General features: G+C 40.9%; 8 protein-coding genes and 6 long non-coding RNA genes across 19 annotated transcripts in view; 6 read left to right on the plus strand and 8 right to left on the minus strand.

Moving 5' to 3' along the window:
• Positions 1 to 5,180: 5,180 nt before the first annotated feature.
• LOC120435778 lies at positions 5,181 to 6,511 on the minus strand. The gene is made up of 3 exons (XR_005609903.1): positions 6,467 to 6,511; positions 6,227 to 6,391; positions 5,181 to 6,122 (listed from the first exon to the last, which is right to left on the minus strand). It is a non-coding gene; the product is annotated as an uncharacterized LOC120435778 (long non-coding RNA).
• Positions 6,512 to 7,040: 529 nt separating this feature from the next.
• LOC120435785 lies at positions 7,041 to 9,117 on the minus strand. The gene is made up of 3 exons (XR_005609914.1): positions 9,013 to 9,117; positions 7,956 to 7,991; positions 7,041 to 7,052 (listed from the first exon to the last, which is right to left on the minus strand). It is a non-coding gene; the product is annotated as an uncharacterized LOC120435785 (long non-coding RNA).
• An 8,503-nt stretch (positions 9,118 to 17,620) lies between these two features.
• On the plus strand, positions 17,621 to 19,148 carry LOC120435783. The gene is made up of 3 exons (XR_005609908.1): positions 17,621 to 17,715; positions 18,581 to 18,673; positions 19,038 to 19,148. It is a non-coding gene; the product is annotated as an uncharacterized LOC120435783 (long non-coding RNA).
• A 22,207-nt stretch (positions 19,149 to 41,355) lies between these two features.
• Positions 41,356 to 42,414, plus strand: LOC116316668 (histone H4). The gene has a single exon (XM_039605887.1). The coding sequence runs from the start codon at positions 41,390 to 41,392 to the stop codon at positions 41,699 to 41,701; it is 312 nt and encodes a 103-aa protein (XP_039461821.1). The 5' UTR covers positions 41,356 to 41,389; the 3' UTR covers positions 41,702 to 42,414.
• A 205-nt stretch (positions 42,415 to 42,619) lies between these two features.
• Positions 42,620 to 48,063, minus strand: LOC120435757 (histone H1-like). Of its 2 annotated transcripts, none has more exons than XM_039605859.1 (2): positions 47,375 to 48,060; positions 42,620 to 42,792 (listed from the first exon to the last, which is right to left on the minus strand). In XM_039605859.1, the coding sequence occupies exons 1-2, from the start codon at positions 48,004 to 48,006 to the stop codon at positions 42,774 to 42,776; spliced, it is 651 nt and encodes a 216-aa protein (XP_039461793.1). In that variant the 5' UTR covers positions 48,007 to 48,060; the 3' UTR covers positions 42,620 to 42,773. The 2 variants fall into 2 exon arrangements, with proteins under 2 accessions (XP_039461793.1, XP_039461789.1); XM_039605855.1 differs by lacking the exon at positions 42,620 to 42,792 and adding an exon at positions 45,396 to 45,726 and having other exon boundaries at positions 47,375 to 48,063.
• Positions 43,795 to 44,603, minus strand: LOC120435762 (histone H3). The gene has a single exon (XM_039605868.1). It carries the CDS (start codon positions 44,549 to 44,551, stop codon positions 44,141 to 44,143), a length of 411 nt encoding a protein of 136 aa, XP_039461802.1. The 5' UTR covers positions 44,552 to 44,603; the 3' UTR covers positions 43,795 to 44,140.
• Positions 44,849 to 45,302, plus strand: LOC120435766 (histone H2A). The gene has a single exon (XM_039605871.1). The coding sequence runs from the start codon at positions 44,886 to 44,888 to the stop codon at positions 45,270 to 45,272; it is 387 nt and encodes a 128-aa protein (XP_039461805.1). The 5' UTR covers positions 44,849 to 44,885; the 3' UTR covers positions 45,273 to 45,302.
• A 2,795-nt stretch (positions 48,064 to 50,858) lies between the features above and the next one.
• LOC120435769 (histone H2B 1/2) lies at positions 50,859 to 51,442 on the minus strand. Its single transcript, XM_039605878.1, has one exon. It carries the CDS (start codon positions 51,423 to 51,425, stop codon positions 51,051 to 51,053), a length of 375 nt encoding a protein of 124 aa, XP_039461812.1. The 5' UTR covers positions 51,426 to 51,442; the 3' UTR covers positions 50,859 to 51,050.
• A 13,655-nt stretch (positions 51,443 to 65,097) lies between these two features.
• LOC120435752 (tripartite motif-containing protein 16-like) lies at positions 65,098 to 67,062 on the plus strand. The gene has a single exon (XM_039605842.1). It carries the CDS (start codon positions 65,149 to 65,151, stop codon positions 66,817 to 66,819), a length of 1,671 nt encoding a protein of 556 aa, XP_039461776.1. The 5' UTR covers positions 65,098 to 65,148; the 3' UTR covers positions 66,820 to 67,062.
• A 2,989-nt stretch (positions 67,063 to 70,051) lies between these two features.
• Positions 70,052 to 81,086, plus strand: LOC120435755. The gene is made up of 6 exons (XM_039605849.1): positions 70,052 to 70,240; positions 72,812 to 72,912; positions 73,840 to 74,178; positions 77,137 to 77,478; positions 78,459 to 78,510; positions 80,705 to 81,086. The coding sequence occupies exons 2-6, from the start codon at positions 72,843 to 72,845 to the stop codon at positions 80,718 to 80,720; spliced, it is 819 nt and encodes a 272-aa protein (XP_039461783.1). The 5' UTR covers positions 70,052 to 70,240; positions 72,812 to 72,842; the 3' UTR covers positions 80,721 to 81,086.
• A 3,763-nt stretch (positions 81,087 to 84,849) lies between these two features.
• Positions 84,850 to 87,389, minus strand: LOC120435773. The gene is made up of 4 exons (XR_005609902.1): positions 87,337 to 87,389; positions 87,103 to 87,261; positions 85,297 to 85,448; positions 84,850 to 84,985 (listed from the first exon to the last, which is right to left on the minus strand). It is a non-coding gene; the product is annotated as an uncharacterized LOC120435773 (long non-coding RNA).
• A 13,353-nt stretch (positions 87,390 to 100,742) lies between these two features.
• LOC116326445 lies at positions 100,743 to 101,425 on the minus strand. Its single transcript, XR_004199924.2, has 3 exons — positions 101,368 to 101,425; positions 101,177 to 101,299; positions 100,743 to 101,075 (listed from the first exon to the last, which is right to left on the minus strand). It is a non-coding gene; the product is annotated as an uncharacterized LOC116326445 (long non-coding RNA).
• A 17,931-nt stretch (positions 101,426 to 119,356) lies between these two features.
• On the minus strand, positions 119,357 to 120,502 carry LOC120435879. The gene is made up of 3 exons (XR_005609991.1): positions 120,440 to 120,502; positions 120,200 to 120,364; positions 119,357 to 120,086 (listed from the first exon to the last, which is right to left on the minus strand). It is a non-coding gene; the product is annotated as an uncharacterized LOC120435879 (long non-coding RNA).
• An 18,408-nt stretch (positions 120,503 to 138,910) lies between these two features.
• The window catches only part of LOC116326439, a 10,489-nt gene continuing 5,220 nt past the window's right edge, over positions 138,911 to 144,179 (plus strand). For 2 of the 5 annotated variants that reach the window (XR_005609939.1, XR_005609942.1), the window contains exons 1-3: positions 138,911 to 139,183; positions 140,358 to 140,699; positions 142,103 to 144,179. The exon at positions 142,103 to 144,179 is cut by the window's right edge. Coding sequence is in view for 1 of the 5 variants with exons in the window: in XM_039605941.1 (XP_039461875.1) it covers positions 139,114 to 139,183; positions 140,358 to 140,699; positions 142,103 to 142,401 (711 nt within the window). In the remaining 4 variants the exon portion in view is untranslated. The remainder of the gene's footprint in view (positions 139,184 to 140,357; positions 140,700 to 142,102) is intronic. The other 3 variants (XR_005609947.1, XR_005609949.1, XM_039605941.1) reach the window with 3 other exon arrangements.

A 144,179-nucleotide genomic window follows, 5' to 3' on the forward strand; every position in this document is an offset into this window, starting at 1 on the left:
CACTCCACATCAGCCGCTTTGCTAGCTAAAACACCGGTGTCACCAGTGGCACATATTTACTTTAATTTCAATTCAGGTTAGAATCTGTGCGCAACGCAGATTTTTTCTGCGCAGAGACTGTGCCAACAGTGCGCAATTGCGCACGCGCGCAGCTTAGAGGGAACATTGCTTCCCAGCCACCTCTGAGGGGAGTGTTTGCAGCTCTTTTTTTGACAAATAAAATAAAAATAAAGTATTATTGAAAATATCAGCTTTATTATTTGTGTTGTCAATTGATAGTAACACGTTTTGTTTGTAGCTAATAGCTCACCTGCTCTCAGCTACAGGAAGTGAGCTGGAGGTTTTTTCTTCTAATAAGCAGCTTTCCTCTATATCAGGGGTCCCCCATCCCAGTCCACGAGGGCCAGTGTCCCTGCAGGTTTTAGGTGTGTCCTTGATCCATCACAGCTGATTTAAATGGATAAATTACCTTCTCAATATGTCTTGAAGTTCCCCAGAGGCCTGGTAACGAACTAATCATGTGATTCAGGTGTGTTGAACCAGGGTGAGATCTAAAACCAGCAGGGACACCGGCCCTCGCGGACTGGGATTGGGGACCCCTGCTCTATATCAACCACGCACACATGGAAGAAAAAAAAGTGTTGTTGTGCGACATTGAACTGCCCATCATACTCTTGTTAAAACTTGCAAAGGTGTGAAGCAGAGATGAGGTGTGATGAAATGACTTCCTTCTGCTTTCACAGAGACTTTTTGTAAATCTGTTGATTGGTCAGCCTTGTTACAGCTCCAGTCTCACTGAAATTCATAGAAACTGTGTCAAACACATTGAACTGTGTTAATGTACCTGCCGGTAAAAAGAAAAACAGGCAGAGTCAGCCGCTGCCTCCCCATAATTTTCAGGGGAAACAGTGTGCCATGGGTCCATGCTCCATTCATGGATTCAGCATGATAAATGAACTGGCTACCATTCAATACTGAGTGCTCCACCCTTTTGTCCAAAAGGCCACTTCTGGCTCCAAAAATACAACATTATGGTGGTGAAATGCTATCAGTATTATTAAAAATCATTAAAAATGTGTTTATTTTATTAGAATATAAGTTAATATAACCAGCAGGATGAAGAAGATCAGTTCTTCAGAACTAACAAAGGTTCAGCATTTAAAAGTGTGGGAGACAGAAAATCTGCGGCTCTGCTATAATACACCAGTATTATTAGTAGATGGAAGCAGAGTTTACATGAGAAAAAAGGTCATTTCAAGCTTTACTGACTGAGTCTATTTGTGCTAATTCAGGAAGTGATAAGAAAATGGAAAAATGATTCAGAAGTCGAGTCTTACACACATGATAAGAAATTTACAGAAATTAGAAAATGAAAAAAGAAAAAAAAGGTAAGAAAGAAAATTTCAAAATAAACAGGATGTGGCATGTAAAACCCTGTAAAGTGTGACAAGCTGAATGCTTTGTACAATACATTATTTAGAGAGCTCCAGTGATACGCATACAGAATATGGTGGGCATCCGCCTCTCAGCAGGAATGTTTGGTTTTTATCTACATAAAAATATCCAGATATGAACATTATTCAAATCATCACCTCAACAAAGCTGAAGCTAACGAGACCCACGGAGACACAACAGAGCTCTGATTCAGAAATGATGCTCTGTAGTTACATCAGCGATGACATCATTATTCTCATAATCCAATCCCTGCTCAGGCTGAGTGGGTGGGATTGAAACACAATTGTCATCTCCTGTAAAAATAGAAAAAACAGCTGTAACTTATGGAGAGTTCAGACAGAGAGAGGAGTCAATCATCAGCAGAATTACTGATCAGTGAATGATTCAGAGTGTTACCTTTGGCTCTGCGTCGATATATAGACACCGCAAGCAGAGTGGAGATAAAGCATGGGCAGAAAACTAGCAGGTAGAGGACAGCTCTGAATGCAAATGGAAGGGGGGCTGTAGTTGTGAGTTTACCTGCAGAGAGAATCCCACCTGTTCAATTGACTATATGGATGAAATAAGAGGTGAAACCAGAGTGAAGCTCCTCACCTGTGACAGTGATCCAGCTGGATGGAGACTCTCCATGACCGCTGATGTCACACTTGTAGAGGCCTTCATCAGACCTGGAAACATGCTGGATGGTCATGTGACCTGTAGGCTGCTTCCTGATGAGGGAGCCATCTTTATAGAAAGCAGCTGGGAGGTTGGAGGGAGTGGCCTTTGTTTTACAGAGCAGAGTGACGTCATCTCCCTCCATCACAGGGAGGACAGGACTCTGCAGGATCACTGATCCACCTCAACACAGAGACAAACTACAGCATTTCATCCATTTACACACAGCTTCATCAACACTAACTCCACACACTCAGCTTACCAGTGACTGTCAGGTTAACCATGTTACTGATGGGACCCTCTCTGGACTCACACCAGTAAACTCCAGCGTCCTGGATGAACAGCACACTGATATTACACAAATAACCAGCTGGTTTTCCCCACCCATCTCCACACTGAGTCCTCTGTTGTTTGCTTGTGTTTCTCCTCAGAGTCCATCCAGCAGAGCTGTCGTCCTCCTCACAGCTCAGAGACACAAAGTCTCCTTTAAAGAACTGAGAGCTGCTGGGACTCACAGTCAGACGGGCTGTGAGGAAGAGGCACACATATATAGATGCCATATAAGCCATGCACATATTTCAGTAATCAGACACCTTTTACAGCTACTGAACTCCCCATACCAGATGCCCATTCTGCTGACATTTGCTCTGCTTCCATCAACACCTGTCTTGCATTTCAGACTTCTAACACCATATTTTTTTTTTAAAAAAAGATACTATTTCTTATAGAAATTATTTAACTGTATTTAGATGCCAAAAATGCTTTTTTTTGAATATGTTTGAAGAATTACCGACACACTCACATCAAACGTGCATGGGTTTCCTTGTGCTATAGTCAGTTTATGTCCCTTTTCCCTTTAAATTCTAAGGGGCTCGTCTTCTATTGGCCGATTTTCATGATTGACACCTCTTTTTAATCATTTTAGCCAATAGAATCACGTAATTTAGGAGGAGATCAGAGTAGAGGCAGTAGTGAATTGATGGCTTGATGGATGGATGGAAAGGTTACTGACCTTGGTTTGTGGTGCAGCTCAGCAGTGAGATCAGAACTAAAGACAAATTAAACTCAGGTGAGTTCAGAGTTTCACATTCAACAAGACAGCAGAGGCATGAAAAACACAGAGTGAACTTACAGAGCAGACACAGCAGAGACGTTTCCTCCATCCTGCTGCTCAGTGATATCAGACCAACACTGAAATTATTTCAGAGTCACTTCAAGTAAAACCCTCCTTTTCTTCCTCTGTAACTGTTTCATCATTCATATTTCCTCCAAAACTCTTCCAAACCAAAAAGCAGAACCTCTGTGGTGCCTTCACTGACAGACCAAATAAATTGGAAGGATGTGTGTTGCAGCTCTTTTTTTCACTAATAAAATAAAAGGATTGGCTATGTTCTTAAAATATTAATTTTATTAATCCTGTTTAAAATTTTGTTACACTGTAGCGGACATCAGGAAAAAAAACCCCCACCACCAGCTCACTTCCTGCTTGCCTCACTTCCAGTCAGAAAGAGAAAAAAACATCCCTCACATCTCACTCTGGTTAAATTTGGAAAGAGTGGCAGATAAGCAGTGATGAGATCATCATGTCTTTCAGCTCCCACACTAACAGACTTGTTGTAAATCTTGTAAGTGTTTACCCTGCATGTTGTTACAGCTCTGATCTCACTGAAATCCTGCTTTAAATGTCTCAGAGAAACACTAAAACACACACTGAGCTGTGTTCATGTAGCTGCAGTCAAAACACAGTCAGCCCATCGTGTTTAGAGGAAACAGTGTGACAAAGTTCTTTTTATAGCGATCGTGGCTCAAGAGTTGGCAGGTTGTCTTGTAATCGGAAGGTTGCCGGTTCGAGCCCCGGCTCGGACAGTCTTGATCGTTGAGTCCTTGGGCAAGACACTTCACCCGTTGCCTACTGGTGGTGGTCAGAGGAGCCGGTGGCGCCAGTGTCCGGCAGCCTCGCCTCTGTCAGTGCACCCCAGGGCAGCTGTGGCTACAATGTAGCTTGCCATCACCAGTGTGTGAGTGGGTGGATGACTGAATGTAGTGTAAAGCGCTTTGGGGTCCTTAGGGACTAAGTAAAGCGCTGTACAAATACAGGCCATTTACCATTTTTATATCTGAAATATAAATGGTTGTAGAGAGTGTTGGTGTCAACCTCCCAGGACCTGGCATCCACATATGTGGACATCACATTTTGTGTTGTCTAGGGTTTGACCTCAGGAAATCACACGATAGGGTGGGGCTAGGTTTCACAATGAGCTCACCCAAAACCTTGGCTGATTGTGACCTACACCCGTTTTCACACCTTGGCTTGTGTGATTAGGTAGAGGATCAACAGGGGGTCCATGTCCCTCTTGAAGGACACTCCCCTTGGACTTAAATCTGGGACTCTCCACCATTTGACTCTAGAACTGAAGAAGCTTCTCGGATGAGAGGTGAAATGTCTTCAAGCAACTTAAGGAAAGCCAGACGCTTTTCTATCCAAGCTCCTTAGAATATTGTGTGTGGCTTAAATCCCAGCTTTTCTTAAATATAAATATCTGCATTATAAAACACATGAGAGTCACTAGAAAAAAATCAACTTTAACTGTGAGGAAAAAAGATTACCTCTATGTATTAATAAGCAATAATATACAGCTTTCATTTTTCTTAATTACCATTGAAATTGATGTGAATATTATACGTCCAGTGGAAGAAAGAAAAAGGTTTATTTTAATGTTTAACCATGACAGGAAGTATAAGTATTTTCACACATGTAGAGGTGTAGATTGTGTTTTCGATACAGATGAGGACATAATTGAAGAGAAGACTGTCTGGAGTGCTTTTTTTTTTTTTTTTTTGCTTCTCAAAAAATAAAGTTCTAAATGTTAAAACTGAACCAGAACATGAAGTAAAGATGGACAGAAAGAAAAGTCAGAATCAGAATCAGAAAGACTTTATTTATCCCCAAGGGGCAATTAACATACAACAGAGCAGCATGACATTGAAGATAAGGACAGAGCATAAACAGGCAATAAGAGTGAGATAATAAATACACAGAATATACAGAGTTTTGAAATTAAAGTGACTAAAAGTGAATAAAGTGTCAGTAGTATAAGAAGAGTGTAGAGTAGTTTATGTTTATGGGGGTGGGAAATGTTCTTATTGGCTGGAATTAAAAAGCAGGGTGGCTTTGGGGACAAAGGTGGCTCTCCTCCTCTCAGTCCTGCAGGAAATGTAGGGGAGGCGTGACCCAGAGGGGAGCCATTGAAATGCGGGGTGAAGAATGTGAGAGGGGTCGTTGATGATTTTGGCTGCCTGTCTAAGGACCTGTTGGCTGAAAACCTGTGCCAGAGTTCTGACAGGCAGGCCAATGATTTTAGAGTACACTGATGCAGTGTGCTGCAGTCTGTTCCTGTTCTGAAGGCTGAGGGAGTGGAACCAGCAGGTGATGGAGAAGGTCATGATGTCAACTGACAGCAGAACGTGAAGGCAACATCAACACCTGTTTGATGCCTTCACTGACCAATCCTGAAGGGAGTGTTTGCAGCTTTTTAGACAAATAAAAATACTGAACATATTATGGAAAGTGTTGATTTTATCATTTGTGTTTGAAGTTTTTTTTCCATCCCTTGTGTCACCGCCTTACCAAGCAGTGAGCTTTAGAGATGAATAATGAAGCCAATGTACTTATAGTTTACCACTGATCACCAGGTGTCTGTATGTTGTGCTCACACTTTCTATGGACATGTAACTTTAGTCACTGGAAAGTCACGCTATCCCCACAACACAATCTTCCACACTATTCAAGTCATTGTGGGCTGTGTCAACCTGACGTGTTAAATTTCTCAAGAGGTGCACATCAGGTTATGTGGATGTTTACAGCATAGATTTCCCACATAAGCATAACTGAGGCATTAGAGACACAACAGAGCTCTGATTCAGAAGTGATGCTCTGTAGTGACATCAGTGATGACATCATCATTCTCGCTCAGGTTGAGTGGCCAGATTTGATGCACAAAGGTAATTTCCTGTTTAAAAAAAAAGAAGTATCAGCTCTAAACTCCGGAAGAGTTTAAATAGAGGAGTTAATCATCGGAATGTTGATTGATTGGAGAATGATTTAGAGTGTTACCTTTGGCTCTGTGGCGAAATAAAGACACCACGAGGAGAGTGCATATGAAGTAAGGACAGAAGACAACCAGGTGGAGGACCACTCTGAACGCAATTTGGAGGGAGGGAAGATCAGGGGATGGGGTTGGGCCTGAGGTGAAGGGCATCACTGTGGTTGTAGGTTTACCTGCAGAGAGAATCCCACCTGTTCTGGTGAATATGTGGATGAAATAAGAGGTTTAATCAGAGTGAAGCTCCTCACCTGTGACAGTGATCCAGCTGGATGGAGACTCTCCATGACCGCTGATATCACACTTGTAGAGGCCTTCATCAGACCTGGAAACATGCTGGATGGTCATGTGACCTGTAGGCTGCTTCCTGATGAGGGAGCCATCTTTATAGAAAGCAGCTGGGAGGTTGGAGGGAGTGGTCTTTGTTTTACAGAGCAGAGTGACGTCATCTCCCTCCATCACAGGGAGGACAGGACTCTGCAGGATCACTGATCCACCTCAACACAGAGACAAACTACAGCATTTCATCCATTTACACACAGCTTCATCAACACTAACTCCACACACTCAGCTTACCAGTGACTGTCAGGTTAACCATGTTACTGATGGGACCCTCTCTGGACTCACACCAGTAAACTCCACTGTCAACTGCCAAGAGGCTCCTGATAGAACAGGAAGAATTAGCTGATCTTGCCCACCCAGGTTCACATGGAGTCCCCTGTTTGCTTGTGTTTCTCCTCAGAGTCCATCCAGCAGAGCTGTCGTCCTCCTCACAGATCAGAAGCACAAAGTCTCCTTCAAAGAACTGAGAGCTGCTGGGACTCACAGTCAGACGAGCTGTGAGGAAATGGAGAGGAAACAGAATTATTTCAGTAATCAGACAGCTTTTAGAAACACTAAACTCCTCACATCAGCTGCCATTTCTCAGTATTGGATGTTTAATAAAGCAGACATTATTTCTTAAACTAGGCTCATCATCAAAAACAGGAAATATTAGTACGTTTAAAGGAAGTAGGACATGAAAACCTTTGAACTGTGAGGAGTAAGATTCACTTCAGTTGCATTCAGTACAGCGCCAAATCACAACAACAGTCGCCTCAAGGAGCTTTATACTGAAAAATATGCTCTCTCTTTCTACAATAATACATACAGAGAAAAACATCATTTGTAACCTTCACTAAAGCTGTTTCTGTGCTGTGATGAGCTCTGAAACCTGACTGAAACTCTTCAAATAAGCCATTCCTCTGCAGATGATCTGTTAGCTGTTTGACAACTACTCTTTCAAGGATTTTTGAATGAAAGGAAGGTTGGAGATTGGCCTATAATTAGCTAAGACAGCTGGGTCTAGAGATGGCTTTTTGAGTAAAGGTTTAACTACAGCCAGCTTGAAGGCCTGTGGTACATAGCCGATTATTAGAGATAGGTTGATCATATTTAAGATTGAAGCATTAATTAATGGCAGGACTTCTTTGAGCAGTTTTGTAGGAATGGGGTCTAAAAGACACGTTGATGGTTTGGAGGAATTAATTATTGAAGTTAACTCAGAAAGATCAGTTGGAGAAAAAGAGTACAAATGAATATCAATGGTACTGAAAGTATCTGTAGATAATATTACATCTGTGAGATATCGCTGATGTGACTGAAGACGAGTCTGTCTGCAGTGAGCTGCACCATGTTCTTACTAAATGTCTCCTGGAAGAGTGAGTCATGTTTACAGTGTGACAGAAGAAGGTTACTGACCTTGGTTTGTGGTGCAGCTCAGCAGTGAGATCAGAACTAAAGAGAAATTAAACTCAGGTTAGTTCAGAGTAGAGCCCCATGTGGGAGTATTTCTAATCCCACTCCTGCAATATTTGTGGTCAATCCTGCCCACACCCACAGACTCACTGATATTCATAATTTTCTTGTGATCTCAGAGCTATTAGGACACGCCCAATAATAACTTACTTAGCCAAAGTGCCAGATGTTTGCTGTGCTTTCAGATTCACTAATCAGCGTTTATTTACAGCTGTCAGAAGAATGTAGAGTACGGCATCAACATGTGAGCTCACCTCTCCTAACCCTGCCTTACAGACCAAATCACACCAATACCTGCTTCTCGATAGCAACACATACTGTTAGTTATGACAGAGTAGGGCAAGAAAACCAGAACTTTTCTGGCCGTACACTGTAAACGTTCAAGTCAATAAAAAGTAAGGTTTGCATGCGATAGGTAGAGCTTACATTTGCTTTAACGATAAACAATTTCTTGTTCTTGTCTTCTTATACAGTGGTATTATTTAGCCATCCAGATTGAAACTACACTTAGCTGTCCGTACTATGAAAGCTTATGTCTTTTTATCACAGCCCCAGAAATTCATAGTTTCTTTTCATATCTTTGTTTTTCCTCCATGGATAGGTGATCCAAGTAGTTTTGGCTCAGGACAGGTGAAAAAGAAAAAGACTGCAGTATTGCTGACTGTCACAATGAAGTAATGTTTTGCACAACGGTGGTGAGTCGGTCATGTGACTGAAAATGATGAATACTGTATGATGAAATATGTTTATATGCACTGAATTGTGCTATTTCATCAGAATAAGAACAGAATAAATAAAAACAAATTCAACAAAAATCTCAGCTTTGAATTAAAAACAGAAGCAAACCCTGAGACACAGTTCAAAGAAATACATTCAAACTTTTTGAAGGTTCTTGGGACCCACTGTCTATTTTTAGGCACCCACAGTAATCTTAAAACAGCCCACAGGATCTCTGTCCCAGTCAAAGACAGCAGAGGCATGAAAAACAGAGTGAACTTACAGAGCAGACACAGCAGAGATGTTTCCTCCATCCTGCTGCTCAATGATATCAGACTATGATATCAATTCACAGTTACTTCAAATAAAAACATTACTCTTCCTCTTCACCTTCTTCCTCCTTCTATTTGACTTGGTGTCAACATTCTTGTTTTCCCAAAACTCTACAAAAGCAGAACCTTTGTGGTGCCTTCACTTGCACTTCAAGTAAATCAGAGGGATGTGTTTCAGCTCTTTTTTCACAGATAAACTGAACTTAATGACTGCATTACTGAAAATATTTGATTTCTTTATCAATCCTGTTTCATATTGACGGACACAAGATTCATTTTCCTGCAGGCTGCAAAAAGTGTTTCCTACCTTTTTGTCATTACCTCAGAAAGCATCAACTTGCAGAGCTGTAAACTGAAGCCTGCACCTAAGTGTCAAAACTTGCAGTTACTCTGATGTCCACTAGGAGCTGCCTCTAAAAGTTGTTCAATCTGCATGCTAAGCAACTAAGCTTGGCACCATGAGCTCATAAATTAGCACCCACCCCTGTCCAAATATGGTCACTTCTGCTTACAAAAAAAAAAAACTACAACAATGTGGTGACATCATTGATGCTAAAATGTGGAGACCAAAACCAGAGGGTGTCATCACACATGTTGCATCCATCTTTAAAATGTTTGTGGACCTTAACAGACGGGTCATGACAGATTTGAGGAACCTCCAGGATTTGGATCAGGCAGTTTAGATCCATTCATCTTACTCTCTGCTCCAGGTTTTCACAGCATCACAGGTAGAAGGATCCTGATATGAGTGTCCTCAGCTGGGGTCTCTCTGTGGACATGTCATGCTCTCCACTTTCAGTCTCCATGTCTGAGTGGGTTTTCTATACATACAATGCAAACACAAAGATGTATTCTCTGTGCCAGTTTTACAAAATACTCTGGACTGACAGAGCAGTCTGTCTCTTTAGTGGATCATTCCCAGGTTGAAATAGTTTTTACACACAGATGTTGCTTTTTCTTCTTGCTTCTTTGTGTTGGTGTAGCACATGTTTGGGCAACAGGGGGCAGCCACCTTTAAGGATTGAAGGGTTTGTTCATTTATTAAAGAGAAAGCCCCAGAGTGTTTAAAAAAAAAAAAAAACTTCATTCATGAAGAATAGGAACATACATTTGTTAAAATTATCTAAACATTTGTAGAGAATCTCTAAATCTGAAAAATACGTTCCATGTAATGTCAGATTTTTTCATCAAGCAGTGGATGTCATCATGATTTCATAGAGTAAATATTAACTTCTTTCCCATGCAGAACCATTCCTGCACTGCAACGGCACATCTGGACACTTTAGCTGTTTTCTGCACCATTCTTGACAGAAATAAAGACAAACTTTTACTGAGATGTTTCATTGGTATGTGATCTGAGGCCGTAAAATATGGAATAAAGTTAAGAAGAAAGGACAGGTGCAGAATTGAAATGAGGCTCATGGAGGTGTCAGAACATTGGACCGTGACACTTGGCTGTGCAGAGCAGCTGGGAAGTGGACCTGAGCAGAGAGTCCAGAGTGTGGAGAACCAATCCGAGCAAATAAAGAATGAAATCCAGGTTCAGGCCTGAGCAGGAGAGCTGAGGAGGTGAAGTTGAACACTGAGGCGGAGCACAGTGGAGGGTGGATGAAAGGCTGCAGGTTTGGTGATCAGATGTGGACGAGATGATAAACTTTTACTGTTCTAATTTTACAGTAATATTGTTTTTAAATGTGCTTTAGTTGTGAAGTCAGTTTTACAACAAAGACAATCAGCTGTGTAACTTTTCTTTATTGGACTGCTTGTATGAGTGCAAGCATAAATAACACTGTAAGTGCACACTCTCCTTTTTTATGTTATATATGTTTATATATATATATATGTAGAGAGAGAGAGAGAGAGAGAGAGATAGATAGATAGATGGATGTATTTTTTTAATTAATCCCAAAATAAGTAAAGTGCCTCCTTTAAAGACCCTTTCCTGTCCAGTCAGTGCTCTGGCATTGATCCTGTGTTAGTCAGTATAACTGAACATAAGATCAAATATTAGACCGACTTAAAATCATCAGGCTGTCTCCATCCGTATCTTCTGCTGTTCTCGCTTGCCATCTGCCTGCTCTACCTCCATCTTTACTGTGTTATCTCTGTGAGATAACATTACCTGTTTATCTGACCCTTACATTTTGTCTGCTGTGGCAGTCATCAGTCATCAGGTTGTCCAAGGGCTAATGTCACAGTCATAGATATCATTATAAGCTGTTTTTCTTGAAATGGTTTTATATTTTTGTAAAGTGTTCCTGCAAATATTTCACAATAAAAGCTTCAGGCAGAAATGACTTGTTTACCTCTATCGAAATGGGGGTTATATATAAAATAAATAACGTACCTGTTTAACAAGTATCTTTATGACTGTGTTATCTTTGTGGACACTTAAAGTATATTTATAGGTCTGTGATGTTGTAGTTGTTAGATTTTACTGCCCTCTTACGGTGCGTTCACACCGAACGCGATAGAGGCGGCCAGAGCGTCAGGTTTACATGTAAAGTCAATGGAAAGAGGCTGATGACACGCGATTGCGCGTCCGGCGAAAATTCTGAAGCAGATTTGCGTCGCGAAAACGCCAAAACGCCTGAAACGCGCGTCAGTGTAGCGCGTCTGGCGCGTTTGACTCGCGGAAAACCACGCGCGTGTGAGTTTTTGTGTTGCATTTTGTGCATACGCGTCTTTCGCCTCTACCGCTCGAGTTGGAAAAATTTGAACTCCAGCGTCAAGTCGCGCCGCGTCAACCAATCAGGAGCCTGGTGACGTGGCTGTAACCAGGTCAAAGGGGCAGATCAAACCAAAGCCCTTCATTCTTCATTCAGTATGGAGGAAAAACTCATCAACGCAGTGGCTAATCGTCCAGAACTATACGATGCTAGCTGCTACTTCTACCGGGACAGGAATAAAAAGGACCGAGCTTGGAGGCACAGAAGTGAGGAGATCGGGCAACCTGGTAAGTTCATTTGTTCTTCTTTTTAATTTTCAGACTGACCCGATGAAGCCGCGCTAAAGCTAGCAAGCCCGCCTACTGTCCCGCTATTTTCCCACTGATGTACAAATACCGTTCTGGTTTTATGCATGTTGTCATATAGGAATATATTGTTTATTAATAAACAGCACACAGTGGTCCCGCTCATCCGTCACTGCCTCGCTTTTTCGCTGATTTTTCATTGCACCGTACAGCATTGCATTCTGCAGCCTGATTGACAAATCTCCTCCGTGTCGTGTCTCCTGCGCTTGCCAAATTGATCATGTTTGGTTTTGATAACCATCACGTCCAATAGAAAAAACAGCACAAAAACACTCATAACTATGACCCTCATTCGAAATAGACACCTGCACCGGGAGGAAAAGGAAAAGGCGCACGAAAGTGGCAGGCAGATGAAGACAAAACGCGGCATAAAAATACTTTTACGTTTTGCAATCTACAAAGGTTTGCACTTTGAGAATCAACTTGTGAGAACTGTGACTAATGTTCATGTGTGTAAGGAAAAAAGTGTATAAAGTGCGTGGCGAGGGGCTAGTTATTCTGAGAACCCCTGCTGCAATAAAACAGGGACCACTGTATATACTTTCTCTATGATTATTGTATTCAACCTGTTAACAGTTAATATTGTCTTGATAGAACCAACTGATTCTGCTGCAGAGCATCCCCTGTTGCTTCTCCTGGCTCCCCAGTCCCTGAGCTCCTGCTGCTGCACCCACAGGTATGTACAGCAAGCACTGATAGCTTTTTACTCTGTGTGGGATTGCCTTGTGATCACCTTTACTAAATATCTACAACTAATCTGATTATATCCTGTTTTGTTTTTTCAATGTTGAAATTAAAATCTAGTAGCAGCCTTCTCATTTCTTTGTGTTTTGTGCTGTGTTTTACACGCCCAGAGAGGAGGACAGCTCCGAGGCAGATGAGGGACGGGTCCCAGGACGGTCCATCGGCGGTGGAGCTGGCCATCCTGGTGTCCCTGAAGAGGCCACGCCAGTCTGCAATGGAGCATTTCCTCCTCAGCCTTGTTCCTGCTCTGGAGAGCAGCTGGGTCTTTTTTTTTTTTATTCCTGTCTCTCTGTAAATACTTATATTTTATATATTTATGTTTAATGTTTTTCTCTGTGAGAATTTTAATATTATTTCAAATAAACTTTTATAATGACTAATGTCTCAGTTCTACTACACAGCAAATGTTGGCACACGACTTGACACATGTAGAATTTATTTCATATTACACTAATGACAGAATATACTAATACAGTGGGATGCAAAGGTTTGGGCAACCTTGTTAATAGCCATTATTTTCCTGTATAAATGGTTAGTTGTTACAATAAAAAATGTCAGTTAAATATATCATACAGGAGACACACACAGTGATATTTGAGAAGTGAAAAGAAGTTTACTGGATTTACAAAAAGTGTGCAATAATTGTTTAAACAAAATCAAGCAGGAGCATAAATTTGGGCACCACAAAAAAGAAATGAAATAAATATTTAGTGTATATCAATGTGTGTGTCTCCTATGTGATATATGGGGGCCTTTGTCTGGACGTGCTTCCCCCATCCAGAGCTCCACAGCAGAGAGGGAAGTTCCAGCGCTCCTGGAATCCCTCTGTGATGGACCGCCAGTCTCCAGGTGAAGGCACAGCCATGAAGTCGCCCACTAGACAGTCCCAGATGGCCGTCGCTACCTGGGGGTGATCTGGCACACCGTGGACACACCGACTCTGAAACTGAACGCGATGGTCCTGAAGGAGTCCCGGTGGCAAGGAACCTGGACAAAAGTGTTCAAAATTAGTATTATGTGTACTGCAGTTACAAAATACATTATTCAAATTCAAAATACTTTTGTGATGTCAGATTTAAATTACAAAACATAAATCTTACATAAAACATTTTCTAATTATAAGGATAATTACATAATATATATTAGATATAATATAAAACAGTCAGTTGTGTTTTGTTTTAACTTTACCATATCATAATTTGATTGGTAGCAACTTTTACCACTACAGTGAGCCAATCACTCATAATTCCTAAACATGTAAATCAGGCAGGAATGAAGTAAGACATTAATAGAAATAAAGAGTTGTATGTTGACATGTAGCCCTTTCCTTGCTTAAATCATTAATATTTTTGAAAATTAATCTGTGATAAGACATAGCTTATCAAGATAGAACCATATAACTAAAGATGAACCAAACTGTTCACAATTTTATCTACCTCTCAGTTTAAAGAAAGGCTGGTGACCCCTGTTATAGAGTCTGACAGCTGTGAGGATTACATACAAATATTCATCTATACCAGAATTAAACCAGGTGTAAATAAGGAGTGAGTATCACTACAAAGATTAACCCACAGTGGCCCTTGTACCAGTTTGATATCAGCAAACACAGAGAGCATACACTGATAGACACCACAGCCATGCTATCAATGCAAACACTGATAACAGCATAAATTGAATTAAATCGGGACTTGATGAGACCTTTCAAGCATCACTAGAAATATTATAAACAGTCGTCTCCATACCACAGTTTGCTATCAGTAAACACCGACGGCATTCATTGATAGCATAGCACATCCATGTTAGCAGTGTATAAACGATAGTTTAGCATATTAGCACAGGTATCAATAAAGGACTACCGTATTAAACACTTTTACTAACCGCAGGCAGATGGACAGGCGCTCTGCAGGTGGGATTGAGCGCCTGTAGTTGGTGTCTAGGCGGGCGATGCTTGGACCAACGCGGGACAGCAGGTCCTCAAACTGGGCGAGGAAAAGACGGCGATATCGCTGAAATCGGCTGTCATCCAGGCGCAGCTCCTGGAGCAAGTGGTGAAACTCACCAAACTGCTCACCCGTCTGGAGGACTTGATGGACCCAGGTGCGGCGGCGGGGACGTCCCTTAACGCCGCTGCTCTGCTCTCCACAGTAAATAGAAACGCTAGCTCGACAGCTGCCGTCTAGCAAAGATACTGTCTGGCACAACTTCCTCCCACATCCCTCCCACATTTCCGGTTCACGCGCGTCAAAATATGCAATTTTGACGCGCGATGGATTTTTCTTGGACACGCGTTCGAGGTGCGAATGTGCACGCGTCAAATTAGGGGCGTTTGGGGCGTTTTCGCTCGCGCCTATCGCGTTCGGTGTGAACACACCGTTAGTCCGAGCTCTCTCGAAAAAGACACTTTTACTATTGATGACACTTTATCTAGAGAAATAAATAGCCAAAGACTCATTGTGGTTTCTGCTTTTTAACAGGGATATCCTTTCTGGCTCAAAATGACCTCATATCATTCATGAGAGATGTTTGACATGTTTTCCCAACAAGTCATTTATAACAGTTTAAAATCCTGCAAGCATTTTTTGGCACAACACCGTAAAAAAACAAAAAACAACCCCCCCCCCCCCAACAACTTTTAAGGTGGACTTAATGATGTTACTCTCTGGATGAACTGATACCTTGAATATGTTTAAATGTCATACACTGAAAAAAGTCTAACATGCAGTCATTCATTCAATCTAATAAGTGCCATTCAAAACAGAATAAAATCATTGATTTGATTGTGAAACCCTTTCTTTTTGCATTTTAAAATACCACTTTTGATTTGGATGAAACTAAATATCTATACAAAGGACACAACGCAAAGTTTTTGATTTCTCTCAAAACATATATTTCTTTTCATGTTGAACAGATAATATCTTTAATTTGAGTCAAAGTGATTTGCACTTGAACACGCCCACCAGAAATAGACCGGGACCCATTTTTATTCTGCATGGCTGCTGGAAACATCATGTCACATCTATGATTAATTTCATCTGAAAATAAACGTAAATAAAGCCAAGTGTGTTACAAAAGCTTTTATAATTTGTATTGCCAAAATTGCAGAAAATAACCCCATTTAAGCTGGGTCGACAGCCACCCCAATTTTGCATGATTGTAGCTGCTAGCTACAAGCTAGCTAGCTATCCGGTAGCGACGTTAGAACTGGTTACCAGCAACCGACCATCACAATCGGGAATGCAAGTTAGGCAAAAAGCCGTTTTTTACCAGTATACTAACTAGCTAGCGTTACCACGATGCATTGGTGGTGGATACAGCTAGCTAGCATAAGTTCATAGTTCATAACATTCATAGTATAACTCCGTGCTCCGCTTCCTTTGAATTTTTCTGGTGAGCTCGCGGTTTCTAGACACAAGCTTGTGTTTGTGCGCGCACGTTTGTCTCTGTCTCTCTTCATATAAATATCTGTGTGTTATGTGTGTGTACACCGAGCGCAAAAGATAATTATTAATGTGCATGATTTAGAGACAGAAATAACACGGCAGCATATAAGATCAATGACATAAGACTAATTCCTTCAATTGACTTTCAGGCGCGGCTCGGAAAAATGTGCATTTTCTGAAGAAATTTTAATTTTAAAAGCAAAAAATTGACCCTATGCCAAACTTAGTCGCTAATGGCTGGTCTGTAGACTGTTTGGTAAACCTAAATCAAATTATAGTACTAGCTTTTTACAAGGATGTGCATGTCATGTTACGTATTTCTTGGTTTTTCTATGTTATGTGTTTTATAGAGAAGTAACATTATTCTTTTTTTCCCTGTATGCTTTCAGAACCACAGATCGCTCCATCCATTCCATGGCTGAAGCATACATTTTCATTTAATCTGAACAGGTATCATTTTTGCATTTACACTGCACATCCTTTTTAAACATTTCATAATAGTCTAGACCCTCCCTCATTATCCTCTCATTCACCTTGCTGATGTGTTGGCACTATTGTGTGCAATAATTGCTCTCTCGGCTTCACCCAGGTGTGTGCTCAGTGCTGGTTGTGTAGGGAGATGTGCCCCATTTCCCCTTTTCTAGTCTTCGTAATTGAAAAGCACTCTGAATATCACTTTTGTAGTAGTAAGTAATATTGCTATTGCATTAGTTACATCCGTTGTGTGAGTTAGTGGGAGATCCTTGTCCACTAATTTCCTCTGTCCAGTTATAAATGCAGCAACATTTTCTATGGAGGGCAAAGGGAACATTTCATTTTGGTTGTGTCCTGTTATTTTGGAGTGTAACTACTTAAAGAGTAACTGAAGCCTAACAACTTGTTTTGCTTAGAAACTGTTATAATGGGTTTTTACAATGCAATCTTTCAGTTTTGGGCAGTTTTTGACATTTCTGTGTAAACTTGTTAAATTCTACCCTTTTTGGTCTAACTCTTACACATGGTTTACATTGGCCACAGGAACACTTCGAAGTGGTGCGCTTAGGAAAATCATACACTGACCTTCGAATTCAGGAGGAAAGAGGTTGTGGATAAGAAGCCTGACATCAAGAACCTCTTGGAAAGATGGCCAGGTCTATTTCACATGGAAGAGGTATAACTTTAACTTTTTTGTACTAATGCCTTTTATCATAGTTTGGAAATGGGAAATATATGTTTTGACTTTTTCTTGTTGAAAGTTGGTCTTTAAAAAAATGTATTGTACACTGTCTACTCATGTACAGATTAATGCAGAGTTTCTGCGGGTTACTGCAGTTCCCCTGCTAACCAGATTCATGGCACAGCTGGACAAGCACTCCCCACAGCTACTTAAAATAATCAGAAAGAAAGGAGGGACAACCAAAGCAAAAACTGCCATAATCCTAGAGTTTCTTGATCAGGTAGGGTGTATATAATTAACTATTAACATGACAGTTAGCATTTTAACCCCTGTATCTAATGAGAATTTGTATCCTGTTACAGTTTTATTTTGGTAACGTCAGTGATTATGGCTGTGACCTTTTAAAATGTTGAAAGGAAGTGTGGGCTTTGTCCTTGAATGAATGAAGAGATTTATTGTCATTATACAAGTACAGAGCACAACTACAACAAAATTTATTTTGGAGACACATTTTCACTCTCACTCGCCAGATACACATACATACATATATACGTATAAACTTTTATTTAGGGACAAGAAAGCATATGCCGCTTTTCCACCGACAGAACACGGTGTGGCTCAGTTCACTTTAGCCCCCTGCGGACGCTTTTCCACCGCCTTTACACCTCATTGGCCCGGGTGTGTGTGGTGCCCACGTCATGTGATATAGAAGCGCTCCCACAAAAGGCTTTAAAAAAAACTCCCAGCAACCATACTCCATTGACTTTGGACCATGGCGACTTCCTCCACAAGAACCAAAAATCAAACCAATCAAAATGAACCACAGACAGAGCAAAGTACAAAAACACACATATATCGCGATTGTTGTTGTTCTTCGGGCTGTGACGTTGCGGACAAAGACTTTTGCGCGCGACTTTTCATAGCCAGATGGGTTCGCCCCTGTTCCCAGTTACGTCCGTTTTATGTTTCCACCGCAACAAGCGAGTTCATCCGCGCTAAACTGAACTGCTCTCAAGCGCACCGTGCCGATTTGTCGGTGGAAAAGGGGCATTAGTCACCTCATGAGGATAGTGAGGTGAAAAAAAATTCCTCTCACGCAGCATACTCTCCATATTGCATAGTAACAATTTTAACTGTTCCTGCAGGATGCTGATGCTGACATTAGGAGGGAGTGTATACTTAAATCTCTCATTATCTACCTTGGAGAACGTGTTGAGGACTAGATAAAAGAATACATGGTATGTCCATATCTGTTCTGTCTCTACATGAGATGCAGTCTCTTGATGTAAATTTGACAACTCTGCTATTAAATGCAGTGATTAATGTAGAACAGCAACGATTAATCAACTCATCAAGTTCATATCTTGGGGTTCTGTATTGTTTTCTTTTTTTTCTTGGGCTTTGTGGAACATTTATGAAAATGTTCCACCATTGGTTTAATTTAATGATTATGCAATTCACAATCTGATTAGTCAAATAATTGTTCTAATAGTCTGTGACCAAACAACTATCAAAATAGTAGTTTATTATGGTCAAAGATTTATCAGGTGTGCCAGACTTCAGTTCTTCACTTGTACATTTTGTTCCATATTTTACCTCAAGATATCCCAGAAAGATGAAGCTGAGGAAGAGCTGCAGAGTACCACCATGGCACTCTTCGTCTTCAGGGACAACTCAAGCCTCCTACATCAGCCTCGAGACATCGGGATAATCACTGATGGTGTGGAAGTCCTGAATGATTTGGCTTCTGTGGCAGCTGGAGTGGCAATGGTCTTTGGACTCTGTTATGCTCTTAATATGGAATATCCACGAGGATTCAGGTTCACCTTTGAGGCTCTTCAAAAGATTATGATGGAGCTTGACTTTAACAAGATGACCTCTAAGATTCGCAAACTTAATTGTGAACTTAACACTGCACAGTAGTGTGTTTGCATGCATGTGTGCTTGGTTATTTTGCTTGGTTGGCCTGCAGTGGTATTCCACATTCAAAAATTATAAGAACACCCATTTGAAAGGGAGATTTAAGTTGATTTCATTGATACATGTGTAGATTTTTTTTTTTTACATTGTACAGGCACAGTGCACATATAAACATTTTTGAGTACTTGCAAATTGGTTTAAAAAGAGTTTTTATAATGGTTTTATGCCAGTTTTAGACAGGTTGCAGGTTTTATACCAGTTCTAAAAAGATTGCAGGTTTTATACTGGTTTTCAAAAGATTGCAGGTTTTATACTGGTTTTCAAAAGATTGCAGGTTTTATAAAACAAGCATTTCTCTAATCATTTCTGCCGTAGCACTAAATCTGTATATTACTAATCCTCTCTATTGATTATAGTTAAAATGGTTTGGAACAATAAATAATTTTAAAATAATTGGTTGGACAACTGTCTTGTTTTTTTTATAGGAAATGCAGAGCATTTTTGAACTGAAATAAAATGAAATGTAAAAAATATAGTTTGAATATATGTAAATCAATTACCTGGCTTCAACACAAACATATTAGTTCATGTTAATTTGGTTCAATGTGAATACATTAGGTTGGTTAAATTTCAATATATTAGCTTGGTTCAATAATTAAAATATGGTTCTATGTAAAAAAATCAATTTGGATCAATGCAAAATTTAAAGTTTCAGTCAAGTCTAGTAATATTGTTTATATCAACATAAAAGTATCAGGTCATATCAAGTGACTCAATTTGGATTCTATGAAGTCAACTATTTTGGATGTGACCATTGGACATCATTTTTTTTAATTTGAATAGGGTTTTTCTTTTTACAGTGTAATGAGACCTTCCACCCTCTAAGTTCCTGCTCGAAAAGCATCTTGTGTGTCACTGATTTTTAACTGAATTATGGGGAAATCCAGTTATTCTTCTTTCTCACACCAGAAGGGCCAGTGGCAGTTTTTTTACATGGGCAACATGGGCAGTTGCCCAGAGTGGCATCGTGGTGGGGGCCAACAAACACAAAAACGCCACACATCATGATATACACTTATAATTTGCACCAATGTGTTTTGTAAATTCTATCACAAACATACGTGAAAAGTGAGCGTGAGGGTCCTCGGTGCACCTGCTTGCTGCTGCTGCTGTGCTGAAGTCTCATACACAACCTGTGCAATATATTTGTGTAACGTGATGTAATGTAACGTTGTAAATCCAAGCCAGGAGAACGTCAAAGCCATCAGATGCTCAGTTTCTTCTTTAAAAAAGAAGAGGAGAAGAAAGGAGCAGAAGATACAGGTAAGCAGATGTGTCACTGGATAATGGCAGGTATTATGTACGACATGCATCCTGAAACAAGATAACATTTATTGGTAGGGATAGTGAAAACTTCTGTTTATCTTTCTTAGCTACTTGGCTATGATAGTAAACAGTAGACAGAGAGTAGACACTGATGTGGCTTATTGGATCTTTTGGACTGTGTTCAGCATAATATTATTATTTCATTAACTGGAAGAGGTGTATTGTTGATTTGTCTGCTATTCTCAACAAATTAAAATGGCTGTTTGTTAGCCGTCTGCATACTCTCTCTCTCCCTCGAGAGATAGATAGATAGATAGATAGATTCACAGGTAGTATAACTTGATAGAGATCCCCCTGTTGATTGGTTTACAGGCGGGTGTAAATGCGGAACTTGTGAGGATCCAATTTTCACCGGTTTTCAGTGGACCCATCGACGTTAAGGAGGACGCACGGAGGATAGGCGCAGGGAAGTTTTTTCACTTTTTAGTAATAATAATAATAATAAACCATTTATCGCGGGGGATCTATCGCATATAAAATATAAAACCTTTTATTGTCGAAGAAGAAAGACTCACAACAACGCCATGAGTGCTGGGACATATTTGAGTCTCTGCTTGAGTTTACTGGCCGTCTGCGTCTCGTTGGGCTCTGCAGGTAAGGCTGAGCTGGTTTTAAATGCTGCTGTTTTGTAATGATTTGTGAAATTACAGAAACTCACAGATAAATAAGTTCATATTCTGTAAATATGTCGATGGGTGTGTTGGTGACCGGACAGGTTTAACGTCAAAAGTAAAGCTGGACTGAACCGATTAGAAACGTATGCAAATCTGAGCAGTAAACTCAGGCTTTAAAACGCATCAAACTGTTCTCCTAAAGTTAGTGGAAAGGGAAACGTCTAGAAAAAATAACTACAGCCAGGTCCCCACATGTGGTAACAGGTAAAATCCGCAAAGTTACCCGTGGCTCAACACACGATCACTAAAGACTATGTCCAGATTGTTTACAGTCCTGTTTCTAATGTCACTGGTTCAGTGGACAGCTCCTGACGGCGAGTCACGGGAACTGTTTAGCGTCTGTGGCTGTTCCTGTGTAAAATACTACTATTGTATGGCGTTATCGTTGTGCCACTATTCTGAGCGCACGTAAAAACAATTTGAGCGCACGTAAAAAAAACTTGCAGGTGCAAGTGTTGCATTTTGAGGAGAAATTTATTTTGAGTGAAGAAAAGCTAAATTTGAGTGAACAAAATTCATTGCTGTGTGCAAAAAATGTATTTCAGTGTTTGCTATTGTCCATACACACACACAATAGCAGCCCCTCTCACTCAGTTTTTGCATTTGCACTTGCTCGCAATGTGTTGCTTGCGGTCTCAACATTTCTGCCTGTGCGTGCTCAACTCTTTGTGTACACTGTTATATTTGTGGCACAAAACCAGCCAATCACAGACTTGGATGCAAAAATATCTGATTGGCTGTTCTGGTGTCCAATCAGCTCGAAATGACGAAATGCAATATCCCAGAATCCATTTCGTCCAAAACTAGTGATGGTAAATTCGATTCTTTTTACTGAATCGAGTTTTAATGAGTCACTCAACAAAGTGAATCGGGTTTCTTGAGTCATTTGAGTCACTGAGTCAGTTGACCAGAGAGTGCAAAACTGTATATTTTCACTCAAACTTAATTTGTTTCTTTTTTAATGTAAATCCTACTGCTAAGATGAATGATTGAAAAAGAAAAACAACTATTTTCTTTAGAGCAAAAAAGAGCAAAAAAATTCTAAAGGGAACATTTATTGATTTTTATTTTATTTATTTAGTATTTTCCTTAAATATGTCAAATATATATTTTCTCATCTAAATGTGCACTGAGCTGTGTGCCAGGGGGCGGTGAAGCACCTTAACATTGGTTGCCAACCAAGAAGAAGAAGAAGCTGTGAGCAGGAGGGAGTGAGTGAGTGAGTGAGTGAGTGAGTGATTCGTAAGGACCGAGGACCGGACCCCCAGAGTAGGAGTGTACCTGGATCACAGAGCAGGTATTCTGTCTTTCTACAGCGTCTCTGAAACCATGACTCTCCTCCACAGAGTCCAGAACACATTCACTCAGCCGCTCTATGCTGGAGTTTGCGGCTTTGGGGGGCTGCAACAACTGCAGAGTTGATTAAAGTCAAATAGACCTTTGAGCTTCCAGTTTTTGTTCTTGTCTCTCTTTGCTGTTGAGAGCTCACTGTTGTGCTGTTTCTTCTCTGCACAGAGATCACTTTATGGCTGCGAGTTTGACATCTTCTGATTGATTGTCTGTAGTTACCTGTAAATTTACCTGAAACTGTATTCAAATCAATGCAGCACTTTTTCTCTGTTGAGTCTTTGTGAACAGATCAGAGTGACATGTGAGAAATTTATTTCAAAACAGTTTCCACTGGACCCCAAAGTAAGTAAAGGAAGTAATGATCATAAACATAATCAAGCAATAATTCAACAGTTTTAGGGCCTCAAGTTTTTTCATTGCTTAAACAACAATAACACTGGAACTTTATTTAGTTTTATTTCTTAAAGATTTGGATTTTATTGGGGGCCAGTCTAATGTAGTTTAAATAGAACCAACTACATATTATGTAGTTGGTTCTATTTTCTGAATTGACAGGATTTCTCTTCCTTTCTGTTGTTTATTTACTTCCATAGTAGAAAATATTGTTTTAATACAATAAAACCTGCACAAAAAGTAGTTCATGTCTCTCAGTCAGTCCAGTGTGTGATGTCTCGTGAACTCAGTAAGATCGATGGGAGTTTGTGGCGGAAATTAACTGATAGATTTAACGTTGTAAATAATTCTCAAACTGCTTTGACGCTGTGTTGATGAGAGTGAATCTAAGTTTCATAGTCTTTTAAAATCAATAAAATGATGAATTCCCTGATGGTTTTATCTTGACCTACAGAAAGCTTTTCATACAGTAGATCATATCAGTTATTCAGGAAACTAGAGAGATATGGAATAAGATGTGTCGCCTGTTCCTGGTTGGAAAATGGAAAACTGTGTTGTTTATACTAGAGATGGACCGATCCGATATTACGTATCGGTATCGGTCCGATACTGACCTAAATTACTGGATCGGATATCGGCGAAAAATAAAAAATGTAATCCGATCCATTAAATATCAAAAAAAAGCACCTCACAAAACTTGCAACACGGCGTAACTCGGCTCATAACCGTAGCACATCGGAGCAGTATGCTCACGTGATAGAGCGGCTGTGTGTATTTGTAGCCTCGCTACCAAACCAGCATTTCATCTCCGAGGAAGTTATCCCAGAGAGAAGTAAAGCAAGTGTGTAAGTTCATCTCTGAATGTTTGTAAAGCGTTCCCACGTTAAGCTTAACAACCGATATATGGAGCGACTGACTCTCTCTCTCTCTCACCTTCCTGCGGCTACTTCAATCATGAAACTGCTTAACGATCAGCTGATCGGCTTTTCTGTCGCGAGTCTGTCTCTCTTCTTTGTTTTTGGCCCACTTTGCACCAGAAAGAGGAAACCAGCGGCTGAACAACAGCAGCACGTTTAACCTTGATAAGCTGTCGTTAGAATTTATTTAATATTACTTTCTACACCAGGATCCTTTTCTACGTAGCTGACGGCTGGTAACTGTGCAGGGGCGGATCTAGCAAAGTGCAGCCAGGGGGGCCGATAGGGCATTAACAGGAAAAGGGGCACAAAGACATACTTTTCTTTCTTATTCTCATTTAAAATGTCTAGCTTTTAATAAATAATTATCTGAATCTTACACTCAAAGTTTTAATCTGATGTAAAATGTATAGAAGTCCATTACTGTATATAGTAACTGTTAAGTCTAATATACCCTAGTAAGCTATAGTACTTTTTCCTTTGGGAAGGTACCGTCTGTGAATTCTGCAATTCTGTAGAAGAAAGATTTTGAATCTATTTAATTATTCTTGAAAAATAATTTGTTTCTGTGCATTTTTTTCACCCTGCATCAAATTAAAGTTGATTACATCGATTAAGCATCATGAGGTGGAGGGTGGGGGTGGTTCCTATTTTTTTTTTTTTTTTTTGCTGGGAGTTTGCAACCCTATTAGTTAGGTTGCTTAATATTTCTGCTAAGTACTCTTTAAAATACCAGAATAGGGAGGATGGAGTAGGTTTAAGTTTATTAGATTGATCAGTGTTGCTGAACTATGAAATATTTTGGGTGCAGTGTACTTTTTACACACAGGTATAACAGAATAGCTTTAGTGTTGTTGTTTATTTAAACTTGTGTATGAACTTATACAAAATGCAGCAAGATATTTAAAAAAACAGTTTTATTGATTAAAAAACACACTATATCGGATTCATATCGGTATCGGCAGATATCCAAATTTATGATATCGGTATCGGTATCGGACATAAAAAAGTGGTATCGTGCCATCTCTAGTTTATACAGAAGATACAAATTTATTGTGTTGTGGACATAAAATGTAAAGGATCTCTTGTATGCAACTGAAAATGAACTGGAAATTTTTAAGATGTGGTTTGATATCAATAAATTGACCCTTAATAACAAGGAGACTGAATTCATGCTTTTTGTGAGTAGAAAAGAAAATGAATGAATATGAATATTTCTACATAATTTACTTCAACTTCTGCTAGCAACACTACTGAGGTGACTATAGCTCAGGAGGTGGAGCAGGTCATCTACTCCATAATAGCCTTCAGCTCCTGTCTAGTTAAACCAATTTAAAAACAAATGAAAATAGCCACCAGTGTATAAGGACCTCGGCCCAGCAGCCAGAAATCCACCCAGGCAAAGCAGCAGCTCAGCAATCTCTAAATTAAAGCAGGACATCACTTACATTGAACAGCTGACCTCAGCAGGAATATCCCTCCCACCTTGCTTCATATCTAGGGTTAGGGGTCACACCCTAATAAGTATCGGCAAGTGGAGGCGGAGTCCACTACAAGTTTCTCCATGAGAATAAAACAATATTTTCTTCCTACAGGGGCACAAATAACTTTAAACCTCTACCAAATTACCAAAATGCAAGTGGAACATTTTCTGTGACCTACGGCTCCAATAGAAGGCTATGGGACCCACATACAGCTGTCATAGAAAAGTAAAAGATGCCAAATAGCACAGAGCACACGAGGCATTCGCACAGCTCCAGGTTCACACAAGAGAAAGACTAATTACCTGCACCTGTGCTTATTAAAGGAAAAACCCAACTTTGTTGCTGTTGTTCTAAAGGAATAAACAATGCAAAGAAATATTTCTTAAATTGCAGTTTTCTTGGTGTGAACCTCAAAGGGTTAATGCGTGAAGTCATTGCTCTCTAAGGCTGTAAGCTGTACAGAGTACTGCACATGTAACTTTGAATGATTCTTAATGAGGTATCGTTCATAGACTGTTTTTTTGAGTATTTAATAAAGACTCAGTAAAATAAATAAATAAATAAACACAGAGTCAGTTCTAAAAAAAACAAATCATCAGTGGAAAAATTAAACATAACTTTGAACTTAAGCTGCCAAATGGCTGTAATTGGTTTCAGCACATAAATATTGGGCTTTGCTATTTGAATCCATAGTTAATGATTAATGAGGGGTTACTGCAGTGGAAGCTTTTAAAAAACAACAAACAAATTGGTGTTACTGTCCTTACAGATGTGGCAAGAGACAGAAAAGATGCTGCTGTTTGCACATATTCAGTCCAGTTTACTGAAGAACACCTCAGGCTGTCAGGTTGAAACAGTCGGTCGTGGTTTTGTAACATAAACACTGGACCTCCTCTCAGCGTCCCCGCTCTATCTGCTATTCCCAAACATGAGACTCAAGTTTCTCTGTGACTGCAGCTGCCAGTCAAAGCTGCCGTCACAGCCCAATTTAACAGCATTATGGTAGTAATTAGAATCAAACATATGATAAAGGAGAGCCCTTGAAGACAAATCAGCATCATGAGAACTGCTGATAATGAATGAAAAAATCTTTAGGAAAATTTATCTGAGGAGAATATTTTACTTTAGTCTGGCCCCAGTCCCATCTGCTATCATGAAGAAGGCGGGTTTTTAACCCATGCTGCAGCGAGACACAGGGTGGCGATATAGATTGGCTTCAATATTTGGGAGCTATTAGGTCGTCCATGGTTTTTTTACAGTCACTGGTGCACATGAAGAGAATTTCATCTGAGTCGGTTGTAGGGGAAAGCCGGACTGTAGCCACCCTACAAAAAGGGCAAACTCTCACAAAAGCATGATGACACTACACAACAAAGCAATAATAAAAAACAAAAAATGTGTGATTGATGAAAACTACATGACAAAGTACTTCATTATAACAGTGACATGAAAAAAATGGCATAGAATACAAATTATGTGATTGATCATTTATGATAACAATGAGCGCTACACATTCCACTTGGCCTATCACTACATACTGGCTACCTTCGGTTTTCGGTCATGTCCGAAAGCTGAACCAGACAAACGGACTCAAATGCACATCACACACAGAGGCACTGGTGAATGGGATTTACAAGACTTTATTTACAGAGTGTAATAGAGATGGCTTGACGTGAACTGTGAACCATGGTGTGACGTGACCTGTGAGAGATGTGTGATTTACTTGAATGCAAGTAGAAAACATGAACTGTAAAAAATAACACAAGACACTAGAATAACTATGAACACAGGGATTCTGTGACGTGAGGGAAAAAGGAGTTTTCAGGCAGGGGAACAAAACCAGAAGTTTCTGAATCACTGCAATGAGAGGAGACAAGGTTCATAATGTGTTTCTGTGAAGACCTCTAGGTTTAATTTTTAGAAAAGATAACATTTGTTTTCATTCATATGCCGATGATACTCAGATCTATCTTCAACTGAAGGGAAACAGTCCTTCCTCACTAGAACCCTGACTTCAGTGTCTCGGTGAAGTTAAATCTTGGATGGCCTCTAACTTCCTTAACTTCAATGAGAACAAAACCGAAGTGATAATTTTTGGACCAAGTGGCTATCCCAGCACCTCTAATTTTAACCTGCACAGTGTTCAGCCTTTTGTCAAATCACATGCCAAAAATGTGGTTATATTTGACAGCAATTTCACCTTTGAAAAACAGATTAGCTCAGTCGTACAGCGGTCTTTCTTCAAACTGAGGCTTTTATCTAAGGTGAGATCATTTTTATCTTTTAAAAACTTTGAACGGGCGATTCATGCTTTTATTATATCCCAGCTGGACTACTGTAACTCCTTATATGCTGGAGTTAGCCAGACCTGCCTGGCAAGGCTGCAGTTGGTCCAGAATGCTGCAACTCGTCTTCTGACACGTACTAAAAGATGTGAACACATTTCCGCGGTGCTTGCCTCTCTTCATTGGCTCCCTGTCTGGTTCAGAATTAATTTTAAAATTTTGTTGTTGACTTACAAAGCCCTGAATGGACAGGCTCCCGGGTATTTGTCTGACCTCTTGCAGACTTATACCCCCCTTAGATCTCTTAGATCAAGTGACCTTTTGCTTTTAGCTGTACCAAGGTCGAGGCTGGTTCATAGAGGCGATCAAGCATTTGCAGTCGTAGCACCTAAGCTGTGGAATAATTTACCCCTATACATTGTGGGATTAAAGAAATCATTTTACTGCTACAATATAATCTACAGTATTAACATTGCATTAACAATATAATCTACAGCATTGATATTGCATTAAGATGGTTATTAAACATGCTGGCCTCACATTAACCTTTTGATTACAGATGCAGTTATAACCCTTTTATACACACATTGCAGTTCTGTGCTTATTAAAGAGTTGAAGCTCAGTCAATCAATTAAAGGTCAGGAGCTTTGTTTGGCGCTATGTCCAGAGTAAGTGGCTTGGAGCTGGAGAAGGTAAAATTGCAATACACGCTTACAAAACACATGTAGTGCATAAAATCCAGAAACAGGCCTGAGCAAAGGCCTGAATGTATTCAGCAACATGTTGCACTTGAGTTTGCTTAGTAACAGGTGACAGAAGAAGAGGACAAGTCCATGGGGACCTCAAAGGCCTGAGATCATCACCCTATTTGGAAGAAGATGCTAGAGAGGGGAACTTCTGTGTCTGCATTTATCTCTTGAAATTGCTCATTGTCTATAAAACATGCAAATGATGTTCTTAAAATGCAAATTATGTTATTCTAACGCGTGAAGGGGCGTTAACCAACCCTGACGTGATAAAAGCAATCTGAAGTGTATTTTTGGGCGGAGATCTACAGCTGATGTTGCAGTGTTCATCTCCCCACGCGTGTGTTCATTAAAATCATTGTTTGACCCAACCGTTCTGGACTATTATTGTTTTATACTCTTCCTCAATATTTGAAACCCGCAACAACATCAGACAGGCTCCCACTGTCAGTCTTTTTAAATCTTATCTTAAAACGCATTTTTATTTACTGGCTTTTAATACAGCATGAGAGTTATTTGTTAATTCATATTTGGTGTTTGCTATCAATACTCTAAGTTATTTTATTAGGTATGTTATTTTCTTGTACAGCACTTTGGTCAACGCTCCTGTTGTAATTAAATGTTGTATATAAATAATTAAACTATTAAACTATTAACTATTAAGAATGGGTGTGAATGAATCATGAACTATAACTGTCTTACTTATTGGCACAGGAGGGGTAAGTGGCTCGGGTGAGAGGATGAGGGTTCCAGCTAGTGATGATGTGCAGGTAGATGAAGCTAGCATGAGCTGAGGTGGAAAAGCCACAACAACCAGCATCAGAATGAAGGTGAGTGATGTCAGAATTTGAGCTTAGAGGTCGGCTGGATGACTGTGAGCAAAGAAACATAAGGTAAGCAGAGAATATCACTATGACAGTTTTCAATAAGCATGATGGTCTGCACTAACTGAGGTTAGCTGAAGATCTGGCAAAGAGTAGTGGTGAGCACTGGTATTAACTACCAGCGCCTTCATTGCCAACAGGCAGGAATGCAGCAGTTAACTTGCAATATCATCTCTCATGTGGTCATTTCAATGAGTTTAATGTGCAGGTTTACCTAATCAAGTGGCCCCTGCATGTAGAATTGTTTTTCTGTAATTGTAGTTTTTAACACAACATCTGGAATACATCCTACGTATCACTGCATGTGTTGCTCTCAAGGAAGACGAACCAAAAAAAAACAAACAGCTGGCACAGATTTCACAACAGCCAGTCAGTTTATTAAGTCCCAAAAGGTAGCGGGCGTCAGGGTGAGCATGGCCAAAACAACAAACAAAAACTCTAGAAATGAAATGCAGCTGGCTTACCTTCACAGAAAACCCCAAAAGAAAATTACAGGTGTCTTACCTGCCTCCCTAACCAAAAACAGGAGAAAAGGTTCCCAAAGAAAAATGGCTTCTCACCCCTACAGCTACCGAGTAAAAAAAAATATATATATATTGACAACTATTTACATCTATATACAACAAACTATTTACAACACGGCAAAAGCTTCCAGAATACAAATTCACACGCAGCCACATGCACAGTTCGTTGGGAACAGGAAGTAGGCGGAGGGCGTGCCGGTTGAAAAGGGTCCTCATTTATAGCCGGCCTCTCCCAGTCCTCCACCAATGGTCAGCCTCCACCTGGAACTCACATAGCAGCAATAACACAGGACACAAACTATGCCACCCTCTGGTGTGGCAGACAAAAAACACAGTACAAAAAAAAATATCCATAACACTGAATCATAACACACTGGATACATGAAGTTTACAGGTAGCAACATTCACAAGATGAAGGTTTTGGTTGTGATATCATTTTCACTCTTTGTGAAATGTTTCATTGTTTTCTATTATTTTAATAGTTTTCATCTCTTTTTGCACTGAGTCCAGTGAAGACGGAGCGCTTCTGACCTCAACTGAGGATATCTTCAAGACGTGGTAAACGACTGTCACTTCTACCTTGTTCTAACAACTGAAGTAGATGGTGTGATAGTATGAAGAATGTTGTCTGGAACACTTTATTTGAGATGTGGTGAAACTAAAGATTTAACTCTCCATGATGCTGCCTAAATATCCCAAAATGTAACACAAATATAAAAATGTACAACTGCACCACCTGGTGGTTCATTGTTCAGTTCTAGCCAAAAGAAACTGCAGCATAGTCATAAAATTGGCTTTCTAGTTGAAAGGGTCAGAGTCTCTGATCTCAGGGGTATTACCACGATAGGTTAACAGATTTTATTTATCTGTCAGCACTCACTACCTCCGTCTGAATGCCTCCCCACAGTTCACAATCATTTAGCGAACTGCATACTTTACTAGCAACCCTGAGTAAAGTATGATCAACAGTCACATTCATTAACTGTAGCTCCTCTCTAACGATCTTTGGCACTTGCTAAGAAATTTGCTAAGATTTACTTAAGTGGCCTGGAAAACAGACCCCATGGATCTGTTAGTTTTAAAACACTAGAATAACCTGCAAGAACCTTAAAAATGTAGATGTTAATACTCATGCCCAAGTTCCACCTTTACGTCAAAAAAATTGGAAAGTCCACAAAATTAACTTTATTTGCAGAAACGGAACGGCTCAATCAGTTAATAATATTCACATTCAAAATGTAAGAGTTTAAAGAAAAGTAAAAAAAAAATGTACCTCTAGTGGGTATAAAAAATCAACTATGTGAACCAGAGTCTTCCAGTCTTCTGCTCACTTTAACAATGCCCCGGGGAAACTGCGAATAATCATTACCTGCAGAGGTTTTTATGAATCCACTGGTACAAACAACATCCGATGTTAACAATCATCCAATCACTTAATGTGATGTGAAATAATCTGATTTGAGCTCCGTTATCCGCATAAATGCATTTCATCATTTCATCATTTCTTATAATCTCAAACAGAAATATATTATTCCCCCTTCATCATTCAATGTATTTTTTTTATTTCTGAGTACTTATTTTATCTGTGCCTCTTTTTAACACCTGTTATTGAACTTTAGTTGAACTTTAGTATTTATCAGTCACAACACACTTAAAAATTACTTCGTCTCATTGTTTACATAATCAAATCAAACACCTTTCCATTTTTGCATATCTGTGCCTGCTGTTTAGGCTAAATCCTAACACACATACAAGCTTTTGTCTGAGCCGAGGGATCTCAGTCTTATTGATCATATGTAATGTGAGGAACAGCTGATTTGATCTATTTGATGAAACATGTCATGCAAGCAGAAGTGACAGAGTTTGCACCACAGTGCTCATTAGTTATAGAAAAGCAGGTTATAGATACCACCCAATTTCATGAATTTCTTTAAACAGAATATTTTTTTACATTTACAATTATTTTAAAATGGTTTGTTAAAATGGATGTTTTTGTTGTGTGATGCACTTGTTTTGTTTATTCTTTGATCATTCTGTTTGTGTTTTGCAGCTGTTGTGAAAAACAATTTTCTCCTGCTGTTCTTTTTTCATGTAGTTGCAGTTTTCTGAGTTCGCCCATTCTTTCAGGCTAATAGATGTACACGACCAGGAGGGCATCATGTGAAGGGGATTCCTATTTAATTTAATTTAATTTAATTTAATTTAATTTAATTTAATTTAATTTAATTTAATTTAATTTAATTTAATTTAATTTAATTTTATTTTATTTCTCTGTTTAAATCTTCGACTGACTCAAATTACTGGTACTGACACCTGGTTTATTTACAGTGTGTGGCACACATGTGAACTGACTGTTTACTTCTGAAACAAGGTGTGACTATTTGCAGTGCAGTGCAAGTTTTTCACTGTTGAAAGTAGGGCAGAGGTACCTCAGTAGGTAGAGTGGTGGCCCCATAATCGGAAGATCAAATCCACTGAACTGCTACCCTGAGGTACCCCTGAGCAAGGCACCGTCCCTACACACCGCTTCCCGGGCAGAAATAATTAATGAAAATTGCCACTGTACGTAACACCTCTGCTATGAAACTGAATAAATGCTGAGACTCAATCTTGTTCCCGATCATGCTAAACACAGAAAACAACAAATTATTATATTTTCTACAGCTCCTTCTCAAGTGCTCGCAATGGGGTTATCATCTTCATCAGAAGAAATATTAACTTTATACTGGTAAAGGAACTGAAAGATGCAGAGGGAAGAATAATATGTGTCCAGGCACAGATTGAAGGTGTGATGATATATCTGTGGCCCAAATAAGGGAGACCCACTTTTTTATCACAATGTTAATAAAATCGTGGGGGAGATGGAAGGACAAATAATCTTAGCTGGAGATTTTAATGAAGTAATGGATGGTGCCCTTGACAGGAGTAGTTTCGGGAGTTCTGTTGGTAATAAAACTAGAGAAGCAGTCCACATGTTAAAAGACAACATGGGGTTGACAGATGTATGGTGGTTAAGTAATCCAACTAAAAGGGAATACACCTTCTACTCCCATTCTCACAAATCTTTTTCTAGATTGGATTTTTTTCTGATCTCAAATACTCTGCTTAACTGTCTAAAAAGTTGTGATATTAAGAGTATTGGGCTAACTGATCATGCAGCAGTGGAATTGTGTATTAAATTAGGCACAGAGAACAGAGTAGGATCTAGATGGAGAATGAATGTCTCCCTTTTATTGGATAAGTCTTTTCAGACCTTACTTGAGGAAGACCTCAAATATTTCTTCCAAATCAATATTGGAAGCACCAAACACATAGGAACAGTGTGGGAAGCTTCTAAGGCATACATTCGGGGAAGCTAATAGCAAATGCTTCTAAAAAGAAGAAAGAAAGTTTGAATAAAATCCAAATATTGGAAAAAGAAATCAAATATAAAGAAAACCTGCTTTCAGGGGTTTATACAGAGCAACTATATAGGGATATATGTGGATTAAAATTTCAATTGAATGAGATATACAACAAAAAAGTTGCATATTCTATGCTTCGCCTGAATACTACATTTTATGAAGGTGGTGAAAAGACAGGTAAAGTATTAGCAAGACAGGTTAAAAAACAGGATTTCTCAAACTTCATTCCAGCTATTAAACATGAAAATAATTTGGTTACATCAATTAGAGAAATAAATAGGAATTCATGAATTACTACAAAAGTTTATATACATCTACTGTTTTAGGAAATCAAACAGGTGAAGACCTTTTTCTGTCTAAACTGGACCTGCCCACACTGCAACAGGATCAAATGGAAGGGCTCGAGGGTCCCATTACTGAGGCAGAAATCAGAAAGGCAATAACTTTGATGAAAACGGGGAAATCACCGGGTAACGACGGCCTACCAGCTGAGTATTATAAAACATTTATTGACATTCTTGCTCGGTGCTACAAAAAGTGTATAAAGAAGCTTTTGAAATGGGCAGATCCCAGCTACATTTAATGAGGCACTGATTTCACTAATACCAAAAAAAGATAAAGATAATACAGATCCATCAAATTACAGACCAATAAGTCTATTGAATTTGGACTGCAAAATACTTACAAAAGTTCTAGCCTTAAGGTTGCAGCAAGTTTTGGGTGTTATCATACATCCAAATCAGACTGGATTTATGAAAACACGCTCTTCCTCAGATAACATTCGAAAGCTACTCCATTTGATGTGGTTGAGCCAGTCTAAAGATACTCCAATAGCAGCTTTCTTCTTAGATGCGGAGAAGGCTTTTGACAAAGTTGAATGGAGCTTTCTTTTTTCAACCTTGTTGCGGTTCGGGTTTGGTCCACACTTTTTAAACTGGGTTAAAGTGCTATACAAAGAACCAAAGGCTGTGGTAATATCAAATGGTATGGTTTCACCTTTTTTTAGTTTGTCACGTGGAGCTCGTCAGGGTTGTTCTTTAAGCCCCCTTTTATTCTTAATTTTTATAGAAACATTGGCAGTGAGTATTAGATCAAACAAGGAGATTAAAGGCCTCATAAGTGGGCAGCAGGAACACAAACTCCTCCTCTATGCTGATGATATTCTTGCCATTATCGTGCGAGATCAATCAATTGGAGACCAGACAACAAACGACGGAGGCTCCAGAAAAGTGCAATCAAACGATGAGTTTATTAACACAGGAGAACAACCATCAGCATATGCCCTGTTTTGCTCTGGCAAAAATACACTGGGTTCTGGTTTTATAGCATAGAAAATTAACGCCCACACATACACGTCAATACAGGTCAAAAATACATTGTGTACAGTCATTGTTTACAGACAAGGGTAGATCTTGTACATCTCTAATAACTATAAACAGACATATAACTTCTCTTTTCTATAACACTTGCCTTTTAAGGTAATAAACTTCAAGCTTCAGGGTCTCTAAGGGTAATAATTGACCCTCGTCATCAATCACTAAGTAGACAGAATTGGCGCAGGTCTCAAAGAAAAGCAGAAGACACTTGGGCCTTTGCTCAGGCCTGCTACTAGATTAATATGTGTATTGTAAGCCTGCATGCAATTAACCTGCTATGTTCTCATCTTCCCTCAACATGTATCACCTGGACACTCTCACCAGTGAAGCTTAAAACCCTCTTGGATGGAACATCAACTCTAAACAAGCACAGATATGCAATGTGTATAAAATGAACTCTACCTGTGAATAGAATGAATGTGATGACAAACATATTCAATGCAATATGAACCCTATAAGAAATATTACTGATAAAATAATACTGTAAACCATGTTATTAATGCATTTATCATAAGGCAGGTTATATGGCAGCAATAAAAGAATCTCTAAATCCCAACACTCTATGTGGGAAAAAGACTACATCAGCATAAATACTGCAAAAAAGTCAGTGCCCTCAGAGTCTGCCCACTTTGCAGTGCACCCTCACAGTGTCCAAATTCCAATAAAGATGGTGAGTATGAGCTCAAATTGTGGTCATAAATATTTTGTACTTATAAATCAGGATTTGTTTGTGTAAAAACAATTTGTGTGTGTGTAAAAAAGATTTTTATGTGTAAAAAGAATTTGTATGTGGACTTAGTCAAAAAATACATGTGAAACTGCACTCAAGTTTAAAGTCACAAGTAAGAATTTTGACCCTATTGTTCCTTTCATCTGATTGGCCAATGTCATGTCAATCACAAATGTAACTATCCAATCAGAGAACAGATGGGTTTGGCTATTGATACAAAAAACACTGAAAGAGCACCGAGAGAGCTTTACAAAAAACTGAAGGAGCTCCAATGAGCACCAGAGTTAATGAGCAGCATATTTTCAACTCCTTCAGTACAAAAACTTAAACTTTAAAGTTGAGGTTGTATTAAAACTGTAAGAACTATAACAAAGCAGCTGCTTTCCCTATTACGTTCAGTTCATGGTTATCATTTGTGCTAGCCACACATTGTACCAATGAAAAATAAATACATTGTGTGAATAATGACAATATTGAGGTGTGAGTGTGGTTGCTGTCAGCTTTGCGCAGATAAGAGCCACACTGACACATTCAGACAGTTTAAGAAGTGCTTGGAGAAAAATGTATTTAACAAAAATACCTTGCATTAAAACAGTTTTTTTTTTAAGGATAAATAGTCTACATACATGTCTGAAAGTGATTATTATCAAACTACTCATATTTTATGTGTAGCCACAGTCTTGCTTCTAATTATCAGGTGCCCTCTATACTGCTGTTACACTGTTTAGGTCAAAATGAAACATTTTCAGATAATATCGACTAATATCAGTGAAACTGATAAACTTTTCTGTACTTAATCATGAGTCAGTGAAGGACTGACAGCCAGAGAAAAAGACTTTTATAGTTTCATTTGCTTCATTAGTTGAAACATTGCGCCACCTTGTGGATAACAATCATTTCTGCAGCTATGAAGACTTTCAAATGTGAACTATTTTCAGAATAAATCAAAGTGCAGGTTTTTCTTCTGGTTGTTTCTATTGCTGTGGTTGTAGTTCTTGTAGTTTTGATCAGTCAATGTTATTATCTGACTGATCTGTAGATTTTCCTTCTTTTAGCTGTACTGACTGACCTTTGACCTCGTGTGTTGATAACTCTTCACCTCTGTCTCCTCTCACAGCAGAAGATGATCTGCAGGATCTATCAGGCAGAGGAGAACCACAACATCACACTGGAGTGGATGTTCACACCCAACCCTGACAGATCCACCAAAATTCTCAACATCCTCTGTGAACTCTTCATCAGTGATAAATCCTCAGTCCTGTATCATGTTCATGAAGGTGTTGAAGTGTTTTCAGGACGAGTCCAGAGTGACAAAGACGCCCTCAGAGAAGGACGAATCAGACTCCAGCTGTCCAGACTCAGGACTGAGGACTCGGGTCTGTACCTGTGTGAGGTGGACACAGGTTAAGGCTTCACCTCTGCCAGCTATAAATTTTGTATCACTAGTAAGTTGAGTTTTTTTTTTTTCTGTTACACCGACTGTGTAGACTGTTCTTTTTTTTAATCTTATTTGTTAATTAATTTATTGACTTTTACAGATTGTTTTGATGAAGTGCAGACAGGCCTCTGTTGTTGGATTAGTACTGGGATTATCGGCAGCTCTCCTGATGATACACAACCTTATGTTGAATACCTCAGAGAAACAGCCAATAACAGTAGCAGGACACCTTCTGGAGGATGAACTTTCTATCAAGATGAGTTAAATGAGCTTCAACCAATAAACCCCTTAACAAACTCTTCAACATCTGTTTAAGTGCCAAGAAACAGTTTAGGAAATAAAAACCCTAAAAAACCATATTTCAAATGAAATGATGTTCATATTGCTTTGGGTTTAACTTTTTAAGTGTGGATAATTAAATAATAGCTCAATGCAATAGCAGGTTGTGCCTTGTTCTCAGATGGACAGCAAGTGGAGAGTGATAGATGAGATGAGGAGATGAAGGAGGAAGAGAGTGATTCACAGGCAGAGCCCAGTTTATTTCCCACAGTTTTGTTGCCCTATGGTTCCACGCACTGTCATCAATCTTTGCATTTTATTATTATCTCATAACACAAGTTAAATCACCTCCCATCTCTCATATGGACTTTTTATAGTCTGCAGCCTCAGATCAGCACAGCCCTGCCCTCCAGCACTATCAGCAGCAGGAGCAGCAGCAACACCTCAACAGTAACATTGTACCCATCAGGTAAAACGCAGGCTATGTTTGCTTTGCCTTGTCCCCACCCGATGACAGTGATATGGTATGATGAGATCCCATATTAGATTCTTAAAGAATGTGTGTTGTTGTTCTTCAGCCTGGTTCCATGTGCCCCTCTTTAACTTTGAGCACCCGCCTCTTTAAACATCACTGTTTAAAGGGAGAAGCATCCCCTTCGATGCTTGTCCTCTCCCAATACAGATGGAATGTTGACTGGACCAGCACAGATATGCTGCAGGACCGGATGCGCTCTCTGCACCGGCTCACTCTCACCCATACCCACCCCTATTGCTTGTCTTGTGTTTGTATGGTGTATTAAAATGCATGTGCTTTTTGTGCTGAGGTATTTTTTCTTTTAAATACGTAACAGCGGTACATGTATTCCGTTACTCCCCAACACTGGGTACACACTTGCTATGTTGTCGGTTGTAATGTTAGATCGCACGATTGGGAAGGGAATAAGCTGGAAAATGGGCTCTTTTTTTACCATTTCCCCACCTGGAAGCAACGTGAGGGAGCTTATGTATCGGACGTTACCAAAAGAAGGCATCTAGCTTGGACAGCAGCTGTGAGATGAGCTGATATTCAGTTCTCTACCATCCCCAGATATCTGTTGGCGCTCCAGACATTTTCATTCAGGTAAGTTCTAAATAAGTTCATATTACTCTTTATAGCCTATTAGTTTTATGTTCAATGTGCTCTGAGGTCATAGCAAATTAGAACAAACATCCTACTGAGTGATTTTGTAAACATACATTTTATTTATAGAGTTGCTAATTGTTTTTCATTATTGCAGCAAACCAGCCTATGAAATGGATGAAACAAATCCTGACTGGGTTCCAATGCTACACATGGGGCACTACGACATCCCAGCTACACACCACCATGCCAATCAGATTACTTCATCCATGTGAGGGTGAAGAGGTGAGCCTTCTGGATAAGATGGTGAAGGTTTGCTTGCATTTTTTCCCATCAATTGAGACAACTCCTCCACAGTGGCAGGTGGGATTTTTCTTTTCTGAGGACAGCTTCTTTTACGTGACACTATGGATGGTCTGTTTATGTTTTGATTGAGAGCCTTTTTTGCGGGGCAGCTGAAGAGGAGAAGTCTATCTTATGGCCAACCTCTGGCTGCATCTTGGTCACATTACCCACAAAACCCAGTTTGCAGGTTCATCTGTAACAGGCCTTGTGCCACAGATCAACACTGTTGCTTCTACTTTAAACAGAAGAGCAGCGACATGGCTGCAGGTCTCCACGACTCTGGCCATACAGGTGCAGTGGGCGGCTTCAACCTTCCCTGTGATGCTCACAATGACCCATGGCTACAATGCTGGTTCATTCAGTCTTTGAGAGTGCAGCACCTGAAACATACAAAGTTAATTTAAAGACAAAGACTCTAATGAGCCAAGGCCGACACGAATGTGTTTTATCTACTTTCAAATTCCTTTATCATAAACAGTGATGGGAATAACGGCGTTACTTTTTTCAGTAACGAATAATCTAACTAATTACTATTCCTATCGTTACAACGCCGTTACAGTTACTAACAAGGAAATGCGGTCCGTTATTATTTTTCAACAAACAGACGGTTGAAGCTGTGTTCAGCTTACCGCATCTTATATCAGTCACACGGAAGTAGCTGTAAGTAATCTGGACGCTACAGCTTTAAGCAGCTGCGCGCTCCCGCGGACGGCAATCACGATCACTTTTTGTCACAACACCTGGAGCTCAGGGGGCAAAACAATCGCATGAGTGCTGCTGTTTGACTGAGGAAGAATAAAGTAGTCGTGATAAGCCAATCACATGACCACTTAAAGACAAAGCAACAAGGTGATATATACCAGTTTTTAAATTGTGTCGATAGGCCACGTAAAACCAGAGTCGTGATAAACAATATATACGCGGCGTTTTTTCCTCAATAGTTTCATCACGTTTACTGCGCTAGCAAGCACTCTCTGCTTATGAGCAAAAACAACAACAACAACAACAAAACAGGGGAAGTTTTAGGAGTGACGGACAGAGAGAGAGAAAGAGAGAGCAAGCAGAAAAAGAGAGAGAGCGAGTTTTGAGATGTGAGAGATTTGTGACGTTTAGTGTGTTTGGAGTGTGTAGTTAATGTGTTGTCTTGTGTAGTTAGTGTGTAGTGTTGTGGATAGTTTTGTGTTGTGTGTCAGAACAATGAGGCGACTGCTGTCTCCAGGCAGAAACAGGAGTGACACACCTGCTGCTGTCAGACCTGCAGGTATCAGGCTGTGATGTTCTCCTTTATAGTGGACAGAAATTATTTTTTTGGAGTGGCACAAATAATTTGTGTGGCATCTTATTGAAGAACAGCTGATTGTTCTGTAAATAGTTTGAAATGGTTATTTAAAAAATCAAGGTAAAAGGTAAATGGATAACTGTAAATTCAGATATGTGAGGTTGTGCTGAAAATGATGATACCAAACAAGGCAAAGTAAATAGTTTTTAGTGGTGAAATGTGGAGGGAAAATCAAAAGTAGTTAAAAATGGCCAATTATACCCTGGACACCAGAGGGTTAAACGTTTAAAGTAACGCAATAGTTACTTTTCAAGTAATTAATTACTTTTAGAATATTGACACTCAGTTACTAACTCAGTTAACAGCGGCTAAAAATTCAGATATTTCATTCACTACTACTTTATAAAATTCAGACAGAAGTCCATCTAAACCAGGGCTTTTATTCATATTTAACTGACTGATCACACATTCTACTTCATCTTTAGTAATATTTCCTAAAAGCCACCCTTACCTCTTCCACTTATTTTTGTTGTTCAGAAATGAATCCACACTTGCCTCTTCCACTGATGGTTACAGTTCTTTCTTTGAATGAACAAAGACTAAACTCTTCCACTCACTTTTGCTGTTAGGAAATGACTCTCAAGGGTTGCTTGATGGACTCCTAAATTTACATCTCATGTAAAAGAAGATGTAAAAGAAAACAGGAGCAGCTTAAACTACCGCCATCTACTGGCCTTTGTCGGAAATGAGGAACAGCATGACTGTGACTGCGGGTGGAGTAGCACTGGTTGTCTCCATCGCAGTTTACTGTACACTGAATAAATACACTTGTAGATTTCTCAGGAATAAAATGACATGTGAACAAGAGCTTATAGAGCTCATCCTGGTGAAGCAAATGTTTGGCTTCACATTTGTGATTGTAAAATCTGCTGGACAGGCTTACAAATACAATAAATAAACGGGATTTGTTTTTGTACTTTCAGCCTTTAGTTTCATATTTCAAACTACAGTGACATCCTCTCTGTGTGTGATCTATACATGTGTTAATCGTTTTGATGGTAATAAATTTTAATTTAGCTTGAACAGCTATGCTAGACTCTGGGAAAAATGTTAAGAGGGTGTCTGGTTTTTGTTACTAATGCGGACACTTGGGTTTAGTTTGTGAAATAAAAATGTGAACTCGACTCAGGCATTGTGGGTGCGATTTGGTGTGAGCCTCCTTTCGGTTAGACGTCATTTGTCATTAACAAAAGACAACGTTTCCACATTCAGCGAATAGACGAGTGGGCGGAGCCACTGAGCTTCGAGCCGTCCAGCGAACCGTCTGTTTTCTTTTACGTCCGCCGAGCACACATAATAACACGGTTCCGTGGGGTTGGTGTTCATTCGACTTTGTTCGTTCAAGGAAGAAACTATAACCATGAGTGGAAGGGGCAAGGGTGGCAAGGGACTCGGCAAAGGAGGCGCTAAGCGTCACCGTAAAGTTCTCCGTGATAACATCCAGGGCATCACCAAACCCGCCATCCGCCGTCTGGCTCGCCGTGGTGGAGTGAAGCGTATTTCCGGTCTGATCTACGAGGAGACTCGCGGAGTGCTCAAGGTGTTCCTGGAGAACGTCATCCGCGACGCCGTCACCTACACTGAGCACGCCAAGAGGAAGACTGTGACCGCCATGGATGTGGTGTACGCTCTGAAGAGGCAGGGCCGCACTCTGTACGGCTTCGGCGGTTAAACTCATTTGGCCTCATCCATCAAACGGCTCTTTTAAGAGCCACACACTTCAGTTTAAGAGCTTTGTTCTGCGGTGTTTTGTCTTGCTTTAGCAAAAAGTTCTGGAAGTAGTTCAACACGTGACAGGATCTTCCCCACGAGATTCAGAGGTAGAGTATTACGGTGTAACTTATCACAATCAATTACAGCTTCAATCAATCGTAGCTTTACTACAGGCCATACAAAATTAAGCTATTTGTAATGCGTGATTTTGATTTTAAACTTAAAATAATTGACATAGCCACAAACTGAACTTCAGAGGTTCCAGGTCCAACCAATGCCACTGTTTTTAATACTCTCCTATAGCAGGAGTGTGAACATTCATAGACCAAATGAAAAACAAAACAGATTTCACTGATTCATCAGTTTATTTGTATATGTCTTCTGGCCAGAAATCTGCTTAAAGCAGAAGTTTATTTTCTTTTTAAAGATGACCAACCCACCTTCAATCTAGGAGAGTGGTGCTCAATTTAAAGTTTTGTTAATTTGTAATTATAGACATGGATGAAGCCCTGTAAAGCTTTTGAAACTTCTTCCTCATGTGTGCCTGAAATATAATTTTCACCAATCATTTCAATGTAACCTTCCTGATGTGTCATCTTCCTTTCTGAGAAGGGTTAAAAATTCAGTATTGAATGAGTGTGGGATTAAAGGAAAAAGTAAAATAAAAGATGTAAAAATCATGGTCTTGATGACTTGACAGACAATAACATGAACCGAACAGTCTCACTATCCTGAAATAACCTTCATACGAGGAACATTATTAAAGATGTTTTTAGTACCCAGATGTTATGCACTTGAAATGCAACATGTCTGTTTAAACTGCAAACAAAGTATCAACAGCAACTGTAAATGCTGTGATGAAACGACGCACATCGCAAACAAGAAAGGTTGTCTGTTTATTTGACATGCTTCCAGGTAACAACAACAACAGCTCGTTTGACAAAGACCACATTTACAGATCAGAATTACAGAAAATACATCATACATAAAGTGTGTTTGCATGTAGCACACAGCTGTGGCACGCTGTCGGTCTAAATGAATCTCAGACACCTGTGGATTAAAGATTTAGTTTCATTACTTTAAGCAAGTGTACTCTCAGAGGTTGTGAGTGGCTCTTAAAAGAGCTGTTAGTTGGGTGAGGACAGTCGCTGGATTTTAGTATAGTATTTTTAGTATTTTAGACTTTAGTTTACTGCAATATATAAATCAGGTATCATACAAAAATAAAAATAGAGTCATGACAATAAAAGAATATGACTTAAAGGACTTAACAACATTCCTTCAGTTACAGTACACCAACATCTCTGATACATTAGCACTAAGGGAACACTGAATGACCTGCTGGTTTTTGTCCATAAAACTACTCATCTAAGATGACCACAAAGTAAAAGATCTCTCAGCAAAATGATGCAACATTTTAGGCACTATTGCCCCGATCAAATCAGTGAGCTGAGATTTTTGATTCTAAACATGAACTACTACTATATTGGTTTTACATCTATACTGTCCAGTCTCTCCTGGTGGACATGGCACACAGCAGCATTGTTTAATCTCATTTGAGTCATTGTTGACCTGAGCCATGTTTTTAGTCTTGTGAGAGCACCAAAGCTTCTTTCAGCCTCAGCTGAGGATACTGGGATGACTAAAAGTAGCCCGACAGTTGTCACGATAATAAATACTAGTTAATCTATAGCAGGGGTGGATCTAGAGAAAAATTTTTAAGGTGGCAAAGAAATCAAATGGGGTGGCAAAATCAAAGCCTTTTTTTCCAAACACATATGCAGGTGGTTACATATGGTTAAAATGATTCAAATGCAGTAAGTATACACACTTTTCATATAAATATAGTCTATAACTTAATTATTGTCTGTAGCCCACATAATTACACACTTTAGTTACAATCAAAACTCACATGTTTTATGTATGTACTGTAGCCTGTATAATAAATAAATATGTAGCACAATAAGTATAAAATCCAGAAAGCTACACAACATGGGGCGGTTCAAACACAAGTTTCACTTTGTTTTTTGTTGGAAAACAGCCCTGTACACTAATATCCTGGCTTACTCGAGGCTGCTGTTTTCTCTGACAGTTCAATCAAAATTAGAACTCCTACTCTGGGAGACAGAAGTAAATAGTAAGTGGCCTGTATTTGTATAGTGCTTTATTAAGGACTGTAAAGCGCTTTACACTACAAGCAGTCATCCACCCATTGACACACATTGAGCCACTTATGATGAATTCAACGTTGATGCCAACTGTAGTTTGTAGTATAGAAACAGCAAGAACATTGAAGTGCGAGTACAAGATGAATATTATAAAAACAATAAGGGAGCGAGCTCTTGGTGTGAGTGAGGTGGCTCTGAAAAGAGCCGTTGTTGGTAGGAGAGCGTTTAGCTTAAGCTCTCTCTCCGCGGATGCGGCGAGCCAGCTGGATGTCTTTGGGCATGATGGTGACCCTCTTGGCGTGGATGGCGCACAGGTTGGTGTCCTCGAAGAGTCCGACCAGGTAAGCCTCGCTGGCCTCCTGCAGAGCCATAACGGCAGAGCTCTGGAAGCGCAGGTCGGTCTTGAAGTCCTGGGCGATCTCGCGGACCAGGCGCTGGAAGGGCAGCTTGCGGATGAGCAGCTCGGTGGATTTCTGGTAACGGCGGATCTCGCGCAGAGCCACGGTACCGGGCCTATAACGGTGGGGCTTCTTGACGCCTCCGGTGGCCGGGGCGCTCTTACGAGCGGCCTTGGTGGCCAGCTGCTTCCTGGGGGCTTTGCCGCCAGTAGATTTGCGAGCGGTCTGCTTGGTTCTTGCCATTCTTTCTCTCTTTGCTTTTTACTGTGCTAACAGCAGAAAATGTAGCAAACAGAGGAGACTCGCTGCTCTTAAAGCATGTGACTGGCTGTGACGCGATGCCGCTCCGGCTCATGATTGGTGAGGGGCTCCACGTGGTGCTCAGCACCGTTCAGAGGAGCACCGCCCCGCCTCGGTGTGTGCCGCTCATTGGAGAATTTGCGCGCTGCCGTAAGCCTCTCTGCGATTGGTGCGTGACGAAGCTGCGCGCGCTCTGCGGAAATATAAGCGAGGCTTTGAGCCGATCGGTCCACATTTTCTCTTAGTCTCGATACTACGAAGAAAAGAACCTGTGAAAATGAGTGGGCGCGGCAAGACCGGAGGCAAAGCCAGAGCAAAGGCTAAGACTCGCTCATCCCGTGCCGGGCTTCAGTTCCCCGTGGGTCGTGTCCACAGGCTGCTGCGCAAAGGCAACTATGCGGAGCGTGTGGGAGCCGGCGCCCCCGTTTACCTGGCAGCTGTGCTCGAGTACCTGACCGCTGAGATCCTGGAGCTGGCTGGCAACGCAGCCCGCGACAACAAGAAGACTCGCATCATCCCACGTCACCTGCAGCTGGCTGTGCGCAACGACGAGGAGCTCAACAAGCTCCTTGGCGGAGTCACCATCGCTCAGGGTGGTGTGCTGCCCAACATCCAGGCTGTGCTGCTGCCCAAGAAGACCGAGAAGCCCGTCAAGGCCAAGTAAACGCAAAGCGCTCGGCTTCGCCAAAAACAAAGGCTCTTTTAAGAGCCACACACTTCACTCTGAGCAAACATCCTTCTTGCTGTTAATGTGATTTTAACAACTTGTGTACTGGGAAATTTAGTGGGGATGCATCTCAAATTTATTTCGAAATGTACATTCATTCATGTAATCTTTCAAAGTAATTGATTCAAATGCACCTTAAAGAAATTACTACCATTACTTTATTGTCATCAGGCAAGAGTAGAAATTCTAACTCAAAAATCTTAACATTACATCCAAAAATCATGGTATCATGGTTCACTCCTTGATAGTAAAAGCAGATCCTAAGCTCATGGAAACAGACCACACGTGGTTCATGACACGTGTGGTAAGACCACAAATCTTGTCAAACGCAATAGTAAATCCTAACACAGAAGATGAAGAGGACGGGTGGAGTTCTTTGGTGCTGCAGGGACTATCCAGGTACAGAGGGAGGAAAATGTGGAGCTGTTAGCAACATGTTCAGCACTGCTGCTGAATTTAGGACATTTTGCAAAGTCACTTACATCTACACTTAGGTTTTTTTTTTTTTTTTTTTTTTTTTTTTTTGTCTATTGTGAGTAGAATGAAACAACGATTACAATAGAATGTGCTTCGGTTTGCTTATGTAACAGGGGGCAGCTGGAGATCAGAAGAACAGGAAATCATTCCTAAGTGTGTGTTTTGTTAGAATGACTTTGTCAACCCCTGTTTTAAGGACAATAGTGGATTTGAGTTCTCAAAGCATTTCATGCGACCTTAAAGCTCTCAAGACTGAGATTAAGTTGCTGAACCCTGACCTCTGACGTGCCAAATCAGTTGGTTTAGCTATAAACTTTGGTGTGTAACTGTATAGTGGGAAGAATTTATTCAATAAAATGAGAGTTACACAGTTACTAGTCTGGGGAGAGGACAGGCCCCCCAGACTGAACAATAGAAGTAGTATAAATACTACAGAGGAGGGGGACACAGGGCAGCCCCGGACTCTTCTTCAGCTGGGATATCAAAAGGATCGGTGAGGTCAAGAAGAAGTAAACCTCAAGACTATATTTTGAAATAACGCAATTCCCTGCATCCTTAACGCTACAGAACTCCATTAGTTCAAATGTACATGAATGAAATTGGTTATTAAATGAGTAATGAAATAAATACATGCTAAAATTCAGCTTGGAGTAAAATGTGTCCCTGAAATCACCAAATATCAATTCAACTGGTCTAGATTTAGTCAGGTAAGGTTGTAGAGTAGAGCATTTCAAGTGGATTATATTGGCTGAGTATCATTAAAATATGCAGTGTACTTCCACTAAAACAGCCAGTGTAGGCTTTCAAAAAATAAAAATAGAAGTGAAATATCTCATATAGATCATAACATGTATCTATAAATGTAATATTTTCAGTCACATTTGTTGCCTTTTTTAAGATAAGATAACCTTCATTAGTCCCACAGGTTTGTTTGTTTCGTTACAGCAAAAGTGCAAAGTTATGTAGCAGAAGACACTGAAGAAGTAGATGACACTGGAATTGAATAAAATAAAATACTATATACAACAGCATAAAATAGAATACAAATGCTATATACAACTGAGTGAGAAAATACAAAAGTACAACTTTGTCAGAAAAAAAAAAAAGAATTGCACTTAGAGCAGTCTTATTGCACGTGTGGATGTGTGTGTTTGATCAGCTGCAAAAGAAATAGAATATTTTAAAATGTAGGTGATAACTTTTAAAGGTGTATTTCTTGTATGATAGTGTTTCATAGTAAAACAGGAAGTGGTGTGATGTGTTGTACTATGAAGGTATGATTGTAAATATTGAGTTGTTAATATTTGTATTGTTGTGTTTTCTGGAGTTGCAGATTTGTGAAGACAGCACTAATGTGCACCATGAAATGTGTGCCATGATACTAATATGATTGATAAATGTAATGAGGACAATGGAGAAAAAAAAAAAAAAGTGTGTTTTAATAATAAGGATATTATTGTGAATGATAGAGTGGTGAGTGAGTGAGAGGAAGGAGCTCTTGTGTGTTGCTGTGGTGGCTCTGAGAAGAGCCGTTGTTGAGTGTGAGAGTGGTGGCAGCTCACTTCTTCTTGGTTGCTGTGGCTGCCTTCTTGACTTTGGGCTTGGCGGCCTTCTTGGCGGGGGACTTCTTTGCTGCGGGAGCCTTCTTGAGCACCTTCTTGGGGCTCTTGGCCGCCTTCTTGGGGCTTTTGGGCGCTTTCTTGGCCGCCGCCGCGGGCTTCTTGGCCTTCTTGGGCGACTTCTTAGCGGCTGCGGGCTTCTTGGCTGCTGCTGCCTTTTTGGGCGACTTCTTAGCAGCTGCTGCCGGTTTCTTGGCTTTGGCAGCGGCGGGCTTCTTGGCTTTAGGAGCGGCTTTCTTTGCGGGCTTCTTGGCTTTGCTCTCAGTAGCCTTCTTGTTCATCTTGAAGGATCCGGAGGCCCCGGTGCCCTTGGTCTGCACCAGAGTGCCCTTCGCCACCAGGCTCTTGATGGCGGTCTTGACGCGGGCCTTGTTCTTGTCCACATCGTAGCCTCCGGCAGCCAGAGCCTTCTTGAGAGCGGCTGCGGACACGCCGCTGCGCTCCTTGGAAGCGGCCACGGCTTTCACAATCAGCTCGCCCACGCTGGGGCCGACCTTCTTGGGCTTGGAAGCCGTCGTCTTCTTCTTGGCCGCCTTGGCCGGGGCGGGAGCAGGTGCGGGAGCTTCCTCGGACATTTTTCCCCTTTCGAGTCTGGGCGAGATTCAGCGAGATTCACGGTACAGTGATGGCAAGTCGGAAGCGCCACGCTGCACTTAAACGCACCATGAGAACCGTGGAGAGTGAAGGCAGCGCGCGCAGCTCTCGCGTGTGCCCCGCAATGCTTCATTTTGTGTTTCGTGTCTCGGGATCAAAGAGCTCAAAGTGAGTTTGTGAGCAGCACTGCAGGCCGACAGTGGAGCAGTCCACAGCGGGCTTGTGTCCCCTCGTGCCAGTGTTGCCAACTTAGCGACTTTGTCGCTATATTTAGCGAGTTTTCAGACCCCCTAGCGACTTTTTTTCTATAAAAAGTCGCTAAAAAAAGACGTGAAAGTGTGCATATCGCTTTTACTCTCAACAAGCAGCAGGTGCTGTAACGCAGTCAGTTCTTCTTTTACTCTTTTACTCTTATGCTGTTTTGTGGATCACAAGGTTTAAAACTACTTATAAACACACACACACACACAAAGTAACGCCACCAGAGTGCCTATTTCGGGTCACTTTTGCCGGTCCAAGCCCGGGTGAAGGAGCAAGGTTGGAATTGTGACATTAAAAAAACAATAATTGCTAAAAGAAATTTAATTTGTAGTTCTAAATAAACTCTAAATGCACTTAGGACGTTTTTTACTCACTTTATGTCTCTTCCGCGATGTTATTTCTCTCTCCAACAACAATTACATTAGCGTGACCAATTATGCAAATTAGGTGATGACGTCATTTAGCGACTTCTAGCGACTTTTAGGACAGCCAATAGCGATTTTCCTTACTGAGGAGTTGGCAACACTGCCTCGTGCAGGCCTCGTGTCGGGCTCTCGTGCTCCCTGCTCTCGGTTCGTGGAGCTTCCAAAGCTCAGTGACTCGGTGCGGAGCTCAGCGCTGCTCGGCGGCTTCTTGCACTCTTTTCTTTGCTAAAACCGATGGAGCCGCAGCAGAGCTCCGTAAAAAGCCTTTTCCAGCTGATACACACGTTTGTTCACGCACTCCGAGTTAAAAGCAGCATCTGGTGAGCGCAGCTGTGGGACAAAGTGACGCCGCGAGCTCCCAGCAAACACACCGATGCTGCTGGAGGCCCACGGAGCAGCGACACTTCTGTGACAGCTGCTGACTTCTAACCAAAGCACAGTTTCACTCTCATTGTTGCACATCAGAAGCTTCATTAGTGACCTTACAGCAGCTCGCTTCCACACTTTGGCTCTGATCTCTTAGTCTGCATTGACTCTGTTTCCTTCTACAGTTACTGACTCTACAATAAACAACAGCAGTCAATGAACACGTGAACACACACATCCACAAACTGATCACCAAGTGTCTCAATGTGTAATACTCAATACCTGCTAAAAACATCCACCATCTCACTGTTAAACATTCTTTTTGTCGCTACTAGTCAAACATTTTATCCTTGTATCTATTTTATTTATTATTTGATTTGATTTGATATACCTTTAATCCCACAAGGGGAAATTTTATCATTATTATTGTAATATAATATTTTTGTTGTTATTATTTGCTATTTATTTTATCCTGTTCTGCCCATGTCGGTGCATTTCCCAGCTCTGGCACTAATAAAGCTTATCTCATGTCCTGGATAGTGACCTCAGTTTAATTTAGTATCTTTAATTATGCCCAGTACATCTCTGCTCCTCTTTCTGGAGGATTCTGTAATTCTCCCACCTACTGAAAAATATGTGACCACAATTTTTCGTGCATGATAAGTAAAATGCTGCACAACAGCTCTGACCCACTCCATCACGTGCTGACCAGTCACAGGAGTGGGTTTAGTGAGAGACTGAGAACCAAAATTCCCCTCTGAACACCACAGGAAATCATTCCTACCCATCTCCTGTACAGCACTTACTACAATAGTTGCATTATATAAAGGCAGATAGAAAGGTGGCCACGGAGCCACTAAATTAGATTGAAGAAAGCTTTGATGGAAATTCCTCTGGGCATTGCTAGGAAAGCTGGATGTGAAGGACACAGCAGGGCCTGCCTGTGGCATAGGCAGTATAGGCAAATTCCTACAGTGTCATCCATCCAGGGGCACCACAAGTGAGGAAAAAAATACAAAAAAAAATGATACCAATTCATATTTTTCTTTGTATACATTTTGGCATCTAATTAGCCAATTTTTGCCCTCTAATAGTCCAACAAACAAGCCCTTTGTATCCTAGTTAGTCTAGTTGTGTGTTAAAGTGCACACCAAGTCAGGTGGGTTTGTCATTTCAACTATGTGCAGTACAGCAGCGGTCGCCAACCCCCGGGCCTCAGACCAGTACCGGGCCGCGAGAGTTGAGGCTCAGGTGTGAAATGTATGTTTTTCAGGGTTTTTAAATCGATTTTCAGCGTGTTATCGTTTTTATCGTTAACTCTGATTTCCTGGGTCTTTTCACGTGTGTCATGAATAGATCTTTTTCAGTACCGGTACTAGTTTGTTGTATTTATCCGCGACACCTTAGAGGCCGGTCCGTGAAAATATTGTCGGGCATAAACCGGTCCGTGACGCAAAAAAGGTTGGGGACCGCTGCAGTACAGTACACAGTGAAGCAAGAGCATAGTGCTGCATATAACAGACAGGACCACATGAATGTATGTATGGAGAAACTGCAACAATACAGACGACTAAAACTATACAGACACGACTGTGCAATAAAAAGCTGCAACATAATGTTGATACTAGTTTTCTGCACCAAAGCATTTTAATCTAATGACCAAGTGAACTTTGCATATCAGGAATTAAAGAACAATTATACTTGGAACTAAAACCAAGTGTCAAATACAAAGTCACATTAATTGTATGTTTGTAGTGAGTTTGTCTTTGCACAACGTAAAAAGCAGGAACACATTTCTGTAGGCTGGGTTCAGTACAGCGGATTAATATCACCCAGTGACACAAGGTGCACATCCGCGATTCTAGTAGCTGACAACACAGTAAGTAGGATGTTAGACTGTAGGAATTATGCTTGTTAGTTTAGTGTGTGGCTCTGAAAAGAGCCGTTGTGTTGACGTCTGACGGCCAGTCAGCTTATTTGGAGCTGGTGTACTTGGTGACGGCCTTGGTGCCCTCAGACACGGCGTGCTTGGCCAGCTCACCGGGGAGAAGCAGGCGCACTGCGGTCTGGATCTCCCTGGAGGTGATGGTGGACCGCTTGTTGTAGTGGGCCAGGCGAGATGCCTCGGCAGCGATGCGCTCGAAGATGTCGTTGACAAACGAGTTCATGATGCTCATGGCTTTGGAGGAGATCCCGGTGTCGGGGTGGACCTGCTTCAGCACCTTGTACACGTAGATGGCGTAGCTCTCCTTCCTGGTCTTTCTCTTCTTCTTGCCGCCCTTGCCGGCGGTCTTGGTCACGGCTTTCTTGGAGCCCTTCTTGGGCGCTGACTTGGCGGGTTCAGGCATTTTCTTTCCTCGATACTCGACGAATGAGCTCCGTGACTGAGAGCAGCGCTTTTTATACAGGCTGTATGCTAATATCACTGCGCAGGCCCTCGCATCTCATTGGTGGAGCCGCACAGTGGGCCGGACGTTGTGTTGGAGGGAATTTGTGAATTTTGCTGAAACAGGCGCGCATCTAACAAAGACAGTGGACTGTGTGATTGTGTCCTCGTTTGCTGAGACTGTCATTTGTTCTAAATGAGCAGTAAATGTAGAGCTCTGTGTGGCAGATATGGATGTGTTAGTATCAGTATTATCTTCAGCCAACAATGAAATCATTTGAATAACAATTCCACCTGGTTTCATGTCTCTGTGTTTCTGTAGCGCCCATGTAACCTGGTGATAGTCACAGTTTACCGTCACCAGCACACAGCTTTAAAACTTCGCTGAGTTTTAGCTCTGAGTGGAGATTAAACACTGGGCATAATTAGGTAACTGCATAGTTTTACTGAAGTCTAATATGTCTCACTGGAGCGCACATATTAGACTGAACCCTACATATATATATATATGTACATATATAAAGAGAGGGAGAGCAAACAGTGTGTTGCATTTCCACAGGAACATGGGCAAAAGTATTCATTTGGTGATTTATTCTAATATATAAATGCTGTTCTGTTTCATTTTAATCTGCTGCTGAGTCTCTTTGATGCTGATGGATAACACAGAACACACAGCAAGAACACCTGTTCAGCCAATCACATTCATTCCACTTTGATTTGCACAAACTCAAGCGCCCGTCTCTCATCTTCCTTTTTACAACAGTGTTGTGTTTGACTGGTAGATTTTAATGATCTCTATATTGTCGATTTTCACATCTCTGGAAGAGTTGGCAGTAATAAGGATCATTTTCTGTGGGAGAACAAAGATATGACCCGTGAATTAGATCCGTAGATGACAGTTAGATTAGTTTGATGCTGCCAACACTTTCACAAGAACGCTCTGGAAAAACCCTGAGTTAACTTAGAGAGCTGATAGCTTCTTGTCAACGCTTATCTTGCTTTTTTTTTTCCACGGGGAACTAAAGCCCTGCATGGGATGAGCGGGTCTTAGCCTTAGCTCCGGCTTTGCCTTCGGTAAACTTCATTAAATTATACAAATTAAGAATTCATTTATTCACGAAGGATACACTCAACCCATCCTTCAATTTCTGGGAAAAAAGAGACGCATTTTTCTGCCATTTGCGGCCTGAGGAGGATGCAGTCTCTAAATGTTCACCCCCCCTATGTGTGTTTGTTACTGAGCATTGATGCAGCCACGTACACTGCTGCTACAGTTCAATACATGGTGTCAGAATTAAGAACTTCACGCTGAGGAAGAGATGGCTAAATCTGGACCTCCGGAGCCGTTTGACTTTACACAGCAGGCAGAGTGGCCGATATGTTCCCGAGTGGCATCAGAGTGGCTGTTGGTGCTGAAGAAACTGTGTCTTATTACCTCATATCATGAAAGTGTTGCAGAAAGGTTTTCAGTCACAAGGTAGGAGCGCTTTTACGATTACCTCTTTCTTTTGCTGCTGTCACTAAATGCATATAATATGTACCTGGAGAGAGACAGTATGATGGTCTGTACTAGATGAAAGTCCTCATACTGTCATCACGTCACAGTGTTTATATTTTTTACACCTTATATTTGTCTGAGCTATAATAATACTTTGAGCAACATTAAAAATTCATTCCACAGTCAAATCAATGTTTTAGCTTCACTCAGAATCAAAATGAGACCCACAAACAGCCTTCAGCCGGTTATCAGTCTGTGTCTGCTGATTGGTCTGTTTCAATGACTTTGTCCACAACTTTTAATAAGAGTCAACTGATCCATGTCCACAGACAGAGGCTTCTATAATAATGGTAATAATAATAATAATAATGGAGCTTATTGGTTCTTTGTATGGTTTCTCTCTTATATTCAGATTGTATGGAACTGTGTGTAAAATAAGCAACTTGGGGATCTCATACATACAAGAGTATTGTGCAATAAGTTGCATTATGGGTGTGTTATAATGTGGTTGGCACACAAGGTGCCGAGTTCTTTTTAATATTTTTAACTCTGTGATTAACCCCTGTGCCACTGTTGCTATGGAGGCTTCCTTTGCACTTTGTGAAAACTTTTTGAAACACTTAATTGAAAAAATCTCAGCTTTAAGGTCTCAACATTCACAGGGAGTGTTAGACGTAAGTGCTCTACTGTTTTTCAGCAGTTTGAGCCTGTGAGTTTTTCTGTCTTAAAGGAAGTAAACTCTCACTTAGGACCTCCTAATTCTGCTCAGTGTATTCTTCCTTCTTGTCTTTTCAAGGAATCTCTTCTTGTCATTGGACCTAGTATTCTACTTTTATTAAACGCTTCCTTGTCATCAGATTGTGTACTAGCTGCTTTCAAACATACTGTTGTGCAACCAATTAATAAAAAGAAAAATCTTGATCCAAATGTGATTTCTAACTACAGGCCAACTTCTAAACTCTTATATGTCCATCATTTTGGAAAAAGTTGTTTTAACTCAGTCTGACAGTGAGTTAGTGAGAGTTAGTGACAGTAAGACAAACTCACTCCAGCCTAAAGAGAGGTTTTGTGCACGCTTTTCTTGAGTTCACAAACAGTCTAAGAGCGAGCATAACTGGCAGCTTGTACCTACTTTAATAACTGGTAAATTTCAGAAGTCCAAAACTGTCACGGTCTGGCTGGCAGACCGTGAGGATGAGGGGAATAAGGACCCAAAATGCAGGACTTGATGACGAAGGCAGTGCGTTTATTTACAGTGGTGTAAATCCAAACAACAATAAATCCCCAGTACGATCCCAACTCCCGTTCCGTGTCTTCTCCCTTATCCCGTGCTCTATGCTCTGTCTCCGTTCCCTGTGGACTGTCCGTGTGCTGCCTCCTGGTCGCCACAATTCCTCCTGGGGAAACACGCATACAAAAGGCAGCCGTGAGTACAAAACCCAACGGCAGACTTGCACGAACCTTGCACATTAAACTGAGACTGATGGGAAGTCACTCAACGATCCAGCGTCGAGGAGCTCTCAGCCACACTGTTTTGAAGCTCCTCTGACGAGGCTTCATCGGCACCAGGTGTGTGTGGAGATTCCTGGGTGTGACCGGTCAGCTGGCAGGGCCACACCCACCAGGCCTGAAGGTGCCTGCCACTACTGCACCCTCACACACGCACACACCCATACACACCTGACAGTACACAAACACAGGACAGCAGCAGTGCAGGGGTCCGTTCTTCGTACCTCGCTAAGTAAGTTAGCCGGATTTGATTGTTGACGATTTCGCGTGATCTTGGATCGTTCGGTTCTCCGAAGCCCATCCGGGACTTGCTGTCATAGCAACAGATCCGTAAGCGTAAACCTGCTCGGGAGCAGGCTTACTTTATGTAAACAGGATTAGATCGCGGCCACTCAGGTATGTCCGCTTCATTTATACGAAAGCAACAGCGATATTTCTCCAGTTTTGCCATAAATAAATATTATCAATGTAACTAAAGATAATGTATTTGATTCTTTTATTGATTGCATACAGATACATACAGGTCATTTCCTAAAAAAAGGGAAATGTACTAGTAATCATTCTATTACATGTATTTGATTATTTCAGATGTAATTCATATTTTAGAGTAGTAATAGTAAATTACTTCGTGTAATCAAGATGACAGACCACGGCTATAAAAGCGAAGGTGGATTTGGGAAGTCTGTCGCAGCCATGTCCTGTCCGTTTGTACGCGAGCAAGGAAGGTGCAAGATTGATAAGGAGAGTTTACAGAATTCAGCGTATATTGCGGGATAGACAGGATCCTTCCGTCCTTCCTCGTCCTTATGTATATATATATATATATATATATATATATATATATATATATATATATATATATATATATATATATATATATATATATATATATATACACACACACACACACACACGGGGGGTGCAGGACCACCACCTGTCTTTATTTTTGCCTGCCCTTTTCTTGGTTGCTGTTATAAACAAACAAACAGATTATTTCAGGGTCTCTTTTCAAGAGACTAAAAGCAATATGAGTGATAAATATTACTATTCTGTAGAATATTCTTATATTTCACTTTTACTTGTCCCCATGTTCTAGTGGGTCCTGTTGTGGCTCTAATGCAGGGGTGCCCAATCCCAGTCCTCGAGAGCTACTGCCCTGCAGCTTTTAGATGCGTCCTTGTTCCAGCACACCTGAATCAAATGAATGGCTCGTTATCAGGCCTTTGCCAGACTTGATGGCATGCCGAATTGGTAATCCAACTATTTGATTCAGCTGTGTTGGAGTAGGGATGCATCTAAAAGCTGCAGGACAGTAGCTCTCGAGGACTGGGATTGGGCACCCCTGCTCTAATGTGAAAGAGGATATAATGGAATATGATATAATAAATTATCTACGAGTTCAATTTGTCAGCAACTTTCTGCCAGCCCTCTCTCCTTGCTTTTGCAGCCTTTGCAGTGTTCCCTTGCGTTTTAATTAAACTCTGAAACTCCTGATATCCCTCAATCAAGAGTTCTTGCTCTGCTGCCGTGAAATACTGAGCGCGCGCCTTCGACATCTTCGCCGACCAATCACAGGGTTGCCGATCAATGTTTCTACTATCGATGCGTAGCCTCTTTTAAGCCACCCAATGATCTCGCATTACTTCATCCAGCTATACTAATCGTCAACAACAGGTGTGTTCGGAGAACCGGATTAGCGAGCTCAAGGTTAGCGCGATGATTTGATCTTGGATGTGTCATTTGATCTTGGATGTAGTAAGCGAGGTACGAAGAACAGGCCCCAGAAGACACAACCCTCAAACAACAACCATAATAATAATAATACTAATAACCCTGAGTCCTGGAACCGGGTCCGTGACAAAAACAACTCCCAAACCACCAGGAAGGAGACAACAGAACTGTTTATTTTTACCTTCAATGTAACTTATTTGATCTTCCAAGCTGGTGAGAGGTTGTTGTTGCTTATAAATTCATTTTGTAAGATTCCTGCATGAAATGATTTGATCAGATATTTTTAATTTTATATTTTATATGGTATCATGTAGAGAAAAACATTATCTCTGGGTATCTGTGTTTAGACTGCTGCCCTCGCTGACAGACATGATATGTGTTTTCCTTGTCAGACATTACAAACTGGTTCGCATTCAAGAAATTCTTTAAATCCATTTTACACTTGGCACCATTTGGCCAACTGTGCCATTTATTATAAGTATTTAATATATAATTTCAAAATGCAACATCAAAAGAATATGGTGATTTATAAAGAAATACATTAATATTCTTCCTTTTGTTGTGGTTCTCCTCTGCCTGATAGGAGGTCTGTGTCACATTGACGACAAATGATCCTGTTGAGGAGACAGAGAGGGAAAGAGAGGAGCAGACACACTGAGAACTGGACCAAATCTATTGTTGAGCTTTATTTGGAGTTCATAAAGTGAAGCTGTAAACTAACCAGAGACACATGAAGTGAGGATGATGAGCAGCAGGATCCTGCAGATCATCTTCTTTCTGTGAGAGGAGACAGAGGTGAAGAGTTATCAACACATGAGGTCAAAGGTCAGTCAGTACAGCTAGAAGAAGGAAAATCTACAGTCTGACTTCATTCACTCATTACAACATCTCCAAACAGACATAATGAGGAACTGCAAAAATATCAAAGTAGGCTTGAAGCCTTTTAGAAACATGTTGTAGTTACAGAGTTTGTCCACCAGAGGGAAAAGGTTTTTGTTTGTTTGTACTGTATGTGTTCATGTTATAATAATAACAGTGTTTGAAGGCTTTTCTTTCCAAACAGACAGAAAGACAGACACACACACACACACACACACACACGGTGTGTCAAAAGTTATGCATGGACAGTTTATAGGTAACTCTCTAAGTTGTGTGTTTAAGAAAACTTAAACATAATCATTTATGGCACGATTAAATATGAGAAATTAACCTGAAAAGCTAAAAATATCATTGAGCCAAAAGCTCAATATTACCTTACAACAACAAGGAAGACGATACATTTTAGTTTGTACATGTTTTAATGCTAAATGGCCTGTATTTGTATAGCGCTTTACTTAGTCCTTAAGGACCCCAAAGCGTTTTACACTACATTCAATCATCCACTCATTCACACACTGGTGACGTCAAGTTACATTGTCGTCACAGCTGCCCTGGGGCGCACTGACAGAGGCGAGACTGCCTGACACTGGTGCCACCGGGCCCTCTGACCACCACCAGCAGGCAAACATGGGGTTAGTATCTTGCCCAAGGATATTTGGCATGTAGACTGGAGGTAGGTGACCCGCTCTACCACCTGAGCTACAGCCAACGCAGTGAAGTAACACACTCACTGCGTTGCAGGTTAGCACATTTGAATACTTTTTATTAGTTACCTTATAATGATCACAAAATAATACTTCATGGAATCAGATCAAATGAAATATATATAAATATATATTTGTGGTTTCTGTTTAAATATATTTACTTTACTGGAATACATTCAGTTTATAACAGGGGTGTCAAACTTACGGCCCACAGGTCGGATCAGGCCCGCAAACGGGTTTAATCCGGCTCACAAGATGATTTTGTAAAGTCTAAAAATGAGCTGCAAATTTTCAAAAAAGAAGCTGCTGTTCCATTTGCGTCCATTGGATGGCGCAATAGCAATTGTGAGCTACTTTGTTTTGCCCACAAAATTTAAACCTGATGTGCTTTGAAGCCGTCATTGTGGAGACACAGCTGGCTGGTGGTGATGCAGCTCACTTCCCCTGTCTGAAAATGTGTGCAGGACCCAAAGTGTGACAGACATGAAGCGGTTCAAAGATAAAATAACGGGACTGTTACTACAGTTTGAGCAACGATTTCAGATTTTTGGTGAACTGGAGAAAGACTTCAAAGTTTTTTGCTCGCCGTTCACCGTGAATCCCTCTGATCTGCCCGTCAGCAATCAACTTGAAATAATAGACTTGCAGTGTGACGCGGATTTGAAGAGCAAATTTGCCGCAGCTGGCTTGAACACATTTTCTCAGAATCTCTTGCCAGGTTGCCCCAACTTGACAGCCCTTGCTGCAAAACTTTTGTGCATGTTAGGAACCACATATCTTTGTGAGCAAGTTTTCTCTGTAATGAGCATAAATAAAACAAAACTGCGCTCAAGGCTCACTCACAAGCGCTTGAATCACATCCTGAAGTTGGCTGCCACTCAGGATGTGAAGCCTGATATTGATGAGCTGGTGAAAGTTAAAAGATCCCAAGTATCAGGAGTCAAATAAACTCTGAAACCCCACTGAACGTGCTGCATGAGACACTGATAGAGTTCCGTGATCTGTGATATACTTCTGTAAATCACTGAGGTACTGTGTGGTTGTGTGTTCGTTGTCCTCAGAATTTTCAAATAACCTGAGGTGTTTTGTAAGTAATAGCTATGTTGTGCTTTTGGACACACTGTCCTCAGGCTCTAGCTTTGTTTGTTGTGTTGATCGTATTAAAACAAAGAAAATAATCTGAAGTAGTTGTTTTTAAGTTATATATACAATGATTTTACTAGTCCGGCCCACATGAGAATAGACTTTTCTCCATGTGGCCCCTGAACTAAAATGAGTTTGACACCCCTGGTTTATAACAAGGATATTTTCCTCAATAATTATTTGAATAAATAAAACTTGCAATTACTGTTTTTATTTTGCCTCAATATAAAAATATATTTAAAAAATGTAAATAAAGTAAGACAATATTCAGTTTAATGCGGTATCCCAACATTGCTTGTGCCAACTATTTTCTAACCTTCACAATTCTCAGGACCTTCTTCCTCATTTTAAAGTGTGTCTGTTTGAAATAAATGCATTTATTAAATCATATATGCACACACAAATGAATATCAGTACAGTACGAAGAGTATAAAATTGTGAGTGTCTGTGAATGAATCAATGCAGCTTAACAGTTGCCTCAACACGCTTTATATTATAAGGTAAAGACTCTGAGATAATACAAAGAAACCCCAACAATCCGATGACCCTCTATGAGCAGTTATTAATTCAATTCTAGATTTAGCAGTATTGATAAATTGTCAATATTATCTGATCATTGCAGTCTCAGCATTCACACAGGTGAAAGAGGCCCCCTCCTTGATTCAGCGATCGTCTTTCCCTTTTCACATAAATGTCCTCCTGGACTCAACACTCAGCGTTCCTCCCTGGTCAGCATTTGTACATCCTCATCATTGAAAGAGTGTCCACTCCTCTGACATCAGCAGGGCAGACCAGCAGTGTCCAAAGTCACTTAAATCAGATTTAATCTTCCCCCTGATTCTCAGTCTGACTTTCAACAGGTTGTCTTGGACCTGTCTACAAATATTTATTTTAATGAGTTGTTGAACATATGTATGTCTGTGAAGGTTCTCAGTCATCCAGACGCTTCCAAGTTCCTTCGACTTGAACTAATGAAAATGGCAAATGCATAACGATTTAAAATGTCATGTCTGACACTTCAGGCCTTGAAATGTTGAAGTTCTTCCAGAAAAGGATGATTGAATGAAGGAGCTGGTCCTGATGGGGATCACGCTGATATGTTTACTGTCAGCATTTTAATCACAAATTAATGGCTGTAGATTGCAGCCATTGCTCTAACACTATGTATACATATAACAGGGCTCATGCTGCTTCTTACAGTTTGAGCTACTTCAAGCTTTATTTCTGAAGAGCACATTAGCTTACTAAAAACAGTAGCTAGCTAATACTGTTGGGACATAATTTTTAAGCAAAGATGATCAGACAGTCATGTTAGCATGTTAGCTTCAACAGGTGGTCAGGCTGCCCACAGGCACACACTCGGACATTCAGCTCTACATTTCCTTGCAGAGTCCCTTCATATTCTTAATATATCCATGATATATCCATGCTCTGTTAGCTAATATAGGAGCTAATCCCATAGTTAATTCCAAAGATAATTCATTTGTAAATATAATAGCTAATCTGTGAGCTAAAAGGAAAGGAAAATGCATTAGCCTTCCATCATCACCATTTTAAATATCAGCAATAAATCTTTGATTTTTAAATACATTAACATATTTATCTTTTTAATAACGTACTATTAAAAAAAAATAATAATGATTTTAAAAAGTGCATATTTTATTGCACATTTCATTACTGAAACTGCAAATATCAGTGTAATGAAATCAAACTCTGGGAGGTGGAGTTTACATGGGGACCGAAACTGTAGGAGAGAGGAACCACAGCAGCAGCATTAATGGAGCAACAGCACTACAAATGAAAGCAAAACATTAATAGAGTTAAACATGTTCATTTAGATATGTGTTTATAGATGTTTTATTAATTACAGAAATATTATTTTATCTTGTGGATGGAAAGGAATGTATGTCACTTTTATCTATGTAGCAAATACTAAAAGAACATATTAAGATAAAGGGTAAATGACCCAGAAAACCTTCTGGTTGATGTAGAGGGAACAATGACCTCAATCTAAATCCTGAACCATTAATCAGGAACTAAAGGTTCATCTTCAGCTTCCGAACCATTTTTGTGCTCAACTGAAAACTCATCATGTGCTTTCATTTTTCACACACACACACACACACACACACACACACACACACACACACACACACTATCACTCAGCTTAACTCAACTACCTCAAAGCATTGAGACTGGGCCTCTTAGTTAGCTAGTTTAGTGTTTTCTGTTAATTTATGTTGTAAATTTATGTTGCATGTAGCACCTTGGTTCTGGAGGAACGTTGTTTCGTTTTAACTGTATATGTTTCGTTTTTAAAAGTATATGGTTGAAGTGACAATAAAGCCAACTTGAACTTGAACTTGAAGAAGTGGGAGTTATGTTTAGTTATAAGTGTTACTGTAGTAGTTATTATGTTGAGTGTTTAGTTGCATTGTTTTTTTGGTTGCAGAACTCATTTATTTTCAGGTACTGCAGTGACTGATTCATAGACAGTCTCTTCTTTAAGCATATGATTTTACTGATTTTTTATTTTTCCAACTGGAACTGATTGAAATTTATCACCTAAAACATTTTAAAGATGGGATGTTCTTTTAAAAAAGGGTCTTCAAATCACTCCTCTTCCCGGAATAAGAATAAGCTTGATATCGCTTCCCTACTCTTCTATAAACACACCAGTTACACTCTGTACACATATATCTGACAGCTGACAGCCCCCACTCACTGCACAGACACAGGCTGTTAAGTCTAGTTTCACTTCGACAAAAGAGAAACTCACAGACACACACCGAGTAACACATTCATTTGTTACTGCCAGGACAAAAGGCACAAAAAGTAGCTCAACTGGAAGAAGAAATCTTCTCTTGTTTGATCTGTTTGGATCTACTGAATTATCCGGTGACTATTTGCTGTGGACGCACCTACTGCATGAATTGTATTAAAATATATTTTGATGCAGGGGACAGGAAGGGAATCCACAGCACAGGAAGACTTTCACACCGAGGCCTGTCCTGGAGAAAAACATCATGTTAGCAGCTTTAGTGGAGCAGCTGAAGAAGACTGGACTCCAAGCTGCTCCAGCTGATCACTGCTATGCTGGACCTGAAGATGTGGCCTGTGATGTCTGCACTGGGAGGAAGCTGAAAGCCATGAAGCTGAAAGTCACTGAAGTGGATGTTTTACTGTCACCACCAGAGCCAAAGACCAGAGCTGAATTCTTAAAATATTCATGTGAAATCACACTGGATCCAAACACAGCAAACACACATCTGTTATTATCTGAGAGGAACAGAAAAGTAACATATATTTTATTCTGATCATCCAAACAGATTCACTGGATGTCATCAGGTCCTGAGTAGAGAGAGTCTGACTGGACGTTGTTACTGGGAGGTGGAGTGGAGAGGGAGAGGAGTTGAAGTAGCAGTTGCATAAAAGATTGTCAGCAGAGCAGGGAGCTCACATGAATGCGTGTTTGGATACAATGACAAATCTTGGTCACTATGTTGTGACACAAATAATTACACTTTTTCTCCAACAAAAGTCACACTAATGTGTCAGGTCCTCGGTCCTCCAGAGTAGGAGTGTACCTGGATCACAGAGAACATCTGCACTCGTCATGATGAGGTGATGAAGATTTTCTGTCGTACTGATCAGCATCTGTTAAGCGGGTTTATGTTTTGAGTAGCACTTCTGTTTTTATTGTTTTTTGTTTTGTTTTTATTGTTTTATTTATTGTTATTTATTTATTGTTAACTGTATCATCATTATTTTTGCTTTAATTATTACCAGGAAGGAAACAGATGCAGCCGTTGTGGATCTATTTTTAGCAAACATCTGCAGCATTTTTACATTTATAAGAGGTTCAATAGTGATTTCTTGATGATGTTTTTAATCATGTCTTTAAATATTGATGACTCTAAATGTTCACAGTAATATAACATACTTACTGTGTCATTAAAATAGATCAATAGACTTTATGTTGTCCTCATAAGTTGGGAATCTGGAATTGCTTAATTAATTAAATATTTGAATCTTAAAGTTTTATGATTTATTAGTTTATTTTATTTCATATGTGTATTTATTTTGTAAAACCTCTCCACGTCTTTCAGAATGGAAACACTGATACAGACAGTTTGCAGCTTGATACTCATGTTTGTGCAAATATAGTCACATGATCACTCTGCTGTAAACCTGTGTAGTCAGTAGATGGTGCTGTTGGACTGTGTTTGTCTTTGTGAACGCTGCAACGTCAGAGTTAGGATCTACTTAGTTTAACACAGAAATATGTGTACGAGTTTTAGTTTAAGTAATTATAACTGTTATATAAACCTACAGACGTGACATGAATCTAAATGTTATTTCTTGTTGTTTATTTCCTCTTCAGAGCAAACCTATGCACACTCACAGATTACAAAGGCTGTAAAACCTGTACTGTGCCCTTCATTACTGTGCTGTGAAAATATCTGAGCCAACTAAATAAATGACTGGACTGCATTTGATTGGCTGCTGCTTGTTCTGATCGACACCCCCAGAAAGACACGCAACACAAAGAGCCGCAATATGTACCAGTTATCAATATTCTGATTGGCTGACCTCCATTCCTATGGACTCTGCCTTCAACCACACAGACCCCCTCACCACCCCCTGTCCCGCTTCAGCTACAAGTACAAGTTTTGTACCAGATTTCTCTTAAGAAGAGCTGCAAAAGTCGAAGCTCACAATGTGTGAATTTGTGACTCAAGAGGGAGAAGTCAAGCTTTCAGGGCCGAGAGGCCAGCGTGAAAATGAACCCAGAAGCAGACTCAAGTCACGGCTGTGTCAACTTCAAACTGATTTCATTAAAGACACAGATAGACAACTGTAAAATGTTACAAGGTGGAAACTTCTGAGAGGCTGGATCCACTGTAACAGAGGAGAGCGGTATTATTTCCAGTGCAGATGAGTTGTACTGCAAGAAGATTGCTTCCTTGACAGGCTGGTGAATCTGGGTTTTGGAGGGAGGGAGACCTTCTTTTCTGTACTGATGGATGGTTACAGTGAGCAGGAAAGCAGGCAGGTGGGTTTCCAGATTCTCCACAGGAAGTTGGGTGAAACAGAGCGACGGCTCCTGGCAGGTAAGATTCAGGCAGGCAGCTGGTTGGAGGGAAGGACCAGTGACAGAAGGAATCCAGATAAGAGTGGAGGTGAGTGGATAATGATCTGGAGGTGCAGGAAACTGGAGACACAAAGAAGGTGAAATTAAACAGAGGAACACTTGGAGCAAGCAGAACATGGAGGCTGATTTAAAACTACTGTTTAGATGAAAATCTGGCAAATACTGGAGCTCCGAGGTGGACCATAAAACTTCCACACTGATTGCAGACAATGAGCCACATGTGGAGGCAGATGTAGACCCAGAACTTCACCTGGAGGCAGGACCTGAGCTTTGAGTAAGAAAACATTCCCTAAAACACCACCGACACCCCGAATCATGACACGAGCACTTGTATTCACTGATCTGAGAGGTTGGAGTCACAGAGTTGTGGTTCCAAGTAGTAAAAATAATAAATAAGAGTAAAATTTGAAATGCAAGTCTGCAGCTTTCAATGTATTTGTGAAAATATCAATATCAATATAAGTGAAAGAAAAACCTGTTCTACACATTCTGACCTTTTATTCTGTAAATGTTCACATTTTGCAGCATATATAACCTGATATTCAACGGTTAAAAACACAAAAATACTTGCAGTAAAAATAAAGACACTGGCTCTGTGTCTGAAAGCCAAATGTCTCATATTTGAAGGATTAATAACTGTGTAATATTTAATGATTTTTGTGTCTGAATGTGAACATTTTTGAAATAAAAAACAATTCATGGTATAATATGTGCCATGGTGTGACAGTGTGACAGCCTTTAATTTACTTGTCATTCATATATTATAAATGTAAAAACTGATCCGCCTCCTTTGTTCATGTTCAAAGTGTTAAACAAACAGCGTCTACGTCAAACTGCTCCACTTCCTGGACTGTGTCAAAGCCTGATAACTCCTCCCTCTTCTTCCTGAAACACTGTGAATGTATTTCCTTGTTCCCTCCCCTTTAGATCTGCAGTTTGAAGATGGGTATAACAAACATGTTGTAACATTCCAGAGCCGACAGGCTCCATTCACTGCAGAAAAGTATGTTATGACATCACAGGTCAGAATGCTTTCGTTTCTGCCAAAGAGAAACTGAGAGGAGAAATGGCACAGAAAGGAGTTCAGCTGGACCGAGAAACTATTTCTTGTTCCATCTGTTTGGATCTACTGAAGGATCCAGTGACTACAGCCTGTGGACACAGCTACTGCATGAACTGTATTAAAAGTTTCTGGGATGAAGAGGACAGGAAGGGAATCCACAGCTGCCCTCAGTGCAGGAAGACTTTCACACCGAGGCCTGTCCTGGAGAAAAACATCGTGTTAGCAGCTTTAGTGGAGCAGCTGAAGAAGACTGGACTCCAAGCTGCTCCAGCTGATCACTGCTATGCTGGACCTGAAGATGTGGCCTGTGATGTCTGCACTGGGAGGAAGCTGAAAGCCATCAAGTCCTGTTTAGTCTGTCTGGCCTCTTACTGTGAGAAACACCTCCAACCTCACTATGATGCACCTTCATTTAAGAAACACAAGCTGGTGGCCCCCTCCAAGAAGCTCCAGGAGAACATCTGCTCTCGTCATGATGAGGTGATGAAGATTTTCTGTCGTACTGATCAGCAGAGTATCTGTTATCTCTGCACAATGGATGAACATAAAGGCCATGAAACAGTCCCAGCTGCAGCAGAAAGGACTGAGAAGCAGAAGGAGCTCGAGGTGAGACGACTAAACATCCAGCAGAGAATCCAGGAGCGAGAGAAAGATGTGAAGCTGCTTCAACAGGAGGTGGAGGCCATCAATGGCTCTGCTGATAAAGCAGTGGAGGACAGTGAGAAGATGTTCACTGAGCTGATCCGTCTCATCCAGAAAAGAAGCTCTGATGTGAAGCAGCAGGTCAGATCCCAGCAGGAAACTGAAGTGAGTCGAATCAAAGAGCTTCAGGAGAAGCTGGAGCAGGAGATCGCTGAGCTGAAGAGGAAAGACGGCGAGCTGGAGCAGCTCTCACACACAGAGGATCACAACCAGTTTCTACACAACTACCCCTCACTGTCAGCACTCAGTGAGTCTACACACTCATCCAGCATCAATATTCGTCCTCTGAGGTACTTTGAGGATGTGACAGCAGCTGTGTCAGAGACCAGAGATAAACTACAGGACATTCTGAGAGAGGAATGGACAAACATCTCACTGACAGTCATTGAAGAGGATGTTTTACTGTCACCACCAGAGCCGAAGACCAGAGCTGGATTCTTAAAATATTCACGTGAAATCACACTGGATCCAAACACAGCGCACACACATCTGTTATTATCTGAGGGGAACAGAAAAGTAACATTTATGAAACAACAACAGTCTTATTCTGATCATCCAGACAGATTCACTGGATGGTGTCAGGTCCTGAGTAGAGAGAGTCTGACTGGACGTTGTTACTGGGAGGTGGAGTGGAGAGGGGGAGTTGGTGTAGCAGTTGCATACAAGAATATCAGCAGAGCAGGGAGGGGCGATGAATGTGTATTTGGATACAATGACAAATCTTGGGCATTACATTGTGACACAAACAGTTACATATTTTTTCACAACAAAGTCCGAACTGTCCTCTCAGGTCCTCGGTCCTCCAGAGTAGGAGTGTACCTGGATCACAGAGCAGGTATTCTGTCTTTCTACAGCATCTCTGAAACCATGACTCTCCTCCACAGAGTCCAGACCACATTCACTCAGCCGCTCTATGCTGGACTTTGTCTTTTTGGATTTGGAGCCACTGCAGAGTTGATTAAAGTCAAATAGACCTTTGAGCTTCCAGTTTGTTGTTCTTGTCTCTCTTTGCTGTTGAGAGCTCACTGTTGTGCTGTTTCTTCTCTGCACAGAGATCACTTTATGGCTGCGAGTTTGACATCTTATGATTGATTGTCTGTAGTTACCTGTAAATTTACCTGAAACTGTATTCAAATCAATGCAACACTTTTTCTCTGTTGAGTCTTTGTGAACAGATCAGAGTGACATGTGAGAAATTTATTTCAAAACAGTTTCCACTGGTTTCCTGTGTACAACAAGAGTAGTAGTAGTCATGCACCAGCTCCAGATCCTTCACTTGGATCTGCAACGGTTTCTTCCCCCGCATATCAGTCCTCTCCCCCGTCACCGTCATCAGCTGGGTGTCGGTGGGTGACCAACCGGCTCGGATCCCAGGGAGCACCCCAGGTCGTATTAGGGAAATGGTAGACCCCCTACCCACCACGGCCTGGTAGGGCTGGTCCTCAACACAGCAGCTCAGGCAGAGTCCCTTGATGTGCCCGACTCAGCCCACCACCGTGCATTGCCCTTGGAGGGTGGCAGGAATCTGGAGTGGTGGTCCACTCATTAAACTGCTCCCCCCCTCGTTTCCCTGAGGTTGCGAAATTCTGGTCTTCGGGGCGGGCGCCGGGCAGTCACGTGCCACGTGGCCAGCAGCGGTCGGTCGGTCGACAGGGACGCTCTGGGGCACCAAGGGCTGCAGTTGGCGTATCTCCGCGACCTCCCCCTCCCTGTTGCTGTCCGCGGCTCTTGGGGGGGTCACCTGCTGTTTAGGTCGCGAGACAAGCACCAGCTTATCCCTTTCAGCCTCAAGAAGCACCTCATGGAGAGTTCGAGGCATGGCCAGGCGGACGTGTTGGCGCAGTCACTCTGGAAAGAGTCCTCGCAGAAAAGCATGCAGGCTAAGCTCCTCACGGGCTGCTGTTGGGAACTCCGGGTAGCCACGACGAGCATATAGCAACATATCAGCTGCAAAGGAGCCCAGGCTCTCCTCTGCCCGACGGCTCCGGTTGGTCAGCTTCTCCCTGCTCTGATCAGTGGAGTGCCGCTGCCCAAATCACTTCTCGAGGGCCATGGTGAGGGCCTGGAGCTCATGCTGTTCTGTCGGGGCTAGGTCAAGGAGTACCTGCAGTGCATCTCCCTCTAATGCTAGCACTAGGTGTGTAGCAGCCTCTTCGTCGCTCCAGCCACTATGCCTCGCTGCTAGCCAGATTTGTGAGAGGTAGGGCTCTAGCGGGGTTAGCCTGTTGTATTTTGGTACGTTAGCTGGCATTGTGGGCAACACGGCTCGCTGTTGGGGGCTCGGCGTGTCGGACAACAGAGGCAGCCCACGAAGCATTGTCCTAGTGTCTGTCACGAGGGGCCGCTGCTTCCCCGCCTCCTCAGCCGCCGCGGTTCGCTCACGCCGTCGGGACCCTTCGGGGGATTACATGGCTGGTCGCTTCCTCCCGCCCCAATCCCCAGCTCCCCAAGCAGCGAATGCTCTCCTCGACGGCCTCTGAATGTCTCTCTCCATTCCGGCGAGAGTGAGCTATCGCACTTCTGACACCAATGTGGCGAGCTCATTCCAGGAGGAGACAGAGGTGTCATTTGGTCTTGCTTCCCACAAGTTAGCCAGGGAGCACAGCCGTTTATTAGCATTCAACAGAACAAAAACAACAACCACACAAAGGCACTCTCTCCACCCAGGAACACGCACTTGCAGAGAGAGAGCGTCACCCGTAACCATGGCAACATAACGCTGCCGCCTGGAACAACAGAACATAGCTGTCAAACCCCAAACAGCCCTGACCCGCTACAATATGGAATTATTTAGCAAAGAAAAAAAATGATAAATAACTCTATGTTTTATACTCTAGATTCCTTAAAGTACCCGTTACTTTGCTGACACCACTGCAAACCCTTGGCCTTCTCTTGATGAGCTTCATGATGTAGTCATCTGAAATGGTTTTCACTTCACAGGACCGTCCCAGGCAAGGAAGACCAAGAGTCAGCTCTGATAATGAAGATAAATTCATTCGAGTCACCAGCCTCAGAAATGACAAGTTAACAGCACCTCAGATTAGAGCCGAGGTAAGTACCACACAGAGTTCCAGTAGCAGACACATGTCTACATCAACTTTTCAGACTGTGTGAATCAGGCCTTTATGGTCAAATAGCTGTTAAGAAACCACCTAAGGAAAAGCAACCACCTAAGGAAAAGCAACAAGCAGAAGAGATTTGTTTGGGCCAAGAAACACAAAGAAGGGATATTAGACCAGTGGAAATCTGTGCTGATAAGTCTAAATGTGCGAGCTTTGGTTCCACCTGCCGTGTCCTTGTGCAACACGGAAAAGGTGAACGGATGGTCTCTGCATGCATGGTTCCTACCATGAAGCCTGGAGGAGGAGGTGTGATGGTGTGGGGGTGATTTGATGGTGACACTGTTTGTTTGTTTTTTCTAAAACTGAAGGCATGCTGAACCAGCATGGCTACCACAGCAGTGTGCAGTGACATGCCATCCCATCCAGTTTGTGTTTAGTTGGACCATCATTTAATTTTCAACAGGACAATGACCCCAAACACACCTCCAGGTTGTGTAAGAGCTATTTGACCAGGGAGTGTGATGGATACATTACTGTGCAAAGGTTTTAGGCAGATGAGAAAAAATGCTATAGACAAAGAATGCTTTCAAATATGGAAGTGTTAATCATTTATTTTCATCAATCAACAACATGCAGTGAAGAACAAAAGAGAAATCTTAATCAAATTAATGTTTGGTGTGAACAACCTTTGCCTTCGAAATAGCATCTATTCTTCGAGGTCCACTTGCTCACAGTTTTTGAAGGAACTCGGCTGGTAGGTTGTTCCAAACATCTTGGAGAATGCACCACAGATCTTCTGTGGATGTATGCTTTCTCACATCCTTCTGTCTCTTCATGTAATCTCAGACACACTCGATGATGTTGAGATCAGAGCTCTGTGGGGGCCATACCATCACTTCCAGTACTTCTTGTTCTTCTTTACGCTGAAGATAGTTCTTAATGAATTTGGCTGTATGTTTGAGGTCGTTGTCCTGCTGCAGAATAGATTTGGGCCCAAAAAACAATTGTTTATATTTCTGAATGCATTCTTTGTTTACAGCATTTTTTCACACCTGCCTAAAACTTTTGCACAGTACTGTATATGTATAACAAAATTCTTGAACTAGGAGAAGAAGTGTACTGATAGTAGTGATGTACTGATGTTTATACTTCAATGCAACCAACACCCCTACCTCTTTAAAACCTTATTTAGCATAGACACGCCCCCACATGTGTCATCAGGTAAACACTGGAAAGTCACCTGTGGTTCAACAAACGACCACTAAAGACCATGTCCAGGGTGTTTACGGTCTTGTTTCTAATTTCGCTGGTTCAGCGGACATCTCCTGACGGTGAGTCACGGGAACCGTTCAGTCTGTGGCTGTTCCTGTGTACAACAAGAGCGGGCTGGCTTTACCTTACGAACCAGCAACGATTAGCTAGCAAGCTAACTGTAAGCTAACGCTAACTCTACTCAGATCTATTTACCTGCTAATGTATAAAGCCGCGTGGCTTTTTATGTTTTTATCCGCCCTGTTAGAAAAACAAACTGGCTAAAAGTTAATCAACTTGTTAAAAGTGGTTAAAAAAGCGAAATTTGTTACTTTATTCAGTTGCATAACTTTATTTAACTCTATTTAGTCCAGGCTAATGATTAGATCTAATATACTACGTTTATTAGTATCCGTTCATGTGGACTGAGTCTCCCACCTAGATCCGCTCCTCCTGCCCATTGCGCGCTCCTGACGCAGGCGCTAACTACCTTGGAAGAGTGTGCCGTTCATGCTGCGTTTAATTGTCTGGTGGATTGCCTTAACTTTGTTAATTTTAACCGTAAAACATGTTAGCTGCAGAAACCTGTAAAAGTTGAGTGCTTAAGAATACCATCAGGAAAATAAGAAAATTAAAATTAGATTGCGTGAATTTAAATTTTATGACTCATCAGTTTTTGAATTGAATAGTAGCATCTCAGTTTTAAAGACAGAGACCTAATGGGTGTCACCTCAATGAGCAATTTATAGATTAGTGAGGTATTTTGGTGTTTTTTTTTTTTAAAACAAACAAACATTTATTTAGCTAAATGCTGGCATTGCAAAGTGGGCAATAAGCTTTCCTCGACTTCCAGACAAGTGACGGAAGCGGCTATCAATGAGTGAAGAATACCACTGATATATCCTCCTGAGATCCGTAATGTTCAATTATGTCTTCTGTATTGGACACACAAATCACAAAAAGTCAAAGCCGTTGATCGTTGTGTGATCGTGTGACTGCAGCATTATTAGTCTGTTTACATGTGAGGATTTTATACTTCTGTACTTTTAGAAACATCTGTGATCTGTAAATGTATGAATGACTGTGTCTGAGTCACTGTATGGACTGTGTTCAAGCTCATGGTGCAGTCTGTATGTCTTCATTATCAGGCTGATGCATACATGACTGTGGGAACTGAGCTGAATAGGCTGTATCCACACAATGGATATAAAGGAGCTGTTACTATTTTGCCTATTTTTTTTTATTGCTGGTATGAACCCTGTTTGTGTGTTATTGATCTCTTTGCAAAGGCTGCAAATGACTCTCAGAAAATCAATTTGGTTTTGGGGCTCAAATTATTTTTCCACAACAAGCAGTAAGGCTGCAAGGGCTATCCAGCTTGTTATATGCACACATTTCAAAAGTACTGATGGTATGAGGGCGCATTGGTGCCTATGAATTGGCGGTTTGCACATCAGGAAGTACACCATCAGTGTTAAAGGTATATGCACGTTTTAAAGTACTATATTCCCTAAACAATGCTAAACTGCATGCTGCAGCTATAACAGAAGCATGGCTTTGAAGTAGAAGAATCGTGGTGCTGAAATTGCCTGCTTGCAGTCCAGACCTTTCACCAGCTTAAAACATTGTTTTAACTGCTGAGCAGCTAGAATCCTCTATCACACAAGAATGGGAAAACGTTCCTCTCCTAGAAGTCTGATGTGGAGCTGTCACCAGTTCCCAGATGTTCACAGACTGTTGTTAAAAGCAGAAGACATGTCACGCAATGGTAAATATTTGCTTTCAATCCTACTAAAAAAGTCTAATATGTCTTTTTAAACAAAAGAAATAATGACGGAGAGCTTTTCCTAGTTTAGACAGACTTTATGGACAGACCATAATGTCAGCGCTATCACCAGCTTCATGTTTATCTCTGCTGCCCATCTTCCTACAGCTTCCTGACATCTCGGTGCTCTGCCTAGATCTGCTGCTTTCATCTTGTTTACCTGTGAGATTTTCTCTCTGTCTCATTCTCTGGTGTCATACAATAACTCCTGAATTAATAAACCACTTAGTCAAGGTCAATGCCAGAGCCATAAATAATAATGTGTACTGTATTTTTTTTTAATTTAAGAATTAATGTCAGTGTTTTCCAAATGTTTCTGCAAATATTTTAAAATAAAAGCCACATTAAGAAATGAATGGTTTCTGTCTATTGAATCTCCAGAGGGCTTTAATTTGAAACAGATACAGGAAGTAACTTTAAAGGGTGAGAAAAAATACAAACTACTAGAGTATAAGAAAATATGTTTGTCAAATATAAGGAATAAGAAAAACTCCATTAATAGAATGAAACACACCACTCTTATAGTGTGGGTTTACACTGAGTTTAGAGTTTTTTTAAGCTGTTCCAGAGAATGGGAGGATCTGCTGGATCCAGCAGAACAACCAATGAAATCTGTACAGGTGTCAGGCCACATGGCAGGAAGCTATTAGGTCACAGTATAAATGCGCACTGTGGACTCGGTATATTCAGTCTTTGGTCGACCCTAAAACACGAAGGAGCCATATCAGGTTCAGAGTTTAGTTATTGAAACATAATTTATTTAGTTTATATGAAACAGCTCATCTGTCACCAAGTATCTGTTGTTGAGGAAGTTTGTTTTTAACAGCTGAAGGAGGAAAACCAAAAACAAGAAGGACATGACTGTTGAAAGAACTGCGTCACTCGTCTTCTTCACTTTACTGGTTGGGGGCTTGTTGATCTCTGCAGGTAAGATTTTAAAACTGAGTTTTCTGATTTTTTAAAGGACACAAGAATTCCCCAAGTTCACTAGCGTAAATTAATGTTTTAGCAAGTTATATTAAAGTTGTATCAAAGCTTTCGGGTCAATTGAAAATGGCGTGTCAAGACTTCAGGAGAGAGAAAGTCATCAGTTTTTAATTAGATTTCTTAGATTTGAAATGTTCACCTTGAAACATTGCCTGACATTTGAAAGGGTGTGCAGGGGAGAGAAAAAAACAGCTGGGGGAAAAAAGATTCCTTTGCTTGGACCTCTGGCGAGAGGGACTAATCCAATTCTCTACAACCTGACTCATTTTCCTCACAAGTCCCTCCCACCAGAGACGCCAGGAGAAAGGAGGAAAATGAGTCATGTGAGAGGAGGACGCCTGAGGAGAGAGGGAATATGAGGACAGGCATTTAACTTGACTACTCATCTCTCCTTTACGCTACGTTTTATTTATTTACATGTTTACTGGAGCCACATCATAAAAAGTTTTCTTACAGCCCAACCACATATGGCTTTATATGAACAGTATTGTGACATATTTTTTTGTGAACGTCTAATTCACAATTAGTTACCTAAACGATCTGAGTCAACACCTAAAGCGTAAAACCCTGATAAGGACTACCAAAAACACTATATTCTTCTGAACCACTTGATTTAAGTAACCCTTTAGTGGCCAGGAAGTGACTAGAACTGATTGCAACCATTAAATGTACTTTAGAGACACAAACCTAACTTCATATGAAGAATTAAAAGTATAATGTCAAGTTAAACTTAAATTTAAACTTGCACATTGAATTAACGCACATTGAATATCTAATTTACAGTTTACACTGTATGTCTGCTTTAGAAGTGAGCAGTTACTCTTTTATCCCTTCAACCTCACTGCTTTGTATCGTTTTCTCTTTCAGACCAGAAAATCATCTCATCTGAGGCTGGACAGAATGTCACTCTGACATGTCAAGCTCCAAACAACAGCATTCTAGTTGTAGAGTGGAAAAGAGCTAACCTGGATGAATATGGCCTTTTGTACCGGGATGGTCGCTTATATCCAGCCAACCAGCATACATCTTTTAAGAACAGGGTGGAACTGCAGGACATAGAATTGAAACATGGTGACGTGTCTTTGATTCTGAAGAATGTGATGATTACTGATAGTGGAACATACAAATGTTTTGTTGTCATGGAAATTGGTAATAATAATAAGAGTCCCATCATCACCATCAACCTGAACATCACTGATCCTCCAGGTGAGTCAGACTTCAGGGAGTCTTTTTTGACAGAGCAAGTTTTGGTTATTGTATCCAAAATTTGTGATTCTGTTCTGTTGCTGTTGTGATTCCTTTCACCAAAATGATTTTTAAGCCATGTTTCTCTAAAATTGCCCCTCAGAAAACTGTGCTAGAAAAAAATGTCTAAAAACATCCCTACTTTCATCTCTTGAAATCTTTTTTAATGGCTTTTTTTTTTTTTTTTTGTCATATCAAAAGTAACTTAACAAACCAAAGAATCTGAGATTGTTTAAAAATAGCAGCTTAGGCAAGACTACAAGTACTGTGTCACTGTCTAAAAACGTATGAACCTCACTTTGAACAGTTGGAGAAAGAGAGCTGACACATGACATTCCTTTGATCTGTGGGCTCATTAATCCAGGTAGACTACTAGAAAACTTGAATCCAGCAGAGGGCAGTGTTTGAGGGATAGCTGTTACTGTTGTGTATTATGTGATGTGAGCCATGGGTTTAGGCTATAATTAGTAATTATACCAATTAGTAACCAATAAATAATAAGTAAAAATGATTAAATTTACTAATTAATAAAGTTTTGTTGAATATGTTGATAATAATCCCCATAGAGAGAGATGCATATAGATTCATGATTCAGATACATGGTAGGGGGATTATTTGTTTTGAGGGGTTGCAGTGGTTATTGCTGTCACAGCAAGAAGACTCTTGGTTCAAACCCCATCTGGGGCCTTTCTGTTTAGAGTTGACATGTTTTTCCTTCCACAGTCCAAATGCATGTTTGTGTGTGTGTACATAAGGTTAACTGGTGATTTTAAATTAGCAGTGATGGTTAAGCAGATAAAGTATACAGAACAAAAATCACTATATAACATATATGACAAATCATCAGATATTTACTTATTTTCTTCAACATTTGGTAACAATCAAAGTACTTAATTAATCCCAGAGGAAATCATGTGGTCACAGATGCTCCAACACAGTAGAAACAGTAACTGATTAAATACCACATGTCCCAAAAAGTTGGATGAGTGTGGAAAAGTTTCTCCCACTGAAAATGCCAGTCCAACTGAACAGAATCTACTTTTTGTGAATTTCCTTACCTGGATGATTGAGCATGCATAAAGAAAATATATTACAAAGTTACAAAATATAACAAAATGACTCTAATAGACACAAATGGCTCCAATTTTAAATATCCCAGTATATTATACAAAATGAAATACGTATGTATTTTTATATTATGGTTGACACTGAGGTGCCTCCCTTTTTACACTGTAATTCCTGCACTTTATTTTCTTTGTAGAGGATTTGCAAAGAAACTGCAAGTATGCTGTCTTTTTAATATTTTTATTTGATTTTAATAATTTTATTCAGGAAGTAAGAATTTTATTTCTATAGCACATTTATAACAAAGGTGTTTTACTCTCTATTATGCTTGAATTCTCTTTTATTTGATTCTACATTGGGACTTGCTCAAAATCTTTGATTTTGGGCAATTTTATTTTGTCATATCCTACCTTTTAATTTTATCTGGTTTTAACTCCACAAAAGAAGGTATGTGGAAGCTTAGAGCTATTATTTGCTAGCGATCTTAGTGAGTTCTTAGGTTCCAAAGCACTTTTTACTTCAAGCCAAATTCACTGATCTAGACACTCATACAGCACATTATCACATGTTTTCTAACTAGCTTACATGTGTACAATGGAAGCAGCAGGGGTAATTTTGTGGTTTAGTATCTTGCTCAACAATAATTTGACATACAGATGGGTGTCGAATCTGTGTCTCGTTGGGCTCTGCAGGTAAGACTGAGGTGGTTTTAAATGCTGCTGTTTTGTAATGATTTGTAAAATAACAGAAGCTCATAAATAAATAAGTTCACATTCGGTAAATATGTCGATGGGTGTGTTGGTGACCGGACAGGTTTAACGTCAAAAGTAAAGCTGGACTGAACCAATTAGAAACGTATGCAAATCTGAGGCGTAAACTCAGGCTAAACGTATCAAACTGTTCTCCTAAAGTTAGTGGAAAAGGAAACGTCTAGAAAAAATAACTATAGCCAGGTCCCCACATGTGGTAACAGGTAAAATCCACAAAGTTACCCATGGCTCAACACACGATCACTAAAGACTATGTCCAGATTGTGTACAATCCTGTGTCTAATGTCACTGGTTCAGTGGACAGCTCCTGACGGCGAGTCCCGAGAACCGTTTAGAGTCTGTGGCTGTTTCTGTGTAAAACACAACTATTGGGCCTAAGAAATGTGAAACTCATGAAAAAGGGGAGGGGAGAACACCCCATACAACAACCAGAAACCAGTTTTTGACACATCACCGGTGGACTGTGCAGTTCATGCTGCCTTCACTGGTCAGACGGGTTGTAGTAACTTTGTTGCTTCACGTAAAACGTGTTAGCTACAGAAACCCGTCAATATCAACTGTTTAATAATACCGTGTTGATTTTAAATTTATGACTCATCAGTTTTAGAATTGAATAGTAGGATCTCAGTCTAAATGACATGATCCACTGAGACCTGTGCGCTGTCACCTCAAAGAGAGATTTATTGGTTAGTGAGGTATTTTGGGATTGTAATTCAGAGTTTTAAATGGCAGGTAGATGGCTATTTTGGAAATGTGTTTTGGTCACAGGGTAAGCGCATCCTGTCTCTTAACCCTCCACTGAAGCCTTATACACACTGGAAGTAATTCGTAACAACATGGTGACAAAACACCAAAGAAGGTGAACAATATTTGATTGTGCAGTGCTGGCAACATAAAGTGGGCATTTTTCAGTACAAGTACATTAGAGGGTCATCAGATGTCTGCTTAAAAGTGATTTACAGCGAGCGAATCACTTCTAGTGTTAAAGTTTGGCTCAGTAGTTTGGTGGGTGGTTCTGAACAGAAACCAATTGGCTGCTGTGAAGGTGATGAATCCTCACTCTGTTTTCTTTTCTTTTCCTCAGCTTCAGACCAGCAGATCTTCAGACAAGCTGGGATGAGTGTCAATCTGACATTTCTGGTTCCCACTGGCACCACATCTGTATGGCTAAAAAGACTTGAGAAATATAAAGACAATGAGAAATATATCTCCTACTGCAAAGACTTAACACCCACACATCCCAATGACCAGGAGGAGTCATTTAAGGATCGGGTGGAGGGGATGGACTGTAGCAATATCAGCGGCACCGTCTCAGTAACTTTGAAGAACCTGACCAGAAACGACAGTGGGACATACGAGCTTCAAGGGGTGGACCATGGTGGACGGCTCTTTAATAAAACTGTCTTCCTCAACGTTACTGACCCAGGTGAGACAGGCTTATTCACAACATTACCTCCCCTGGGTATACCACCGGGTGGGCGTAGTACAAAGCTAAACGGTACAATAAATTTGAAGAGCTTACTACAGAGATTGTTTGTTCAACATGAGTTACCATGGCGATATAACCTGATTTGGAGGCTGTTTTATCTGGTTTTGCTTTGAATGGATTCAAATGCCAGCTCATCTTTTTGAGATGTGGTTTCTTGTGAAAGTCACAAATTAAATTTGTAAACTAGAACCAAAGAAACTGTGTGACATTCAAAATGTTGCCCGACCCCAGTTAAAGTCACACCAGTCTCAATAATCACGAGAAAATTACTTCAGATCAGGGAAAATGGTTAGTAATTATATCCAAAATTTGTGATGCCGTTCTGTTGCTGTTGTAACGCTTTTAACCAATAAGATTTATTTTAATCTTCTTTCTCTAAAATGTCTAGAAACACCCCTACTTTCATCTCTTGAAATATCTTTTGAGAGAACTTGTATCTCTTTCTCCTTTTTTTGCCAGAGTAAAGTAATTGGACAAACAAAAAATCTTCTGTAACTGAAAAACGAGCAATGATGATATAATACTATATACACAGACAAAACTACAAACCTGACAAAATGCCATGGTTAAATAAAAAGCACTATGTTAATGAAAGTCTATTTCATAATTTGAAATCATTCAAATGGATAATAGATGGTGGGGAATATTAGAATATCATCGTATCAGTGAAAGCAGCACAGGTTATTTTGGGGTTCAGTGTCTTGCTCAAGAATATTTTGACATATATACGAGAGGGGCCAGGGATCGAATCATGACCTGATATGCTCTACCTTCTGAGCCACAGCTGGTCTGAGTGATGTGATCAGAGTGCAGTAGATAATGTCTGACAGCAGTTTGAAGAGGAAATGGATTCTGTTCTGTTCTTCACTCATCACCTACCTGACAGCTGACACCTCACACCTGTTTCTCACCTGCAGGTCACACAGGAGGAGGGAAGAACAATGGAGACAGTAGAGGACATCTTGGACTGTTAGTCGGGCCTTTTGTTGTTCTGTTGGTCTGTGTGCTTGTGTGTGTGAAGTGGCTTAAAAATCGCAGTAAAAAGAATTCACCCTTTTCTTCTCTTCCTAACAACGAAGCTGACAGAAAAATAGAGCAATCTGCAAATAATTCAGTAGTCTAGCAATTCTAAGTGAGACCACAAACACATTCTTGTCCAAAGCTCAAATTCTACAAAAACCTTTCCACTGCAATAAAGTGGAGGGGGTTTTGAGATTACTGCTTTAAAAACTGCATCCTCACAGCATAGAGATCCCTGTGACAGATACAGTTTGGTCGTTCTGTCTGTCCCTACATATCTTCTCTCTGTGTACTCGAGCTTCTTCCCAGTCCAAAGGTTTGCATGCTCGCCTAAATAGCGGTCCTATATTGGCCATAGATGTGTATTTGAGTGTGAGGTTGTCTCTGTGTCGGTTTCTGATGACTGGTGACCCGTCCAGAGAGTGCCCCATCTTTTACCTTAAGTCAGCTCCCCCCCACCCAACATTTTGTCTTTATGCAATTTGAAAGAACCAAGTGCATCGGAATGAAAAGAAACAATAGGAGTGAAGACAAGTCTCTAGCAAAGTGGGGTGACCACTACATCTGAACCCACCAAAGTTCTGGGACGTCGGCAGATGAGGAAGGCAAGCACATGCCCCAACTGAGGGCGTCGGCAGATGGGGAACTGCATGCGTGCCCCAACCTAGGATGTTGGCGGATGGGGAAACGCAAGCGGGCCCCAACTTGGCACGTTGGCAGATGAGGAAGGCAAGCACATGCCCCAACTGAGGGCGTCGGCAGATGGGGAACTGCAAGCGTGCCCCAACCTGGGAAGTCAGCGGATGGGGAAACGCAAGCGGGCCCCAATTTGGCACGTTGGCAGATGAGGAAGGCAAGCACATGCCCCAACTGAGGGCGTCGGCAGATGGGGAACTGCAAGCGTGCCCCAACCTGGGAAGTCAGCGGATGGGGAACCGAAAGCGTGCCCCAACCTGCCCGTGTGGGAAACTTAAATAAATACCTATTTTAAATGCGTTGTGTATTCGACTTATCTGTAGTCGTATGAGCATGTTGAAATGTTGGGCATCATGATCCAATCAAAAGAATATGCAGGGAAAAGTGATTTAGATAACTCCAATGCCAAGAAAAATCAAGATACCAGTATACCCTTTCTGGGACATGGCTACCGGGGTCCTAATCTGAAGCCAAGCCTGAGGGGATGGCTCAAGGGCGAACTCCAGGTGGCCCAGCCAGGCTCAAGCTGAAGAAGCTAAATGGGTCAATTCTTCTGTGGGACACTATTTTGGGATTTGTGGATCGGGCAGAGGTCCTGGTGCTCTGATGCACACATCTGTAGTGATGGATTGTGAGCTTCCTTCATAGAGGAGCGGGGCTCTCCCTTAGAGATGGAGTGAGGAGCTTGGTCATTTGAGGGTAAAATTGCTTGTCCTTCACATCAAATGGAGCATGGTGATGTGTTTCTAGCCTTCTCCAACCTGAAGGAGGCCTCAGGACTGACAGAGGAGATTGTGTATCATGACTAGATTGCGAGTGACTAAGTGTCCCGCATATGATCTGGAAGAAGTGGCCAGATGCAATCACTCAAATGTGTAGTTGCATCTGGACTTAAAACATGAACTGGTTCAACCAGTTGAGTAAAGGTCAGCTTGTGGAGTAAGATTAGTTTTCACTTTGCTCAAAAAACCGCACACAGTACAATACCTACTCAACTAAATTTCAATCTGTCCATTTAGGAACAATTGTAAATCAATTTTACTTGCTTTGGTGCAAATAAAAGTAACTGTGAAATGACAACTTGAATTTTCTAGGAGCTCACTGATGCCTGATCCAGATTTGATAGGGGTCCCGTGATGACATTGTCTATCATCCAATCACTAGCTTGTCCAGAAGAATTCTCATGCTATCAGAGTTGACAAGAACACAAACAACAAGGAAAACTAGGTAAAAAGCAGTCAGGAGGTAAAAGGAGAGAGCAACTGTCTGCACCACCTGCTTAAAGATTCCCTTTAGGGCAGTATTCTTGTTGTGTCTTTGATTTGCACCAAAATGGGTAAAATTAGTTTACATGATTTGCAGTGGTTTGTGCTTGCTGGTAAACAATGTTTAAAAAAACAAACAAGGGAAATGACTTGTTTTTAATTGTTTTTCAAATCTCTTTCAGATCCAACGACATCTAGAACATGAAATCACGATAGTGACGTTTGTATCTAGTTAAATCCTAGAACCTCAACAGGGCAATAGTAATGAAACAGCTTTCCTGAGGACATGGGCTGCCTTGAGTACAATGGCACCAGATGGGCTAGGTCAGCCTGGAGTGCAGGTACACCGCCTAGAGCCACCTAGCAGCAGCTGAAAGGATCATTTAGCAGGCAAGAGACAGGGTAAGACTTTATAATCGTATTAAAGCATCTATAGCTGTGTAAGGAGGGGTTACATGACATGTTCCTTTTTCTTCCAATAACAGTAAGGCAGCATGTACCTTTATTAGTTTTTCCTAAATGCAAATGCTCAGTCTTACTAAAGATGTGTGTTTTCCTGCTCTTTCTGCAGACCAGCTGGTGCCACAGGAGTGAGGAGGCCTCACATTTGTACCTTGAGGAATCAACAAGAGTCATCAGCGCACCAAAGTTTAATGGTGCGTTGTTGTGTATTTGAATCACTAAATAAGCCACACGCCAAGCACTATTGAGGCTCCACCCATAAATGCTCAGCATACTATACTGCAATACCTGGATAACTCTGCCTGACTTAGAACCGAAAAAAAATCCTGTTTTTCACTATTTTTGAAAATAATCCTGAAACATGTTCATGGTTTACTTCAGGGGTGGGAACTCCAGGCCTAAAGGGTTTTAGATATGACCCTGGGTCAACACACCTGAATCACATGATTAGTTCATTACCAGGCCTCTGGAGAACTTCAAAACATGTTGAGGAGGTTATTTAGCCATTTGAATCAGCTGTGTTGGATCAAGGATGCCAGCATTTGAGGACTGGAGTTCCCCCACCCCTGGTTTAATTGGACATGCATGTATGATATTGTGTCTGTGAATCTCTAAGTTAAGATTATATTACTTTTAAATTGGTCCAAAATGAATTAATACAGAATGGTAGTGTTAGTTTATTCCTTTACTTTTTCTTATACACATTTGATTATATTTTTATGCAACATTTATTTTTAATGATTTCATTTGGAGATTTAAGCACACTATAATGTGCAGCACTGAAACTGTTCTTGATCTTGACCTAAGGTGCAAAAGACAGCCTGATACAACCACAATGTGAGCTTACATCAAGTTTCTTACTGCCATACAACTAAGGGTAATCTACTGCATGCAGGTCAGTTACAGCCTGCAAGTCATTCCAGGTCTTTCTAACCTTTTACCTTCATAACATGAACATTTTCAGTGTTATAGGCCTTCCAGGTACACAGATGTGGGTTGACAGTATGTTGAGTAATTTTCATTTCAGTACAGAAGAGAGGTCCATTTAGGCTACGTTCACACTGCACACGAAAGTGCATCAAATCCAATGTTTTTTGACCCTATGTGACCCATATCTGATCATGGTATAACAGTGTGAACAGCACAAATCCAATATTTTCAAATCTGACCCCGGTCACATTCGTATGTGGTACTGAATCCGATACATATCTGATGTTTTAGAAAGCGACTGCTGTGTGAACGGTCATGTCACATTAAATCCGTCTTTTACATCACTGACACAAGCCAGACACCAATTATCAGCATCTGAGAAGACATCGTGAACACTTCCTGGCCATCCAGTGTAGATGTTAGTGAAACTGTTGGGAAGACAACTTTGGAGAAACGTGAACATTTTATTTGTACTGTATAATCTGCAGATTCTGACAGAAATTTGCAACTATCCTTTGAAGCACCGCTCCTCTAAAACAGCAATAAGGATAATTATTAGGTTATCTACATTATTATGTAAATAACACAATGACTTAAAGCAAAATTGGGAAACGTAAAGTCCGAAACAAGTCTTTATATTAAGGGCCATCAGTCAAACAATATTGTTTGCTCTGGGTCTAAACAGAGCGCGTTGTGTGTGACGTCTTCTTTTGCGCATGCGGGCCGCTTCGAGGGTTCACACTAGAGCGCGTTTGCTGTCGCATTTTATTTGTAGTGTGAACAAGCAGACAAAAAAATCAGATTTGATCAAAAAATCGGAATTGAGCATTAAGACCTGCAGTGTGAACGTAGCCTTAGAGTAGGGGTGTCAAACTCCAGTCCTCGAGGGCAAGACTCTATAGAACTTGACTGAATGCTGAGATGGCAACATCTAACCCTACTCAAGTAAATTTAAATAAATGTAAGTAAGTTTTTGGAAAAGTGTACTTTAATTACTTTTATTGCACAATGTTCATTCACTCATAGTGCAAATAACATGAATCAAATGGCTGAATAGCCACTTCAGCACATTGCCACAGTCAAGTTCTATAGTCTTGCTAATTCAGCTTATTTAGCCGATTTGCAAAAGGGACACATTTAAAAGTTTCAGTCCTTGAGGGCTGGAGTTTGATCTGTTTCTGAGAAGTGATTGGAGAAAACTTTAAAAAGCTGATGTGAGATTGGTGGCTTCTAAAAATAAATGACAACATAAGAATGGCCTTCTTTTTTCCTACATTTCATTCTGTTCATTCATCTTTCTGTGGGTGAATAATTTTGAATTTGTCATTTTTAAACACTTGATAAGGTGCCTGTTTAAATGAATTCAGTCATCTCCCTTCATGGACTACACCTGATAAATCTTGCACTCTACCTTATCTAACCAGCATATTAAGAGGCTGAGACAGGCTGTGTAATGGCCCTCCCCCTATGCTGACTCATAGAGAGCGTGACTAAATTAACCACACCCTGTGTTCAAAGGGCAGGTTCTTCCTCTGCTTCTTGTGCTTCAGCTCTGCACACCTGGGTTGATTAACTCACATACTGGTAAAGCTCTGATCAGCTGCCCACTACTTAAGATGGAGGAGGGATTTCATCAAATGCTGGATTATTAGACTCAGAAACAGTTACGGAAGTCAGCTCTTTCAGTCTGAAACTTTGCATGCTTCGGCTCATTCACCTCATCTTACCTTCTCTATGCAGGAAATTGGGACCCACTGAGACAGAGAATTCCTGTGGACCTGCCTGAACTGAAGCTTTGGATTCACTAACTGGAAGTCCTTCTGTTGTCACATTCTGTTGTTACTTCACTGTAAATAAACGCACTGAACTTAATCCTGCAAGTCTGTGTTATGAGTCCAGTCAGTCCATTAGTTATGACCGAGTGGAGGAATTCCTCATCTGATTTCAATGTCTTGGTCTAAATCCCCAAATGCATCAACAAGAAAGAGATTAGTAACATTCAATTCCGTTTTATTTATGTATTTATTGTATTTAGCACCAAATGACAACAGTTACCTCAAGGCACTCACAATCATTTTAAATGACTTTGTGGACTTTAATATATCTTAGTGTAGCGATGAAAGAAGTTGGTAAGTAGACATGAATCCAGATTAAACACCGCTCAGGATGTCACATCAGAAATAAATGCAGTGTAAAATTATGATAAAGAAAAACATTTTCCAGGCTCATGTTGGACCCTTTGTCATCACACAGCATGTTTTTAAAAAGTGGCTACTCAAGAGTTTAACTCTTTAATTTGCCAAGCTATGTTTGTGACATGTAATTACTCTATTTGTGATTATCATGCCTGTACTGGTTCTTTTCATTTTAAAATGTTACTTATTTGACCTTTTCAATCATTTTTAATGCAGACAGGGGTTAAACCAACTCAACCATCTCTACCGAAAAGTCACTTTGGACTCAAACTATCTGCTTTGACACTTCTGTCAGCCATGAATCAAACATCAAAACGTAGTTATACAAAGTGGAAAAATTAAAATCAAATAAATAAATAAAATCTTTAATTTCACAAAATATACATATAATTTATTTCACACTACATCCTAGCAAAACTATGAAAAGATGTAGGAAACATTTTTCCATCAAAAAATTACAAAAACCCCCCCAAAACCCATAAACATCTGAACCCAAATGAACCCATTTGGTGATCTGAAGGTTAAACATGATTTCATGTTGAAGAACTGAAGAAGTATTTAGACTCTTCACTTACATAACAGTCCAAAGGTTTTAATATCTGAATTTACTTGAAGCAGATAAAGTAAAAATACTCACTATGCAAAATCATGTTGACTAGTTAATGTGTATCATGAAGCAGTTGGAAAGGTAAACTATAGACATATGGTTGGACTGGAGGACGGGCAGTAAGGCTCCTGCACCATGTTGTTGAAACTGGTTCTTGAAGCAGTCTAGTGGAGAGCAGCTGGACCAGATGATGCTTTAACAACATAAAATGTCAGAGAGAGCACGTCCTCCTTCAGTTTGTTTCCTTCAGAAACACACAGATGTGGTGTCTGAGGAGGCAGATGTTCAGGTGAATATGTGGATGAAATAAAAGGTGAAATCAGAGTGAAGCTCCTGCACTGGTAGGGTTACATATGTATATTAACCAGTTATCCATCATTTGTATATTCCATACTTTTTTGCAACAGCTTTGCTCTCCACCATTGCACATATAAATATAATATTGTTTGTGGCTTAAATCTGAGCTTTTCTTTACAAAACACATGGGTGTCACTAAAAAAAATCTAATGTAACTCTAAGAAAAAGAAGACCTCTTTGTATTAATAAGCAGTAATATACAGCTTTCATTTTTATTTATTACCATTAAGGTTTATGTGAATATTATACGTCCAGTGGAAGAAAGAAGAAGGTTTAGTTGAATGTGTAAAGGTGACAGGAAGTATGAGATTTTCACACATGTAGAGGAGATTGTGTTTCCGAAACAGATCAGGACATAATTGAAGAGGAGACTGTCTGCAGTGAGAAGAAAGAGAAATTAAAGTCAGGTTAGTTCAGAGTAAATAAATAAAATAAATAAAACCCTCCTCCTCCTTCTCTTTGTGTATAACTGGGTGTCAATGCTGTGGTTTCCTCTCTGCTTCTCCAAAAATAAAGTTTTAAATGTTAAAACTGAACCAGAACATGAAGTATGATGATGATGGACAGCAGGAAAATTCTCAACTGACAGCAGAACCTGAAGGCAACATCAACACCTGTGTGATGCCTTCACTGACCAGACCTGAAGGGAGTGTTTGCATTTTTCTTTTTTTTTAGACTAGTAAAAATGTAGAATATATTATGGAAAGTGATGATTTTATCATTTGTCTCAAAAGCCTGTTTTTTTTTTTTCATCCTTTGTGTCACAGCCTTACCAAACAGTGAGATCTGGAGATGAATAATGAAGCTGATGTACTTAATGTTTACCACTGACCACCAGGACATGTAACAGTGTTTATGTCGTATGTTTATGTGGTATGCCAGGTTAACCACAGTATTGTGAGGGTTATTGGCATAATAGCGCCCTCTCTCATAAGCAGTGAATAAATGCCACTGGCAGCATTAAAACATTGCCAGATTACCAGGGACAAGGTTGAAGTGAGATGTAGATCACAGCACTCTGCATCACAGTACACTCTGTGTGACCATTACATATTGGTATTATTGCTATCACTATATGGAGAATATGACCACTGTATATTGCCTGACTGTTAATAAAATAATCTCCACTGATGACTGTTAATAAGAACTAAAAGATAAGCAAGTCTCGTTCATCATTTACTACACAACACAGAGACAAGTGATTTTTTTTGAACAGCCAGTCACAGCAAAGTGATTGAGCCTGGTTACAGATGCAATATGCTAGCTGAGCTAGTAAGGCATACTACTCATTTATCCAAACATGGTCAGTTCTGGTCAGTACAACATGTTTGGCAGTGAAACACTACATTACTATTAAAGAATAGAAAGAAAAAAATAATTTATTCTACAAGAAACGAAACAGCAGTTTGAAGCAGATCAGCTCTTTAGTACCAGGAGAGGTTCAAGATTTAAAACAAGTGCAGAAACACTGAAAAGCCGCAGCTCTGCTGTAATACACCAGTATTACCAGCAGATGGAAGCAGACTGTGCACAGGAGTCAAATACCTTTCAAATTCCACTTTGTCTTTTCAAGCTCTGTGGGATTTGTGCTGATTAAAGAACCAGAATCAAAACCAAGAAATGATTAAGATGTCTAGTTTAACTCATATATTTATATGTTTGTAGTTTATCAGAGCAGGAATACTTTATCTATATAAAAGCAGCTATAGATGAACATCAGAGTCCATTTATTCAAATCATCTCCACAAAAGAGGTGACAGGCTGACAAAGTTAAACTTGATATAAAAGTCTGCGGGAACTCAACGTCCCATTATCCCCATAACACAAGCTTCGATGCTATTCAAGTCATTGCAGGCTGTGTGTGTAGTTACATTTCTCAAGAGGTGCACATCAGGTCATGTGGAAGTTTACAGCGAGATTTCCCACAGAAGCATAACTGAGGCAATAGTGAGATGCTCAAAGACACAACAGAGCTCTGATTGAGTGCTCTGATGAGTTAACCAGGTCAGTGAATGATTCAGAGTGTTACCTCTGGCTCTGTGTAGATATAAAGACACCATGAGGAGAGTGGAAATGAAGTATGGAGAGAACACCACAAGGGTGAGGACCACTCTGAACACAAGCTGGAGGGAGGGGAGATCAGGGTGTGGGCCCGAGGTGATGGGCATCACTGTGGTTGTAGGTTTTCCTGTAGAGAGAATCCCACCTGTTCAGGTGAATATGTGGATGAAATAAGAGGTGAAATCAGAGTGAAGCTCCTCACCTGTGACAGTGATCCAGCTGGATGGAGACTCTCCATGACCGCTGATGTCACACTTGTAGAGGCCTTCATCAGACCTGGAAACATGCTGGATGGTCATGTGACCTGTAGGCTGCTTCCTGATGAGGGAGCCATCTTTATAGAAAGCAGCTGGGAGGTTGGAGGGAGTGGTCTTTGTTTTACAGAGCAGAGTGACGTCATCTCCCTCCATCACACGGAGGACAGGACTCTGCAGGATCACTGATCCACCTCAACACAGAGACAAACTACAGCATTTCATCCATTTACACACAGCTTCATCAACACTAACTCCACACACTCAGCTTACCAGTGACTGTCAGGTTAACCATGTTACTGATGGGACCCTCTCTGGACTCACACCAGTAAACTCCACTGTCCCATGGGAGCGTCATGCTGATCTTACAGGAAGAGTTGGACCATCTAGACCAGCTAGAAGAGCTAGCAAAAATAACAAAATGCTTCCAATACGAAGCACCAATCTTTCCACACTTTTCTCTTTATGCCTTTACTCCACTGGCAGAAGGCAGTAAACATTAAGAGCATATGAACAGATTCTTATCTCAACTCTAATCTACTTGTGAGCACCCTCAAATGTCTTAATTCATAACATATTTTTAAATGAATGTCTTGACTTTACCAAACAGTTAACAGTTTATGTCTTTATAATTCTAATGAATATAACTTCTTAATATAAAGAAAATATTGAATACAGTTAATCATAACAACCTAAATGTGTACTACGAAATAAATATACTACTTCTACTATATTTATTTAATGGTACTGACAAGTGGAGGTGACATTTTTAATTGTTCTAAAAGAACACATAAGATGTCTCTGCTCCAGTTTTCATGATTGACATTTCAGGATTTTATTTGGATGTCACTTAGCACTAACTGGCTAGCATTAGCCAATAGCTTAGCATTGACCTCTCACCCAAGTACAGTCACTTCTAAGTACGATGGTCCCCATTAAAGCTAAAATTAAACCTTTAAACAGTTCACTAATCATTAGCATACTGCTGTTTCATTTGACTTCAGCCATCTTTTATATACAGTTTATAGTCCCAGACTACACAGGTGAACGAGCTCTGGTCACCTGCTGATGAATTTTCTGCACTCATGCTCCGATCAGTGTGTGTTTGTCTCTGTAACAGCGTCACTTCCTCCTTTTCTGCCTTCATCATCAATGAGACCACCAGCGGGAGCTCTCGTTAAAACCATCCCCTCCCTTTGTGGCTGTTCCTTTCCTTTTATTTTATTTTTTGTACCAGCATCTATTGTTACAACATGAGTTTGACCTTTTTCATGTTTTGCACCGTCATGTTACCCTGTGAAGCATCAGGGTGAAGCAGATTGTATGAAATTAAGGTTTAAACACACCATTAATAGTAATAATAATAGTATATTATAGTAATAATAATCAAAACTTTTCTTAAACCAACACCTGAATGTTTAAATTAGCAAAGTTTTAACTGACAAAGACGAAGCTCACTGACCTTGGTTTGTCGTGTAGATCAGCAGCGAGGTCAGGACTGAAGTGAAATGACATTTGGGGTAGTTTTTAGTTTGAGAGGTTTAACAAAGTGATCAGAGAGCAAAGTGAAAAAAACACTGAAGAAAAAGCAGCAGAGGGAGGAGAAAAAGTGCTGAAAACAGAGAACTGATTCAAATGTGAAGAAAATTTAAATACAATTTCAAAGATTGCATTAAAATTAAAAACATGCAAACTTCCTGTAAGAGTATCATCACGACCTTTCTGAGTAAGTCTCACAAATTAATCGTAACGGAGCCAAACATCCCTTAAAGCATACTTCGGAGAAATGTTTTAAAGTTAACAGTTTATAAGCGATCAGTTTCTGTGCACACCCTCCTCTTCCTCCTCCCTCTGTGACTGTGGTTTCCTCTTCACTCATCAGTATGAGGCTTTTCTATTAAATCAAAGCTCTAATATCTAATATGAAGTAAATATGAATGTGATTTTATTAAAAATGAGCTCTTTGATTTGCTTTCATGGGGAAGAATCAGAGAGCTTTAATGGACAATGATTGATGAGGTGATGACCTGTTATGTCAGAACATTAGGTTTTGTTTTCCTGTTAGTGAGAGCAGTTCACATGAAAGGAAGTGAGATGGAGGTGGCGTTGTGCTTCTCTCTCTTTTAACCACAATCGGGTGGTCAAACTTATACAAACAGTAGCTGTAGTTTGTAAAGGTGTCATAAGACAAACTTCCTTATGCCCTTATGTACTTGTCTGTAGTAAGTATTTAATCAAAGGATACTTCCAGTTCTCACCAAAATGGGAGTCAACAGGAAAACTATTAGCTCAGCCTCCTGCCTCTGTGAACCAAAGTATGCCGTCAACAGCATGGTTTTTTTTTTGGTTTCTTTTTCCCAGCTTTAAGGATCTGAGCAGACCTGCAGCATCGTGATGCATTCAAGTATTGCACTTACTGTAAATATGACTCAAAGGAAGCAGTAACATATCTACAGGGAGTCTAATACAGCTGTGATTATCATCTGCCTTTTAACACTTAAAATATGACTGTCACACATCTGTAGTGTTCTTGTGAGCAGGAAAACAAGGGTTTTGCAGCTGGAGAAGACAAATGTGTGTCTTTGTCCTGTCTCCCTCCCCTCACCCCCAACCAGTCGCACGAACTGGCTGTCACTGAGTGTGATTCTGACAGGTATTTCTTCCTGTTAAAAGGAAGTTTTTCCTTCCCACTGTTGCCAAGTGCTTGTTCACAGGGTGTTGGGCGGGGTTGTATTATTGTACGGTCTTTATCTTACAACATAAAGTGCCTTGAGGCAACTGTTGTAGTGATTTGGCTCTGCATTAATAAAAGTTGAAATGAATAGAAATTATTTATAAGTCAATAATTTATTACTAGGTGAATACTACTAGACTGAGCTATGGCAGAATAATGAATGAGAAATCCATAGAAGTTGAATAATAATATAATAATTCTGTTTTCTTTTTATCTCTTTGTGTGGCTAAAACAGACTTTTCTGAATTATTTCACATGGAAAGTGTTTCAGCCCTTCAAATTGAAAAAAGTATGAAAAGATTTTTTTTTCTTATTGTGAAATACTTGCAGAAAGTCTGAAATATGAAGAAATGTTAAACTGTGAAAAATCAGGAATAAAAATAGTTTCATTCCTCACACCATAAAAATGAAGGTTTATTGACATCTAGTCAAGGGCGTAGATTTGGTTTTGGCATTGGTGGGGACGGATGATTCAACCACTGAACCCTGCGCTGTTTCTTTTCTTTTTCCTTTTTGTCTTTGCTTCTTGATAAAAAAGGAGAAATATACTTGCCTACATATGCTATTCTACATGCTTTTAAACCATTTAAAATTACAATTCATAGTTTTATATGTGAATTATATAATGTTAAATTACTAAAATGACTGATTTTAGACTTTAGTTTACTTCAGCCATATTCCATATAAATCAGGTATCATACAAAAATAAAAAAAGCTTCAAATACAGTCATGACAATTAAAGAATATGATTTTAAGGACTTAACAACATTACTTCAGTTATAGTACACCAACATCTCTTACACATTAGCACTAAGGGAACACTGAATGACCTGGTGGATTTTGTCCATAAAACTACTCATCTAAGATTACCACAAAGTAAAAGATCTCTCAGCAAAATTATGCAACATTTTAGGCACTATTGCCCCGATCAAATCAGTGAGCTGGGATTTTTATTCTAAACATGAACTACTGTTACAGCAACACACATGGACGACTGGTGCCCCACACAACAACTCAATGTCCACTATGTGAAGGAGTCTATACTATACTGTCCTGGTGGACATGGCAACACTTTTTTCATGGTTACATACAGTTTTAGACTGATGTGGGCCAAAGCCTAGCACATACCTGCCAACCTTGAGACCTGAGAATTAGGGAGACATTCAAAGGGGTTTTTACAGTGTTTACTTATCGGAAAAAATAAGTTAAATGTCACCGGCCTGTTTCCGGGGGTGTCCAAATTCAGAGGCTGCGTCCACCTGAGGACCCGGCCTTCGCGGTCTAAGTGGGCCGGGTCCTCCGAAAGCCGGGTAGACCGGAAATGAGCGACTGTGAAATTGGGGGGGTCTAGCCTTCATAATTACGTCACCTCTGCCGTCTGCTCCTTGCTGTCTAAATAAAATAAAATATAACCGGACGCTTGCGTAGATTCTCGACCATCTCACACTTCTGTTTAATCAGTTTTCTGTTTGACATTTATTCAGCTGTGTGAAAACCCCGGAGGAACCCTCCCGAGGGATTAATAAAGTTTTATTTAATCTAATCTAATCTAATAACTTTAATCTCAGCCAAACCGATTTACTCACGAACAAATAAAACACTGAAAAAGGCCAAACAATAACATGTTTAAGTTATTTGAAGTTTACACAACTACATTCTCGCCTGAAAATATGTTAAAAGTTGATTTCGCGACCCAGAAAGAGTAATAAGAGTAATATTAATACTAAGTAGCTGCAGTAGTAGTAGCTATTGTTGGAAACTGGAATTGGCTGGGCCAATCTAAGATATGGTTTTTCAACTTTGTTGTTCGGGTGGAAAATCGGGAGAAATTGGGGAGAATGGTGGCTCCGGGAGATTTTCGGGAGGGGCACTGAAATTCGGGATTCTCCCGGAAAAATCGGGAGGGTTGGCATGTATGGCCTGGTATTGCCTGTAACGTTATTATGACGGACACATTTTATGAGTGAACTTGACTTTAAGTGACTTACAGGTTTCTTTGAAAAATACTTTCTTATATCCAGGTTCTTCCTTTTTGCTGCCATCCTCCTCTCCTCCTTGCAGGTCTTCGCAGCGCAGGATTGCCGCTGCTAAAACTAAACAGAGCTCCCTGAAAGGCACAGCCAATCACATTGCCCATATTTGTCACATGAGGTAGGACTCCAGTAGCGAACGTAATTTAACTCTTTCTGCACCGCTAGGTGAAGGAGACGTTGACAGATCTTTTTTTCTTTCTATCGGGTTTGTATTTCTTTACTCGAAGAGATCAAATTATTGGTGGGGACAATTCAATAATCGCTGGATATTGGTGGGGACACGTCCCTTCCGTCCATGCCAAATCTACGCCCTTGCATCTAGTGGTTCAAAACAAGAACTGTAGTGAACATGTCTGAGCATTGTCAATCAATTTAATCGAAAAAGTATTTTCTTAAATTAGTAATTATTATTAGAAATCATTTTCTGTGACACGAAGCAGGTAGGATAGGCTGAGACTCTGCACGTGTTTCATACATTACAGTAAAGCCTGCGATATTGTAAAGTGAGGGTTCATTATGTTGATCTGAATCTCTCTGAACCAGGGGTAGGGAACTCCAGGCCTCGAGAGCCGGTGTCCTGCAGGTTTTAGATGTGTCCTTGATCCAACACAGCTGATGTAAATGGCTAAATTAGCTCCTCAACATGTCTTGAAGTTCTCCAGTGGCCTGGTAATGAACTAATCATTTGATTCAGGTGTGGTGACCCAGGGTGAGATCTAAAACCTGCAGGACACCGGCTCTCGAGGACTAACATTCCCTACCCCTGCTCTGAACTAGTAGAAACAGCAAGATGGAGACCAATAACTTTCTTAGCAGCACCTTTACTCTCAGGACACTTCAACAACAACAACACTTCTTTTGTACAGCCACCATGTGACTTCACTAACCAATCAGTAGCCAGGAAATCCTAGACTTAGGTAAATGCATGAAAACAAACTAGGTAGATTTGACACATAGTTATTACTATGTGTAATAACCAGATACTTGATCAGGAGTTGAGGGGACAGCCTCTGATTGGTCTATCACCCCATGGCCAGAGGTGGGAGTCGTTACAGTCTCAGGTTAAGGAAAGGGTTCAAAGACGAGAAAGGGAATGGCGATGTTACTGGTTTAGAGGTGCTGGATGACAAACCTTAGGGTCCAAAGAGGTTACAGGGCTGTGGCCCTGAACATTCCAGCTCCTCTTAGCTGTGGATTTTAAAGTTTTGAAATTCAAAGCACCTGATAATGCAGTCAGCTGATGAAGCTGGGACTGTAGAGATATTTCACCAGCAGGTGATTTGGTCCCAACTTTGGGGAAAGGTGCATTGTAAGGCCTGAGAAGATTATAGTGAATAATTTGAGACTTTGGCAATTGATCAAGGAGGCAACAAATCTTGCATGTGACACCAGGGGTTTCTTTATCAGATCAAAGGCTCTCTAATATCTCAAATGGGGCCCTTCCAATGTAGAGCAAGTTTCTATTTAGCTGTTGTGGGGTCATTTGACCACACAATCTCATCAGGAACGTAAGGAGTGTGTTTGATACCTCTATCATACTGTTGTTTCTGCTGGTTGTGGGCACAGTCTTCTGTTCCATGCAGCAGTACTGAAGGCAAACTGAAGCCTCTCAGTTAACATAATCAGCAGGACAACCTGAACCAAATATTTCAGCTGCCACTTTTTGAGAAGTCCATTGGAAGTTGCATTCTGTTCAGTGAGTGCATGAAGGGGGACACTGTGATGCACAACGTTTTTGCAATAACATGAACAGGGCCCCAGGAATGCCTTTGCTTCTGTTGCTGTTCGTGGGATAAGCAAATCTTAAACACTTTTCACATCTCTGAGGTCAGGCTGAATGCCATTGTTAGGGTGAATTGTTAAATGTTGTCATTTTTGTGCTTACAATTGTGGACCTTGTTTTGAACTGTTGAATGGTGAGGGAGGCAATTAGCTATAGTGTTTAATTACAGGCACATCTTATGTGAAGGCTCTGTTTTCTTGTTTAGTAAACTTCCTGCCCTTTATGACCTCACCTGTGTTTGTGTATGGTGAACCATTACAGGAATTGAGCCATATACAGGGTGAGGGGAGATGACACTTTTTATGACCAAGGATGATGTTAAAACAGTTGTAACCAGGAAGTCACGCACACAGAGACACACACTCACTCACATGCACACACACACACACACATGCTTACACGTGCATACATACACAGTGCCTTATCTTTTATAGCCACAGGGGGGTTACAATGGGTGGTGCTTGTGTAAACTGTATGCATTTTCAATAAAAGGCGGCAAGCAGAAGCCAGGGTCAGAGTCATCTGAGGTTGGATTCAGAGTGGTTTTCTGAGACACTGACCGGGCTTCCCTTGCACAAGTTAAAACCGACCGATTGCTGTTTGTCTTATGTCTGTGAAGGTTCTCAGTCATCCAGGTCATCGTAGTCTAAGGAGCTTGGAAAGAAAAGCGTCTGGACTTCTTTAAGTTGCTTGAAGACGGATGAGAGGTGAAACGTCTTCAAGCAACTTAAAGAAGTCCAGACGCTTTTCTTTCCAAGCTCCTTAGACTGCTGTTTGTCTTGCTTTGTTCACGGGAACAAGTTTCTGAACCAGCAGGCTTGCTGAGCGCAGACACGACAACCATTTTTAGATACAATATGGCCCAGAAATTGTACCTGATCTTTGTTGAAACAGCATTTTGAGGGATTCAGCATTAAGCCACTTGACTGTCTTAAATTGATTCTTCGGTGCCTAGATTGTTCCTATTTAGATTTTGTTTATTTAGTATTTCCCTCTTCTCTCTTTGCCCTCTGTGTCTCCTTCTGTGTGGCTCTTGAGTTATGTTTAGCTTTGTGTCCTCTGTCTTGTTGTGTGTAATTTGCCCCAGCTGCGTTTCCCACGAGTTTCCTGTTCCCTGGTCATTCCCTTTGTATGTAAGTGATCTCCCTCATACCCACCTGTGTGTTCTGTTCATAGTTTTTCCAGTTTGGTTTTGTATTGACTCGTGCCAGCAATAAATCATAGTTTTTTTAGTTAAAGTTTTGCTTCCTGGAGTCTGCATTTGGATCGTTCTTTCCTGCATGCTGCACACAGACTATGACACTTGAAGTGTGTGACAAGGTTTTTTCAATTATTTCTACTGGCAAAGTCTAATCACATACAGGTGAAGTAGCACAACATGTCTCTTCAAGTGGGATGATGTCAACAGAGGAGCCCGAATGAAACTCACCAACATGTTGTCCAGCGTGCCACTCGATTTAATCTCTGCAGGGATTCAACATTTGAACCCCAGTAGTGTCATTCTGAACTTTACTGAGAGTGTGACCACAATAATGTCACATGTTGGATTGGGCATCAAAACACCGTAGTAGTCTGTTGGAACAGATGGAGCAGGTGTGGCCGCTGACACAGAGGCTGTGATCAGAGTTTCACTCTGGCATTTTGGTTGGTGCTAGCACAGAAGCATTACAACAGGCAGCCACCTCATGTTTTTTGGGCAACAGGGGAATTTTCTTGGCTCACAGTTGCAGTACTTTGTTTTTGAGCTAGAGAAGGGCATGGTGTCTTTGAAGAAAATCACAATCTAATATGACTGGCTGGTAAGCACTTCTGAGAACTTCAAATTTCTGCTGCCATACCTATTTTTCAAGTCTAACACCAATGGTTCTCCATTGACTGAACAAGCTAGCACAGAAGATTCTACCATAAGTCCTTTTTTCAAAGCTGGATGAGAGTTTCAAAAATGTTCACTTACAAGGGAGATGAAGGAACCAGAATAAATTAAAGCACACATTTCAATTCCTTTGACAACAGCCAAGATGTTGGTGGACACTTTTCAATAGTATGGGAAATGAAATTCTCTATAACACCACATGCATTCAAAATGTCATTAGAAGAGGCCGATCTATTGTGTATTTTTCAGTGGGCCAATGTGTTGGGACCAAATTAAGCTATCAGTGGATTAATGTCAAGTAAATAAAAAAACATTTTAATTCATGTAATTCATCAGAAAAGGATAAACTCTATTTGTCAGTAGACTGTTAACAACAGTTTAGTCAATTTAAGCCTAAACAAAACATCACTTATGGTAACCTGTCGATCTTGTACGGTTCAGGCATTCCAGGATCCATGTGTGGGGGCATCGAGTATGAAGGTTGCTTGTAATCAATCCAGGCAGTGCACAGGTTGGTTAGTCTGGTTTGCTGTCTCAGGCAGCTCTGTCTACCAGTAACTGTTGTCTTGCACCTCTGGTATTCCTTATAATTCCTTTCTGTGGCCCGCTCATGTATTCAGCCACATGCCTGTTCCTCATTGCCACAGTGATGCTTGACAGGGGCTTCCATGTGGTAATTAGGCAAGTTATTGGCCGGTAGTTGGATGGGACCAGTCCATTCTGGGGATCCTTGGGCATCAGGACTGTCCAGCCTTCATTTGGCCATTCTAGCTGTGCTTCATCCATTAGCAGCTGGTTCATTTGTACTGCCAGATGCTTGTGGTGTGCAGTCAGCTTCCTCAGCCACTAGTAGTGAATCATGTCGGGGTGCTGTCCAACTCTTCATACTAGAGACTCTTTCTTGGATGTCTGCCACTCTGATGATTACTGGACCCTGTTCAAATATGCTGCTGTGGTCTGCTCTTAGATCCACAAGCCACTGAGCATCTTTTCCCATATGCTGGTGGGTGGTTACATGGAGTACAGCAGGTTGATCTAAAACTAAACATTTACCTAAACTGGGTGAACTAAAATGAAACATGAAGAACCCTGACATGAACATGAACAAGCCTGGAAACATGGTTTAAAACAACGGATGACCTGATAATGAATGAATGCATGACAGCAGACCACATAAATACACATGACGATGACGAGGGAAAAGCAAACACACAGAGAACACAGCTGATACAAATGAACATAATAACGACACAGGGGAAGTGAAACTAAACACAACACGGGAAACCAGACCTCTTAAAAATAAAACGGGAGACACAACAAGACACAGACATGGCAACCGAGCCTGATGACAGAACATGCAGACGTAAAGCACATGACAGACTTACACACAGGCTATATGACGGACTGACGAGGAACACGCACACTATAAAAACATACAGAGGGAAAAGGGGACTGGAGATGAGACATGGCTGAAACACATGGAAGGTGAGGGAGACTTCAGCACAGGGGGTGAAGACACAAAGGGAGTCTAATAAACAAAGAACTATAACTGAGCAATCTAGGAGCTTAAGATGACTAAATTAACTTAAACATAAACCATAAAAATGAAAATATAAAAACTCAAAATGCTGGGTCAAATATTCAAAGGATATTTGCAGATTTCTGTCAGAATCTGCAGATTATACAGTACAAATAAAATGTTCACGTTTCTCCAACGTTGTCTTCCCAACAGTTTCACTGACATCTACGCTGGATGGCCAGGAAGCGTTCATGATGCCTTCTCCGGCGCTGATAATTGGCGTCTGTCTTGTGTCAGTGACATAAAAGACGGATTTAATGCGACATGACCATTCAAACAGCAGTCGCTTTTTAAAACATCGGATATGTATCTGATTCAGTACCACATACAAAAGTGACCCAGATCGGATTTGAAAATATTGGATTTGTGCCGTTCACACTGTCATACCATAATCGAATAAGGGTCGCATAGGGTCAAAAAATTGGATTTGATGTGCTTTCGCCTGCAGTGTGAACGTAGCCATAGACTCAAACAGTTAGGGAAGTTGGCTCTTTCAGTCTGAAACTTTGCATGCTTTGGCTCATTGACCTTGTCTTACCTCTTCTTGTGCAGGTAATTGGGAGGGAGAGAGAATTTCTGTGGAGAGAGATTCTGTGGACCTGCCTGAACCGAAGCGTTGGACTCACTAACTGGAATTTAGTGGAATTTAGGCTTCAAACTTTCCTTTTTGCTAAAGCATATAGTTAGGGCTGGACCAGGTGACCCTGAATCCTCCCTTAGTTATGCTGCAATAGACGTAGGCTGCCGGGGATTCCCATGATGCATTGAGTTTTTCCTTTCCAGTCACCTTTCTCACTCACTATGTGTTAATAGACCTCTCTGCATTGAATCATATCTGTTATTAACCTCTGTCTCTCTTCCACAGCATGTCTTTATCCTGTTTTCCTTCTCTCACCCCAACCGGTCGCAGCAGATGGCCGCCCCTCCCTGAGCCTGGTTCTGCCGGAGGTTTCTTCCTGTTAAAAGGGAGTTTTTCCTTCCCACTGTCGCCAAAGTGCTTGCTCATAGGGGGTCATATGATTGTTGGGTTTTTCTCTGTATGTATTATTGTAAGGTCTACCTTACAATACAAAGCGTCTTGAGGCGACTGTTGTTGTGATTTGGCGCTGTATAAATAAAATTGAATTGAACTGAAAAAAAATCCTTCTGTTGTCACATTCTGTTGTTACTTCACTGTAAATAAACTTACTGAACTTAATCCTTCAAGTCTGTGTTATGAGTCCAGTCAGCACAACAGCTATGACTGAGAGGGGGAATTCCTCATCTGATTTCAATGTCTTCTCCAAAAGTTGACTCAGTTCATCTGGACATATTTTTATTTTGGCCATTGATCAGTGAGTTTTGGTCAGTGGTTGTTGATCAATGGTCATAATAATTTCCATATTAATTATTAAGGAACGGAACTCCCAGCCCATTGTTCCTTCAGTGGGCTGGTTTCAGTCATTATGCAAATGTACTGTTTATAAGATTGGGGAAAACTGCAGTCAGCTGAGACTGAAGAAGTCATTTGGATGAGTGACGAAATGTTTTTCCCACTGAAAACACTACGTCTTAACAGAATCAACTTTTAGGATGTGGTTCCAGTTAGTGTCAAAATATCAGGTTGTAAGAGTCTTTTTTATATAATAAATGTGTCCCATGAGTGAGTGAAAACACCGTTCTGCTGTAATACATCAGTATTGTCAGTAGATGAAAGCAGAGCTTACATGAGAAACAAGGTCATTTACAACATTACTGACTTTTCAGAGTCTGTTTGTGTTGATTCAGGAAGTGACAAGCAGTGTTGGTCAAGTTACTTGAAAAAAGTAATCAGTAACTAATTACTGATTACTTCCCCAAAAAAGCAATCCCATTACTTTACTGATTACTTATTTTCAAAAGTAATTAATTACTAAGTTACTTAGTTACTTTTTAAAAACACGGTTTACAACCTGAATGGGTGATAGAGTGATAGATCTTTCAGCCCAGTTCTACTTTTTCTGTATAATCCATCATACAAAATGTAATCAAATGGAAACGTCACTTTTTAAAACTTGTTTTATTAGTTTTAATCTTTTGACTTTATGCATCAAGCAAAAAATTTAATTATATGCAACATTCTCTGACTGGAAGAAATTTGTTTAATATTTAAACTTATTTTCTGCACATTCCAGCACATAAAATAAAATATTTTTTGTGTGTTTACCCTCACTCTTTCAAATAGATGCAAGTAAAACACAGCAGAAAATAAATAAAGTCAAAGACTGTTGCTCTATTTTCACCTGTAAAGCAGGAGTGGGGTAGGTGGAGGTTTGCCCCGGTGCAGGTGTGCCGCAGCGGTCAGTGGAAGAATCCGCGAGTTTCTCTGTGAATTTCCCATTACAGTCCTAGCGCACTCGCTGCTTGCTTGGAAGTTTAGGGGGTTTTTTGGCTGTAAAAAGAAGTTTTCTTCCCACGCACAACGGACACTAATGTTTTTGTCACTTTTTATGGAATCAAACTTAAAGTAAGGTCAGTACTTCCACGCTTTAAACGCTGCACGCTCATACTCTCTCCCGCACTCAATATATTATGATCTGCACACTGCTGTTGTCACGAACGTTGCACTCGCTTACGTCACTGTCATGAAACATTCTCGCAAAAAACTCACGATTTTAGTAACGCAGTAACGCAGCGTTCCTACGGGAAAGTAACAGTAATCTAATTACCGATTTTGCAATAGTAAGCCCTTACTTTACTCGTTACTTGAAAAAAGTAATCAGATTACAGTAACGCCTTACTGCCCATCTCTGGTGACAAGAAGATAGAAAAAATGATTCCGAGGTCCAGTCTTACTTACATGATCAGGAATTTACAGATATTAGAAAATGAAAAAAGAAAAGAAAATCTACGAAGCTTTGACGTTGTGCGTTGTCATCGCTACGTCTGACCATACAATGGATAGACTCAAGTATTACTTTGCAAAACGCATTGTCACAGGCTAAACAGTTTCGTGTCTATATATGTTCAGCTTTAAGTATGAAAGGGTCCATTCTATAACCTGTTTATTTTAATTGTTGAATATAAACCTTATTTTGTGCTGACATTGCACTTCTTTTTTTCAGAACCAGAGCTTTTGAAATCTGCAAAAAAAATGCATTTTAAATCCTTTTTTTGAATATTACTTTAAATACTTAGATTTAAAGTTCTGCTGAATGTTTAAGTAAAAAAGATGAACTGTGAAATATTTTGGCTGTAGTGTAGTTTTTGCATACAAGTGTAATAGAATAATTTTAGTGTTTTCCTTTTTACAACTGGAGTATGAACGTATAAAAAATGCAGCAAGACATTAACAAAACTGTTTTATTGATTATAAAATAGACTATATCAGATTCATATCAGTATCAGCAGATATCCAAATTTATGATATTGGTATCGGTATCAAACATAAATAAGTGGGTTCGTGCCATTTCTGGTAGACACAGAATATGTTGGCCATCCTCCTCTGATCACTAATGTTTGGTTTTTATCTACAATTAATTATCCAGATATGAACATCATAGTACATTTATTCAAATCATCTCCTCAACAGAGCTGACGAGGACAAAGTTACTGAGACACAACAGAGCTCTCATTCAGAAGCGATGTTCTGTGGTGACATCATTATTCTCATAATCCAGTCCTTGCTCAGGCTGAGTGGCTGGGATTGAAATACAAATTTCATTTCCTGTCAAAATAGAAAAATCTGCTGTATTTTATGGAGAGTTCAGACAGAGAGGCGTTAATAATCAGCATAATGATTGACCAGTAAATGATTCAAAGTGTTACCTTTGTCTCTGCGTCGATATATAGACACCAAGAGCAGAGTGGAGATGAAGAACGGGCAGAAAATCAGCAGGTAGATGACAGCTCTGAATGCAAGTTGAAGGGGGGCTGTAGTTTTGGGTTTACCTACAGAGAAAATCCCACCTGTTCAGGTGAACATGAGGATAAAATTAAAGGTGAGTGAAGCTCCTCACCTGTGACAGTGATCCAACTGGATGGAGACTCTCCATAACCGCTGATGTCACACTTGTAGAGGCCTTCATCAGACCTGGAAACATGCTGGATGGTCATGTGACCTGTAGGCTGCTTCCTGACGAGGGAGCCATCTTTATAGAAAGCAGCTGGGAGTTTGGAGAAGGTGGTCTCTGTTTTACAGAGCAGAGTGACGTCATCTCCCTCCATCACAGGGAGGACAGGACTCTGCAGGATCACTAATCCACCTCAACACAGAGACAAACTACAGCATTTCATCCATTTACACACAGCTTCATCAACACTAACTCCACACACTCAGCTTACCAGTGACTGTCAGGTTAACCATGTTACTGATGGTACCCTCTCTGAACTCACACCAGTAAACTCCACTGGACTCTGGATAAACATTAAATTTACAGGAAGAACCAGCACGTTCTCCCCACACTTCTCCACACTGAGTCTTCGGTTGTTTGCTTGGGTTTTTCCTCAGAGTCCATCCAGCAGAGCTGTCGTCCTCCTCGCAGCTCATAGAAACAAAGTCTCTTTTAAAGAACTGAGAGCTGCTGGGACTCACAGTCAGACGAGCTGCAAGGAAGAAGCACACATATATAGATGTTATATACACTATGCACATTATTTCAGTAGTCAGACACCTTTTACAGCTACTGAACTCTCCACACCAGATGACCTCTGCTCTGCTTCCATCAGCACCCGTCTTGCATTTCATACTTTAACTTCCAACACCATATTTCCAACAAATTAGATACTATTTCTTACACTACAGAGACTGAATTTATTTATCAAAATGAAGCTAACACTTGTTAGGTATCATCAGAAGTGTAAACATCACAGCAGATCTTACTGTTTCAAAGTTACTGATGCAGGAAGATAGAAAAAGTAAGCAGATTTTTCCTTGCCTAATTTATTTTTTGGATTTTATTGAATATAACCAATTTGAAAATATTCTTCAGTAGACATTTAACTGGATGGTGACCCTACACACTCGCCCTACTCCAATCAAATGTCTGTAACTGGGCAGAAAATGGTGGGGCATTGTGGGAGATCGAGTAAGTGAGAAAACGTGCTGCATTCCCGGATGGATGTTTACATATTGGAAAAAAGAAAACTACAAGTCTGTGGGCAGGGGATCCAATTCATTCATTTACCGAGATTTCACGAAATGGCGTAAATGTTCTTTTAACTGTTTGTTGTTTTCACTTTCTTTGGTGGTTGCAGAAAGGGTTTATAAGAGCTTTTAGTTGACATTCAGAGATTTCTGCGGATAGACACATGCCGGGACTCACATTACTGAGCTCGTGTTACAGCTGATTAATCGCCTTCGGTACCAGGCGTGCTGGGGCTCATTCAAGACAACCTCAGAGTAGAGACACTACTGGACTTATGGCTTGATGGACACACGACATTGAATCAAGATGGCGCCTGTGTGTGTCTCGCTGTCAGCTGTTCTGATCCTACTAACCCTGCTTATATCTGTTTTTCTCAACAATGTCTCTACTCTTTTTGTGTATGATTTCCAATCGCTATTAATCATCTGAGCCACTATTGATGAGCAGTATCATATGGCCCCAGGAGGCGAGGGTTACCAAGTCCCACCTGTGTTATAAACCGTACCACTGTTTTTCCGCCGTTATCCACCTAGCCTTCCCCTCAGGAAGAAACCCTACAGAAGGCGAGGGAAACAGGGTGGAATACTGGTAAAACCAGAAACTGCGTCGCTACTTACATGCAGTGATGGGAATAGCAGCATTACAAGTAACAGCATTACTAACGACATTACATTTTCAGTAACGAGTAATCTAACTAATTACTATTTCTATCGTTACAACGCCGTTACCGTTGCAAACAAGAAAATGCGGTGCGGTTGTGTTACTGTTTTTCAACAAACAGATGGTTGAAGCTGTCTTCAGCTTACCGCATCTTATATCAGTTTCACAGAAGTGGCTGTAAGTAATCTGGGTGCTACAGCTTTAAGCAGCTGCGTGCACGCTCCCTTTTAATCTTGTTTGGTCAGTTAACGGCCCAACACATGAACGTGGTCATACTTTGGATTTGGTACTATCTTGTGGCCTGTAACATCTTGACATTGAAATCTGTGACATTAATTTTTCTGACCACATGAATGTAGTATTTGAGTTTCCTCTCTTAGGTCAGCCCATCAAATCAGATGTGCCTAAATGTAGATCTCGTATGATTAACTCAAACATTGCAGATCACTTTGCTTGTATGTATAAATAAAACAAATTTCAGTTCTTAACCCACCCACTATCGATCCCCATACAGTAGTGAATATAACATACAAAAATCTTCTGAAATTCTTTGTTAACAAAATTGTAGACATCAGGTCCCACATTATTCTTCCTACTATTGACCCATCTATTCACTCTCAAACTTTTGCCGTTTTGATCATTTTGAGCTAGTGTCCTTTTCATTACTTAATGAAAAAGTTAATAACTTGAAACCCTCAAAATGTTCCTTGGATATTATTCCACTTAGATTGCCGAAAGATGTGTTTGACACTGTTGGTATATGTTTGCTTTCGATTGTAAATAGCAGTCTTCAGTCTGGGTCTGTTCCCCTGACTTTAAACATTCAGTGGTGTAACCTATCCTTAAAAAGCAGAACCTGGACCCAACAGTTCTATCAAATATGGACTAATCTCCAAATTGCCTTTTCTGTTAAAAGTTCTAGAGAAAGTTGTCCTCCTCTAGCTCCAGACCTTTTCAGATAATCACAGAATCGCTGAAGTATTCCAGTCTGGTTTTAAAACGCATCATAGCACTGAGTTTCTAATGACCTTTTAACTTTTAAAGACTCGGGAGATTCCACCATTTTAATATTACTAGATCTCAGAGCTGCTTTTGAGAGTTATAAGATATAATCCAAGTCGTGACATTGCTGTAGGGAGCTGCAGACTTGGTGCAGGTTAATACTGGCAGTGTCACCATGCCAGCCGACTGTATTTCATCATCAGCCAGTGCTGTTCTTTATACATCAGTATTACCAAAGTTTACCATAAAGCAGCACTTGCACTACACTGCGGGGTCTAGCTAATTTATCTCATTACTTATCCTATCTGCCAGCTCCATGTTATGAATTTCTTCACTACCAGACACACTGGACCCACTACAGTTCGCTTACCGTCCAAATCGTTCCACAGACGATGCCATCTCTCATCTCCTTCACACATCACTCACTCACCTGGACACTAGAAGGGGGAATTATGTTAAAATGCTCTTCATTGACTACAGCTCTGCATTTAATACCATAATTCCCTCCACACTCACCACCAAGCTGGAGCACCTGGGACTCAGCTCATCTATGTGTGAGTGGATCTCCAACTTCCTAACTGGCAGACCACAGGCAGTAAGGATGGGCGGACATGTCTCAGCCTCCACCACTCTCAGCACTGGAGCCCCCCAGGGGTGTGTTCTGAGCCCCCTGCTGTACTCTTTGTACACATATGACTGTGTGGCCACTACCAGCTCCACCACCATCATCAAGTTTGCTGACGACACCGTCGTGGTGGGCCTGATCTCTGACAACAACGAGACGGCCTACTTGAAGGAGGTTAGGAATCTGGAGACCTGGTGCCAGAGGAACAACCTCATTCTAAATGTCAGCAAAACAAAGGAGTTGATAGTGGGCTTCAGTACTAAGCAGGAGAGGAACTACCAGACCCCCGTCATCAACGAGTGCCCAGTGGAGAGAGTGGACAGCTTCAAATACCTCGGAGTTCACATCACGCAGGACCTGTCATGGTCCTGTCACATCAACACCGTAGTGAAAAAGGCCCGGCAGCGTCTCTACCACCTCAGACGCTTGAGAGACTTCCGACTGCCCTCCAAGGTGCTCAGGAACTTTTACTCGTGCACCATAGAGAGCATCCTGACGGGAAACATCTTAACCTGGTTTGGGAACAGCACCATGCAGGACAGACGAGCTCTACAGAGGGTTGTGCGATCAGCTGAGCGCACCATCCGCTCCGAGCTCCCTGACCTGCACTCAATCTACAGCAGGCGGTGCTGGACCAAGGCCAGGAAGATCGTGAAGGACCTCAGCCATCCCAACAACGGACTGTTCTCTCTGTTGAGGTCAGGGAAGCGATTCCGCTCCCTGAAGACCAACACAGAGAGACTGAGGAGGAGCTTCTTCCCGCAGGCGATACGGTCTCTCAATCACACCACCACATAGTACTGACCCACACATATGGTTCTTACACACACACACTGGACAGTCTGGACTTTGTTTACACTTAATCACTTTAAGCATATTTGCACTGCACAAGACACCTACAATGTGGTTTGCACAACACTGGACATTATATTACTTCATTTCCATTTAATACTTGTAAAATGCTGCTGTTATTGTATATATATTTATATTTCTTTGTACATTCTTATATATTGCTATACTGTGTATTGTGTATTTTGCTGTACAGTTATTTTATTTTAAACTTTAATCCATACATATTTTATCCTATTCTTTCCCAGTTAAATTTGCCCTTCATTCTAATTTGTGTTGTACAGTTATTTTATTTTCAACAAACTCATATATATATATATTATTTTATTCCTTCCTAGTTAATTTTACCCTTTTTAATTTTTCATATTTATTTCCTATCTTATTCATAGCCTTTTCTTTTTTCTTTAGGTCACAAGCAGTTGTATAAGCATTTCACTGCATATCGTACTGTGTATGACTGTGTATGTGACAAATAAAATTTGAATTTGAATTTGAATTTGAATAGAGTGTAAATCACCCCATGAAATGGCTGTGCCATGTTCAATGCAGGGATGTGCAGTTCTGGCTCTCAAGGCTCCTGTCCTCCCGGTTTCAGATGTTTCCATACTTCAACACAGCTGATTTAAAGAATCATTTACAGACTTGTGCACAACTAGGTGTTTGGGGATTATCTGATTTGAATTGGAATGTTGGTATAGGTAACATCTAAAATGTGCAGGATAGGGGCCCATGAGGGGCAGAATTTGACATCCCTGACTTCTAGTCAAGGTCATACATCAGGAAAGTTGCTCTTTGTGACATAAGTTTTTGCTTTATTACTTCAGGGCCAACCAATAGAGATAAAAGAATAAAACTCGTCTGAAGACCCATTTTTACTCTTTGGCTTTTAATTCTGTATGAGTCTGTCACTATTTTATTCTTATTATTTTCTTATCTTTCATTTTACTTTCCTTTTACATTTTATCCGATTATTTTATTGTACAGTACTTTGGTCAGTTGTTGTTTATAAAAGTGCTGTATAAATACAATTGATTGATTGATAAATGGAAAGGTTACTGACCTTGGTTTGTGGTGCAGCTCAGCAGTGAGATCAGAACTAAAGAGAAATTAAACTCAGGTTAGTTCAGAGTTTCACGTTCAACAAGACAGCAGAGGCATGAAAAACACAGAGTGAACTTACAGAGCAGACACAGCAGAGACGTTTCCTCCATCCTGCTGCTCAATGATATCAGACCAACACTGACATCAGCTCACAGTCACTTCAAGTAAAGTCCTCCACTTCCTCCTCTGTACCTGAGTGTCATCATTCTTGTTTCCTCCAAAACTCTTCCAAACCAAAAAGCAGAACCTCTGTAGTGCCTTCACTGACACGCCAAAGAAATCAGAAGGATGTGTATCACAGCTCTTTGTCACAAATAAAATAAAATGATTGGCTCTTTTCTTGGAAATATCGATTTTATTAATCCTGTTTCAAAGTTTTGTTGTCCTGTAGCTGACAGCAGTAACAAAAAAACAGCCCACTATGTCACTTCCTGATTCTCTCAGTTCCAGCAAAGAATTGAACCACATTCTGGTTACATTTGGAAAGAGGTCCACCGCAGATAAGCAGCGATGAGATCATCATGTCTTCCTGCTCGCACACTAACAGACTTGTTGCAAATCTTGTGTTTGCCCTGGATGTTGTTTACAGCTCTGATCTCACTGAAATCCTGCTGAACGTGTCTCAGAGAAACAATAAAACACACACTGAGCAGTGTTCATGTAGCTGCAGTCAGCCCATCGTGTTCAGAGAAAACTGTGCTACTTGGATCTCTTGATATCCTACTCCAAAAGTTAGTCAGTCTGCATGTTAAGCAACTAAGCTTGCCAGCATTAGCTCATAACTTAACATCCTTCCCTGTCGTCCAAGTATGGCCACTTCTGCTTTCAAACAAAGAAAAAAAAAAGAGTATGTTGGCATCACTGATGCTAAGTTGTGGAGACCAAAACCAGAGAGTGTTGACATAGGTGCTGCACCCATCTTTAAAACTCGTTATGGATGTTAAGAGGAGGGTCATAACAAATTTGGGGGACCTTCAGGATTTGGTAGTGATGGCTAGATCATCCAAGTTGCTTGGCACAGAACAAACACTTGAATATTAAAGTAGTAACACATTTTATTATTCACAGGCATATTATGTTATACTTTATTCAACCAGTGTTGCCATACAGGCGGAAACACTTCTCCTTTCAGCTACATGAAAACAAGCTGCTCTATGGCAATGTCCACACATACATGGGTATTTTTGAAAACTGAGATTTTCCTTTCTCGCTTAAAAACAAAATCCCGTCCACTCGTGCAGTTTTGAAAAATATCTCTCATGTAAACACAAAAAACAAAGTCAAACGCTGTCAAGAACGTGCCAAATGCTAACCGTAGAAGTGTTGGCCAATCAGAAGTCTAGAGGCCTGGGAGGGAAAGAGGAAACAGGGTGTTGTGCCCTCACAAAACTTTAAGAACATCTGAAAAGTTTGTGTTTTTCTGGAAAGGCAGCTAATTTTGTGTTACTTTTCAAGTGCCTTCGTCATTTCAAATGATAATAACTAAAGACAGTATTTCGGATCTTGTCTCACTGGCTCCCTGGCCAGAGTTTATTCAGTAAAGAAAGAAACTTGTCTATGTCCGCTATTGTATTGAAACTGATCTCATGAAAACAACGTGGCGCACAGCGTGACGTCAAGAAAGGCGCTCACCTTTGACTCTGCGTGACTAAATCTCAGTTTTCCTCATCCACATCTAAACCCAAAAACTGAGTTTTTGAAAATCTCCACCCTGGCAGGAGTTTGAAAAAAATCTGCAGACAGCTCACCGGAGTGCAGAGAATGAGAGAAAGCAATTCTTTATTTACAGAGAGGGGTTGAGTTACAACACGCGAGGGGCTTGAAGTAAAACTAAGGAACTCGGTTTTAACAATGATAAAAATTCACTATAAAGTAGGACTCACACTCTGAGTCGAACTGTGATTACTTGACCACATGCAGGGTGCTTGAAGTTTTTAAACTAAAGAACTTGCTTTTAATAAAAACAAAGATTCACTACAACCCAAGCACTCACACTCTGATTTAAACTGTGATTACTTGAACTGAAGTCAGCACTAGGAGAGTAGTAGTATGTACTAGTACATAGTACTAGTACTATGACTTTCTGTGATATACAGTGATTCAAAAACTATGATTCACTAGGCATTCCAGAGGAATCACCGATGCTAAGGAAGAGCCACAACAGCACTCGCCGGGACCATGACACAGAGTCTTCTGATCAGCTCAGTAATAGTGATAGTAAACACTATCATATTTTATATTCGGCAAAACTCTCACTTACAGATCATTGAATACATCAGCATGGATCCCGTTTTGAGACTCAAGTATTCTCTCCAGTGTCAGTTTTGCACAGATAATCACATTTAAGCTGCATTAAAGTTCTAGGATGTGTGTTTACTGTTTGTTTCTTTTTTTCTTTTCTTTTTTTACAAAAAAAACAGACTTTTTCTTTCTTTTTGCTAAACACAACAGCTAAGCACCTATTGACTAGAAAAAAAATCACAGATGCCACATAGTAGTCTAAAAAAAGTTTGTCCGTGTGTTAAATAAGTTGTTGTTACATACTGGATATTTTTCTGCTTGGTGCTCAGCTGCAGATGCGAGTGCAGTATAGTAACACTTCCCTGTGGATCATCATCTGAAGAGAGTATGTGCTAACTAATCTCCTGTATAGTTTGAATACAGATATAACCCAGGTTACATGTACTGACACATGTATGCTACTATTCAGTATCTGCGAATGGCGAATATCTCTTCCTGTCATGAGGTGTTGAGTTTATTTATAACTGACGTGTATTTTGGAATATCAGTTTTATTTAAAAACAGAGGAAACCTTGATGTCGTATTTTTCCTCTAGCTCTAGAACACAGCTTACATTTTTGGCTCTTTGAAAAACAGCTGGCACCGTGAAAGATCACATGTCAACTGGATGTGTGCTCATCAGGAAGTGTTTTGAAAGGAAAAATAATCAGTTTTGTGGTGCTGAGCTTAGAAACTTGTAATTATCACTATTTGTTCAGCTCTTGATGTTTGCATTTTGAATGGTTTTCTCTACACAGCTATAAAAGTTGGTTTATGATTGTGGATAATATTGTATGCATTTGTAAACCTAATTTCACTCCATAAACACAAAGATGTGCAGAGAACATCCACCAAACACCACACAGAAAATGAAACGACTACAGTAGATGATGTTTTGTACAGTTTCCTTCCCCATGCCGTCACTCAAATTAACACTTAGAGCACTGACATAGTGTGCCTATTAAAACATCCACCATACCTGCTGCTGATCAGAAAGTGTCACGGTCCAAAACTCGGTGACCCAGTGTTTTGTGTATTTGTTACACACTGAAGGACGACAGGGTTCATTCAGGTGCACATGAAGATTTATTGTGCTGAAACACAGTAAAACAGTTCAGTGTTACTGGCGGCTTCCATTGTAATAACTGGCCTGCGTTACTTTGTGGGAGATTATTTTGCCAGTTACCTATTTGGCTGAGCCGCCACTGCCACCTACTGGCGAAACTAAATATCGCCCTAACTTCACATCAGGTGGGAGCAAATGAGCTTTTCGCTCTGTGTTATGATGCAAACTATTGTCACAACAAATAGCAAAAAAAGATGATGGGGGGGCACGAACACATAAGGAACACATCTGAGACTTGTTCTTAATGCTCAAAATACTCAGGGTGCCACACCCTCCCCTACTTAATAAAAAAAAAGAAAAGAAAAAAAAAAAAGGCTTCTGTCTATTTTTTCCCAAACTCTTTGAACATGTTTGCTGTTGTCAGTACATTTCTTGCGTACTATTAGTATACCTATCCCTGAGTAACAATTATGGTTACACATACTTCTGACATCTGTTCAATGAAACATTGCAATTCAACAATTTGCATTCAGCAAATTAAAACTCATAGTAGAAGCTAATCATGAATCATGTTGTGCGCCAAGTAACCCTTTTTCTCCCTCAAGGTTAGTAAACAAGTTTATCACATTACTACGCATTTTCAACTGTAACCAGACTCAATATTCGGCCAACAATACACTAGTCTGTTACCACACTCAACTTTGTTTACAGATTAAGGCACTTTTACAGATGGTCATCATCATCACATGTTCAGCATGTGACAAGTTAGCACACACCACAAGAATGAGTGTTAGATTCTGTCCATTGTCTTTTGGTGCTACGTTTGCTCTATTCTGCTTGTCACAATGTTCATGTTAATGTCTTCATTTAGGATCAGTTTCTTATTACTGTCTCTCACACCTTGCTGGTATATCTTCAGGCCACCAAGGCCTCCACAGTCTCTGGGTGCAAATAGCTCCCATCTTAACGCTGTCCATATCAGCTTGTCTGACTGTGGGTTGTCCTAATATGTCATATGTCAGCATTTTGGGCTGACGTCGCTCTCTCTTGGGGTGTCTGAGGACAGGTGACAACCCTTGTTCACTGTTGGAGTCACTGTCTCCTTGCTCATCTTGTTGTTCATCTGATGTTTGTTCAGCCTGTGACTCCTGTTGGTTGTAATGTTGCTCTGCTGTCTGCAACTCAGGTTCGTGTACCTCTCTGTGGTCCTGTAAGAAAGGGTCGAAGTCAGCTGTTTGAGGCTCCCCCAGTTGTTGTTCACCCACCAGAGATTCCAGGGTTGGAGGGATAATGCTGGTGGTACTGTTTTGCTGTGGAAACCTCCACACCAGCTCACCCTCATCTTCACTCTCCATGTCTGTGTCTTGTTGTAGTAGCTGTTGTTGAGCTTCTACCTCCTTTTGTCTCAGGCTTTTTTGTCTTTCGTGTTGCTCCTGTCTGTTTGTTTTTTCTACAGGTAGACTGTCACATGGAAGCAACAGGTTCCTGTGTACTGTGCGGCTTTTTCCTCCCCTCTCTGGCTTGATCTCATAAACTGGGATGTCAGGGGGCTTTGACTCACCACCACACACACTGTATCCTCCCAGTATGACCCGAAGCTTGCCTGGGCCTCCTCTCTTTTGAGGTTGCGGAGGAGGACTCTGTTCCCCGGATGAAGTTGAGCTCCGTAGATCTTACGGTTGTAATACTGTTTACCCCTCAAAGCTTCTTTTTGGGCTGCCATAGATGCAATCTCATAGGCCTCCTTCATTCGGGATTCCCATTTTGTCACATACTCCTCGTAGCTTAATTGCTGTTCCTGTGAAGGCAGGTTGAACAAGATGTCTATGGGAAGTCTTGGAGTACGGCCAAACAACAAATAGTACGGGGAAAACCCAGTAGCCTCATTCCGAGTGCAGTTGTAGGCGTGCACCACCTTTGTCAGTGATTCCTTCCAGTCTGCTTTTTCAAGGTCAGTTAATGTTCTCAACATGGACAATAAAGTTCTGTTGAAACGCTCCACTTGCCCATTTCCTTGTGGATGATATGGGGTAGTGTGAGAGCCACGTAGACCACAGACTTTTTGCAGCTGGGAAAACATCTGATTCTCAAATTCCCTGCCCATGTCATGGTGGATGCGTGCTGGGAAACCAAAGTTCAGAGCAAAGTGATTGAAGACCTTATCCACCACTGTTTTTGCAGATTTGTTTTTTGTTGCATAAGCTTGTGCAAAACGCGTGAAGTGGTCCATCACTACCAGTATGTACTCATATCCCTGTTTACAAGTCTCAAGGTGCAGAAAGTCTATGGACACAAGCTCAAATGGGAATGTCGTTGTAATGGTGGTCAGTGGGGCCCTGGTAATCTTACTTGGCCGCTTTCTCTTGAGGCATTCGCAGGCATGCATTACAAAATGCTCCACATCACTTTGCATTCGAGGCCAGTAGAACCTGTCCCTTATTAAACACAGAGTTCTTTCTGCCCCCAAATGTCCCATCTCTTTGTGCAGTTCCCTGAACACAGTATCACGATGCTCTTTAGGGAGAAGGAGCTGATCTCTGCCTTTCACTCTCCTATAGAGGACTCCATCATCATTTATGTGCACTCTGCTCCACTGCCTCAGCAAGATTCTGACATCAGGGGGTTCTGCTGTTAGGGCACGACCTTTTGGTAAGTAGTTGTTGATTTTGTGTTGTAAAAAGCGACCGATGATGGGATCTTTCTCCTGACTCACTCGGATTTCTTCTGGTGACAGAGACTTTCCAGCAGACAGTGTGACCGCGTCTTGCACTAAACTGACGGCACTCAGGCTGACAACAACAGTTTCATGCAGCAGATTCTCCCTCTGCAATACTGCACTTTCAACAGCAGCTCTAGTGACACCCTGTTTGACTTCTGATGTGCACTGTGCCATATACTGCTCGATGTTTAGTGGTAAGCGGGATAGGCCATCTGCATCAGCATTTTTCTTCCCCGGCCGATATTTGACAGTAAAGTTGAAGTCAGCCAGTTCACTCACCCACCGGTGGCCTGTGGCATTCAGCTTTGCTGTCGTGAGGACATATGTCAAAGGGTTATTGTCTGTGTAGACAACAAAATGTGGGGCGTAATATAGGTAGTCCCGAAAGCGTTCACAGACTGCCCATTTTAAGGCCAAGAATTCCAGCTTTCCCGAATGCATATGATAGTTTTTCTCAGGGGGTGTTAATGTCCTTGAGCCATATGCAATGACCTTCAACTTGCCTGCTTGCTTTTGATATAACACAGCTCCCAGGCCCTGCTGTGAGGCATCACAATGGAGTACAAAGGGCTCTGTGAAATCAGGGTAACCCAAAGTAGGTGGCTGTGTTAGACAATCAGTCAACTCATTTAGGGCATTTTGATGGCTCTCAGTCCATCTAATGGGTGTGTTAGGCGGTGGTCGACCTTTTGGCTTTGTCTTAACCACTTTCCCCTTTGTCCTGGGCACTGGTGGCGGTGCTTTATCTGGAGGCAGTGTCAGCAACTGGTACAGGGGTTTTGCCACTTTTGAAAAGTTTGGGATATAGGATCTGTAGTAGGACAGGAATCCTAGGACCCGACTCAGTTCCCCCACAGTGGATGGTGGTTTGTCTCTGAGAGCTTGTACAGGGGCTATTTCCGCTGGGTCCATGGTATATCCCTCTTCGGACACCATCCGACCAAGGAAACGTACCTTTCTCTTGAAGATGTCACATTTCTGTGGGCTGAGTTTGACACCATGTTTTTGGTATCTCTGAAGGACGGCTCTGATGTGTTCAAGATGAGTATCAAATGAAGGAGAGTGGACTAAGTTGTCGTCCAAATATGGCTGACAGATTACATCCCGCAGTCCCCTTAAACAGTCCTCCATGCTCCGCTGAAACTCTGCTGGGGCTGAGCTGAGGCCAAAGGGTATGCGGTTCCACTGGTACAAGCCCCAAGGTGTGATGAAGGCTGTCAGGGGACGGCTTTCAGGGTCCAGGAACCCCTGATGGTATGCTTTCCCCTGATCAAGAACAGAGAACCAGGAGCTGCCATGAAGGGAATCTAGCATGTCCTGAATTCTGGGAATTGGGTGTCTGTCTGGTACTGACTTCCGGTTGAGTTCCCTGTAATCACAGCACAATCTCAATTCACCTGACTTCTTCCGAACGCAGACGATTGGAGACGAGTAGGGTGACCTGGACTCTGAAATCCACCCACGGTTCAGCAGGTCTTGAAGATAGTCTTTCACCTCTTGGTGCAGAGGCTTTGGCACAGATATGTAGGTCTTTCGAACAGGTGTTGTGTCATGCAATGTGATGTGCATGTTTAAACTGGGGATGCACCCAACATCTTTATCATCATAAGCGAAAGCATGACATTCCTCTCTTAACAGCTGTCTCACCGTTTGTTGTTCATTTTCACGGAGATGGTCTAACTTAACCGGAGGGTCCCACTGAGATGGCTTATGGCTGGAGGAAGGTGTGTTGATAACCTCATTCACCTGTATAGGAGGCTGTGATGAAATCTGCTCCACTGAGTCTTGTGTCTTTTCAGGGGTGATGGGGTACACTGCTTTTATTTCTTCCAGATGTCCCAGAACAGTGTGAGGAATTAAGTTGACATCCCACTTGTTGGTATTAGCTATTGCGACTGGGATGTACACTGACCTGCCCTCCATTATTGTGACTAGTCCCTCTTGAATGACAAGACCCTCAGGCAACTGTGATGGTTCATTTGGGACAAACAACAGACTCTGTCCTGAAAACTGGGCTCCAATGTGTGCACGGACATATGTGGTGGTAATCTGTTCAGCAGCCAGACATAGTCCCCTCTTTCCTGCCAGTACTGTGCCCACACTTTGGTTTTGGTCTGGTGACTGCAATAGTTTTAGTACTGATTTAGCAGTGTTTACTGATACTGAGAGGATTTGGCTGATTTTTCGAACGTTGCATGATCTTGGTTGTCGCTTGCCCCATTTACTCACAACTTCCTCTATTACATTAAATCCAATAATGGGCAGTTGTGCAACATTGGGGTCACTGGATACAAGCATTGGGACTAGAAGACAATTTTCAGGGTTACAGTCCAAATAGAATTCTGTCTCTACCCACCCATCATATGGGATTTCACTACCATTAGCTGCTAAAGCTACTAGAGGTTCTGTTCCCAACAGCTCAGCAAGTGGCCTGACAATGCTGTGTGGTAGGTGTTGTTCTCGCCATTCATTGTTAATCAGACTTGCCTGAGCTCCGGTGTCCCACAGGGCCTCTACTGGTACCTTATCTAGGTGGCACTGAACTGTGCATCTTTTCCCAATGAGACTGATGAGCTTGGTTTGCCGTTGTGAGGGCATATAACCATTAGATGTGTCACTTGTCAATTTGTTGCTGTTTGGCTCTTTCGGGCCAGTTTCAGTGTGTGTAGAGTCATTTTGTGGTGCTTGTTGATGCGAGGTGTTTTGCACATAGACAGGATTTACCTGGGACCTGGGTGATGAGTGGGCTACTGTGGGTCCCGGCTCAGTAGCCCCCTCCCGTTTCCCTGGGTGATCCTGGCCTGTCTACACCCTCGAGACAGGTGGCCCTCCTGACCACAGCGGTAGCAGTGTCTGCACAGGTCACCAAGCTGGGCCTCTCTACACATTTGACAACCTCTTGCACGCCTTGTTGTTGGAGAGGACCGACTGTCCCTACTTGACCTGAACTTTGTTGCTTCTAAAGTCTCATTAAACATTTTCTTTACTTCAAGTACATCAGCTTTCAGGCCTTCAATCAGCTTAGCTGTCTCTGAGTCCATGCCCATACTCTGTCCTTGTTTTTTCTTTGTGGCAACCACTTCACCCCCCTTTGTCCGAATTTCATCCTTTCTGTCTGGTTCACCGTTCAGAGGTGGCTGAGTGTGGTTGTGTTGTGACTCTGTGTGTACCTCATTTATCCTTGGTGTTTTTACTGTAGTATTTCTCCTCAGTTTGTTTTGTCGCTCTAATTCAAGGCTGGCTGCTTCATTTATCTTCTCAATCAAAACCTCATCTGTTACTTGGTAGTTGCTGAGATAAGGCTTTAACTGAAACTTCACCGCTTCACTGAGGAGGCCAGTCTCTAATGAGCGCAGGAATTTGCGCTGAATTAAGTCTGGGCTGAACTGCTCCCCTTCATCGTCATCACCAGACTTCCAGAGCAGTTTCTCTCTGAGTTCTATTGCCCTGAACAGAAAGCACTGAGCAGATTCTTTGGGGTCTTGGGATATGCTCATGAGTTGATGAAGCAGGTCAGCTGACGAGTCTACTTTGTAGTGTCCCCTTAATATAGTTCTTAGTGTGGGAAGTGTGAGGTCACGCTTCACTTCCAGCAAGTCTCGAAGGTGAAGGCCAGGGCTTACTGCCTTAATCACAGCTTCAATGATTTCCGTCTCTGAGTAGCCTTTCTTAAGCCCGGAATCAATTTGGTTGGTCAAGCTAGTGAAAGATAACTTGTCTTTTTGTCCTGCTTCCCCAATCTGACCCCAGATCCGAAAGTCTTTTCTAAGAGTCACTTCTGGTGTAGTAAAGGGTGCAGGCTGACTTACTTGTTTTTCACTTATCTTAGCTGCACCTTTAAACTCTGTCCCCAACGCTTCAATTTTTTCTTCCAGAACACGTCGTGCCTCTGCTTGAGCTTGTTGGAGCTGACTGTACTCTTGTTTCAGTCTTTCTATCTCACTGAGCTCTGCACGTTGTAGCTCCACTTCAGTCACAGGATGTTCTTGTAATGACTGTACGAATGACTGGAGATCAAGGATGAACTGCTGAAACACTTCGGATTCCTCTGCTTTTTCAATCTCGTCCAGAGTACTTTCTGCCAGCCGAATCAGAGCACGTCGGGACTGTCCTTTAAAACCCACCCCTGCTGGTTCGCTGCGCTTAAGATGCTGGCACACCTTGGTGAGTTCGGGTTTCCCAAGTGTCCACAATGCTGTGCTGATCTCATCCTGTAGTTGTTCCATCTTTACCAGATGTAGATTTAACGTGTTCTAGGTTCTTGTCTGGAGCAGGAAATATGCTCCTGGCTGCTGGCTCGCCAAATTATGTTACACACTGAAGGACGACAGGGTTCATTCAGGTGCACATGAAGATTTATTGTGCTGAAACACAGTAAAACAGTTCAGTGTTACTGGCGGCTTCCATTGTAATAACTGGCCTGCGTTACTTTGTGGGAGATTATTTTGCCAGTTACCTATTTGGCTGAGCCGCCACTGCCACCTACTGGCGAAACTAAATATCGCCCTAACTTCACATCAGGTGGGAGCAAATGAGCTTTTCGCTCTGTGTTATGATGCAAACTATTGTCACAACAAATAGCAAAAAAAGATGATGGGGGGGCACGAACACATAAGGAACACATCTGAGACTTGTTCTTAATGCTCAAAATACTCAGGGTGCCACATATTGTTATCGTTATTTTGTGATTTCTTTGTGATTTGTGACTTCTAGTGTTAGTATGAGTTCAGTTCTGTGCCAGTCTGTTTTCTGTTTTGCTTTGAAGTTTTTCCAGTTTGGTTTCTGTTTGATTTTTGCCAGCATTAAAGCCGAGGTTCTCTGAATTAAAGTTTCCGCCTCCGTGAGCCTGCATATTGGATCCATTTCCCGCCCGCCTGCACACTGAGCATGACAGAAAGTATTTACTGTTTGTTTGTTCATAACTATAAGCTGTATGTAGCTGTACTGTCAAGTTCCCACATATATACTGTATGCATATGTGGGAGACTGGTCTCTCTACTGTGCATCCCAATCTGACATGAAAACACACAGCGCAGAATTTGGGGTGTAGGGAGGCTCCTGCACTGGTAGGGTTACATATGTATTAACCAGTTATCCATCATTTGTTTATCCCATACTTTATTACAACATCTTTGATCTCCACCATTGCACATATAAATATAATATTGTTTGTGGCTTAAATCCGAGCTTTTCTGTATAAAACACATGAGAGTCACTAGAAAAAAAAAATCAAATGTAACTGTAAGAAAAAGAAGACCTCTTTGTATTAATAAGCAATAATATACAGCTTTCATTTTTCTTTATTACCATTAAGGTTTATGTGAATATTATACGTCCAGTGGAAGAAAGAAAACGTTTTATTTGAATGTGTAAAGGTGACAGCAAGTACGAGTATTTTCACACATGTAGAGGAGATTGTGTTTCTGATACAGATCCGGACATAACTGAAGAGGAGACTGTCTGCAGTGAGAAGAAAGAGAAATTAAAGTCAGGTTAGTTCAGAGTGAATAAATAAAATAAATAAAACCCTCCTCCTCCTTCTCTTTGTGTATAACTGGTTCTGCTTCTCCAAAAATAAAGTTTTAAATGTTAAAACTGAACCAGAACATGAAGTATGATGATGATGGACAGCAGGAAAATTCTCAACTGACAGCAGAACCTGAAGGCAGCATCAACACCTGTGTGATGCCTTCACTGACCAGACCTGACGGGAGTGTTTGCAGCTTTTTTTTAGACTAGTAAAAATGTAGAATATATTATGGAAAGTGATGATTTTATCATTTGTCTCTGAAACCTGTTTTTTTTTCATCCTTTGTGTCACAGCCTTACCAAACAGTGAGATCTGGCGATGAATAATGAAGCTGATGTACTTACTGTTTACCACTGATCACCAGGACATGTAACAGTGTTTATGTTGTATGCCAGGTTAACCACAGTATTATGAGGGTCATAAGCAGTGAATAAATGCCACTGGCAGCATTAAAACATTGCCAGATTACCAGGGACAAGGTTGAAGTGGGTTGCAGATCACAACACTCTGCATCACAGTACACTCTGTGTGACCATTATATATTAGTATTATTGCTATCACTATATGGAGAATATGACCACTGTATATTGTCTGACTGTTAATAAGCAGAGTTTGCAAATGTGAAGTGCTAAAAAAGTCATATAATAGTTTTGTACACTGACTATCTTAGGTAGCAAGCTGCTGTGCTATTATAACATGCTATTCTTTTTATAGAGTGCAATGTCTGAGCCACCTGTAATGAGCCAACCTGCCTGACCAGTACATATATTCTGTTCTCATCCAGATAATAAACAGCAGCAGTAAAGGATAAGCAAGTCTCGTTCATCATTTACTGCACAACACAGAGCCAAGTGATTTTCCTTGGACTAGCCAGTCACAGCAAAGTGATTGAGCCTGGTTACAGAGGCAATATGCCAGCTGAGCTAGTAAGGATTAGCTGGCTAAAGCATGTTACTCATTTATCCAAAAATGGTCAGTTCTGGTCAGTACAACATGTTTGGCAGTGAAACACTACATTACTATTAAAGATTAGAAAGAAAAAAATAATTTATTCTACAAGAAACGAAACAGCAGTTTGAAGCAGATCAGCTCTTTAGTACCAGGAGAGGTTCAGGATTTAAAACAAGTGCAGAAACACTGAAAAGCTGCAGCTCTGCTGTAATACACCAGTATTACCAGCAGGTGGAAGCAGACTGTACATGTGAATCAAATACCTTTCAAATTCCACTTTGTCTTTTCAAGCTCTGTGGGATTTGTGCTGATTAAAGAACCAGAATCAAAACCAAGAAATGCATGAGATGTCTAGTTTAACTCACATATTTATATGTTTGTAGTTTATCAGAGCAGGAATACTTTATCTATATAAAAGCAGCTATAGATGAACATCAGAGTCCATTTATTCAAATCATCTCCACAAAAGAGGTGACAGGCTGACAAAGTTAAACTTGATATAAAAGTCTGCGGGAACTTGACGTCCTAGTCACTGGAAACTCCCATTATCCCCATAACACAATCTTCCACGCTATTCAAGTCATTGCAGGCTGTGTGTGTAGTTGCATTTCTCAAGAGGTGCACATCAGGTTATGTGGATATTTACAGCATAGATTTCCCACAGAAGCATAACTGAGGCAATAGAGACTCAACGGAGCTCTGATTCAGAAGTGATGCTCTGTAGTGACATCAGTGATGACATCATCATACTCATCATCCTATCCCTGCTCAGGTTGAGTGGCCAGGTTTGATGCACAAAGGTCATTTCCTGTTTAAAAAAGAAACAAGAAAAGAAGTATCAGGTCTAAACTCAGGAAGAGGTTAAACAGAGGAGTTAATCATCGGAATATTGATTGATTGAAGAATGATTCAGAGTGTTACCTTTGGCTCTGTGGCGAAATAAAGACACCACAAGGAGAGTGCATATGAAGTAAGGACAGAAGACAACCAGGTGGAGGACCACTCTGAATGCAATTTGGAGGAAGGGGAGATTAGGGGATGGGGTTGGGCCTGAGGTGAATGGCATCACTGTAGTTGTAGGTTTACCTGCAGAGAGAATCCCACCTGTTCAGGTGAATATGTGGATGAAATAAGAGGTGAAATCAGAGTGAAGCTCCTCACCTGTGACAGTGATCCAGCTGGATGGAGACTCTCCATGACCGCTGATGTCACACTTGTAGAGGCCTTCATCAGACCTGGAAACATGCTGGATGGTCATGTGACCTGTAGGCTGCTTCCTGATGAGGGAGCCATCTTTATAGAAAGCAGCCGGGAGGTTGGAGGGAGTGGTCTTTGTTTTACAGAGCAGAGTGACGTCATCTCCCTCCATCACAGGGAGGACAGGACTCTGCAGGATCACTGATCCACCTCAACACAGAGACAAACTACAGCATTTCATCCATTTACACACAGCTTCATCAACACTAACTCCACACACTCAGCTTACCAGTGACTGTCAGGTTAACCATGTTACTGATGGGACCCTCTCTGGACTCACACCAGTAAACCCCACTGTCCCATGTATAGAGATGGGTGATGTTACAGGAAGAACCATAATTTTTTCCCCACCCATCTCCACACTGAGTCCTCTGTTCTCTGCTTGTGTTTCTCCTCAGAGTCCATCCAGCAGAGCTGTCGTCCTCCTCACAGCTCAGAGACACAAAGTCTTCTTTAAAGAGCTGAGAGCTGCTGGGACTCACAGTCAGACGAGCTGTGAGGAAGAAGATATATCGATATATTTACTTTTTTTCAATAATCAGACCTTTCAGATTGACTGAACTGCTCACATCAGCTATCCTTGTATTAGATGTTTAATGAAGCAGAAATAATTTCTTAAACTAGGCTGATTGTCAAAAAGCATGACTTGTTGGTGTATTGGATTGAAGTAGGACATTAAATCATTTAGATTATAAGGAGAAATAAGTTAACACTGACATTATTGAGGAGGAGTCTGTCTGCGGTTAGCTGCACCATGTTCTTACTAAATGTCTCCTGGAAGAGTGAGTCAGGTTTACAGTGTGACAGAAGAAGGTTACTGACCTTGGTTTGTGGAGCAGCTCAGCAGTGAGATCAGAACTAAAGAGAAATTAAACTCAGGTTAGTTCAGAGTTTCACATTCAACAAGACAGCAGAGGCATGAAAAACACAGAGTGAACTTACAGAGCAGACACAGCAGAGATGTTTCCTCCATCCTGCTGCTCACTGACATCAGACCAACACTGAGATCAGCTCACACAAAACCCTCCTCCTCTTCCTCTTTGTGTTTGACTTGGTGTCAGCATTCTTGTTTCCCCCAAAACTCTACAAAAACAAAAAGCAGAACCTCAGTGGTTGGTCAGAGGGGTGTGTTTTGCAGTTTTTTCATCATAAATAAAAAAGAATCTGAGCTACATTATTGAAAGGATTGATTTCAGTGATAGGTTTTCAGATTGATAGAAACTAGTTGTGTCTCCCTGCTGTCAAAACGAGAATAAACTATGACATCAAACTGGCAATCACACTTTAGATGAGCTGCTATAAAGTCACTTCTTATTGTATCTGAAATATAAATGGTTATAAATCAGTGATTCGATCACCACTAAGTGACAACCTGGTGGGATTTTCATGTGTTTTCTTGTGTCTGAGGTTCATTATTGTTCCTTCATTCTTTTTATGAGGTGATAAAACATTTAGAGTCCCCATGCCTAATCTTCTCAATTAACAATGAAAGCCTCATGATGTCAATAACTTAACTCTGACCTCTGCGCTTTAGTCATCCAGTCGTCTCTGAGGTGAGACTGAGGCGGGGCTGCTCAGTCTCACCTTGGAGCACCTTTGCCCTATATGAATCCACAGAATTTGCTGCTGCCAATTCATTGTGGCCCTGCCATCGTGTTACTTCTTGTTAGCGGATATTATGCTAACTGGTGATCTTATTGTTTTGTGGATGAGAGCCAGATAAAGTGCCGGAATGTGAATGTACAGAGAATTTGTGGCTTGCAATGCGAAGCACTTTGAGTAATGAGTAAGAATACAACAACAGTTTAAATGCCACTCCATTTCCATTTGCTTATAATTTGACTTGAAATCAGCTGAAATATACTGGGGCTCAATCAATCGATCGATCAATCGATTGATTGATTAGAAAAGCAGTCCCCAACCCCCGGGCCACAGACTGGTACCTGCTTTGTTCGTATTGGTGTAATCCATGTTTTGACACTGATGTACAGGAGAAAGCCAAAGACTTGTAAAAATGTAATGCATAGAACATAAGAAAATACAGTTGTTACAATTATTGAAATATTTGACAGATGTAACATGCATATGTAATAACTTTGTACAGAATCTGTAAACCTGAAAACAATTTTTATGTAAATTCCATCAAACATTGGACACCACCACCACTGTCATCATCATCATCATCATCATCATGTCACAGAGTAAATATTAAGCATAGAAGCAGTTACACATATTACATGGAGGCCGAAATGTGTCTGACATTAATGTCAGGACTGGTGTCCAGGAAAAAAAGATGGTTACCTTATTTTTGAAACATTACTGCCAATGGGAACAGTGGCATTTTTAAATCTATAATCGAAGTACCCGGAGAGCATGTACATGCACAGGAATCAAACTCACAACCTTCTTGCTGTGAGGCAACAGTACTGACCAGTGGAGCACTGTGCTTTTACTTTTTAAAATTTAGTTGAGATGAAACTCTTTCCTGTCTATGTAAATTACATATTTTGGTAGAATTGTTTTTGTTGTTTGTTTGTTTTTTGTTTTTTTACTTATAAGTGATTCTCTTAGTGCGGCACCTTTCTCTAAGTGCTTTCTCGTTCGTTCGTTTGTTTGTTTTGGGGGCGGCGTGTTTTATAACTAAAGTTTGAAGAGGAAAAAAACAGCGGTTTGTTTACTTCCTATATGAACGGGGACCGCCCACAGACTGCCTGAATGATTTCCGTATGATTAGTTTAGTTTTTTATTGGAAAAAACCCCCGACATCAATCAGCTATTTAAACGAACCATGTTTACTTTAATGTAAAATCGCAACCTTAAAAATCTAACCGAATAAACAACTGTCGGTTAAGGTGCCTCGCAGCAGTCTCGGCTCCTCCGCTAATCCGGAAAACTCCGGAAAGTTCTGGAGCCGGTAAAGAAGTTTGACCGGAACCGGCGCGCTCACTCAGAGTAGTTTTCACCGTGATCGTGTTGGCGGTACGTGGCTGAGAGCTCGTGAGTAACAATCGGAAAACCTTGAAAAGATAAACATTCACCGGCTCCTCTGTTTTTACTGACACATTGAACGTGGCCGTCGATGTTTACCGTGTTATTTACCATTAATCTGTAAAGCGCTAACGTTTAAACGGGTTCACGGTACGAGCTGGTACAGCAACGTCACATCATTTTCTGCCGTAGTGTAAAACGACGGTAAACAAACGGATATTTCAGTAAATCTTTACTGTACAATGTAAACTAACTGGACTCCGTGACTTTAATCCTGCGTCTATTCCCTCCTCATTCTTTGCTGCTTTAGGTAAAGCGGAAATGGCTGTTCTAACGTTTTCGTGGCCCTGCTGGATTTCGATGCTCGTTGTCGTCGCCATCGCGTCCACTTTCGCCGGTGAGATTTCGCCTTGGCGCCGAACCGAACCGTGTTTTGCTATTCATAACATCACTGAACACTCCAAAACAAATCACCCCCGCTGACTGTGAAAACGTCATTATGTGTGATTAAGTATTCGAAGCCTTTTATTGGTTAAAAAATGTTCCAAAATCTCAAAGTTGTGGCGACGTCAGGTCATCGTAGATGGCGCATTGGTCGGAGGTTTGGGAGCCGTTGAATGGAAGAGTCGCGAGTTTAAACATGAAGACTTGAGATAGTTCCCTGCGGTGCTTACTTGTCAAACATATTGAGCCACAAACAACGTTCCTGTCAAATGGGAGAAGCTGCTATCAATTTTCTGCTAAGAACTTTAATAGACATACAAAAAACGCCTTTCAAGAGTGCCAGTATATAACATTTCTTTCATTTTGTTAAGATGTTTTAATAGGGTAAAAAAGACGCAGGCACAAATATGCTTGCAAACAGGGCCGCCTCCAGACATTTTCTTAGCCATATGGGGGCTCGTCCTAAGGCGACTATTGTTGTGATTTGGCGATATATAAATGAAATTGAATTGAACTGAACTGAATAAGAAAACCCGATAAGATTTTGAAATCCATAATAAAATCCTCTCTCTTGTGCTCAGTCTGCCATCGCTGTAAAAAACAAAACTGATCCATTGGAGTGAATAGCGATGACGCGACTGATGCGTTGTAGTGTATCAAATCCCCCCACGGCCGAAAGAGTAGGAGGGCCGCCTCTTCAACGTCACACTGGATGCTCATATTCACAGAATTCCGGTAAACTAGGCGCCACATGAGTTCTACTGATATGCCCAAATATCAAACTGCAATATTTACTTGGGGAGTTTACGCTCCACTGATTAAAAAGGCATTTTTGAAATGTTTTTGGGAAATGCATCACTTGAACCTATGCAACTCTGCAAAAGCGGAGCTCTGAGGAAAATGAGTGTTAGGGACACACTAAGAAGAAGAAAAATATTTTCATTTTGAAGGGTTTTTTTTAGATCTTTGGGTTTGTCAACCAAAAAAAATAAACAAACAAACAAACAAAAAACTGGTGCTCCAGAGTGGAAGGAGAGCAGACAGGAGGATGAGTACACCCCCCAGGACTTGGGATTTGGACATTGAAGCCAATGGTGGGTGTGAAACATGAAGATGTCATGGGTGAGTAGTTGGGTTTTTTTGTAAAACAATGACATATTGTTAGCACTTATGCACTCATACTGTAACTTGTGTGTGATCTGCTGGCTCACTGAAAATGATTGTTGAATGAGGAGTTGTATAGACGAGTGTGGCAAGGCTGAATCTATTTTGTGTGTGTGGTAACCCGGATGAAGATGACGGTGTGAGTTTATACCCTTAACTCAAATGAATGTGTCCAGACAGAGAGAGCCAATAATAACTTGCTGCATTATTAACCAGAAATGTGCTTACAGACGTTATAAGTGTATTTATGATGCACTTTTAAATAAAAATTAAACATACTGTATATATGATATAATATAATTAAAGCATTATTCATTAAGCTATAGTTTAACTTAGTGTCATCTGTAGAAAATTACCTGTTTTTGCCATGTTTCAATTGTATTGCCATGTTTTCTTTTAGAATCTTTCCTCATTGAATGAAAAAATTGCATCCCACAGTCTGACACCCTGAACATCTTACAAGCTCGATGCAGGATCTATGTGTTTATATCTCAAGTGGGCGTCGAGTTGATGTTTGTGTACAAAAGTTGTTTATTAATATGAAACTAGGGCTGCCACGATTAGTCGACTAGTCATGATTACGTAGACTATCAAAATCATCGACGACTAATTTTATAGTTGACGCGTCATTTGAAGCTTTGTAAGATCCCAAAAGACGCAGGAATAAGTAGAAGGATTTAAGAGTGTAATAACGGACTGAAACAGAAGATGGCAGCACGGCATGTACAAGGATGCCAGCTGCCTTTAAACCTCGAAGAAGAAGCTGTGTCCAGTATCCTAGCTGTGTCCAAATACAGGAACCACATCCTCCTGAGGCCGCATTTGTAGGCCGATTACATCACAGCGACACGACGAAGGCTGTCCAATTTCGAAGACTCCAACAAATGCTGCCCAGAAATGGGTCCTTCATTTCTCCGGATTTGAGGGATAGGTTGGGTGTATCGTTCGTGGCCCAACCTATCCCAGAATTCATAGTGCGGCCCAGCCTATTCCAGTTTCGAACAATGGTGGCAGCTACTTAGTTTTAATATTACTCTTATTACTCTTTCTGGGTCACAAAACAAACTTTTAACATATTTACAGGCGAGAATGTAGCTGTGGAAACTTCAAATATCTGCTCGGTTTTTAAAGACATCACATATTTGCAAAAGCACTCTGACATTTTCGGAGACGTATTTTACCTACCAGCTCGATAGCTAGCCGGGGTGATGTGATCAGAGTGCAGTAGATAATGTCTGACAGCAGTTTGAAGAGTAAATGGATTCTGTTCTGTTCTTCACTCATCACCTACCTGACAGCTGACACCTCACACCTGTTTCTCACCTGCAGTTCAAACAGCTGAACACAGAGGATGGAGGGAAGGGATTCATGTAATGTAAACTCTCTTCTCTGTTTCCTTTTTCAGGCCAGACAAAGACAGCTGAATCTGGAAAGGACGTCACTCTGCCATGTCAAGCTCCACACAACAACTGGATAGGTGTAAAGTGGCGCAAAGCTGACCTGGGGGAAGAATATGTCTATTTGAACCGCAGAGGGCAACCTCAGCCACAAGGGCAGCATCCATCTTTTAAGAACTGGGTGGATCTGCAGGACAGACAGATGAAATATGGAGACCTGTCTTTGACCCTTAAGAATGTCACGAGGAATAACACTGGAACATACGAGTGTCTTGTCTTCGAGGAAGAAACAGACTCGTGGAAATCACTGAGCAACATCAGCCTGACTGTTGTTGATCCTCCAGGTGAGTGAGTAGAGTTGAGTGTGTGTGTGATCAGAGGTGAAGCTGCTTCCTGGTTGTTGATGTTTGTTTCTAAAGATGTTGTTGATGAGACTTTGTAGAAAGCAGCTGGTCTGAGTGATGTGATCAGAGTGCAGTAGATAATGTCTGACAGCAGTTTGAAGAGGAAATGGATTCTGTTCTGTTCTTCACTCATCACCTACCTGACAGCTGACACCTCACACCTGTTTCTCACCTGCAGGTCACACAGGAGGACACACAGAGGATGGATCTGTTGGACTCATAGTTGGACTGACAGTTTGTACTTTGTTGCTCTTTGCAGTCATTGCTGGGATAATTTATAAATTCGTTACATGCAAGGAGAAGAATTCTCATGACCTTCCTGCTTCAGAAGTTTGTCTGAAGAAAACCATTTTTTCCTTTAACCCCGTGTAACGGAAAGAGACGGAGACAGATTGTTTTATTTTTTCATGAATACATGAACTGCACTCTGGGTTTGGACCCCTGAACATCAGACAAACCAGAGTTTCCCACAGCATCATCCTGTCATTAAGATGATGACCACAGCAGCATGATGGACACATCTCCGAGTTCCTGTAACTTCAACTTTTAGTGTGGATAAAACACATGATCAACGGGGCGTGGAGAGAGCTTAACTTTCCTGGTACAATTATAAACTGTATAAATGAAGGACTTGGACACGGTGACACCAACCTTTGGCTAGACTCCACATTTTAAAGCCTCCGTGTGTGGGTTGATAAGTTTATCTCCAGCATCCAGGTGGATGTTAAAAAAGAAAATCACCCCTGTAGAGTTTGTATAAAGTAAGAAACTGTCAACAGAGAATGAACCTGTTTTTATACCTGTGCAAAGGTGGACATTTGAACATGTATGTACTTATTTATGGAGAAATCTAGTCATGAAATCTGTTGTGCAGTATTTAAGATGCTAAAAACATGCTAATATATGAAATTTGTTTTTTTAATGAAATTATTTGTTTTTACATGTTGTTTAATTGTGTTAATGATTGAAGTAAATATTTGTTTTTTTTCTCATGTATTTGTCTTGTTTTTTAAAATGTTAGAGTCTGTGTGATGCTATATATTTGCATCATAACCATAAGTGTGACTATTTAATGTGAACTCTGCTGGTTCGGTCTCCCACAGCAGACAGGCTTTAATTTTGAGGATTGATGAAGGAGGCAGGTTTTCTTTGAATCCTTCTGTCAAGTCAGATTTTCTAACGTCCTATATCGTACGGTTGATATCGGAGCTCTAATCTACACAAGTGTGGGTCTTTACAGACACTGAAGTCTGTTAGGTAAGAGTTCATTATTTTTGTAATAAAATATACTCATCTGAATGAGGACAGAGGCAGCGATCACTGGATTTATCAGCTAAAAATTGTTTCTCTGACTATTACAGGATGTTACTGTTGTTCATGAGGGTTTACCCCATCCTGAACCCTGTACAATCACAATATGTATCTTTATATATTTATTTAATTGTTAAAATCTAATCAGGGAACAAAGAAAATAATCATTCTAACTGACACATGAAAACTTTATGACATTCTTACTCAAAAGTCCATTTTGGCTTTGTCCAAAATCCAGAGTTATTGTTGATAACTTGAAAATGTAAGCTAGGTAGGTACTGATTACATGGATAAATGTCTTTTTGAATTTCTGGCTTTGTTGTACTTGTGACCACCAGGAATCCTTATATCAGAGCTCCATTGATGATGGTTTAATTAAAATGATCGTGGAACAGAAAACCCAACCTGCTCTCTCTATCTAAAGGGCGAGAGTTGCAGCTCCTGAAGACCATTACCCTCTAGTACTCCTCTTACCAAACTTTAAAACTTAATTCTCTCAATAGGGGATGTGCAAATATCAAGGGTGTACAGCTATTGGAGTGTGTCCTGTGCATTAGATGGAAGAGTTCTACTGAGACAAATCCACAGGTAGAAATGGTTTTCCGTGTCGTTCATTCGTACATTATCAGTAATCTCAGTCTCTCACTGAACGTGCTCCTGTGACTGGCCAGCATGTCATTGAGTGGGTGGGAGGTATTGTCCACTATTGTCCTTCCCTTGGACAACATCCACCTCTCTGGCTCCACCTTAAGAGAGTCCAGCTCTATCTGACAACTTTCTGGCCTTGTGGATCAGTTTATTGAGTTTGTTTTCATCTGCAAACCTCAACCTGCTGCCCCAGCATGCAACAGCAAAGAGGATGCCACTGGCCAACAGACTCATAGAAAATCCTGGGCACTGTCCGACAGATGTTAAAAGACCCCAGCTGCCTCGGAGAATAAAGCCGACTCTCGCTCTTCCCGTGGAGTGCAGTGGTGTTTTTAACACAGTTTATTGATGTGAGTAAAGAAAACATAAAACATAATGCATAGTTTATTTTGACTGTTATATGTTAACCTAATTTTTTATTTTTAAGAGTGTGGCCATGATAGAAAAATATCCAACACTGGTTTATGTTTCACAACCTTTTCACAGCTTAAAAAGGGGTTGGTTGACCTTGGATGACCTCTAGAAACTTGTATTAGTATCTTTAAAATGATAGAGGCACAAACAAAACTTTTGCAGCACAAACGTTTGACATTAATTTTGTTTGATGTGAAGAAGGTGGGGCGCCAACTTACACAGCGTTATCAGGAAACGTCTGAAAATGGCAGGTCTCTGTGCAGTGGCTGAAGTCTGTGGTGTAGACTGTGAATGACAAAGGGGAGAGGGCGGTCCCTTGTGGACATAAATGAAGAAAAGAAACTAAACAGCAGTGACGTTTGTAGAGTTACTGAAGTTTGGCTGGTATATGATGATGTGCTACGTGGTCTCTAGCGACACAGCTATGTTAGCATAATATAAACAGTGAAGCTGGATGATAATAATAATAATAATAATAATGCATTGGATTTATATAGCGCTTTTCAAGGCACCCAAAGCGCTTTACAATGACATTATTCATTCACGCTCACATTCACACACTGGTGGAGGCAAGCTACGGTTGTAGCCACAGCTGCCCTGGGGCAGACTGACAGAAGCGAGGCTGCCATATCGCGCCATCGGCCCCTCTGGCCAACACCAGTAGGTGGTAGGGTAAAGTGTCTTGCCGGGGATCGAACCGGCGACCTTCCGGTTACAGGTGCCCTTCCCAACCCACGAAGGGCACCTGTAACCGGTCGCCACGGTCGCCAACGCTAACTTCTTTCTACTCAATGAAAGTTAACGCCAGGCTTCCCGATGTTGGGGAACCTGATCCTGGGAGATCCTGGGAGATCCTGGGGGCCAATGGGATGTGGTGTCTTTGGTACAGTAACAAGGCATACTGTCTTTGACAGCACTGGGACCTTCTGTAGACTCACGCTCATTATGAAGAGTTTATCAAAGGAAGGGATAGGTGGGAAAGAGGTGTCATGACATTCACAGTAGGCCATAGCGCAATGTGGAGAGAAGGACAACGAGCGGCATGGCTGTGGATTGCAGGCTTACTACAGCTAAGTCAGTGGGGGGGGGCATCAAGAGCTCTATTGGGTAACAATGGAAAGTCCGAGTTGGGGCAATGGAGTTGGTGCAGAAGGTTATGTAATCACCGATACACTCAGTGAGCACATTGATGTCCTCACTGAGAGGCTCACAAATGAGTGCTGGGAGGTTTGCGTCTCTCTGCTGTCTGTCTGCATCCTGCTATACAGGCTGTAAGTTTACAAACCATGTATGTAACATAAACAAGTCATTACCTGTACTGTTATGTAGCTGGGCTATTTAAAAAAAAATGTAGCCTTCAAAAAGCTGGATCAATTTTGGATAGATTCTTAACACATTTTAATGATCAAACTACTGTGATTATTTTCTTATTATGTGATTATTTTCTACAGTAAGTACTGAACACAACAAAAAACACCTTCAGCTTTTCATGTATTTTGAAGCCAGGTGGTTTTTTTGAGACATATAATGTAAATGTATTTGTCACTAATGCACTTTGGGTCAACTTCCTCTGTTGTTTAAATCTCATATAGGCTATAAATCAAATAGACATGACAGTCAACACAAAAAGGTTCAAACATTTGTCATAGTAAAGTTTGAAGTATATATTTTCATTTTAAAAAATAACACAATTCAATGGGCTACATACTGATTTTAAAGGATAGAAAACAGTATTGCTCTCACTAGTATTGATCCAGTACCTTTTCAATTTTATTTATATAGCAAAAAATCACCACAGCAGTTGCCTCAGTGCGTTTCATATCATAAGGTACAGAAGCTAGAGCAACAAAGAGAAAACAGAAAATCCCATCAATCAGTCAAGAAGTAAAAGGAATGCTTTGCACAACACATTATAGCTGCAGTGATACATAGACAGCGCATGATGAATATCCTCCTTTGAGTTGGAATATTTACAATTGCTGTTATTTATTCTACAAAAAAACACCCAGAGATGTACATCAGAGTCTATTTATTCAAGTCATCTCCACAACAGAGGTGACAATGTAAATGAGACCCGCCAAGATACAATAGAGCTCTGATTCAGAGGTGATGCTCTGTGGTGACATCATTATTCTTATAATCCAATCCCTGCTGCTGAGTGGGTGAGACTGAAGGATGCAGGTAATTTCCTGTAAAAAAAAAAAAAAAGAGTTCAGACAGAGAGAGAAGTTAATCATCAGCACTTTGATTAATTACTGAATGATTCAGAGTGTTACCTTTGGCTCTGTGTCGATACAAAGACACCATGAGGAGAGTGGAGATGAGGTATGGACAGAACACCACCAGGTGGAGGACCACTCTGAACACACGGTGGAGGGAGAATGAGTGAGGGGGCAGAGCTGAGGTAGGTGGTAAGGTTGTGGTTGTAAGTGTACCTGCAGAGAGAATCCCACCTGTTCAAATGAATATGTGGCTGAAATCAGAGTGAAGCTCCTCACCTGTGACAGTGATCCAGCTGGATGGAGACTCTCCATGACCGCTGATGTCACACTTGTAGAGGCCTTCATCAGACCTGGAAACATGCTGGATGGTCATGTGACCTGTAGGCTGCTTCCTGATGAGGGAGCCATCTTTATAGAAAGCAGCTGGGAGGTTGGAGGGAGTGGTCTTTGTTTTACAGAGCAGAGTGACGTCATCTCCCTCCATCACAGGGAGGACAGGACTCTGCAGGATCACTGATCCACCTCAACACAGAGACAAACTACAGCATTTCATCCATTTACACACAGCTTCATCAACACTAACTCCACACACTCAGCTTACCAGTGACTGTCAGGTTAACCATGTTACTGATGGGACCCTCTCTGGACTCACACCAGTAAACTCCACTGTCAGCTGCCAAGAGGCTCATGATATAGCAGGAAGAATTAGGTAAACTTAACCACACATCTCCACACTGAGTCCTCTGTTTGCTTGTGTTTCTCGTCAGAGTCCATCCAGCAGAGCTGTTGTCCTCCTCACAGCTCAGAAACACAAAGTCTCCTTTAAAGAACTGAGAGCTGCTGGGACTCACAGTCAGACGAGCTGTGAGGAAATGGAGAGGAAACAGAAATATTTCTGTAATCAGACAGCTTTTACAAACACTAAACTCCTCACATCAGCTGCCATTTCTCAGTATTAGATGTTTAATAAAACAGACATTATTTCTTAAACTAGCTCATTATCAAAAACAGGAAATATTGGTATGTTTAAAGGAAGTAGGATATGAAAACCTTTGGACTATGAGGAGTAAGATTCACTTCAGTTGCATTCAGTACAGCGCCAAATCACAACAACAGTCGCCTCAAGGAGCTTTATACTGAAAAATGTGCTCTCTCTTTCTACAATAATACATACAGAGAAAAACATCATTTGTAACCTTCACTAAAGCTGTTTCTGTGCTGTGATGAGCTCTGAAACCTGACTGAAACTCTTCAAATAAGCCATTCCTCTGCAGATGATCTGTTAGCTGTTTGACAACTACTCTTTCAAGGATGTTTGAATGAAAGGAAGGTTGGAGATTGGCCTATAATTAGCTAAGACTGCTGGGTCTAGAGATGGCTTTTTGAGTAAAGGTTTAACTACAGCCACCTTGAAGGCCTGTGGTACATAGCCGATTATTAGAGATAGGTTGATCATATTTAAGATTGAAGCATTAATTAATGGCAGGACTTCTTTGAGCAGTTTTGTAGGAATGGGGTCTAAAAGACACGTTGATGGTTTGGAGGAATTAATTATTGAAGTTAACTCAGAAAGATCAATTGGAGAAAAAGAGTCTAAATAAATATCAATGGTACTAAAAGTATCTGTAGATAATATTACATCTGTGGGATATCGCTGATGTGACTGAAGACGAGTCTGTCTGCAGTGAGCTGCACCATGGTCTTACTAAATGTCTCCTGGAAGAGTGAGTCATGTTTACAGTGTGACAGAAGAAGGTTACTGACCTTGGTTTGTGGTGCAGCTCAGCAGTGAGATCAGAACTAAAGAGAAATTAAACTCAGGTTAGTTCAGAGTAGAGCCCCATGTGGGAGTATTTCTAATCCCACTCCTGCAATATTTGTGGTCAATCCTGCCCACACCCACAGACTCACTGATACTCATAATTTTTCACGTTATGTTAGAGTTACTGGGACACGCCCACCTGGAGGGCAAAAACTATACTGGGTCCTTTGCCGTCCATTAATTAAAGTTTAACTAAAGTGCCAGATATTTGCTGTGCTTTCAGATGCACTAATCAGTGTTTATTTACAGCTGTCAGAAGAATGTAGAGTAATGCACCAACATGTGAGCACACCTCTCCTAACCCTGCCTTACAGACCAAATCACACCAATGCCTGCTTCTCCATAGCAACACATACTATTCATTATGACAGAGTAGGGCAAGAAAACCAGAACTTTTCTGGCCGTACACTGTAAACATTCAAGTCAACAAAAAGTAAGGCTTGCATGCGATAGGTAGAGCTTACATGTGCTTTAACGATAAACAATAAACAGATTGATCCAGATTGAAAATACACTTAGCTGTCCGTACTATGAAAGCTTATGTCTTTTTATCACAGCCCCAGAAATTCATACTTTCTCTTCATATCTTTGTTTTCTTCCATGGATAGGTGATCCAAGTAGTTTTGGCTCAGGACAGGTGATACAGAAAAAGACTGCAGGACTGCTGACTGTCACAATGAAGTAATGTTTTGCACAACGGTGGTGAGTCGGTCATGTGACTGAAAATGATGAATACTGTATGATGAAATATGTTTATATGCACTGAATTGTGCTATTTCATCAGAATAAGAACAGAATAAATAAAAACAAATTCAACAAAAATCTCAGCTTTGAATTAAAAACAGAAGCAAACCCTGAGACACAGTTCAAAGAAATACATTCAAACTTGCTAAACATAGTGGTTCTTGGGACCCACTGTCCAATGCTCCCTCTAAGCTGCGCACGTGCGCAATTGCGCACTGCTGGCACGGTCTCTGCGCACAGAAAATCTGCGTTGTGCACAAACAAATCTAACCTGAACTGAAATTAAAATGAAAACTTTAACAATTCTGTTTTGCAGTGTTAGTCAGTGAGTGACTGGCTGCTCCCGTATGAGATTAGAACGATGCCACCTTATCCTATAGTCCAGCCAATGATGTGATTTACATTCGTATATACTCAGCTAATCAACGTCGTTGACAGGCTATGACAGCGTCCTTATGTGCCGACACCGGTGTTTTAGCTAGCAAAGCGGCGTGGCTGATGTGGAGTGAAGCCACATTAATGACAACGTGTACAACCATTGGAGATGTGAGCAGGACAGACGGAACAACTGACAGAAAAAGTGTGGACTTTATACCAGTTTTTAAATTGTGTTGATAGGCCACGTAAAACCAGAGTTATGATAAAAATATCTGCAATGTTTGGTTTTCTTCCTGAATACTGTCGTTGTTTATATTTACTGCGGGAAGAAACGGTAAAAACTGTGTTTTATAAGGAAAGCGCTCGAAAGCCTGTGAGCAAAAACAAAACAGAAAACCCCAGCCTTTCCTATTGGTTGAAAAAAGTACCATGTTGACCAATCAAAAAATGATATGGCAACGTGGCATCTAGTTGTTAAGAAACGGGGGGAAGTTTTAGGAGTGACGGCGGTGTTTTGAGATGTGAGAGATTTGAGACGTTTAGCGCAAATCTTGTGTAGTTAGTGTGTAGTTAGTGTGTAGTGTAGTCAATAGTTTTGTTGTGTGTGTCAGAACAATGAGGCGACTGCTGAATGTTACAGGTGTTACAGGAGTGATACATCTCCTGTTGTCAGGCCTGCAGGTATCAGGCTGTTGTTCTCCTTTATCTCATAGTGGACAGAAATTATTTTTGGAGTGGCACAAATAATTTGTGTGGCATCAGATTTGATGCAGAACAGCTGATTGTTCTGTAAATAGTTTGAAATGTTTATTTCAAAATGCATTGGCTGCATTTTAAAAAAAAAAAATAGCTGCAAAAAAGTTTGTTGTTTGCCAAACTGAGTAACTTTTTTGAAGAAGTAACTATATAATTAATTGCCCAACATTGGTCATTATTTACTGTATTTTGCAGACACAGAGTTACAGACTCTCTCCCAGACCACAGACTCATACTCATAATACAAGTCAGAGCTTTATGAAAAAGAAAAAAAAAAAGAAAGAAAGTTGTGTTTTCAAAATTGGAGTTATTTTTACTTCCAATAGTGTTAACATACTACACAGGTCATGAACAAGATTTTTTTTAAATTTTCATTGTAAGTGGGCTAAAGCAGTTAATTAAAAGTAGTCTAACATAAATGTAAATGTTGTAATTTGATTATTTTAATAAACCATGCAACTTGGATGGATTAGATGCCGGTGTGACCACAGTGCACACGTCTGATGTCGCTCACAGTGGTCCAAGGGACCGCTCAGGGAGTTTGTGTGTTCGCTCAGACACGTGAAAAATTAGAGGGAACATTGCCACTGTCTATTTTTAGGCTCCTCCTCCTCCTTAAAACAGCCCATAGGATCTCCATCCCAGTCAAAGACAGCAGAGGCATGAAAAACAGAGTGAACTTACAGAGCAGACACAGCAGAGACGTTTTCTCCATCCTACTGCTCACTCATATCACACCAACACTGATATCAATTCACTGTCAAGTAAAACATTGCTCCTCCTCTTCATCTTCTTCCTTCTTCTGTTTGACTTGGTGTCAACATTCTTGTTTTCCCAAAACTCTACAAAACCAGAACCTTTGTGGTGCCTTCACGTACACTTCATGTAAATCAGAGGGATGTGTTTCAGCTCTTTTTTCACAGATAAACTGAACTTAATGACTGCATTACTGAAAATATTTGATTTCTTTATCAATCCTGTTTCATATTAACGGACACAACATTAATTTTCCTGTAGACTGCAGAAAGTGTTTGTTTGTTTGATTGATTGATTGATTGATTGATTGATTGATTGATTGATTGATTGATTGATTGATTGATTGATTGATTGATAATACTTTATTCACCCCGAGGGAAATTGGGTTAAGGCTGCCAGCCGTGCCAGCGCCATCTTACCCTTCCCAGCATACATACATTACACAAACATTACATGGGGAAGACAGGTCAGAGGGGTATAACAATGGAAAATGCACAACATGAGGAAAGATGAGGAGAAAAAAGAACTACCCCCAGACTGAGCTCCAACAGGGAGATCAGTTTGAGAACAGAAAAAAACACCTCAGCACATCTCACAACATAGAAGACATAAGCTTCGAAGGCGTTTGGAGGCGGTGGGGGGGTGAGTGTAGGTCTGTGTCAGTATACATGTATGAGTGTGTGTGTTCCGTGTTCAACCGAGAGAAAGTGTCCCTTCACCTGGTTAAGCAAAAGTCAACAATCTTCGATCAACACGGATGGCCACACTACACAACCAACCATCGAGTATCCGGCAGCAAACGTCTCCGCAGGACAATCGGGCTCTCCCAAGTCCAGGAAGGTGTCAATTCCGTTACAGGACGGAGAGTTCATAATTTAGCACCCACCCCTGTCCAAATATGGTCACTTCTCCTTTCAAACAAAAAAACAACAACAACGTGGTGGCACCATTGATGCTAAAATGTGGAGACCAAAACCAGATAGTGTCACCACACATGCTGCATCCATCTTTAAAATGTTTGTGGACCTTAACAGACGGGTCATGACAGATTTGAGAAACCTTCAGGATTCGGATCAGGCAGTTTAGATCCATCCATCTTACGCTCTGCTCCAGGTTTTCACAGCATCACAGGTAGAAGGATCCTGATATAAGTCTCTTCAGTTGGGGTTTCTCTGTGGACATGTCATGCTCTCCACTTTCAGTCTCCATGTCTGAGTGGGTTTTCTATAGATACTATGCAAATACAAAGATGTATTTTCTGTGCCAGTTTTACAAAATACTCTGGACTGACAGAGCAGTCTGTCTCTTTAGTGGATCATTCCCAGGTTGAAATAGTTTTTACAGACAGATGTTGCTTTTTCTTCCTGCTTCTTTGTGTTGGCGTAGCACATGTTTGGGAAACAGGGGGCAGCCACCTTTAAAAGGAAACCCGTTCATTTATTAAAGAGAAAGCCCCAGAGTGTTTTTAAAAAAAAAAAAAATGCATTCATGAAGAATAAGGACACACATTTGTTAAAATTATCTAAACATTTGGCGGATATTGCAGATGTAATCACTTTGTAGAGAATCTCTGAATCTCAAAAATACGTTCCATGTAATGTCAGATTTTTCCATCAAGCAGTGGATGTTATCATGATTTCATAGAGTAAATATTAACTTCTTTCCTATGCAGAACCATTCCTGCACTGCAACGGCACATCTGGACGCCTTAGCTGTTTTGTGGACCATTCTTGAAAGAAAAAAAAAAGGCAGAAGTCGTCCTTTTAGCTCATTTTTACTTTTACTGAGATGTTTCATTGGTATGTGATCTGAAGCCGTAAAATAAAGTTAAGAAGAAAGGACAGGTGCAGAATTGAAATGAGGCTCATGGAGGCGAAGAGTAAACTCAAAACAACACAGCTTTATTTGCTGGCTGGTAAAACAATACAAACTATACTGCGAAATAATATAAGGTAAACACACGGAAAGGCACTCAGGGAAACACACAACCATGAGGGTACAGAAAGAAACACAGGGCTAAAATACACTCAGGGCAAACGAGGGGGTGAGACACAGCAGGGAGTGTCTCACCAAGGGGAAGCAAAACTAGAAACATTTACATGAGACAAGGGCCTGTCAAAGTACAACAGGAACCCACAGCAGATGCACGGACTACACACTGAACAAAGAGAACACGGAGTACAAGGACAGGAGTGACATGAGAAGCAGAGGAGCCAAAACCTAAGAACTAGAAATCCAAAACAGAAACCAAAACACTAGCAGACAAAACCATGAGGAAAATAAAGATCAATAATAATACAAATATCAAAACATTGGGTCACCGACCCAGGACAAAACATTGGCTGTGCAGAGCAGCTGGGAAGTGGATTTGAGCAGAGAGTCCAGAGTGTGGAGAACTAATCTGAGCATAGAGAGAGTGAAATCCAGGTTCAGGCCTGAGCAGGAGAGCTAAGGAGGTGAAGTTGAACACTGAGGCGGAGCACAGTGGAGGGTGGATGAAAGGCTGCAGGTTTGGTGATCAGATGTGGACGAGATGATAAACTTTCACTGTTCTACTTTTACAGTAATGTTGTTTTTAAATGTGTTTTAGCTGTGAAGTCAGTTTTAAAACAAAGAATCAATCAGCGGTGTAACTTTTCTTTATTGGACTGCTTGTATGAGTGCAAGCATAAATAACACTGTAAGTGCACACTCTCATTTTTCATGTTATATGTAGATTATATATGTGTATATATATATATATATATATATATATATATATATATATATACACATACTCTCTCACTCTCTCTCCCTCGATAGATAGATAGAGCAGCCTAGGACCGCCTCTGCAGAGAGCACAGTGGGATGACTGACCTATCCCAGACATCCACGTGTGCTTTCAATATTTATTCACAGGTAGTATAAGTTGATATGCGGAACTTGTGAGGATCCAGTTTTTACCGGTTTTCAGTGGACCCATCGACGTTAAGGAGGACGCACGGAGGATACGAGCAGGGATTTTTTTTTTCACTTTTTAGTAATAATAATATTTTTTCTTTTTTAAAAAAGCTCATTTATCGCGGGGGTTCTATCACATCTAAAATATAAAACGTTTTATTGTCGAAGAAGAAAGACTCACAACAACGCCATGAGTGCTGGGACATATTTGAGTCTCTGCTTGAGTTTACTGGCCGTCTGCGTTTCGTTGGGCTCTGCAGGTAAGGCTGAGCTGGTTTTAAATGCTGCTGTTTTGTAATGATTTGTGAAATTACAGAAACTCACAGATAAATAAGTTCACATTCTGTAAATATGTCGATGGGTGTGTTGGTGACCGGACAGGTTTAACGTCAAAAGTAAAGCTGGACTGAACCGATTAGAAACGTAAATAAATTATTATAAATAAATAATAAATAAATTATTAGAAACGTAAAAACGCAAGAGGAAAAAAAAGGAAACGTCTAGAAAAAATAACTATAGACAGGTCCCCACATGTGGTAACAGGTAAAATCCGCAAAGTTACCCATGGCTCAACACACGATCACTAAAGGCTATGTCCAGATTGTGTACAATCCTGTGTCTAATGTCACTGGTTCAGTGGACAGCTCCTGACGGCGAGTCCCGGGAACCGTTTAGAGCCTGTGGCTGTTCCTGTGTAAAACACAACTATTGGGCCTAAGAAATGTGAAACTCATGAAAAAGGGGAGGGGAGAAAACCCCATACAACAACCAGAAACCAGTTTTTGACACAACACCGGCGTGCTTGCACCGGACTGTGCAGTTCATGCTGCCTTCACTGGTCAGACGGATTGTAGTAACTTCTTGTTTTATGTAAAACATGTTAGCTACAGAAACCCGTCAATATCGACTGTTTAATAATACCGTGTTGATTTTAAATTTATAACTCATCAGTTTTAGAATTGAATAGTAGGATTTCAGTCTAAATGACATGATCCACTGAGACCTGTGTGCTATCACCTCAAAGAGAGATTTATTGGTTAGTGAGGTATTTTGGGATTCTAATTCAGAGATTTAAATGACAGGCAGGTGGCTATTTTGGAAATGTGTTTTGGTGACAGGGTAAGCACATCCTGTCTCTTAACCCTCCACTGAAGCCTTGTACAAACTGGAAGTGATCCCCAACAACATGGTGACAAAACACCACAGAAGGTGAACAATATTTGGTTGTGCAGTGCTGGCAACATAAAGTAGGCATTTTTCAGTACACGTACATTAGAGGGTCATCAGATGTCTGCTTAAAAGTGATTTACAGTGAGCGAATCACTTCTAGTGTTAAAGTTTGGCTCAGTAGTTTGGTGGGTGGTTCTGAACAGAAACCGATTGGCTGCTGTGAAGGTGATGAGTCCTCACTCTGTTTTCTTTTCTTTTCCTCAGCTTCAGACCAGCAGATCTTCAGACAAGCTGGGATGAGTGTCAATCTGACATTTCCGGTTCCCACTGGCACCACATCTGTATGGCTAAAAAGACTTGAGAAATATAAAGACAATGAGAAATATATCTCCTACTGCAAAGACTTAACACCCACACGTCCCAGTGACCAGGAGGAGTCATTTAAGGGTCGGGTGGAGGGGATGGACTGTAGCAATATCAGCGGCACCGTTTCTGTAACTTTGAAGAACCTGACCAGAAACGACAGTGGGACATACGAGTTTCATGGGGTGGACCATGGTGGAAGATACTTTAATGAAACTGTCTTCCTCAACGTTACTGACCCAGGTGAGACAGGCTTATTCACAACATTACCTCCCCTGGGTATACCACCGGGTGGGCGTAGTACAAAGCTAAACGGTACAATAAATTTGAAGAGCTTTCCGTACTACAGAGATTCTTTGTTCAACATGAGTTACCATGGCGATATAACCTGATTTGGAGGCTGTTTTAGTTGGTTTTGCTTTGAATGGATCCAAATGCCAGCTCATCTTTTTGAGATGTGGTTTCTTGTGAAAGTCACACGTTAAATTTGTAAACTAGAACCAAAGAAACTGTGTGACATTCAAAATGTTGCCCGACCCCAGTTAAAGTCACACCAGTCTCAGTAATCACAAGAGAATTACTTCAGATCAGGGAAAATGGTTAGTAATTATATCCAAAATTTGTGATGCCGTTCTGTTGCTGTTGTAACGCTTTTAATCAATAAGATTTATTTTAATCTTCTTTCTCTAAAATGTCTAGAAACACCCCTACTTTCATCTCCAGAGTAAAGTAATTGGACAAGCAAAATATTTTCTGTAACTGAAAAACAGAATATTGTTTAAAACGAGCAATGATGATATAATACTATATACAGAGACAAACCTACAAACCTAACTGAATGCCGTGTTTAAATAAAAAGCACTATGTAAATGAAAGTCTTTTCCATAATTTGAAATCATTCAAATGGATAATAGATGGTGGGGAATATTAGAATATCATCATATCAGCGAAAGCTGCACGGGTTATTTTGGGGTTCAGTGTCTTGCCCAAGAATATTTTGACATATATACGAGAGGGATCGAATCACGACCTGACGTACTCTACCTTCTGAGCCACAGCTGGTCTGAGTGATGTGATCAGAGTGCAGTAGGGCTGCCACAAACGATTATTTTGATAGTCGACTAGTCACCGATTATTTTTGCGATTAGTCGACTAATCAGATCATGCATCGATTGGACGTAAAACTTACAGCTTGAAAATATGTTAAACGTTTATTTTGTGACCCAGAAAGAATAATAATAGTAATATTAAAACTAACTAGCTGCCGCCATTGTTGACAACTGCGCTGGGCCGCACTATGAATTCTGGGACACAGCTTCTTCTTCTTCGGGGTTTAACGGCAGCTGGCATCCTTTACATGCACTGCTGCCATCTTCTGTTTCAGTCCGTTATTACACTTTTAAATCCTACTACTTATTCCTGCGTCTTTTGTGATCTTACAAAGCTTCAAACGACGCGTCGACTATTAAATCAGTCGTCGACGATTTTGATAGTCGACGTAATCGTGACTAGTCGACTAATCGTGGCAGCTCTAGAGTGCAGTAGATAATGTCTGACAGCAGTTTGAAGAGGAAATGGATTCTGTTCTGTTCTTCACTCATCACCTACCTGACAGCTGACACCTCACACCTGTTTCTCACCTGCAGGTCAGACAGGAGGAGACACAGAGGATGGAGGACACACAGAGGATGGAGGACACACAGAGGATGGAGGGAAGGAGGATGGAGCCAGTAGAGGACGTCCTGGGCTGGCAGTCAGTCTGTTATGTTTTTGTGTGGTTGTGTGTGGTTGTGTGGGTGTGTGTGGTTGTGTACGTGCGCCAGCTGCTATAAAGTGGCTTACAAATTGCTGTAAAAAGAATTCACCCTTTTCTCCTCCTTCTAATAATGAATCTGACAGAGAAACAAAGCAAATAATATTATCTGCAAATAATTCAGTGGTCTAACAATTCTAAGTGAGACCACAAACACATTCTTGTCCAAAGCTCAAATTCTACAAAAACCTTTCCACTGCAGTAAAGTGGAGGGGATTTTGAGTTTACTGCATTTAAAAACTGCATCCTCACAGCATAAAGGTCCCTGACAGATGGGTACTACAGCTTCTTCCCAGTCTGATGAGTGGTGACCCGTCTAGAGTCACCAGTCATCTTTTACCTTATGTCATAAGCTGACATAGGCCAATAAGTCCCCCCACCCATCACCCCCAACCCAAATTTAGTCTTGATGCAATTTGAAAGAACTCAGTGCATCTGAATGAAGGGAAACAATCCTAGCGAAGACAAGTCTCTAGCAGACTGGTGACCACTACATCTGAACCCACCAATGTTCTGGGACATTGGCAGATGAGGAAGGCAAGCCGAACCCCGCCTGGGAGGTCAGTGAATGGGGAAATACAAGCACGTGTCCCCATCTAGGAGGTCGTCCGTTGGAGAATACAAGCACGTGTCGCCATCTAGGAGGTCGGCCGTTGGAGAATACAAGCACGTGTCGCCATCTAGGAGGTCGGCCGTTGGAGAATACAAGCACGTGTCGCCATCTAGGAGGTCGTCCGTTGGAGAATACAAGCACGTGTCGCCATCTAGGAGGTCGGCCGTTGGAGAATACAAGCACGTGTCGCCATCTAGGAGGTCTTCCGTTGGAGAAGACAAGCACGTGTCGCCATCTAGGAGGTCGTCCGTTGGAGAATACAAGCACGTGTCGTCATCTAGGAGGTCGTCCGTTGGAGAATACAAGCACGTGTCGCCATCTAGGAGGTCGTCCGTTGGAGAATACAAGCACGTGTCGCCATCTAGGAGGTCGGCCGTTGGGAAATGCAACACGCCACTGTCTGGGAAATCTACGCCACACGACAATAAAAGAGCAAGGAATGCAGCGACATGCTGTTTATTTTCCACTACTGCAAAACTAAAATAAATGTCTATTTTAAATACGTTGTGTATTTGACATCTGTAGTCCTATGAGCATGGTGGATCATGATCTAAACAAAAGAATATGCAGCAAAAAGTGATTTGGGTAACTCTTATGCCAAAAAAATCAAGGTAGCCAGCGTACCCTGCCTGGAACATGGCTACCAGGGTCCTAACCTGGAGCCAAGCCTGGGGGGAAGGCTCAAGGGCGAAGATCAGTTGGCCCAGCCGGGCTCAAGCTGAAGAAGTTATATATGGGTCTGTTCTTCTGTGGGACACTACTTTGGGCTTTGTGGATCGGGCAGAGGTCCTGGTGCTCTGATGCACACAGCTGCAGTGATGTGGATCGATGAGCTTCCCTTAAAGAGGAGCTGGGCTCTCCCTTAGAGATGGGTGAGGAGCTTGGTCAATTGAGAGTGAAGTTGCTGCTCCTTCACATCAAAAGGAGCCCATTAAGGTGTTTCCAGCCTTCTCCAACCAGAAGGAGGCCTCGGGTTTGACAGAGGAGATTGTGTATCATGGCTAGATTGTGAGTGACTGTGTGTCCCGCATATGATCTGGAAGAAGTGGCCAGATGCAACCACTCGAATGTGTAATTTCATCTGGACTTAAAACATGAACTGTGTGTGTGTGTGTGTGCAGTGGTTTATGCTTGCTAGTAAACAATGTTTGGAAAAGAAAAGGGTAAAACTACCTGTTTTTGTTTGTTTTTCAGTCTCTTTCAGATCCGACAACATCTAGAACATGAAATCATGACAGTGAAGTTTGTATGTAGTTAAATCCTAGAACCTCAACAGGGCTAAAATAATGAAACAGGT

Source organism: Oreochromis aureus, linkage group 3 (genome assembly GCF_013358895.1).
Source record: "Oreochromis aureus strain Israel breed Guangdong linkage group 3, ZZ_aureus, whole genome shotgun sequence".
Taxonomy (NCBI): domain Eukaryota; kingdom Metazoa; phylum Chordata; class Actinopteri; order Cichliformes; family Cichlidae; genus Oreochromis; species Oreochromis aureus.

Coding starts and splice junctions, on each gene's coding strand:
- LOC116316668 (XM_039605887.1), top strand. CDS start 41,390: ATGAGTGGAAGGGGCAAGGGTGGCAAGGGACTCGGCAAAGGAGGCGCT.
- LOC120435762 (XM_039605868.1), bottom strand. CDS start 44,551: ATGGCAAGAACCAAGCAGACCGCTCGCAAATCTACTGGCGGCAAAGCC.
- LOC120435766 (XM_039605871.1), top strand. CDS start 44,886: ATGAGTGGGCGCGGCAAGACCGGAGGCAAAGCCAGAGCAAAGGCTAAG.
- LOC120435757 (XM_039605855.1), bottom strand. CDS start 48,006: ATGTCCGAGGAAGCTCCCGCACCTGCTCCCGCCCCGGCCAAGGCGGCC. Junction 45,727..47,374: donor GCCACAGCAACCAAGAAGAA/GTGAGCTGCCAC, acceptor GTACCTGGATAG/TCCCTGCAGCACCAAAGAAC.
- LOC120435769 (XM_039605878.1), bottom strand. CDS start 51,425: ATGCCTGAACCCGCCAAGTCAGCGCCCAAGAAGGGCTCCAAGAAAGCC.
- LOC120435752 (XM_039605842.1), top strand. CDS start 65,149: ATGGCACAGAAAGGAGTTCAGCTGGACCGAGAAACTATTTCTTGTTCC.
- LOC120435755 (XM_039605849.1), top strand. CDS start 72,843: ATGACTGTTGAAAGAACTGCGTCACTCGTCTTCTTCACTTTACTGGTT. Junction 74,179..77,136: donor GAACATCACTGATCCTCCAG/GTGAGTCAGACT, acceptor TCTTTTCCTCAG/CTTCAGACCAGCAGATCTTC. Junction 77,479..78,458: donor CCTCAACGTTACTGACCCAG/GTGAGACAGGCT, acceptor TCTCACCTGCAG/GTCACACAGGAGGAGGGAAG.